General features: G+C 43.3%; 2 protein-coding genes and 1 long non-coding RNA gene across 8 annotated transcripts; 2 read left to right on the top strand and 1 right to left on the bottom strand.

Moving 5' to 3' along the window:
* Positions 1 to 27,054: 27,054 nt before the first annotated feature.
* Positions 27,055 to 28,011, top strand: Gm39741. The gene is made up of 2 exons (XR_865888.1): positions 27,055 to 27,372; positions 27,475 to 28,011. It is a non-coding gene; the product is annotated as a predicted gene, 39741 (long non-coding RNA).
* A 24,530-nt stretch (positions 28,012 to 52,541) lies between these two features.
* Ints7 (integrator complex subunit 7) lies at positions 52,542 to 100,692 on the bottom strand. Of its 4 annotated transcripts, none has more exons than NM_178632.6 (20): positions 100,281 to 100,596; positions 93,704 to 93,833; positions 92,907 to 93,053; positions 89,571 to 89,708; positions 81,759 to 81,805; positions 79,860 to 80,059; positions 79,223 to 79,345; positions 73,870 to 73,987; positions 71,291 to 71,425; positions 70,014 to 70,111; positions 68,173 to 68,412; positions 65,731 to 65,868; positions 64,168 to 64,374; positions 63,023 to 63,217; positions 62,490 to 62,593; positions 61,585 to 61,653; positions 60,399 to 60,531; positions 58,322 to 58,420; positions 56,451 to 56,636; positions 52,542 to 55,067 (listed from the first exon to the last, which is right to left on the bottom strand). In NM_178632.6, exons 1-20 carry the CDS (start codon positions 100,372 to 100,374, stop codon positions 54,768 to 54,770), a joined length of 2,901 nt encoding a protein of 966 aa, NP_848747.4. In that variant the 5' UTR covers positions 100,375 to 100,596; the 3' UTR covers positions 52,542 to 54,767. The 4 variants fall into 4 exon arrangements, 3 of the variants coding, with proteins under 3 accessions (NP_848747.4, NP_001293132.1, NP_001293133.1); XR_865812.3 differs by having other exon boundaries at positions 53,556 to 55,067; positions 65,731 to 66,575; positions 100,281 to 100,692; NM_001306203.1 differs by lacking the exon at positions 93,704 to 93,833.
* Dtl (denticleless E3 ubiquitin protein ligase) lies at positions 100,688 to 138,876 on the top strand. Of its 3 annotated transcripts, NM_001305233.1 has the most exons (16): positions 100,688 to 100,883; positions 105,528 to 105,653; positions 106,467 to 106,565; positions 107,676 to 107,737; positions 107,821 to 107,941; positions 110,882 to 110,913; positions 113,056 to 113,121; positions 114,695 to 114,807; positions 118,098 to 118,171; positions 119,345 to 119,448; positions 119,687 to 119,791; positions 123,132 to 123,244; positions 127,847 to 127,936; positions 129,609 to 129,741; positions 134,696 to 135,528; positions 136,891 to 138,876. In NM_001305233.1, exons 5-16 carry the CDS (start codon positions 107,886 to 107,888, stop codon positions 136,987 to 136,989), a joined length of 1,818 nt encoding a protein of 605 aa, NP_001292162.1. In that variant the 5' UTR covers positions 100,688 to 100,883; positions 105,528 to 105,653; positions 106,467 to 106,565; positions 107,676 to 107,737; positions 107,821 to 107,885; the 3' UTR covers positions 136,990 to 138,876. The 3 variants fall into 3 exon arrangements, with proteins under 3 accessions (NP_001292162.1, NP_084042.1, XP_011237227.1); NM_029766.3 differs by lacking the exon at positions 110,882 to 110,913; XM_011238925.1 differs by lacking the exons at positions 100,688 to 100,883; positions 105,528 to 105,653; positions 106,467 to 106,565; positions 107,676 to 107,737; positions 107,821 to 107,941 and having other exon boundaries at positions 110,340 to 110,913; positions 136,891 to 138,866.
* The last annotated feature ends 5,303 nt before the right edge of the window (positions 138,877 to 144,179 follow it).

Genomic DNA, 144,179 nt, shown 5'->3' with positions numbered 1-144,179 from the left:
TTCTCATAAGATGATACTATGTATAAATAGCCAAACAAATTAAGGTATAATCTTTTATCCTTATTATCAATAGTTTTCAAAGAAAAATTTGGAGGGAGGCATTAACTAAAACTCACTAAAGGTAAATGTTGTTTCCATCGTAATGCCTCATAAATCTAGAACGCGTGTCCCTGGGGCGTGGGTTTCTCATGGTAGCCACAGTGTGGCTGCAGCAGTGCTGATTATCATTGCTGTCCTCAGTAGTTTACACAGACACCTGAGAATGGTGATGGACCTGATTATAAACCACTTGGGATTCTCTCACTATGAGGGGTTTATGAAGGTTCCAAAATGGCAAAAGTCAGGGTTACGACGTTCACATCCACAGATCTCATCTTCTGCCCCTTTGATAGTCAGGTTGTTGCTTTTTTTCTTTCTTTCTTTTCTTTCTTTCTTTTCTTTGTTTTTTTTTTTTTTTTAGTCTTGCTTCTTTATTTGGGGGAGGAGGCATGGCATGGAGGAGTTGAGAGAGGGTTTCTCTGTGTAACAGCTCTAGATGTCCTAGAACTCATTTTGTAGAGCAGTGTCCTCAAACTCACAGAGATTGGATTGCCTCTGCCTCTTGCGCTGGGATTAAGGGCATGCAGCACTATATCTTAGGCTGATGCTTTCTTATTGGAAGGTTATTTTTATGCTTTGAATAACTATGTAAAGAAAATATAAGTCAGCAGTGTCTTCTACAGATATTTTCTGTAAGTGTCTTCTCATGTTATAATATCTATGTGAAAGCAGACATTTTTAATTTGAATAAAGCTCATCTTGTCAAATACTTATTTCATAAATTATGGCTTTAATGCTGTCTCTAGAAATTCTTTACCAAAGCCAAAGTCAGAAATATTTTCTCCTATGTTTCCACCTATGCACTTTGCAGTATATTGTGTGGTGTGCAGTCCCAGGGATTAATCCAGGCTCTCAAAGATGCTCGGCTAGCAATCTACTCCTGAAGCTCTCCCATAGCCCTACGTTACCATTTAAAAACTATGACCAGTGGGGCAGAAATCTAGAAGTTCTCTCACTTCTTTCTACTTTTTTTTTTTTTGTTGTTGTTGTTTTTTTGAGACAGAGTTTCTCTGTATAGCCTGGGCTATCCTGGAACTCACTTTGTAGACCAGGCTGGCCTCGAACTCAGAAATCCACCTGCCTCTGCCTCCCGAGTGCTGGGATCAAAGGCGTGCGCCACCACTGCCCGGCTTCTTTCTACTTTTGAGACTGTAGTTCTGGCCGGGCAGTGGTGGCACATGCCTGTAATCCCAGCACTTGGGAGGCAGAGGCAGGTGGATTTCTGAGTTCGAGGCCAGCCTGGTCTACAAAGTGAGTTCCAGGATAGCCAGGACTGCACAGAGAAACCCTGTCTCGAAAAACCAAAAGAAAAAAAAGAAAGACAGGAAAGAGACTGTAGTTCTGATCTTCACAAACCCCTCCTAGCAAGAGAATCCCAAGTGGCTTATAAATCAGATACATCATTATTCCCATGTGTTTATGTATCTGCATAAACTAGTGAGCAACTATTGTTTTGGGGAGCAGGACAAAGGCGTCATCTGTGGTCTATAAAAACATAATCACTGTATATTTATATGTAAATAATACACTTAGATATTTCTGCTAGCTAAGCCATTTAACATAGTCTTATTTTAGAAACAGGAGTGTGAGAAGTAGCACAAAATTTAAATCATTTTATCACAGCTTCAAAGCGGGGTGGGGCTACAATAAAAGGAAGAAACACAAGCAGAAGAAAGGACCTATGTGCAAAAGATAGGGACAAGCAGGACACAGATGAGAGGAGACCATGTGCCCTGAGAGGTGCTACTGAGAGAATGTAGAAGAAGGAGGGATGCTACCCACACTGACACTGAATGGTGGCTCAGGAGTGGGCAAGTGGACGTCTGGAGAAAACCATCCAAGGCATGAGTCAAGCATCGTGACCAGAGTCAAGGGCACTTTTGAGTAATCAAGGGCTGGTACTGAGCAGAGTGCTTCCAAGTCACTGAATGTGCTGTCTCTGCCTAACAGGCTTGCAGCAAGAATGTCCTGAATCAGAATAATGACAAAGATCGTGACCTAGAGAACTTAAGGGAAACGAAAAGCAATCAAAATAGATGTGCAGAGGATCCGAGGGAAAGAATACAACAAAATTCCTCCAAATAGATTTCTTAATTTTAAAAATGTACATATCTCAAAAAGGAGAAAAGGATGCATGGAACCTTAGCAAGGACACAGCCTGAGACATCCAGGCCCAGCATAATGGTATGGGCCCCAGAACAACAGTCATTTTGATCCTAAAGCCTATTCATCATATGCTATGATGAGCACAATGCTAACTGATAACTCTCAGTATTACCACAGCTGATCCTCACAGCAGTGTGAGGTTGGACCTCTCTCCTACCATTTGTTGATGAGGAGACTGAAGGTGGGTCATGTACCTGAGTTACTCATTCTGCACACTCAGATCCTCAATAACAATTACTATTTCAAAAATATCATTGATGTGTCATGGACTTATACACATTATCTTTAGGCCCTACTATAACCTTGTAAGGTAGTAATTGCAGATATTTATGGAGTATTGCTGTATTAATTATTAATTACATGTTGATGGAGAATAACATTAAAAATTATGAAAAGTCAATATTGAATTCCCTCAAAAGCAACTATTACTAGTATCTCCTTTGCCTTCTGCAAGAATGTGCAGTGGAGAATAGACACGGGTGGAAATCCAAGCAAGACAAGTCTGGCTCTGGCCAATTTGGACACAAATTCCAGCACCTTTGGTAAAATATCAGCTAGAGATATCTAAGGTGGGACATGGCTATCCAAAGAGGCCCTGGGCTCTAAGAAACTGGTTGGAGCCTGCTCTGAGCTCTGGAATGGAAGGTAGATGAGTAGCTCTCTTCTCTTCTGCGGAAACAGTGCTCACTTAGGAAGGGAAGGGAACTGTCTTCCCTGGATCTGTGGCTCCAATGCAGGGTGGGAGCAGAAGCTGATGGAATGGGTTTTCCTGGAGTTGGCTGCTGCTACCAGCACAAGGAAACAGGAACATGGCCACCCTGGGAAGGCACAGCGTGTTGGACATTGTGTGTGTGTGGGTGAATACTAGGGATTGAACCTAGGGCCTTGTGCATGCCCAGCAAGCACTTTACCACTGAGCTGGATTTTCACCTCTTGGGCATTTATTCCTGATCCTTTGCAGCCGCCTATGAGAGGACAGGGACTAGATCTTGAGTACATTGGGCAGCTACTGCAGAGGCGGCTTCTCTCTTAATTCATTATTTCTCCAAGAGAATATCTGGCATTCTGGGTAGCAAAGCAGGCCCATCTACTGAAGTTTTGTTCTTTTTGTGCTGGGTCAGTGCCTCCATGTGTCTGACCATCTCCTTGGGGCAGAGAACCTAACAGAATGTATGGTAAAGAGTGGAATGAAACGGTGACAAGAGATGGGAACATAACTCAGAGTCTGAGCCACACAAGCAGTGTTCAAGTCATCACTGAGCCTGTCACATACAATAGAGGGGTACACAAGTTAAACCAGGTGAACGAAATAATCTGGACATCTATAACCAGCCATGGGGTTGAAATAGTTAAAGACACCAACTAACCAAAGCCCCAGCTCCAGGACTGACCGCAGAATCCTACCAGAACTCCACAGAGCTAGCACCAACACTGCCCCGATTATCCCATTAAGAAAGGAGAAAGGCATGCAGAGGCTTTTTATGAAGCCAGTATTACCATAATTAGAAGACCAGATAAAGATACAACAAAAAGAAGGAAATTACAGACCAGTTTCCCCAATTAGCATAGATACAAAACTAATTCAAAAGCACATGAAAAAGATCACCTATTGTGACCAAATCAGCTTCATTCCAGAGATGCAGGGAATACATACATACATAATCAATAAATGTAATTGATCACACGAATAGACACAGAGATAGAAATAACACAATCATCTCAATAGATGCAGAAAAGGACTTTGAACAAAGTCCAGAAGCCCTTCATGAAAAAAGTTATGGAAAGGCTGAAGGTAAAGAAAACCTCAATATAATACACAATAAACGCATAGCAAACATCATGCCAAATGGAGAAAATTGAAAGCATATCCACCAAGAGCTGGAACAAGATGTGGGTGTTCACTCTCTTCTCTTCTGTTCAGTATATGCTTGAGTCTTAGCTAGAGACAGCGAAGGGCGGGAAAGAGTAAAGTAAGAAAAGAAGTACAAGCACATCTATATGTAGATGACATTACTCTATGCATAGGAGACCCTAAGGACTCCAGCAAGAATCTCTTAGGGATGATAAACATTTTCAGCAAAGTGTCATGATATAAAATAAAACTCAAATATATGGAAGCTTCTTACATACCAATGACAGACTGCAAAAGAAATCAAGGAAACAATTCCATTCTCAGTACATTCCAAGGAAACTACACACACACACACACACACACACACACACACACACACACACACATAAGCACACACAAATATGTGGAAACTTATTTAACCAAGGAAATAAAGGCCTCTACAATGAAAACATTAAGACACTACTGGAGACACCAGAAAATAAAAAAGAACGAACCCCCATATTCCTGATATGAATAAGCTTGTGAAAATGGCCACTCTACTAAAAGAAACTTACAGATTTAATGCAATCTCCATCAAAAGTTGGACACAATTCTTTACAGACATAATCTCTCTCTCTCTCTCTCTCTCTCTCTCTCTCTCTCTCTCTCTCTCTCTCTTGCTTGCTTGCTCTCTCTGAGAGAGTTGTTTTCAGTCTTCCTAATACGCCAACCCTTTAATACTTTAAAGTCCTGCATGTTGTATTGACTCCCAACCATAAAATTATTTTCATTGATACTTCATAACCATGAAACGACAACTCACTGATTTTTTTTACAAAGACACACACACACACACAAAAACCACATTGAAGAAAAATCACCTTCAACAAATGGACCTGGGAAACAAGGATTTCAACATGTAGAAAAATGAGACTAGATCTTTATTTCTCATCAACACAAATGGATTAATGGATTAGTCCAAATAGATTAATGACCTCAATCAAAGATCTGATACCCTGAAACTGCTAGAGGGAAAAGTAAGTAAGGAGTGTGTTTCAGCTTACAGGCACAAGTGCACTTTCCAATAAGACAAACAATTGACAGGATCTTGTTGGGAACTAAAAAGGGGGCCCTGAGGATCTGAAGGTAGCAGAAGGAGACTGTCACACTGGGCATAGCTTGAGCCTAAGAGACCTCAAAGTCTGCCCTCACATTGACACACTTCCTCCAACAAGGCCACAAAATGTAGAACTCGCAGGTCCTTCTCCAGGTACCATGTTTGCCTGCACTCTGCCATGTTTCCTGCCATGACGGTAATGGACCAAACCTCTGAAACTGTAAGCCAACCCGGATTAAATGTTTTCTTTCATAAGAGTTGTTGTGGCCATGGTATAATAAAAAGCCATATGGAAACCTATCTTTTCCTTTTTTGAGACAGAGTCTCACTGTGTAGCTCTGGCTGTCCCAGAACTCACTATATTGACCAAGCTGGTCTTGAACACACAGATACCCTTCCTCTGCCTCCCAAGTGATGGGATTAAAGACAGTCTCTCCCCGTCCCCCCTACCCCCCAGCCGAAACCTACTAACCCATTAACAATATAATTGCTGGGCAGTGGTGACACATGCCTTTAATTCCAGCACTTAGGAGGCAGAAGCAAGCAGTTTGAGGCCAGCCTGGTCTACAGAGTGAGTTCCAGGACTGCCAGGGCTATACAGACAAACCCTGTCTCAACTAAACAAAACAACAAAAACAATATAGTTGGGGTCAGGTAGTGGAAGCCCTTAATTCCAGCATTCAGGAGGCAGAGGCAGGCAGATCTCTGTAAGCTTGAGGCCAGCCTAGTCTACAGAACTACTTCTAGGACAGCCAAGGCTACACAGAGAAACTCTGTCTTGAAAAAAAAAAACCAAAAAGAAAAAAGGAAGAGAGAGCACTCTCACAAGCATCTTGCCCCCAGCCATCTTCTCAGATCAGGGGATCCCAACCTTCAACAGTCCTACGAGACAGAAAGCCTCGACAGGGCTGGCTGTAGGGTTCTCTATTACCTGCCTTTCTCTCCGTTTCACTCCATCTCCTGGAAACAGCACAGTGCTAGACAGAGGGACCCATGACAAGAGGTGGGAACCTTGTGTGGACCAGGCTAGGCCTTGCTGTAGGTTATTTCTTGTTGTATGAAACAATAGCTTTCAGGCTGTGCCTTGTCCTGGCAGACTCCATTTCGTGAGTAGCTTTTGATTCCATTTTGAGTGCAAATGTGGAGGCATGGGGTTTCTACATCTTCTTGTGCATAGAGACACCATCACCTGTCCCATACCACTCATGAGCACACACTAGTAAATAACTGATGCATAAAATTAAAGACCAACTATTAGATTATCAAAATAGACTTGGAATACATCAATACATGGGTAAATTAAAACCAGATCAGAATTCTAGTTCAAGAAGCTATCAAACACACCAGAGCGGTGAGGTGCACAGTACCCTCCTCTGTGCCCCATGGGAAGTGAGACATCTAACATTGGTAGCAATGGTTCTGTTGACCTGTCATTTGACTGCCTGGTGTGTGTGTGTGTGTGTGTGTGTGTGTGTGTGTGTGTGTGTGTGTGTGTGTGAATGCATGTGTGCGTGAGAGAGTGAGTGTGTATGTTTATGTGTGTGTGAGATCTGACTACCTGGAGTGTGTGTGTATGAGTGAGTGTGCATGAGTATGCATGTGTGCTTGAGTGTGTGGTTGTGAGTGAGTGTGCACTGTGTGGGTATGAGTGTGCGTGAGTGTATGTGTGCTTGAGTGTGTGGTTGTGAGTAAGTGTGCATTGTGTGTGTGCGTGCTTAAGTGTGCGTAAGGATAAACAGAAGACCTCCCTTCCTTCCCTAGACTTTCACTCAGTGTAGACCCCCTTGTTTGATGCAGACAAAGATTTGATGCACTCAAATTACCATGTTTGCCTGTCGACACCTGGTCCTGTACCTTACCTCTACAGGTACAGAGCTTACAGCTCGCCTCAGCCCCGAGACCCCACAGTAGCTGGCGTCTGTCTCTCTTACCTCAGCACTGCAGTAAGTCAGCATTTGTATCAGTGTTCTGTTCGGCCAGCAAGGCCTCCTGGAACTTGAACTCTACTCTAGCTCCTCTAACCCTTCTATAGCCATTCTAAAATGTGCATACAGACAGGCAGAGAGATAGAATTATGGTTTGGAAAAAAAAAAGAATTATAGTTTGGTGTGTAACATGCCCTCTGAGAGCTAGTAGTTAAGATTGGCATAAAAGTACTTGCCAGTGGCCAGCTATCACTTGGTAAGTTGAGGCCAGTGAGATAGACAGAGGTGAGGTTTTTTTGTTATTTTGAAAATAAACAGATTCAAATGTGTCACAACTGTCCCTTTTCAAGGGTGTGCTCTCTTCACATCCATGAGTGGGGAGCACTTTCTCATCTTTCATGCAAAACACCCACAAGATAGTCAGGCAATCTAGGGAATTACCTTGCATAGTGTTTCCTACAGAAATATACTTTGTATTTTTAAAACCAGGTGCTATGGCTCAGGCTGGGCTCATCTTTCTGCCTCTGGAAGGCAATGATCTAGTCAGGGGATGTGGTATAGACACCCAGGCAACAACTCCTCATGTGTCTGCAGGCATCTCAGAAGGTTTGTCTTAACAAAGTCTTCCCCTGTTTAGCTCACTGACGACTGCAGCTGAGTGACTATTATGGCTGTGCCTGTAGACTAATTGGAGCTATATTTCTGCTCTAATAGTCCCTGTCAACCTTCCCAGCAAGAACTCGCGGTACTGTAGCTCCAGACTGCCCCAGTGGACTGGAGCTTGCTCAGCCTTGCTGTGTGAGGTGGGCTCCCTAACCACTTCCTGCCCAGGAACGCCGCCAAGGAACGCTCGCTCCGACTGCATTATGGATGACATAGATCCAGGAGGTTGGACTGGCTGTGAACATTTACTTTTGTGTCCTCCCAACTTAGTGTTTGGCTTGGAACCATCTCAGTGAATGAGTGAATGAACCCCCACCCCAGGATTATGACGCTCCACAGGTTGCTGCTTTGGCAGGCAAGCAGATCCCGTCCTCATTCTTTCCACATGGGAAGCATCAACCCGAGAGACTTACCTCTTCCCTCAGAACACAGACCTTCACAGCTTGTATTTTCTTCTCTTTAAAATGTAAACAACTTTATGATTCAGGGAGAAGAGAAATCACTCTATTGTACTAAACTCCACCTCCATACTACTCCAGTCTCAAGGCACTTCCATTACCCAGTGGGCCCTTCCCCCACTTTGGGTTATAGTTCCCATCAGCCTGTTCCCAGGATGGTCTGATATCTGTGGTCCAAGTCCAGCTACTTTGTACTCTGAGGGTCTCAGCCCTCCCTTTTCCAGCAAGGTTTCGGAGTTGACAGTCACCATGCTGCATCAGAGTCCAAGGTGTTCACAAATGCACCAGGTGACGCTCCACTGTACTTATCAAGGAGACCTGTAAGGAGGTTTTGCAATCTTTGCTCTGATTTATTGATTTCACATCATCCAAGTTAGCCCTCCGTCCTATTCTGAGGACTGGCCGTAAGCCTCCTTTCATATATTCATATTTGGCCATTTCAGCTCTTGGGCTTGACTTACATAATAAGATTAGTACCTCGCAGTGAGCCATGTCTGATCCATGCCCTTCACTTGCTTCCTAGTTACTGGTTGCTGTGATTTGTTCACTAAGGGTATGTGTGTGTTTAAAGCTTGGTACCCTCATAATAATGTAAGAAGTAGTGGGACCTTCAAGAGGTGGAGCCTAGTAAGAAGTCCTGAAGTCTCTGGGGTTATGCTTCCTGGAGGGATTAATATTTTTGTGGGGCCCCTGTAGTTAGTAGCTTTCTTGCCAGCCTGAGTTCTTATAAAAGTCCAAACTCGACCAACTCGACCCTAGTACAGTCTCTGACTTCCTGCCTTATCTATGATCTGTATTTCTTTCTTTCTTTCTTTCTTTCTTTTTTTTTTTTTTTTTGGTTTTTCGAGACAGGGTTTTTCTGTGTAGCCCTGGCTGTCGTAGACCAGGCTGGCCTTGAACTCAGAAATCTGCCTGCTTCTGATCTGTATTTCTACTACCCACTCACTGATGCATTCCTGCTGGCATCATTTTCTTGAGCCTCCAGTGCTCTGAAATAAACACTCATCTTTTTCTATATACAACCACCCAGCCTCGGGTATTTTGTTATAGTGAAGAAAAACAAGAGCTGGAGATGCAGATCACTAATCTAGTGTGCATAAGGCCCTGAATTCAGTCTCCAACAACACAAAGAAAAAGAAGGAGGGCGGGGGCGGGGGTGGGGAGGGCTTAAAGGAAGGAAAGGAGGAAGGTGAGAGGCAAGAGTGAAAACAAAAACAAGAACAGGAGTGAAAGCAGGCCTTGTGGAAATGCAGTGTGCCCAGTAGAGTGATGGAAACGTCCTTGTAAAGGAATGGAAGAATTCAAAGGTGGGGTTGGAGGGCAGGGCCTGGAGAAGATGGCCGGAACAGGTCTAAGAAGATCAGTAGGTGTGGTCCGACGAAGCTCAGAGGATGCAAATGTGTACTCAGCTCTGACCAACCAGTGAGGATCCTGTATGGGCCAGGCACGTGCTGATGAGCCGAGCCCCTCCCCGCCCCGCAGTGAACCAGCCCAGTCCTGGACCTCACTGAGCGCCCTTTCCAGCGGAAAGAGACAAGTAGCAAACATGGAGACCATTAGAGGATTATCAGAACTATGAGCAGAAAGAGACAAACCATGGAAAGGGATACAGGTGTGCCCGCTGAAGAGAACTCATTTTAAAGACAGGAACTTTGATTTGGCAGCAAAGAGCACAGTCTGTGTTAACCCAGTAAGAACCCAGCTTGAGCCAACCACAGTCTCCTGGTTATGACTACCATTTCAAAGTTTTTAATTTATCTATGTGGTGATGTGTAGGGGGTTGGTGTGGTGTTGCTTGCATTTAAATGCTAAATGCTGCCTCCAAAGATCTGGTCATCCTGTGAGCAGATCCTCACACCGAGTGATGCTATGTAAACCTTGCTCCCCAATTTAACTAGTCAATAAAAGGCTAGAGCCCATGAATAGGCAGAAGAGGGAAAAAGGTGGGACTTGGTGATTGAGTGAAGGTTCTCAGGAGAGATGAAAGAGAGAGACATGGAGAGTGGAGGAGGCCAGCTTGAGAGGAGACTGACTATGAGCACTTGGCTAGGAAAACCAGCAAGAAACAAGGGCTGGAGAAATGGCTCAGAGGTTAAAAGTACTGACTGCTCTTCCAGAGGTCCTGAGTTTAATTCCCAGCAACCATATGGTGGCTCACAACCATCTGTCATGAGATCCAATGCCCTTGAAGACAGTGGCAGTGTATTCACATAACATAAATAAATAAGTAAATTTTGAAAAAAAAGAAAGAAAGAAACAAGAGACATATGTCTGGGAAATAAGTTAGAATCCCTCCAAACCTGCCCAATCTAGTCTTACGGCTTGTGAATAAAATGCCTGGATTGTGCGTCTTTTCTACAGGTTAAGTAGAGTTTATCATTCCTTCCACAGCAATGTATTGTTAGGTTTGGTGGCAAAAGCCTTCACCCACTAAATCATCTTGCCAGCCATTGTTGCTATTTTTGGCATCAGGTGACCCTGGCATATATTCCAAACACTGTAGGATAAACACAGTCATCAACCCAGTATTTCATGCTACATACTGTCCCAGGAAAGCTGAAGAACATTCCAATTGGCCACAGTCCACCTTTGTCCAGCTTAGCATGTAAGTCTCTTCTTTCTTTGAGATGTGAGGATCCCGCTATTTGTACTTCTATGCATAAGTCTTTGCTGAATGCAATCTCTGCAGCTTGTCCGCCTTTCTTTAGAGTCCTGGCACCTTCCCTTCCCCTTGTCTTACTATACACCATAAACCAAGCTTTCTCAAAACAATCCGATCTCTTTCATCTTCATTACGGCTTCATTTTTTTTTTTTTTTTTTTTTTTTTTTTTTTTTGGTTTTTTTGAGACAGGGTTTCTCTGTGTAGCCCTGGCTGTCCTGGAGCTCACTTTGTAGACCAGGCTGGCCTCGAACTCAGAAATCTGCCTGCCTCTGCCTCCCGAGTGCTGGGATTAAAGGCGTGCGCCGCCACGCCCGGCCATGCTTCATTTCTGAAGCTTGTTGTTTCTCTTAGACCGTTTGAGACTTAAAATAATCCTGTGACAAGGTGGGGGTGGGGGTGGGGGTGGGGGGAACTGAGTCTCTGTGCCTGCTGCTCCGTTTTCCGACTGTCCAGGGAGAGTGTGCTGTACCACAAACTGGGTAGCATAAGAGTAGAGTTACATTTTCTCATGGGTTTGAAGGCCAGAACTCAGGGATCAGAATGCAGACAGAATCCTTCTGAGGATGTAGGAGCTCAAGAAAGTACCCAAGAGCTGAAGATGTCTGCAACCCTATAGGTGGAACAACAATATGAACTAACCAGTAACCCCAGAGCTCGTGTCTCTAGCTGCATATGTAGCAGAAGATAGCATAGTCAGCCATCAGTGGAAAGAGAGGCCCATTGGTCGTGCAAACTTTATCTGCCTCAGTACAGGGGAACGCCAGGGCCAAGAAGTGGGAGTGAGTGGGTAGGGGAGCAGGGTGGGGGGAGGGTATAGGGGACTTTTGTGATAGCATTTGAACTGTAAATGAAGAAAATATCTAATAATAATAAAAAAGAATCCTTCTGAGGGCTGTGAGGTAAACAGTGCGCTCCATGCCGCCCTCCTTGGCTGTTAGGTGGCCGTTCTCTCACTGCGTTCTCACGGGCTCAGTCTTCCCTCTGTGTGTGGTTGGTCCTTAATCTCCCCACTTTATAGAAGATACCTTTCATTTATGTTGGGGCTTGCTTGTGTGACTTCATTTTCAATTTCATTCTAATATTGTGCAACTGTTTGCCTTGTTGGTCATGTTCCAAATGAAGTCCTATTTTTTTTTAAAGATTTAGTTATTATATGTAAATACACTGTAGCTGTCTTCAGACACCCCAGAAAAGGGTGTCAGATCTTATTATGGATGGTTGTGAGCCACCATGTGTGGTTGCTGGGATTTGAACTCAGGACCTTCGCAAGAGCAGTCAGTGCTCTTAACCACTGAGCCATCTCTCCAGTCCATGAAATCCTATTCTAAGGTAGTCAGAATTCCCAATGTAAATCTGGAGAGATATAGCACAAAGAAGCCCATACGACACCTCCATAAGGCAACTCCATAAGGCACCTTGAACTTTAGATCTTGCAGCTTGTGTTGGCTGGCTCATCGAGGCGAGACAGGTAGATGACCTCCCCCACACACCGTGGCTTCCAGTACACAACCCACTCACTATTTGAGAATCTATCTAGAAACAAAGGAAACTCACTAGGAAAGATAAATATTTTGATATTATAGAACAGACTCCAAAAGTCCTCTTTGGATTAGATCAGGATCTGAACTCTGGCTAACCCCGCAAAGATCTATGGCTTGTTCGGAGGCTGAACAGAAGCTAAGAGAACTATATAGCAGAAACTAAGAAAAGCAAAATCAACAGGAGAGAAAGAAAATACATTAGGAGGGATACAAACCCAAGGAGATAGGAGGAGAGGGTTAGAGGAAGAAGGAAAAGAGGTCGAGGAGTTGTGAATTACCTCAGGTCACCTCAGAAATTGCAGCTGCTCTCTGGAGACTTGGTAATGCATGCAAATGTGTTTCTCGAGTTGAAGTGTTATACCATGGGAAAGTGTTGTTTTCTAAGGTAGAAATATCCAGGCACGGTGCCCTTTGGAGGCCAGCATCGCAGGTTTTCTGCCAGGCTACTCCCTAACTTTTTTTTGGTGTTGTTAATTTTTAAGCCACAACTAAAATAGCTCAAATCTTTTGTGAATTGCCGATCTCAGTCTCCATTGCTCTGGGATGCTTGATTTTTTTCAAAAATCAGCAAGTATGAAAACCTTCCGAGACACATTAACCTTTGCAGTCAACTTGTCAGGCTGGAATGTTTACTTAGTGCTGAGGTCCTGGGATAACTCCCAGAGGGGACGGCAGGTGACAGCCATGGCTGCCTCTCAGGCGTAGAATCTCGTCTTACTTTCCTGAGAATGAGTTAGCTACATTCCAGCACCTTCTACCTCAGGCCTGTTTGACTTAGAAACTGAGTCAGGAAAAAGCAAGTCTTTCCTACAATCTTTGAACTAAACTATTTGCAAGCTATATGCCCTGTATGCCAGTCTGCACTGTGACAAAAGACCCAAGAGCAAACCAGCTTAATGGAGGAAAGATTTGTTTTGGCTCACAATTTCACAAGTTACAGTCTATGGTTGTGTAGCTCCATTGGCTCTGGGTCTGTGGTAAGTGTACAGGACAGGGTGCTCCCCCCCCAGGCCCCCACACTTCAGTAAACTAGGTCCTGCCTCATAAGAGCCCACCACACTATGAACCCACCACTAGATTAACCCATGAATGACATCAGAGCTCCCACAGTCCAGTCCCCTCCTAAAGCCCCACCACTTAAACAGTAAACACGTGAGCACAGACTATAATATCTTCACCTTTATGTACCTCTAAAACCTAGTTAATGACAACTTGCTAGGTGAAGTTCATAAGCAAGGCTAAGGTGGAACCAAATTTTGAGAATTCTGGTTTGAGTATTCCACCAGGAAGGTTGACAGCGGCCCAACAGCAGTGCCACTGGGCCCCGAGTCATCTGGGTGGGCGTTTCCCTAGCAGCGTGTCATAAGTGAGTCAGTTTCCAGCTGCTGCCGCTCTTGCTTCCAGATATGATTCACTGCTAATTTAGCTCTGCTGTTGCAAGGTAGCTGAGCTCTGTGACGAGGGATGTGTGTTCAGCTGCTTCGTTACTGACACGAAACTTTCTTGTTTTGATTTATTCACTGTTTTGGGTTTTGCAGACAGAGTTTCTCTGTGTAGCCCTGGCTGACCTGGAGCTAGCTCTTTAGACCAGGCTGGTCAGCCTGCTCTGCTTTCGAGTGCTGGGATTAAAGGTGTGAGCCATCACACCCAGCTTTGCAACTTTCTTGACATTGTACCTATAGACAAGAATGCATTGCAGCAGGATCATGGTCAGTATGCCTTGATGGCTAAGGCACACATACACCTAATCTTTCCAAATACCCTTTGTACAGTTCCCTCCGTAGTGACCTTCAGTAATTTGTCCACTTGTGCATGAGAAAGGGAAGGGTGGGCCCACTCTGCTACTTTGCCCAATTTGAAAGCAGTGTTAAGAGTAAGGAAAAGAAAAGATTGAAAACCAAGCTTAAACAACAGACTGTGTCATGCTCCTTGCAAATGGCTTGCCAGTGACATGTGCAAATTAATTTCTCTCAGCAGATGTTTGGGTAATAAAAATACATATTTAGTTTTTTTTTTTCCAGCTCCTGCTCAGCTGTGGGTTCACTGCGGCTGTAGCAGGAAGCATTAGGATCTAATGAGCAGAGATTGAGAATTAAGGCCAGTTATTCTTATAATTATTCTTGGGAGAAAAGGCGAAGGGACTCTAGCCAGCCTGGGCTTTGCAAGCATAGCTCTGGAAGGCCTTGCCCTTCTCCCCGATTCCCTCTGCCTTGCTAAAAACTGTTAGATTACATTCCTAAAGCCAACCACCAAGGTCTAGTCCTTTATTTGGCTACTTCCCCCTCCTGAGACTGACTACCAAGGTCCAGCTATCAAAAAGTATTGAAGTCCAGCAATCAAATGTCCCATTTGTTCACCTAATTATCATACCCAATCAAGATATGCCGCCGCCTCCTAACCCAGCCTCTTCCTATAAATTACGCCTGCAAGGTCATTTGCTGCGGTTTTTCTGCCAGAGTGGCTGACACAACGGCCACTTTCTCTTCTTCCCCACTTTAAATAAAGGATCTCTCAGAAAACAGGTGTTTGGGTGTGGTTTGTGCCTAGTCAGGGTCTGAAAAGAACCCCCTGCTATGTGTGTGGGAGGGTCTTGCTCAAGAGGTTCCAGGGCAACTGCAAATATGACCAGACCAAGTCAGGCTCTGTAGGAGGGGCTACAGGATACAACTATTGTGGTGAAAGTTGTGAAAGTTGCTTGTTAGGCAATGGCCAGTGTTCCTAACAGCCTGGAGTACCTTTGGGGGACTTTAATACTTTGAGGTTTCCTTTGGCATCCAAGGAAAAAGGAATCCCACAAATTGGGCTGGGATGACTAAGGTACAATTAGGTATAAAATTATTCTCCCTGGAGGAGCCTGACGAATTTACGTGTGTCTGTGACAGCATTGTGTCACCTTTATACCACAAAGTTCCCGCTTTCCTTACAAGCTGTGCTTATGTGAGCAGGGTCTGCGTTACCCATCTTTGGAGAGACAGATTGGAAGACAGACTTGCTGCAGAACTTGAGGTTCAGATGAGTCTGCTATAAACCCTTGCTCCTCTGTGCTGCCTGTAGTCTGCGCCTCAGCTGCCTCACAGGATTGCCAGGAGGACAGTAACAACTTAAACACACTTTCTCATACACTCCACACACAAACTGGCTCACAGCCGTATTTCTAGCCATATGTAAACATTATGAAAATCCAGACGATAAGTAAAGGTACAGACAGAAGGGTGGATGGGTGGATGGATGGGTGGATGGATGGACACTCTTCTATACAAGGGTGGCAATACTTGCAAATAGCTTAACTTCTATTTAGCCATCTCTAGTGGAAAGGTTTTTCTCTTTCCCTGCATCCATATATACAAGGCAAGGAGAAGGATCTGATTGGCTGTTTCTGGGTTGCATGCCCACCACTGTGAGGTGAGAAGGGTTCCATGATTGGCTGTTGCACTGAAGTAATTTAGATGGGGAAAGGAAATCCCCTCAAAGGAAAGGCTGTCTAAATGCTGTCACAAACATAGATATGTGAGTGTGGAGGTAAGCTTGGCACGCAGAACACTGCTGTCTTTCAGTGGGTGAGATGTCAGTGCAAGGCTGTATGCTTGGGACCCAAGTCAACAGCAGACTGACTGTTCCTCCCTCCTTTCGACAGCTCCCAGTCCCACTGTTGTCAGTGGCTTCCACCTCCTCCCTTGAGTGTCTGTCCCAGGCACACTCAGAGTCACTTAATGAGACTGTTGGGAAACTCCAACCCAAGCGGGGATGTAAGGACCCCACTTGGTAACTCCCTTAGGGAAAGGAGAGATCACACTTTTTGGTTCTGAAATGGACTCACAAGGAAGTCAGAGAGCTACAGTAGAGGAGACAGAAAGGGAACCCGGAGAAGTCATCATTAGACCCTCCCTACTAGTGCTGGAAGAGTTCCACCCAGAGGGCATCCCTCGGAGCACAGGCTGGCTCTCCCTTCCTTCCCTACTAATGCTGGCAGGGTTTCATCCAAAAGGTGTCCTGCGGAGCACTGGCTGGCTCTCTTTCCTCCTCTCCCCGCAACCACCACTCTCTTCTGCTGTTTTCACAGTATCCAGTCTCTGCAGGCAACTTTCCTTCCCAAGCCAGATGTTCCATCCCTGGAGGCTGGAGTCCAGAGAGGCGGGGCTTGAGCAGGAGCAGAATCATTTAGCCCAGGTGTGGCTAGAGTCACATGTTGGGAGCAGAGCAGCAAGGTCCTTGCACCCACAGATCTCCAGAGAAACCAGGAATGATAAACACACAATTACCTGAAATACTTACTAATAGCAGCCACCTAATGACACTGTTCCCATTCTAGCCTCTCTGGCACATCTTTCCAATGGAAAAGATGAAAAACTTGTTCTTCCATCCAGAAAGCTGGGAATTGGAGTAATAGCTTGGTGATCTGTGTTATCTGTTGGGCCAGGCCATAGCATGGTCCTACAACCAGGACCAGAGATGGCTTAGTATAAATACCCTTATAGCCAGAGACTCCCCTAAACTCTCACAGTCAGGACTAGAGGTGGATAGTAGCCCAAATGACTATGTTATCTGTATGATGGAGACCAGGCCAGATCCTTAGGCCCTTAAGCTAGTACAGTTAGCTTATCTCTAGAACTCATCTTCTTGGAAGAGATGACACTAACCTGATTTGAGTTTCAATGTAATTACATGTCTTTGTGCACCTGGGATTGTATTACACCAGGAAACTTTTTTTTTTAAAACTACACTGGGCTTAAATATATTGGAAATAAACCACCTGATATTATACTCCTTAAAGTCTAATCCAGGTTGATGAAGTCAGTCTCACCAGATTTTCATTCCTACGTCTTGGCAAGGTTAGCATCCTGTGCTGATTTGTATCTGCTCTGCCCAGGGAGTGGTACTATTAGAAATACCCTGGACCCGTTGGAGTAGGTGTGTCATGATAGTTGTGGGCCTTAAGACCCTCATCCCAGCTGCCTGAAAGCCAGTATTCTGCTAGCAGCCTTTAGATAAAGATGCAGAATTCTCAGCTCCTCCTGCATCATGCCTGCCTGGATGCTGCCATGTTCTCACCTTGATGATAATGGACTGAACCTCTGAGCCTGTAAGTCAGCCCCAATTAAATGGTGTCCTTATTATAAGAGTTGCCTTAGTCATAGTGTCTGTTCACAGCAGTAAAACCCTAAGACACTTCCCTATATAATAAGACCTGCAGGGATCACCTTCAGCCAGGTTGGAGGCCTCGCAGATTTCAAGGCAGTGATCTGATCCATAGAGGTTTTCTTTGCACCAGTGACACAGAGAATGGTTTGTAACAGAGTATACTCTTCCACACACCCCTCAGCATGTTGCATGTTGCCCTGGAATGACTCTGCAGTGGGAACCGTAATACTCCATGATAAAGGGAGAAGGTAAGACCTGGGCAAGGATTTGTACTGAGTGTACTGAGTCTGTTTGTTTGCTTGCTTCCCTTTCTTTTAAACGCATAGTCCATCTAGTAAGACAGAAGAGGAAGAGAAGGCTGGACCCTCATCTGGCTGGTGCCAGAGGGCAGGCATAAGAGAAAGTCAACCATGGGCAAGCAGCCCCTTGTATGTAGTGACCTTCACAAAAGAGAGCTGGACCTGAAATCTGGAGATCCGAATTAGATGTCTCAAGCGATCATTTGCCTGTTGTGTGATCATAACTAAATCACTTGACGCTATTTGTGCCCCATTTGCCTCATCAGATAAAGAAATCCACTAATCTGCCTGCTTCTATGCAAACAAATCTCAATTTGCATGGTTTTAGAATGCCTGGATTTCAGTTACCATGGTTTAGTTAATAATAGCAGCCACCTGGTGATACTGCTCCCATTTCAGCCTCTGAGGCAAGTTAACTCTGAGCAACGTTTACTGCACCAGGTACAAATGACTTTTCCACATCTACAGATCACTGCATAAACAGCAGACACACGCCATCTGCAGCCACCATCACACCAGCTCTGTTGATCCCTTGTCTCCTCATGATGAATCCACATGACATTTGACAGAAACAGAAAATCCAAATGGAGGAGTCAGTCTTCCAAAAATGACATTGCACCAAAGCGATGAGAAGAGTAACATTAAAAGTGAAATTGTAGCCAAGCCTGAGGGACCATGGGACTGCAGGCCTTGCCACTGGCTGAGATTCCTCTGTGCAGCCTCAGGAGCTGGGAGAGCAGGGGTTGGGGGTGGGAGGCAATACCCTGACTTAAGGAGGGAAAACAATTTTGGTGGTCAGGATGAAGTTCCCAGAGGAAGTGAAGCTTCATATTACAGCCATCCCTGATGAAGAGTCACAGTGCCCCAAGTGCAAGGATGAGAGGCAAGCAGACTCAGGAGTGCGAGCACGGAGAAAGCACTCACTCCATGTCATCCCTTTTATAACCCTTTATACTATGGTGAATTAAGCTAATAGTAGCTTCTGAATGGTTACTTTTGTTTCCCTATACATTTACAACCAGTACTAAAAGAACGCCTACTGTTTAGGCCATATGTGTGTGTGTTTGTGTATACATTTATATATATATGGAGTTAAAAATCAGTGTCCTATGAATTATGACTGCAGTTCTTAATTTCAGCATGGCTGGCTCCAGCCATCTTTCCAATCTTGTTGTCTTGTAGAATGTGAAAACGCTCATCATTGAAATTATCAACACTAGTCTCGATTTTCCCAAGTTTCACTCACCCAGCTTCCTACAAGAATTATCTGACCTTCCTGTTACCTGACAAAGACCGCCAGTTAATTCAAGCACTCAGCAGGGTGAATGTCACAGACAGAACACTGAATCAACATGGGCTGCTCTGTTTGGAGCCATAAGAGACAGAATAGACAAGGAGTTAGAGGTGAAATGTGTGTGTTCTTAAAATGCTGCAGAGCAAGCAGGTCATGTTTGCTTGGTGCCCCATCTACCTGAGAGAAGTGCATGGCTGTGTGTCAGAGCTGCTTAACCTTATTTTCGTTAGCGCTCCCGTCCCCAGGGACCTTACTTAGATGTTGCTCCCAACCAAGCTATCCTCCCTGAGAGGAATCTGACCCAGCATCTGTCCTTCCCTTAAGGGAAGTTGCAGGGGTTGACGGTCTTGTCAGGGTACATGTTCCCTTCTCACTGAGTGAACTTTCTCAGATAGAAAAGAGGTTGGGCTCTTACACTTCCAATTCCTCTGCCTTTATTAAAGACTTTCAGTATATTAGCCAATCGTACAGTTTGACTTTCCATGATTTACACATGATACTTACTAGCAATTTGCTTCCTGAGGAACGCAGGTGAGTTTGGGAACAAGGGAAAGCACATGCAGGCGAGATTCTTCAAACAGATAGCGCATACCCAAGCAGAATGGAGACAGTACCTGACCTGGATCCTCAATGGAGTCATAATTCCACAGGTGGTATTCTAGCCAGGGACAGGTTTGTTATATGTCTTTTGGCAGGCCTGAGAAGAGCAGCTTTAAAGCTGACAATTTTTGGAAAAACTCCAAGAGATTGTTCAAGATAAACAGGAAAATTCATCTCAATTTTTAGATCGCCTTAAAGGGGCTTTATTGCAGTATACCAATCTGGACCCTGAAAACCCAGAAGGTAAACAACTCCTAATGACCTACTTCTTTTCCCAGAGCTACCCCGACATAAGAACAAAACTTAAAAATCTGGAGAGGGGACCCCTGACTCCACAGGCAGAAGTCTTAGCGCTGGCCTTTGAAGTGTACCATGGGAGCGATGAGAGGGTCTGAAAACAAAAGTACAATATGCTGGCAAAGTCTGTCCGAACAGCTCCAGCCGCTACCCCTGAGCTCACGGTCTTCAAGAGACCACCAGGTACCTGTTACAGGTATGGTCGACAAGGTCATTGGGCAAAAGCCTGCCCTAATCCCTGCAAGCCAAGGGTGGCATGCCCTAGGTGCCATCAAGAGGGACATTGGGCTGTCTATTGCCCTCATGTTACGCAAAACAGGGGACATCACTCCCAGATAACCCTCCAACTGATCTCCTAGGCTTGGCTATAGCCAACTGATGAGGCCCAGGCCCCTCTGACCCAACCACTGCCATCACGAACAGGGAGCTCAGGGTAGATATCATGGTATGTGGGCACCCCATCTCTTTCCTTTTGGACACTGGAGCCACTTACTTGGTCCTAATGGAGTATGGGGGGCCTGCTTCTTCTCATTTTCTTATTGTCAGGGTAGGAGGACAACCTTACTTTCCTTACCAGACCCCACCACTTAGTTGCATTTTTAGGGGTGTACCTGTCTTAGTCAGGGTCTCTATTCCTGCACAAACATCATGACCAAGAAGCAAATTGGGGAGGAAAGGGTTTATTCGGCTTATACTTCCTTACTGCTGTTCATCACCAAAGGAAGTCAGGACTGGAACTCAAGCAGGTCAGAAAGCAGGAGCTGATGCAGAGCCATGGAGGGATGCTCTTTACTGGCTTGCTTCCCCTGGCTTGCTCAGCCTGCTCTCTTATAAAACTCAAGCCTACCAGCCCAGAGATGGTCCCACCCACAAGGGGCCTTTCCCCCTTGATCACTAATTGAGAAAATGCCTTACAGTTGGATCTCATGAATGCATTTCCTCAACTGAAGCTCCTTTCTCTGTGATAACTCCAGCTGTGTCAAGTTGTGAGTGTCCACAACTCAAGCTGTGACACAAAACTAGCCAGTACAATTAACCCCTTGTCAATTTGACACACAAACACATCAATAGTAAGCCTCAACCCTTAGTTTCTTATTCATCCCCAAGATCTAAATAACTTTAAAAGTCCCACAGTCTTTATAAATTCTTAAAATTTCAATCTCTCTTAAAATCCAAAGTCTTTACAATTAAAAGTCTCTTAATTGTGGGCTTCACTAAAAAAACTTTCTTCCTTCAAGAGGGAAAAATATCAGGGCACAGTCACAATCAAAAGCAAAAATTAAACTCTAACTGTCCAATGTCTGGGATCCAATTCACGATCTTCTGGGCTCCTCCAAGGGCTTGGGTCACTTCTCCAGCCATGCCCTTTGTAGCACACAGCTTTTCCTCTAGGCTCCAGATGCCTGTGCTCCACTGCTATTGCTGTTCTTGGTGGTCATTCATGATCCTGGCATCTCCAAAACACTGCATGACCCCTTCAGTCCTGGGCCATCAATTGCAACTGAGGCTGCACCTTCAACACTAATGGCCTTCCATGGCCTCTCACAGTGCTGAGCCTCAGCTGCTCTGCCTGTCCCCTTCATGCCTTCAAAACCAGTACCACCTGGGTGACTCTTACACATTACCAAGTCCAGCCACAGCACAAGGTACAACCTTGGCTATCTCTGGAACACAGCCTCTATGCTCTCAGAAAAACACTTCCCAGAAGATGTCACCTCAGTGATGCTGGTCTCGTCTTAATCACCGCTAATTTCTTAGCTCCAGCTAACTAGCATCAATAGTCCCAGTAATGCAAAAGTTTCACTTTAGTAGTTCTGGTATCTTGTTAATCACAGCTGATTCTTCAGCCCCAGCTAACCAGAACCACAGAATCTTCCCAATCAAAATAGCAATGGCCCTGAAAAGAGTCTTTAATCTTCCCTCTGAAATTTCACAAGCCAGACCTCCATCTTCTGCACTGTTCTCAACATTATCTTCCAAGCTCCTACACAACATCTGACAGAGCTCTTAACAACGAATGGATCTTCAAGCCCAAAGTTCCAAAGTCCTTCCACAGTTCTCCCCAAAACATGGTCAGGTTGTCACAGGAATACCCCACTCTGCTGGTACCAATTTGTCTTAGTCAGGATCTCTATTCCTACACAAACATCATGACCAAGAAGCAAATTGGGGAGGAAAGGGTTTATTCGGCTTACATTTCCTTACTGCTGTTCATCACCAAAGGAAGTCAGGACTGGAACTCAAGCAGGTCAGGAAGCAGGAGCTGATGCAGAGGCCATGGAGGGATGTTCTTTACTGGCTTGCTTCCCCTGGCTTGCTCAGCCTGCTCTCTTATAGAACCCAAGCCTACCAGCCCAGAGATGGTCCCACCCACAAGGGGCCTTTCCCCCTTGATCACTAATTGAGAAAATGCCTTACAGTTGGATCTCAGGGAGGCATTTCCTCAACTGAAGCTCCTTTCTCTGTGATAACTCCAGCTGTGTCAAATTGACACAAAACTAGCCAGTGCAGTACCTATTCCTTTTTGGTAGTGTCAACATGTCCTGTCCCCTTATTGGGAAGGGATCTCCTAGCTAGGCTGGGAGCCTCTATTTCTTTTGCTCCCCATATCCGCCTAAACTCAAGCTTGCCAGCAGTTCCTCTGTTCCTCCTTTTAACCAGCCAACCTACTAACAATACCACGTTATTCCCTTTTCCAGCCTCACAGGTAGATCCCCCAGTATGGGACGTCCAGAACCCCTCTGTTGCTAAACACCATTCTCCTGTTGTCATCCAATTATTGGACCCTACCAGGTACATCACCCAAGCTCAATGCCCTCTCGCTCTCCAGAGCCTCAGGAGACTTAAGCCAGTCATTTCTGACCTCTTGAGAAAGAAACTCCTTCGCCCTACTTCTTCCCCCTTTAATACTCCTATATTAGCAGTCAAGAAACCTAATGATACCTATCGCTTAGTTCAAGACCTCAGGCGTATTAATTCCGCAGTGGTATGTATCTCTCCATCCTGTAGTGGCTAACCCCTACACACTTCTTTCCACTATCCCCTCGGGAACTTCCCATTTCTCAGTCCTAGATCTCAAGGATGCAATTCTTCTCTAGATGCCCAGTCATAAACCATATTTGCCTTTACTTGGACAGATCCTGATACCCACTTTTCTACCCAACTTACCTGGACTGTTCTACCTCAGGGATTCCAGGATAGCCCACACCTATTTGGTCAGGCCTTGGCTTCTGACTTATTATCTCTGTCTCTCCCTAAATCTAAGATCATACTCTATGTAGATGATGTCCTTCTCTGTAGCCCCTCTTTAGAAATTAGCCAAACTGACACCTCTGCTCTTCTAAATTTCCTCTCCAATCAAGGCTACAGGGTCTCACCTTCTCAAGTCCAACTGTACACCCCTCAGGTCACTTATTTGGGACTAACAATTACCCCAACCCATAAGGCTATTACAGTAGATATAAAGAATCTGACCCAATCTCTAACTGTCCCTTCTACGAAAGAAGAGATTCTATCATTCCTAGGAATAGCCAGGTTTTTACGTTCATGGGTTCCTTCCTTTTCCCTTCTTTCTCATTCTTTGTATGAAGCAATGTCAGGCTCAACCCACGAACCTCTTTTAAAACCTATTACCAAGCCTTTTCAAAGGCTCCAGCGGGCCCTCCTCAAGCCCCCAGCCTTACATCTCCCTGACCTGACTCGTCCTTTTCCCCTCTATGTAACAGAAAAAGAGGGATTTGCCCTTGGAGTCTTAGGTCACCAGATGGGACCTTTTTTTTGCACCTGTGGCATACTTAAAAAAAAAAAAAAAGATCTAACCATCCAGGGATGGGCACCTTGTATTTGTATTCTAGCAGCCGCTGAACTCCTTATCTGAGAGTCAAAAAAAAACCCCTAACATTTGGGTCACCTATAACTGTCTTCTCTTCTCATAACCAGACACAGCTCCTAACATATAAAGGATTATAGACTCTACCTACCTCCAAGGTTCTCTCTCTCCAGGTAGCTCTAATAGAAGACCCCACACTCACTTTCCAATCATGTCCACCTCTCAGTATTTCCAATCTTCTTCCTCGACCAAATACTAACCAGTCCCTATCTCACCCCCGCACTGAAACTTTCGCGGAACTATTACCTCATCTTTCACACATACAGGAGAGCGCATTGCCCCAGGCCATACACACTTGGTATACAGATGGCAGCTCCTTTTTACATGAAGGAGCCAGAAGAGCCAGCTATGCCATAGTATCAGACACCGAGGTGGTGGAGGCACAGGCCCTTCCTGCCCGTACTACCAACCAACAAGCTGAACTAATAGCCTTCACCAGTGCTTTTCCACTGCCATAGGGACATTCCCTCAACATCTACACAGATTCCAAATATGCTTTTCACATCCTCCTGTCCCACGCTGCTATCTGGAAGGAGCACAGGCTATTTACCACGAAAGGGGGATCAATAACTAATGCAAGCCAGATTATGGCTATGCTAGAGGCTTCCTGTCTCCCCACAGCTACTGGGATCATCCACTGCAGATCCCACCCAACAGATGATTCTATTGTCTCCAAGGGGAACAATCGAGCCAACGAGGCAGCTAGAGCTGCGGCCCTTAGGGGCCTAGATTTGTCTTATCCTCCCCAGGACATTCTTACACTACAGTCTACATCTCCACCTTCACCCATTGACATCTGCCATACCTTCACCAACTCTTTCATCCTAACAGCCAAGTATTGTCTTTTGTTAAGACACACCTACAGCCTACTCCTGAAGATTTACACTTCTTAAAATCTATCCCTGTTTCTTGCAACATCTGTCAGACATCTAACCCCTACTCGAAGTATTGTAGCCCTTCTTTTCCTACTCATCAGGCTGGAGGCTCCTTTCCTGGAACTGACTGGCAACTTGATTTCACCCTTATGCCACTGTCAGATGTGCTAAATACTTCCTGGTTTTGGTGGACACCTTCTCAGGGTGGGTAGAGGCATTTCCCACAACTAACAAAAGGGCTCAGACAGTCTCTGATCTCCTCCTCTGAGAGATCATCCCTCCATTTGGTGTCCCGGTCTCTCTCCAATCAGACAATGGTCCTGAATTTACCTCTCAAGTTTCTCAAATCCCATCTAAGGCCCTAGACATCCCCTGGCACTTTCATATTCCCTACCACCCCAATCTTCAGGCAGGGTAGAAAGAACTAACCGCTCCGTAAAAACCACTCTTGTTAAGCTGTCACAAGAACTTCACCTTGATTGGGTGGAACTCCTGCCTCTGGCTCTTTTCAGACTTTGAGCTCTCCCCAAGTGACCTCTCCTCATCTCGCCTTTCAAACTCATGTATAGGCATCCAGTCCTAACTCCCGGCCTTTCACCCAAGTGCTCTCCCCTCCCAGATCATTTGCTTACCATTACTTTCTCATCTCCATTCTCTCCTATGGGACTTTGATGACCACCACCTACCTTGACTATACTCTGTTTCCTGCCCGCTACCTGTTAACATTGGGAACCAAGTCCTTTTATTTTCTCCAGGTCATCGGCCCTCACCCCTTTCTTCCAAATGGCAGGGCTCTTTTAAGGTAATCCTCGTACCCTTACAGCTGCTAAGCTCGAGGGACTCTCTCATTGGGTCCATCTGTCTCACCTTAAATTTTTCATTCCTCCACCTAAAGATGACCCCCTCTTCATACACATTGACCCTAACAGGACCATACTCTGTTAAGGTCTGGAAGACATCAAGACCACCCGTCTTGTCCCCTATCCCAGAAAATGAGACTCCGCTCTGGCAGCCGAACTTGATTTCATTGGATGAGACGCTGGATTAGTTGTGGTCTTGCTGTCTTTTCCCTGCTGTTCATTTCCGCCAAGGGTAGCCCTTATGTCTGGAGATTCAAAGTCCAAGAAAAACCCACAGATAACAAACAGACTTTTCAATAGGGTCAGGAAACTGTTCCATAGCTGGGTGCCAAGAACTGATCCAAATCACCATCGTCCCAGCATCTGTTAGCCCATCCGTGTATTATGACCTCTATACTTGCTTTCTCTTTGATCGGACAAAGGACTATTGCAGAAGATGGCCGGACAAATATGGGGGCTGCCCATATTGGTCTTGTGAGATACATATGTTAGGAACACGGATTAATCATTCCTTCTATCGATTCCACAAGACACTCTTCTTCTACATATGAGACCCATGGGATCCCAGGTGGGAAACAGGAGTTGATGGTAAGCTCTACCGCAAAACTCAGCCCAGCTCCCCAGTAAGTACCATTCACATCCAGAGAAAATACGTCTCAATTTCCCCACCCCTAAACATAGGAAAAGTAGGAGAGAAAATCAAATATTCCTCCAAGGTTCTTAACTCTTTGACGTCCCCCCTCATGAATAGTACTAACTTGTCATTCCGTCTTTTGCTTCAGAACTTGACCTCGGCCTACCAGCTCCTTAGTGTCATCAGGCCTGGGCATTTTAAGGGTTGTTGGCTATGTGCACCTGCTGGAACTAATTCACAACTGACAGTTACAGCATCTCCGGTGATACTACCAAGTAACCTTACCTCACCCCTTGCTAGCTGCCCTAAATCCAATGTTACCATGACTCCATACCTCACTTCTATCCCTCTCTTTGGTGTGGCAAATTGCTTCAAAACCTCTGGGACTCACTCTGTAGGAACACTGAGTTCTCTAGACTGCAATAAAACCATAACTCTTGACACATCATCTCTGCCACAATGTCCCACAGTTCAGAACACGCCAATCCTTTGTGGCACTCAAGTGTATCATCGTCTACCGTCTACCGGCCAGCTGGTCAGGGGGTTGCATGTTGCTACTTCCCCCCGCCCCCCGAACTGGGGTATTCGAGGGAAACGAGCCCCTACCAATCCCAGTTGTAAACATGATAGCTGCCCAATATAAGAAGTTCAAGTTGTGCCACTTTTGGTTGCCATGGGAATAGCTGTGGGTGCTGGTACTGGAATAGCAGGGATAATGACGTCTATGACCCAATATAATACATTCACTTCCCAGTTTAAACGTGATCTTCGGGAAATGACTGAAACTGTGCTTACTATCCAGAAACAGACTCTTTGGCAGCCGTGGTACTTCAGAACCGGCGGGGGCCAGATCTCCTGACGGCTAAAGAAGGTGGTCTTTGCCTGATCCTCCAAGAAGAATGTTGTTTCTATGTCAACCAGTCCGGGATAGTGAAAAACCAAATCCAGGAGCTACAGGCAGACATCAAAAACTTCAGAGACCATGAGACCTCCGGTTTGGGGATTTTTGAAAAATCCTATATGTAAGTGGATACTCCTTTTCGTAACACCTCTCTTAGTCATCTTCCTGGCGTTATTATTTGCCCCTTTTCTTATTAATCTTGTCTACATTCTTTCAATGACAGAGACAAAAAATTTCTAACCAAACTATTAATCGGCTCCTGTTACAAGATTACCAGCCACTGCCCACAGAAGAGCCGCTGCCCACAGGAGAGCCGCTGTCCACAGAAGAGTCACTGTCCATAGAAGAACCTGATTCAGACGATTGCCAAATGGATTCTGATGGTGAAAGCCAGATATGCCCCGAAATTGACGATGCTCCTAGATAGTAGGAAGCAGTTTAAGAGACATGATGCCCGCGTTCTCTTTTCACCATCAGCTCTTTTTTCCCCCTTCCCTTTTTTCCCCTTCTCTTTATAATAACAAGGGAGGTATGTTAGTACTAGGACATTCCAAACCCAGGCACTAACAATGTAACCCATGACCTCCGTTGCCAAGCCAATGACCCTCATATCCCAGAACCCACTTGGCTCACCTCCCACCCTTACTTGTGTTACGTCACTTTCCATATAAATCAGGAGATCACCCCCTCTCACTCTCTCTTCTTTCCCCTTCCACTTTTTCTTCTCTCCCCAACAATAAATCTCTCTCATGTGAAACCACCTTGGCCTGATGTGCTGTTTGGGTATATCCCCTATATATTATTATTATTATTATTATTATTATTATTATTATTACACCAGCCTTGGTAAATAACTTTTTGTGTGTCTATTTCCTTTTTAACAAAAATGTGATAGAAATATTGATATCCACAGGAGGGCATACCAGCACACGCCTGTAAGCCCAGCACCTGTGAAGTGAAGGTGAGAGGATGTGGAGTTCAAAGCCACCCTCAGCTAAGGAGCAAATGTGAGGCTATAGAGGCTGTCTTCACACAAAGCAAAAAGGAAGCTCTCTGGAAGAGTCTAGGATTTAAATGAGCATCATAAGAAACATGCTTGGAAGCAGCCTGTGTTTAACAAATGGTTGTTTATCTTATGCTGGCAGCTCCTAGCACCTCCCCAGGCCTGTATGTCCCCGGTCTTTCTTCACATATTTCACTTGGATGGCGTGGCATTGTTAAAGTCCGATTGAGCAATTACTGAAATCCAATTCTTTCCTCTCTTGAGACTGCCTCTGTCTTCACTGTCCTCTCTGGGCAGTGCTATACACTGTTCCCTTAACCTAGAATGCCCTTCAATATCCATGTCTTTCAAAACTCCAACTCTTGCCTAGGTGTGGTGGCTCTTGCCTTTATTACTGGCACTTGGGAGGCAGAGGCAGGCCTATTTCTGAGTTTGAGGCTAGCTTGGTCTACAGATTGAGTTCCAGGATAGTCAGGGCTACACAGAGAAACCCTGTCTTAAAAAAAAAAACAAAACAAAAATCAATCAACAAAAAAACCAAATCCATGTGTCATGGCCCAGTGACTTGGTCACTTAGGTGCTGTAAAGAGGCCCAGCCATGCCAGCTTTTTATATGGGCACCCGGAATCTGAACTCATGTCCTTGTGCTTGCTCATCAAGCACTTTATCTTCTGAACCATATCCTCAGAGCCCCCTTTTTGTTTGGTCTTGTTTTGAGATAAGGTCTCATGTGACCCAGTCTAGCCTTGAACTAACTCCTGATCCTCTTCCCCCAAGTGCTAGGATAATAGGTAGAATAATAGGTAGGATAATGGGTAGGATAGTAGGTAGGATAGTAGGTAGGATAGTAGGTAGGATAGTAGGTAGGATAGTGGGTAGGATAGTAGGTAGGATAGTGGGTAGGATAGTGGGTAGGATAGTAGGTAGGATAGTGGGTAGGATAGTGGGTAGGATAGTGGGTAGGATAGTAGGTAGGATAGTGGGTAGGATAGTGGGTAGGATAGTGGGTAGGATAGTGGGTAGGACAGTGGGTAGGACAGTGGGTAGGACAGTGGGTAGGACAGTGGGTAGGACAGTGGGTAGGACCGTGGGTAGGACCGTGGGTAGGATAGTGGGTAGGATAGTAGGTAGGATAGTAGGTAGGATAGTTAGTAGGTAGGATAGTAGGTAGGATAGTTAGTAGGTAGGATAGTTAGTAGGTAGGATAGTTAGTAGGTAGGATAGTAGGTAGGATAGTAGGTAGAATAGTTAGTAGGTAGGATAGTAGGTATATACACCTCACCAAGCTTTCCTTCTCCCTAGCAGTCAGAGCTCTCAGTAACTGTAACAATCCCTTCCCAAGGCGATGTCTCCAGGGACCCCGACCATCTTGCACTAGGCTCTAACCACCTCCTAGATTTAAGCTCTTGGGGAACAAAACATCTCTAAACTACATCATCCCATTTGGAACAGGAATACACAAGGCAGAAATAGCCAGGTATTTTTGGATAAAAGATGTCTATTCTCTTTTGCAAATATTGGTACCCAGAGTAGCTGTTAGGGTACAATGACAGAAGCCAGCCTGAAGAATAACGCACAGAAGGGAGACAAGGCAGTCTGGGACCCTCCCAACCGACAAGGGCCAAAAGATTCGAGAGCCCAGCTTTCTCACTAATGTCTTCGATTCTGCCTCCACCACAGTGATCTGCCACACAGTGGCCTTCAGAAACGCCTGGGTTGATAAGCCCGTAGGCTAGGACGGTTCTTTCCTGGTTCTCTGATTTTTATTTCCTTGTAGATTTCTCTGCTAGCAAATCTCAACACAGGCCCCATCTGCACCCTGTTCACTGCAGTTCTGGGCCTCTAGTAGGGCGGGGGTTCTTGTGTTGCTCTGGAAACAGCTCCCTGCGGTAACAGGAATGCACACATCTACCAGTGCAGGTCATGCTGACTCTCGGTGAACACTGCCACATCTTACACTCCCTTCTCCAGACTTTGACTGCCACCTTCCAGGTGGCAATTAGAATGATCTCAACATACACGGACTTTGAAGTTTGTTACTTCCTGGGAAGAACTTCATAATCACCTTAAACTGAATCAATGAACTGTGATGAACAGTTTTAACTGTGATGGAGTATTTAGACTCCAAACACTTGAGATGAAAATGTTGCCCGCAAATGGAATGACGGAGAAGATAAGATGGCATTGCCTGGAAGTTTCTGCTGATTCTATTCTTTTCTGAATGTGGATTCAGAGCTTTACTGTCGGTGAGCACAAGTGTTCTTCCTCCCGCTCTGCCAGGAGGCTCCTTGAACTGCTTTGTTTAAGCAGCACTGCCCCAGTCCTACTACAGCTCTGACAACCAGCATTTTCTTCTACTTGTCTGACTCTAACTTGTTTAGATCCCACGTCTAAATGAGGCCACGCACCAGTCTTCTTTCTATGCCTCCTAATGTCACTTAAATGTCTTCCAGATTTATTTGTGCTGTCACAAATGACGGGTTTTTCTTCCTGTAAAGGCTTAATAGCATCCCACTTTGTGTACACACCACACTGTCTTTAGCCAAGAGCATTGCCTCCTGGCTTGGATACCATTTGCTTTGCCTGATTTCTCTTGCCCCCATTTGTTCGTTTATGACTTCATAGTCAGTAGGAGTAGACTGGCATTTACCCTGCTGCAGACACCTGTAGGTGGCCCTGACTCCGAAAACTCTCCATTACCCAACTACACTGTCTGTACGTTGTATCTGGGAAACCCACGGGATCAGCTTTTATAGGCCAGATGTGAACTACAGATAGGAAGGGTTTAAGACCAAGGATTTTAGTAGAACTATTCATAGGTCTAGTCAGGTTACTTTGTAGCACTCTTCCCAAAGACTAGAAAAGAGGAGCCCCAGGGAAGAACATGAGGAAGTAAGGTGACAACAGCTCTCTCCAAAAACTCTGAATGGCACAAAAGAGGAAATTCAAGTGATCAATAAAAAAATAGGAAAAAGATATTTGGCCCAATTGCCAATGTGATGTGAATTCATTTCCAACTGTGTACCAGGAGACAGCCACAGACTGCAGAAATCAAATCATCCAGAGATAAACATGGACAAAACTGAAACAAAGGCTCATAGGTGCAGGGTGAGAAGAGGCGCTGGGACATACAGTAAGGCTGATGTTCTGAGTAACGTACCCCGGGACTCATCACCGTCCCCAGCAGAACAGACGCAAGGAAATGTCCATCCAGCAGTAGTCAGAGTGCTGGGCCATTTCTTTCAGTGAATTTCATGAATGAGCAGCAATGGCACGAAACAGCAGGGTCAGCTGAAGTGGGCATGGAACTGTGAGTGTGGGGACTACGGAAGAGGTGTGGCTGCTGTCCTTCATGGCCAATCCTTTGCCTTCTGGAAGGGTCCGTGTCACTGTTTAATGTCAGCTTTGGGCCAATCCCCTAGGGAGCTGTGACAATTTCACACTGTGTTTTCTGATAATACAGATGTGAAGGCTCCCTAGGTGCTTGAAGGCTTAAACATGTACACACTTCTTCAAACTGACGAGCCTTATAATTACTCTGACAATATAATTCCCTTGAGACTCTTCAGTCAGGCTCCATGAGCCAGTCAGCTCCTCAGGTCTTTCTAAGACAGGGTTTTTATGCTGCTCGCCTCTCTGAAGCCACCCAGCGTAAGAGCGGGTCGTTCGTCTGGAACTCAGACTTCTGTGGAAACACTTAGATCTTATTCTCACTTTCCCTGGAGCTTGGCTCTTAGTTTGGCTGGAAAGCTTAAGTGGCCTTTGAGAAGTGTCCTGAGCAACTCTGGTTGGCTTCTTGTTTAGGGTATACAAGCTTTTCTAACTGTAGAGACCTGCCTTCTGAATGCATTGTCTATGGACAATGTAGTCCGTCCGTTTTAACCTGCACTCTTTCTATAATATCTTGCCCCCCCCCCCCGCCAATGTTGGAAGAAGCAGCTAGCACACGTTAACAGACTGGTTTTTAGGTAACAGCTTCCTTTAGAATCAGTTTTTCAGACCTATGTTCCAGTTACTTTGTAGCTCTGAGAACAGGGTTGAGATTTAGTGTCTTGTGAGGAAGTTAGAGATAGACAGCCAGAAATATAACAGAAGAATTTCTGTCATGTAGCTATGAAAAGACAAGCAACTTCATATATGTTTTTAATGATTAGAGCAATTATTTTTATTTTAGTATTTTCTGTATTCAGCATGTGCTTATTTTACACCGAGTCAATGTAAAAGTCAGGAGCAGTTCTTATTGTTCTTTTGTTTTACTTTATTTTATATTTTTTGGTAGGGTCTCATGCAGCTCAGGTTGGCTGGGCTCATTGTGTAGATGAGGCTGATCTTAAATCCTTCTTCCTCCTGCCCCAGCTCCTCCTGCCCCAGCTTCTCGATCGCTGGGAAGACTGGCACACGTCATCATAATTGTTGTTTTTTAAGGCCTTCTAGAGGTGTGACTAACAAATAAGAATCAGATATATTTTAAACGTCTGCTTTACAGGAGGGGAGTTTCATCTGGCATTGTGGTTTAGAAGGCACGGTCTGTGAGGCAGGGAACACAGGGAGCAGGTTGGTCTGGCCACAGGGGCCTGTGGAGGCAGGCTGCGGTGTAGCCCAATGGGCAGAAGCAGGCTTTCCATGTGTGTGTACGAGATGACATGTTTATCACAGCCAGATCCTTAACACAATCATCTCCTCACACAGAGCTCTCTTCCCCCTCCCCATCTCTCTGGCTATCTTTATCCCTTTATCTCAGTCTCTGTTAACAACACTGGACTTCTTCCTCTGAGAATTTCACATATGACTGACATCCCCTGGAATCACATGTGATACCTCACAGCTACAACTTACTCGCCTTGTAATAGTCAGTGTCCTTTTTCCCTCCCCTCCCCCACTCCTGGTCGCCAGCATCCACTGTTTCTGGGAGTTCTGCTTTTCACATTTTTAGATTCTACGTGTAAGAGAAGCCATGCAGAGGGTTTGTCTTCCTGCGCCTGGCATGCTTCACTTAAGCATTGTTCCTATTGACAGGATTTTCTCCTTTTTACTTATTGTTCTTTTTAAATTATTCCTATTTATTTATTTATTGGTATGTGTGTTGTGCTTTGCCTGTATGTATGTTTGTGTGAGGATGTCAGATCCTCTGGAACTGGAGTTATAGATGGTTGTGAGCTATCATGTGGGTGCTGGGAATTGACAGGGACCTCTGTAATAGCAGCTGGTGCTCTTAACCTCTGAGCCATGTTTCCAGCCCTTAATTTTTAATTATAATTTTATTTTATTTTGTTGGTTTGTTTTTGAGACAGTATCTCTCTTTGTAGCCCTGGCTGTCCTGGAATTTACTATGTAGACCAGTCTGGTCTCAAACTCACAGAAATCCACCTGCCTCTCCCTCCCAAGTGCTGGGACTAAAGATGTGAATCAGCACACCCTGCCAATTTCCTTCTTCTTGAAGTCTGAACAGTATTCCATCAATTTCATGTCTTGCCTAATGGGTGGGAAATTGGGAGATTAAACAATCCTTAGTAGGGGCTGGAGAGATGGCTCAGCAGTTAAGAACACTGACTGGTCTTCCAAAGGTCCTGAGTTCAAATCCCAGCAACCACATGGTGCCTCACAACCATTCATAATGAGATCTGATGCTCTCTTCTGGTGTGTCTGAAGACAGCCACAGTGTACTTACATATAATAAATAAATAAATCCTTAAAAAAAAAACCAATCCTTAGCAAATCAGATATGTGAAAAAGAGGTTGTTTGGAGAAGATTATTAATAATTCAGAACATTTGCAACTTAATAGTCTTGTTAATGGACAGGAAGAAGAGAAGAGCTGGCATGGGAGGGAAGTCGGGCTCTTGACATAGCACAGGCACTTGCATGTTTGTTAACTCCCCTCTCTGTGAATCCCCTCTGTACAGACCCATCCCTCCAGGAACCATTCTGCCACCTGAAGAAGGTGATGCGGACCAGGATGACAGCAGAGCTGTTGCTGCCCAGAGAACCTAGGGGCCTGGAAGCAATGCAGTGTGGGTCACCTGGCAACGCGATGGGTAGGGTCCCTTGGGAGAAAGAAGAGTACTGTGAGAGGTGGTCCAGCCCTGCAGAGAGTTTCTCCTATTTGGCGCCCTCTCTTCTCCTCACCCTCTATCCTCCACAGCCTTAGGATGGAGCCAGCCACTCTGCCCCTCTCCCTGCCTTGTAGTGGGAAGGAAAAGCAGCCTGTGGCCTCAGAGACATAGCAACGGCAGGCAGGGGTGTGTGTCCCCCAGGGAGGTCACTGCAGACCAGGCACATCTGTTGCCTGACTGGCCAGGACACTGGTGAGCTACCAGCAGCTTTGTTTGCTCCTCTCAGCAAGTGACAAAGGGCAGGAATGTGTCCTGGAGGACTTCCCAGTGTGCAGCCAGGACAACTAATTGACTGCCCCTCTCTCTGATGTTTGAGCAAAACCTTTTCTTGATTGTTCATGCCAAAGGTCATTTGAGTTGAAGTGGTGACCATAGGCCACAGGAGGGAAGGGGCAAGGACAGGGCAGGAAAGTAATTATGGTTTACGAAACTCCCCAACAGAGAAGGAGTGCAAAGAGGGTTGCTGTTGACATCTTTGTAAAACCAAAACAACTAAAACAAATTTCTCTCTCTGTCTCTGTCTCTCTCTCGCTCTCTGTCTGTTTTTCTGTCTGTCCTGTCTATTGCTGTCTGTCTCTCTTTCTCTCTCAAACACACACACACACACACACACACACACACACACACACACACACATTTCTAAAAATAGTGCTAGTAGGTTTGAAAAGAAAGGCCTTTGTTTCATAGTCTTTCATATAGGGAAGAAAAAAGATAGAACTACTATCACAGAAACATCAGTGGTCAGGGAGATGGATCAACAGACAAGCACACTTGCCATGAAAGCCAGATGAGTCGGATCCTTGGACACACATAAAGACAGAGTGAGAGAAACAGGAAAGTTGTCTTCCGACTTTCAGCAGCAAGCCGTGTGCTGTATACCCAACACTCACATCACAAAACACATAATAAATACAATTTAAATTTTTAACAAAGCAGAAAGAAACACCAGGGGCTGGAGAGATGGCTCAGTGGGCAGAGTGCTTGCTGCACAGATTTGAGGACCTGAGTTCAGATCTCTGGCACTGGTGTAAACGCTGAGCTTGGCAGCTCACATCTGTAACCTGGTGTGAGCGAGGAACAGGCAGGTGAACCCCATAGGCTGGCTGACTGGACGGACAGTCTGACCAAGTGGGCTCCAGGTGTAGTAAGAGACTCTGTTTCACAAGCTAAGAAGCAGTAGAGAAAGACAGCAACCTCTGGTTTCCACATGCATGTCCACAACTGAGTGCACCTGTGTCCATGCATGCACACACACGTATATACTCCTTCCCCACAAACATGACTAGAGAAAACCAGCAGATTCACAATGTCAGGATGGAAGGGCAGTGAAGGGAACGGACTTGAGCTGGTTTAATCATTTGTTTGTTCACTTAGTCATTTACTCCACAGATGTTTATAGACACTGCTAAGCTCTCACACATACTAGAGGCCAGAGACACAAAACCAACCAGGACACAGGCCTCCAGGCTCCCAGATAGACAGGAAGTCAGGTGCTTGAGCAAATGATAGTAGATTGCAGCATGAGAAACCTCCCAGAGGTCAGTACAAGGTTCCTGGTGATGCTGGCCAGGTGCAGAGTCTGTGGGCAAAGGTCAAGAAGAGGCGTAGAAAGGGACAGAGAGGTGACCTCTCTGACTGCTAGGCCTGTGCCCAGCAGAAATGGGGACTGAAGGCAGAGAAAGGCAGTACTGGGGTCACTGCCAGAGACTAAGCCCCAGCTGTCCAAGGAACTGCTTCTGTTGTATGTCACTACCTGTGAAAACAGCTTGGGGCACCCACCTCCTTCAAGAGAAAATGGTCTGTTGAACACCACAAGTAAAAGCCAGCTTATGCTCAGGAGAGCGCTGGGCCTGAAGCCACACTGACAAGACAAAGGGCACTTCTGCCACACCTCCTTTGGGGAAATGTCCCCAAAGCTGCCATAGGACAGACAGGAAGGAGCTGAAGGGCCCTGAGGTTGGTCTTTCCAGGCAAACATATTAGACTCTGTCTTCTTACTCAACAAAGGTCAAAGCCTGTTAGTGGAAAAAAAAATAGTTCTCATACCATTGCCCAGGCTTCAGAAAGTCAAAGATCCATGAAGGTACAGATTCACACTGTTCCTTACCGCCAGAGGATAGGAAAGTTTCAGATTCCAGAAACAGTAAAAACCAGAGAAGTGGGCAGCTCCCCAGTCCCAGCCAAGAGATGCCTGTCCCAATCTCAGCTCCTCTCTGGGCATCTGCTTCCTTTCCTCCTGTTTCCCCACCTCTGTCACAGAACAGCAGGCTACACCCACCCACTGTTTCCACATTACAGCTTCTGTCTCACCGAAAGCCTGGGTCTCCCTTTGAACACAATTTTACATGTGATCTCTGACCCAGTTGAGGGCAAGAGAACAGGGCTCATGCTGAGCAGATGGCTGCTGGGAACTCTACTGTGGGCAAGGTGCAGTGGAGAAAGCACAGAAGATGGCAGGAGCAACTGCTCCTATCGTTGGACCCTGATCCCTGGAGAGAGATCACTGCTGCATTGGTATTACACTGATAGGTAAATGCATATGTCAGGAACTTCTTGGTGTGCAGAGGTGATTACAATTATTATCATCATCAATAAAGGTACAATATGATTTATTTTTAGGAAAGCTCAACTCATAAGACTGGCCTGTAGCTCTCTTCCCCCAGCCAAGCTGTGCACAGTAACACAGAGGTTCAGGGCAACCTCTTCCTCTATGTCTTACTGACAGATTCCATTTCTCATCACTTAAAATCTAAAACTCACACTCCCACTTTCTTCTTAAGCTATTCTTTGCTGTCAAGAATCTACCGTTTATTCTTTGGGGCCTCGCCACATCCATGGGTAACCATCTATGGTAATGACTAGATCTAGGAAGGTTATTATGCCCTGTTTTAGTTTTCTTTCTGTTGTTGTGATAAAACACCCCAAATAAAAGGAACTTAAAGAGGGAACTTTAAGAGTTTGTCTACTTAAATTTCCAGGCAGTCGTCTGTCACTGAGGGACGTCAGGTCAGGAGTTATGAAGGAATGTTATTTACTGGATTGCTCTCTGGCTTGCTCACAAGCTCATGCTCAACTGGCTTTCTAATTCAGCTTAAGACCACCTGCCTATGGATGGTGCTGCCCATAATGGGCTAGGCCCTCTGTGTAAATTAATAATTGATATAATCCCACACACACACATGTGCCCACAGACCAATCTGATTTTAGCAGTTCCTCAACCAACACTCTCCTGTCAGAAGTTGGCAACGTTAACTAGGACACATCCATATGGTGAGGATATATATCTTTGCTGTCAAACTGTGAGGCTGTGAACACCCAGGATATCATTGGATAACTAGAGTTCGCCTGAGGATATTTGTAACTCATTAGGTCTTGACAGGAAGGGCAAGAGCCACTATAGAATCATCAAGGAATATGAAGAACTCATTTAGCTCAGGTCATTGCCTCCAACCAGGTGAAGGCAAAGGCTCTTCGAGCAAATGACCACGTGTTTGGTTTTTACCCCCACACAAGCCTGTGTGATACACTTGGGGCTTTGGAAGTATCTTGGTATGTCATCTGGGTCAGTGACATCCTCAGGATGGGGTCTTGCTCTTCCAGATCTCTGAGACCCGGATCTCCAGGTAACCTGCAAGCTGCGGCCTATCATGGAAGAATGCTTTGATTTATAGTTTAGATTATAGCTTATAATTTCTTTGATTGAAGAATCTCCAACACCCTCCTCTGCCACGTCACTGTCATTCAGTGTTCCTGAATCATTAGGACTAGAAGCTATGCCTCTCTCCCGTGGTAGCCCTTCTTTAGATGGAGCAAAGAGCATAGGTGTTGTATCAAACCTCTTTGTCTCAGTTGTCCTTGGAACCTTCTCCATGGGAAATAGTTTGCAGACCCTTTTGGCCTGACTTGTGCCTTGATACATCCTGTCAGCCTTTGTGCTTCTCAGCATTCCGAATCCAGCATGGCATGTGGTGTGGTATGAAGTGAGCATGCACCTGTAGGACTATCATTGTTCTCTTCTTCCTTCTTGATCTAGTCGACAGCATCTTTTCTCCTTAGGTTCATTTCTTTATTATATTTACATGTACACACACTTGCATGCATGTGTGTGCACACCTGCATGAGTTTATGTGCACCACATGCATACAGGAGCCCCTGGAGCCCAGAAGAGGGGATCAGAGCCCCCAGAGCCAGAGTTACATATGGGTGTACTGGGAACCAAACCTGGGTCTTCTGTAAGAACAGGAAGTGCTCTTGACCACTAAGCCATCTCTCCAGACCCACAACTTTGTTAATGTATGTAATTTGACCAAGTTCGGTTCTTCTTTCCTTCCTTCCTTCCTTCCTTCCTTCCTTCCTTCCTTCCTTCCTTCCTTCCTTCCTTCCTTTTATTTTTTGATAGAGCTATCACAGTATTGACATGTATTAATTTTTTGAATCTTCATGTAATCTTTCAAGATAAGAGAATTACTAGACTGAGCATGGACTCTCAGGAGACAGAGGCAGGAAGATCATTGTAAGTTCAAGACCAGTCTGGTCTATGTAGTGAGTTCTATGATATCCAGGGCTATTCAGGGTACTTCACCTACAAAATAAACAGACAAACAAAAGGCAAACGAAGAAAGGAAGGAAAATTTACTTATTTGTCTTGTTATGGATGCACTATTATTCAGTTAATAGTATAGGTTCTATCAAACATTTTTTCATGTAGACCCACCCCCAATGTACACTTTTACAAAAGTAATATTAAGTTGTTATAGTTGCAGATAGACAAGTAGATAGGCTCTACCACCTCTGTCAATAGAATATGGGGCCTACTACTACTACCCCATTTTTATCTGGGGTGGGTTTGAAGCTTGTTTGCCTCAATAGAAGATAATGGAAGTGTCCCTAGGTAACTTGTAAGGATGAACCATATGCAGTCTTAGGAGACTCTCAATGAAGTCCAATCACCACACGAGGAAGCCTGCAGCCACATGGGGGGTTCCACACGGAGGACTCAGCTAGATGGGCACTCAGCTGAGTGTACACATGATGACCGTACGCAAGCATTACCCTTGCACATGAGGATCCTTTGGAAAGTGATGTAGAACAATATGAGGACCAAGAGAGCATCACTTTTTAGGCTGTTAAGTTTACAGCCATCACAAATCAACCCACAGAATGGATACAGGGCTTAGTATGTGTTTGGCATGGTTATAACTTTGAAAGTATGTTTTAACTTGAGTAACTCCTACACTTGACCTTGATTGTATACCAGCACCCTCAGTTTACAGAGGAGGAAACTGAGATGTAGGGAAGTGAGTAATTTTCCTGGATTGTGTGGTAAGTGATGGGCTAGGATTTTAACTTGGGTGGTTAATCTAGAGTCTGTGTTCTAAACCACAGTAAACCCAATGACGATTTCTCTGCTGATTTCTCTTTTAAGGAACCATAAACAGGCTGGAGAGATGGCTCAGCAGTTAAGAGCATCGGCTGCTCTGACAGGGGTCCCCAGGTTCAGTTCCAACACTCATGTGGCAGCTCACAAGCCACTGTGATTCCAGTTCCAGGAAATGCAATGCTCTCTTCTGACATCTGTGGGGCACTGGATATAAATGGTACTCAGACATACATGAAGGCAAAATATACATATACATAAAATAATTTTCTAAAAAATAATTTAAAAACTATAAACTACTTTCATTGTCAATAAATATCAAGCTAGCCAGGCATAATGGTGCATTCCTATAATCATAGCACTCTGTGGGCTGTGTAGGTGGATTTCAACACTGAGGCCAGCCTGGACAACATACCCTTTCTATAACACCAAGGATGCTGAAATTGTCCCTGGAAACCATGATTTGAATATCTCAGGTAGCAGCACTCCTTTCACTGTGGGAATTACTTTTAGGGAATTTATTTATTATATATAATAATTATATATAAAATTATTATGTATATAAATGCTAATGTATAACATGTATTAATGTTGTCCAGTTATTGATAAAAGTTCGAATAGTAACTTAGGAGTGAACATCAAACTCAGGATCCTCCTGCTTCAGCATCCTAAGTTCTGTGATTACATTTGAGAACTACACGCCTGCTGGCAACACTCTTTAATTAGATTGTCAAACAGTCTGCAAAGCAGTCCACCATCTTCGTCACTTTATGTCATAGGCTGGAGACTGCTCACATATGGAATAACTTAAATCTTGGTACCAAAGCAGATTTTCAGGGTTTTGCCTCAGACCCTCAAGTAGTAAATCCCTGAACCAGGGCCCCAGAATCTGTCTTCTGTCTTCTATGTGGCTCTGTTGATAGGCTGGGGTATGCAGAATCTAACTTCTATTTCCCCTAATGCATACTGACAGATCCTGGACCAACTTCCAGCTATGCTGAGGCTATAGAATCCTCTGGTAGACATTTGGGAATCCCTGGCATTTAGCAAGCTTACAGTTTTCTCTTGGGGCCAATTCTATGTATTCAGTAAGGAGACTCATTCGTCTTCCCGTGGATGTCTGGTGCAGGATATACTGACATGGCCCCTTCGTCAACACTGAATCCTTCATTCCTGCACCTGATTGGAGGTATTGACTGCTCACAGTCACGGGTGAAATACCTTTATGTCATCTCCAGAAGGTAAAGTGTGTTCAGTCTCTGACTGATGAGAATTTATCCAGACTCAACCCCCTGGTCTCAGGTGAGACACTTCTAAAGAGCTGTTCTGTGAGACTCACCTGAGACTCTTGTTGGCTCTGACTGAAGCCAATCCCTTCCCATGTCCCTCTACTCCTTTGTGTGCATCCCAAGAGCATGCCTAACACTCCCCATACTCGATTTCCATGAGTGGTTTCTAGGGAAATGACCTTAAAGGCCTTTGATTTGGATTGGATTGAATTGAGTTGAATTGATCCCAGCCTCTTGGGATCTTTCCCACCATCTTGAGCTTAAAGAGAAGTGTCTCCATCCTCTGACTTACTGAACAATTTTTGGGATTCACTCTGTGCACCTAGCTGACCTCAACCTGAGTATTCAGAGGCATACTGTGCCTCCAATAGTGGGAAGAGCATGACCTTTAGTGGGAAGAGGGCGTGGCCTTTGCTGCTGAAAAGCTGAATGATCTCCATCTGGGTCTTGTTCACAGGATGCTGTTCCCCAGCTGTGGACTAGTGCATCTTCCAGGTCTAAACATGAGCCAATGGGCTTATTTTGCCCTGGATGTGTTTTTGAAGGGCCGCCTCTGTGCAGCATGGATTTTTCTAACTTGTTCTTATGAGCTTGGGTCTCTGCGTGCACTCAGTGCTCAGCCTCCAAATTCTGTAGCCAGGCTGGTGAGGCCAATGGCAGTGTGACATTAGTCATTCACTTAGGAACCAGTGGCCATGGACTTCTGGACTTGGTGGGAAACCTGAGAGAGACATCTTCAGACCATCCAGAAAAAACAAAGGATTGAGACAAATCAAATCGCCTACCCATCCAAGGTACCTCAAACACCACTAGTCCAATGTCAAACCAACCCTCAGAGGCACGTTACTTCCTGTTGTTTCTCTTCCATAGCAGTCTAAACACACACAGACACACAGACCTCATGCTGAGGTTTTGTTAGATTCCAAGTCATCACTTAACCTCTAAGAAATCTCTCCAGCCCCAGTGTGTTCTTTCTGTCCAGGAAAACAAAGTTTGGCTGTGTGCTGGAAGACACATTCATAATAGCTCAAATCTCCTGAGTGCTCTGTGAGCCAGACTACTAATTTATTTAGTGGGGATAATCTTGGAGAGTCCTGGGCTTCCTTGTTAATAACTCAGTGGCCAAATGAATCGCAGTCTCTCCAGGTCTCTCATATCACCTCTCGTAAGGAGTTTTCTTTCTTTCACAACAGTTCTATGGACTGGCTGTTGGGTGGTACCTAAAGATTGCTGTGACCTCTTTGGGGGACAACACTTTCTTCCTTGGGAAAAATTCCTTTCTCTTCCAAATTGTTCTGAAGAGGCTGCTGATCAGAGTTCCCTGGTCTCTTCCTTCCAAGGTGTGTAGCAGGGGCATCCATGACAGCTATGAGGGGCACCTCACTCACCTGACACAGTGAGAATTCAGCCAAGGGTCAGGTGAGTCAAAGGAAAGAAAAGTCAAGGATTTTTTTTCTTGGTAAAGCTTGTGGGAAAACACTTTTCTGTCAAGTAGCTGTATGAATTTGACCACAGAGAGCTGCTGCTCGAGACTCTGGAAGGAAAAGGCACTCAGTACTCAGAGAAAAGGAGTAAGCTGGTGAGCTGGGTGTGGTGGCTCGCTCGCTTCTGTAAATCCCAGTACTCAGCAGGCTGAGCTGGGAGAACTGCTGTCAACCGGAGGTCAACCTAGACTGCAGTGAGACACTGTCTTAACCGGAAAGGAAATAGAAGAGAAAAAGAAACAAAACTTTAGAAAGAGGCAAATGTGGGCACAAGGGGAGATCTTTTGTCATGCCAGCTTCCTTATCCTGACTGTCCTGTGATTTTTTTTCCCCACCAACCCTTCATTCTCTGAGCTCCCAGAAATTCCTAGAAGTCAAGTCTGTCTGTCCATCTGTCTCTCTTTCTCCCTACTAGAATTTCTACCAACCCAGAGTTCTGCCAACTCAGATGGCCTGTCTCCTTGATGAGCATCAGGTTGTTCTTGTCCTCTTCATTATGCTGGCCTCCATTTTATGAAATTGCCTGAAATGTGAGGCTGTGGGTTACAGCCAGCAGGCGACGAAGGAGCACGTGACATGGGTAGGAAGCCAGGCATCGATAGCATGCCTAGGTTACTGGGAAGGAGGTGGTAAGAGACACACATAAGCTTCTGCACATTTTCACCTCGACTGTCACCCTGCTCATCAACAGTGACCCCACAGCCACCCCTGAGAGCTTCTTAAAAGGCAGCAGATCTCATCCCTCCCAAGGAGGCCCATGAGAACAGCCTGCCCTGCCTTGCTGTTGGGAAATGTTGACCCAAGCCAGGCTGGGCATGATGACACAAGATATTTGCAACTCTTTGCCACCCTTTTCAGAACTTTGCATCCCTGGCTTCACTCGGTGTGCACTATCTCATTCTTGCGCTAAATCCCTTAATTCCTAACACCTGATTGGCTGGAGCACAGGTTCTGTTCCCACAGTTCCACGCTGACTAATGCTCATAGAATTAGGTGGGTCCTGTACCAAGCCTTCTGTATTCATTGTGCCTCCTCACCAGCTGCCTCCCCTCTGTGTGTGCTGAGGGAAAGGTGCACAGTCCGTGTCCCTCCTTCCTCTGACCTCTGCCTGCTTCACTTTCAGACTGTTTCCCGTTCCATGTCTGGCAGGTGGTCTGAAGATGTGACACAGGCTGGCACCCAGTTAGGGCTTGTGTTAGGAATAGTTTCCTGTTCATGATTTCTAATTAGAAAACTTGATCAGGGCCCCAGGCAGTGGTGATGCACACTTTTAATCCCAGCACTCAGGAGGCAGGCAGATCTGCAGGTGGATCAAGGCCAACCTGGTCTACAGAGTGAGTTCCAAGACAGCTAGGACTACTCAGAGAAACACTGTCTTGAAAAACAAAACAAAACAAAACAAAACAAAAACAAACAAACAAAAAACTAAAAAACTAAAAGGAAGGAAGGAAATACTATGAGGGAAGGAAATCTATACCCTCATGAGAACTCAGTACAGAGAGTGTAAAATCATGGCATTCTCAGCTTAGACACCACCTAATAGATTTTGCTTGTGGGGACACTGAACCTGGTTTGTCTCCATGTCACCTTTCCAGCTCCATTTCCCCCATCATTTAGTGGGGACATCAAGACCATTTGTCACTGACCAGTGTCTTTGAGTGATGGCCTCCCTCACTACTGAATTTGCCGGAGGCCTCACTCATGTCTGGCTCTCCCTGCTCATGACTGACTGATCAGGCACTGCTTGAGCTGGGGTTGGTGTGGCTATACGGACAAATGTCAGATTGCCGGAGTAAACGGTGTTAGACGGTACTCCAGTCTGGCTCATCTGTCTTCACACCCAGACACTGCTATGATTTAGAAAACAGGCATTAGGTAAAGAAAGGCCCTGCTTGTTAGTTATTTAGCTGGTTAGTTAGCTAGATATTTATTTAGCTAGATAGTTAGCTAGCTGACTAGCCTTGCTTCAGAGTAGTGTCTCTTGCAGCCCACAGTGGCCTCACACTCAGTAAGAATGACTCTGGACTCCCGACTTCCTGCCTCCATCTCCTCAGTCATTTCACACCCAGTTTACACAGTGCTGGGGATCAAACACACACCTTTGTGTGTGCTAAGCTCTATCCTTAGACTCTGTGTGTGTGTGTGTGTGTGTGTGTGTGTGTGTGTTTGTATATGTGCCAGAAGAGGGAGTTGGATCCCTTGGAGCTGGAGTTATAGCTGGTTGTGAGATGCCTGGATACTGGGAACCAAATTCAAGTTCTCTAGAAGAACACAAGTGCTCTTGACTCCTGAGCCACCTCTCCAGCTTAATTTATTTTAGTGAAGAAAGAATAGAGTATAGCTCAGGGGTAGTGCCAGAGGTTAGTTGTGTGAGGCTCTGTGTTCTGTCCTCCCCCACCCCCCACCTTCCACTCCCACTCCCCACACTAGGTCAAGGGGAAAAGTGGGGGAGAGGAAGATGGAGAAGTGACTCCCCCGGGGCATTTCCCCATTGTCGCCTCTTTCCCATGTTTGACTTCAGTGCCTTTTCTCTGCCCAGCCCCTCTTCATGCCTCATGTGCCTACCTTGAGCAGTGGCCTCTCCAGGACTCCCTGCCACTGGGCACTTTAGGCTGACATCATTTGGAGAGGGCACTGAGGGGAGCACAAGGCGTTAGACGTCTCATCATGAAGTAACATCCATCAGGGCCTGGCAGCTATGCTGAGCACTACAAAGGACCACCGGAGCATACGGAGAGTCCAGAAGATCAGGAAGAGGAGACAGGAACTACCTGGGGCCATATAACCCAACACACAATGGTGAGCTTGCAGATGACACATAACCCACAGGCCTTCCTTTGGTGACTGTTTGGCTCTAAGCAGCTTCTATCCAGGTCCGCACGATGGTTTTGGACAGAAGGGAGGACTAGAGTCTCATGCTCAGAGTGGCCAGGCAGTGTCCTCCACATCATTATCTCCAGCAAAGCCCTCCTGTCCGTCCATCCTCTCAGCTGCCTGACCCAGAAGACGGCTGGGCGGTGTTGACAGAGCTGTGGCTGAGCATCCTTCCTGCTGACCATCCCAGAAAAAGGCTGGACATCCTGCAAGCCTGTTTTGGCCTGTTTACTCTGCTAAATTCCCATCTACTTGTAAAGGGCCCTGGCACACTCTGGGCCTCAAATTATGTGATAAGAAAATACACACGTATGCTTTTTCTATCCCTGTGACATATCCTGAGAAGTAAGCAGTTGAAGTGAGTTTGTTTCTTACTATTAAAAAAAGTAAATCTTTTGAATATTTTCTTTACTTAAGTAATATATTACTAAGAGTCACATTATTTTTAAAAATATATTCTTTATTTAGTTGTTTTGTTTGTTTTTGAGACAGAAAGGCCCTGTGGCTTCTCTTTCTCCACCTCCCTTCTCGGAACCCCCTGCCTGCTCTGGACCCCCCTTCACCCCTCTTTTCTTTGGACACATCTAACAATGTCTGACCAAGAGGCTGCCTTTTCTGTTTTTCTTCAGAAAAGGAGAACTATCCTTACATGTTTTTGTCTGACTTGCTGTAAAAAGAAAATTTGCATTTGTAATTATAATTGAGTAAAAATTAAATGTCTAAATTTGCACTTTTATTATGTACACATACACACACACACACGTCCCCGTGCACACGCACACGCACGCACATACACACCCATGCTAGTCTGGAAAGCACTATGGTTAAGGCTGAATTTGACCTCTTGAGTGTCTTGTCTTAGCCTCCAAGTGCTGGAATTACAAGTGTGCGCTACCACGTCCAGCTTGATACGGACACTATAAATGTACTTCCCCTATTTTATACATTGATTGTGGTGATTTTTGCCATTTACAGCTTTATTCTTTTGCCTTGGAGCCAGGCTTGAAATGCAGTCCAGGGTGATGTGACTGCACCCGAGTGGCTCTCCAGTCTCTATGCAGTCCAGGGTAATGTGAGTGCACCCGAGTGGCTCTCCAGTCACTGGGCACCATGGAAACTCATGCCCGCTTTGCAGGTTTCAGAGACAAACATGGTGGCAGAGTTCCCTCTTCCCAAAGATGTTTTTATTCTGCAAAGAATGGAACGTGAACTGAGCTGTGGGACAGTCAAATTTTCTCTATTCTGTAAAAAATAGAAAGGGGTGGACATCACAGGTGTCCTTTGTGAGCTCTGCAGCACTAAGCCTTACCACTGAGACTCTGAGGGGACCACACAGCCACTAAGAGCAGAGCGAGCTTGGGCCTGGGAAGGCTCCCTCCCTTGGGGTTGTTGATTGCTCAGACTTTTATGATCCTCAAGCTGTGTTCCAAGGAGCTTTTGTGGTTTAGATCAATGTGCTTCTGGGAATCAGCCCTCTTATTTCCTAGTTTACATTAATTGCCTCTCTCTTCCACCCCTGTGACAGACGCCCTTTGTCCCACAGCACAAAGTCAGTCTTTTCAGGGATCTCTGAGCGCTTTCTAATTAGGACCCACACACTCAGGTCAGAGGAGAGAGTGAAACCTGGAGGCAGGACAGAGAAGCTCCTTGGTCACAACAGAGAGGAGCCCAAGTTCAGGGTTCCTCTCCTTGCAGACCACCAGGTCCACAGCAGAGGACGTTGTGCTCTGATGTACGGCTTAGGATCAATTGCTATTGGCTTGGACTGAGTGGGGCAATACCCAGAAAACAGTTGGGTAATAATAGCTCTCACATTGATAGTCCAGTTGTCAAACCTAGCATGGAGGACCAGATATGACACCAAGGCCGTTTGAATCTGACTTCTAAGTCATGAAATATTGTCAACAGCTCTGCTCTATGCCACACACCATATTGGACACTGAAAGTGCAAATATGCACACCCAACACTTCTTCGAGGGACAGCCTAGGAAAGGACAGTGACTTGAGAAGGGAGGGTGGAGGCTGAGCCACACCAGCTCGGGGAGGGCTGGGGAGGGGGTGGGGCAGGCCTTTTGGGAACGGCCTCTGGAAAGGATTTTGGATTGGCAAAGAGGTGAGATTGCTGCACCATGCTGGGAAAAGCTGGAGGGAAATGTTCCTGCACACCAAGACCCAAGTGACACAAGGGTCAGGGCCGTGCACCGTCCTGGAATTCTGGGAATGAGCTATGAGTCAACATGTCACTGGTGGCCACGGTCAGCGCACCACTGTTCTGCTGAATATACCACATCTATCCCTGGCATTTCTCAGGGTTGGGGATGCTAGAGTGCTGATGGCTGTTTTTCCTTCTTGGCCTTTTAGCTTTAAACACCCCCCCCCGACACCCCCCCCAGACACCCCCCCCAACTTCTTCCATGTAGCTCTGCGACTGGGGAAGATCTGCTGTTGGAGAGTGCTTCCTATCTGCCCAAGGCATGGATGTTTCTCTTCAGTACAAGAGACCCAGGCTAGTCAGGAAGCCTTGGGCAGGAACTGTGCTGGGCAGCCTTCTGTCTCCAGAGCAAAGAACAGAGCTTGGGCACTGGTTCCCTGCCACTGGGCTAGCTAGTCATAGGTCCTGAGAGCCAACCTTCTTTGTAGAGCTTCAGGTGAAAGTAGGTGGGTCAGGGGTGTGAGGAGGAGGGCAGCGATTGGGTAAGTGACAGATTTGAGCTTTAGGGATCTGATGGCTCTCATCAGGTCTCAGGGGCCAGGCTTATGGTGATGAGGCAAAGACACGACATGACCTCCTCTCCTTTCTTGTCTTTCTTGTCCCAACTGTTTTCTTTTTTCTACAAGATCTTCCGAGTGACAACTGACTTATCTTCTTGGTTGATGCTGTCCTCACGCTTCCGCAGACTGGAGCACCATGGACAAACAGGAACCCTGGTGTCAGGTGTTTCCTCGGAGACTCTGCATGTGACAACTGCTCACATGAGGGCCTTGCGTGGAACATGGCCTCAGTCAACTCATGAGAACATAGCTGGACTTACAAAGACTATGTTCTACCCAATGACCAAGAGAATGCTGTTGCTAGAGGGCAGTGAGGGTTAAAAACATGGATCAAGAAGCATCAGCACTTGCTGCTTCTCTTGGGTGTGGTTTTGTGAGTGTGTGTGTCTGTGTGTGTCTATGTGTGTGTGTCTGTTTGTGTGTCTGTGTGTGTCTATGTGTGTGTGTCTGTGTGTGTCTATGTGTGTGTGTGTCTATGTCTGTTTGTGTGTCTGTGTGTGTCTATGTGTGTGTGTGTCTATGTGTGTGTGTCTGTTCTGTTTGTGTGTCTGTGTGTGTCTATGCGTGTGTGTAGTTATGCAGGCCAAAGGCCAATGTCTTCACTCTCACCATTTATTTATTTATTTATTTATTTATTTATTTATTTATTTATCTATCTATCTATCTATCTATCTATCTATCTATCTATCTATCTATTTATTTAGAGAAATAGAAAGCTATTTTATTAACACACTTTACATTTACAGTTCATTAGCTAATCAACATGCAAAAATAAACACTAGATACAAACCTCTACAATATGGTTTTGTGTGAATTACAGTGGCTCATTTGTTTTGAGAACTCGTCAGTACTTATTTTAGCTGAACTATCAGTTTCTGAATGAAAAGCAAGTACACTCTAGGACTATGGAACTACTTGGCACCTAATGCCTTCTTCTGGTGTGTCTGAAAACAGTGACAGTGTACTCACATATACAGAATAAATAAATTAAAACAAAACAAAACAACCCACAGGGCCTCTCAATGAAACTGGAATTTAGCCATTGGCTGGACTGGCTGCCCAGCAAGCCCTGGGGCTCCTCCCATCTCTATCTCCATGTACTGGGATCTCAGGCATTTGCTGCAGACCCATTTTGTTGTTGTTGTTTATTTGTTTTGATTTTTACTTGTTTGTTTGTTGTTTTGTGGGTGCTGGGGATCTGAATTCAGGCTCTTATTGCTTGTGTGGCAAGCTCTTTATTGATGGAGCCATTTCCCCAGCTCCCCTTTCCACCTCTTTTGCTCCTTCCTTGCTTCCTTCCTTCCTTCCTTCCTTCCTTCCTTCCTTCCTTCCTTCCTTCCTTCCTTCCTTCCTTCCTTCCAGCAAAGCCTCATTCTGGAATCTAGGTTGGTTTCACAGTCCTGCTTCTGTGGAGTGCTGGGTACAGGTGCGTCCAATCACATCTGGCTTAAGTAAGCATTAGCTTCACAACTGGGGCATGGCTTCCCACTGCAGACTCAGACCAGAGTCTCGGTACGCTAGGACCATGCGGACCTCTCTGACGTTTGTGGGCCATGCACTCATCTTTACACTGTGTCTCTGAGGGGAGTGGCAGGCAGCTCACACGGGACAGAACAGTCAGCGTGAGAGGGGAATGGAGAGCCAGAGGAGTCTGTTCCTACTAACAGGAAATAGGAAAGGTAGATATCACTTTGTCCAGCAAGGCCAACCTCATGGGCCAGGTAGCCTGACTAGTTCCAACAAGAGTGAATGAAGGAGGTCATGGAGGAGCATGGGAAAATGACGTGGATAGACAGCCTCGATTTTCTGAGCTGGAAGAGTTGAGCAACGATGACATAGCACGTGCACAAGGCACACACATGGAATGTCCAGGATGCTACTTTTCTGCAATCTAGGTTATACACAGGGGGTGTCAACAGCCTAATGTGGCTGCCAAGCCAGCTAGTGTCTAAGTGTGCAGGGTCTTTGGGTGGCATCAGAAACCTAACTGGCAGAACGACCCTCCTCCCAAATTGGGATGAACTTGGAATAGGACTCTGCTTAGAAGAGACTGAAACAAGCAGAAACCAGCACTCCAGGAAGGCGTGAGGCTGTGAATTAGGGTGCTGGAACATGGAGGGAGGGAGGGAGTTCTGTGGACACTCCCTGCCAGGGCACCTCTCACTGTGTGAGGACCAGCCTCTCTGCCCCCACTCTCAGCTGCCAGGAGCCCTCCCTACCCTACTCCCCACACCCCCAGGGCATTTTCACTGTGCATCTTCTCTCTGTCCTTTGTTTCCGTTCTTGGCCACAGCCCTCACCACTTGCTCCAAGTCAGTCTCTTGGGTTATTTATATCTGTCTGGAGGCCAGAGCCCTCTGAAACGCAGGTGCTTGGTGGGGAGACCACAATTTCCCAGGCGACCCTGGGTCATGAGCTGTCAGCTGAACCTGCTGAAGGTATGGGGTCAAGGTCATCTAGTTTATCCCTCTGCCTGAGTTAGGTGGCTAACTGCTGGCTATGCTGGGAAGGCACCTATTACATCTGGCCCCACCCAGGGCTGTGACCACAGGAAAGACTGAGGGATGGAGAGAACAAATTCCTCTTCAACCTTGGGTCCTCACATGGCCCCGCACGTTCTTCTCAGAGGCAGAGCTGAGGTGCCTTTCCAGAATGCCTCCTGGGCCACCAGCCCATATGGCCCGCACCATCTTTGTCTGAGGAAGCTGACTCAAGGTGAAGGGTCTGCTGATGGATGACACCTGTCATGTGACTCTTCCCAATGCCACAGAGCAGGGTGTTACTAGCTGCACTCCACAGACGGCACCAAGAGTCAGAGGAGTGTGACAAGAAAGGGGACTCCGAGACATGACAGGGGCTGCCTCGGGGCACAGGACATCAGAGGGTGTTGGTGACATGAGCCATCATGTAGCCAAAACTCCATGTTCAAGAGCAGCTAACTACACACACTTCTGGGCAGGAACTTGTCTGGAGAATTTGACTGGGGTTATTTCTGGAGGTCTCGAGAGCCAATGGGATTTTCACCGTGGGACAGCAGTAGTCAGGAGAGACCCCAGGCTTTGTAGGAATCTCCCATTTCCCCACCCCCACCCCCCATTCAAGGCACATTAAGACTGGACAGAAAGGAAACCTGCATTGTGAGGCTGGGTAACACTGAGGCAATGTGCTAAGTTTCACAGCAGGGTACAGCAGCTACTTGGAGAGGCCCACCTAGACCCTCATCTGAGGAGAAATCAGGTTTTGAGGTGGTTGGTTTATCCAGCTGTCAAGGCCCCTGAGTGGGGGAGGGGTACGGGGGGTGGGCTTCTCATTCACACTTGGTTCGAACCCTGAGTCAGAAACAGGAAGTGGCATGGCCCTGAACACAAGGAACTTGCCCACTGCTGTACCTGCTGCACCAGTGCCGGCCAAGCCTTGGGCACAGTACGGGAACTAGCAGAGTTCACAAGCTGGCTTGGACAAAAGCTGCCGCCTAAGCAGCAGAGTTGGGATGTCACTGAAATACTGTCCCTGCTTAGGGGGAGGAAAGGAGTTCTCCATCAGTTACTTAGATGTGGAGGTGGGGCTGACGGCAGACTTCCATGCCATCCACCCTCAATGTCAGCCCAGATGAGTTCCCCCGGAGGCATGCATGGTATGCTGGCTAGTTTTATGGCAACTTGACACAAGCTATGGTCATCAGAGGGGAAGAAGCCTCGACTGAGAAAATGCCTTCCTAAGATGCAGCTGTAGAGCATTTCCTGATTAGTGATGGATAGGGGAGGCCCAGCCCATTGTGGTGGTGTCATCCCTGGGCTGGTGGTCCTGGGTTCTATAAGAAAGCTGACTGAGCAAGCCATAGAGAGCAAGCCAGTAAGCAGGAGCCCTCTATGGTCTCTGCATCAGCTCCTGCCTCCAGGTTCCTGCTGTTGGACTTACTACTGTGGCTTCAGGATAAGTGAGCCAAACAAACCCTTTCCTCTCCAGTTGTTTTTGATCCTGGTGTTTCAGCACAGCATTAATAACCCTATGACACACAGTACGTAGCTTTTCTAAGGTCACAAACGTAGGTAAAGTTTGAACATGGGCAGTGTAGGTGCAAAGACTATGTTCTCCTCACCTACTTACACAGAACTCAGTAAGTACCAAGGAAAGCAGGCCTGCCTTCTGAAAGGCAATTACCAAACAGGGAAACACACTGATTTCCTACCCAGCCTGCTTATCTTTTTTTGGGGGGGATTATCCTTTAGTGTCAAATTTTTAACACAATCTTCTTCCTGAGTAACTACTTAAAGGTTGATTTAAAAACAACCCACTACAGTGAACATACAGCCAGACAATGCCACTCCTGGGTCTTCTGGACAGAGTCCGGTTTGCTTCAGTTACTTTCACACTCAACGATCAGGACCTGCTTTTATTTGTTTTCTAAGTCTGTTGGGGTCTGGGGGTCACCACAGTACATGGAATCCAAGAGTTTATAACCACAAGTATCAAAACATCTTAATAACATAAAATGTGAGGGCCACAAAAGAAATGAGTGTCTTACTAGATTTACATTCTTTCTGGAATCTACTGTGTAACAGTGCCAGAGACCTGCAACTCACTCTACAATATCAGCTACTTAAGAGTGAAAAAGGACAGGCTGGGCGTGGTGGCACACGCCTTTAATCCCAGCACTCAGGAGGCAGAGGCAGTCTGAGTTAGAGGTTAGTCTGGTCTATAAGCAAGTGGTTGGACAGCCAGGGCTACACAGAGAGATCCTGGATCCCGTCTTCCAAAAAAAAAAAAAAGAAAGAAAGAAAGAAAAAAAGGGTCTTCCTCTGGGTGCTAAGTCAGGCCGGTGACAGAGTAAGTGGGACTTGGGTCCTCAACCAAGTTCAATCTCTGGCATTTTCCCCAATTTTCTTCACCACTATCTTTTTTTTTTTTAATCCAGTTGCCTGATAAAGCTGAGTTAGAGTGGAGAGACCTAGCCTAATTCAGTCATTTGCTAAGAGGCTGACTCTACAGAGACACGCGACTCACTGCTGAGCCCAAAGTGGAACATTGACTCAGCTCTTTCCATATCCAGCAAAGGACACGGGCTCCGCACGGGTCTTCCCTCGCACTCTGGCATCAGTCCCCAGACGCTGACCAAGTGCCGACTGTGCACCATGTGCACTGAGGTGGCTGGGGGGGGAGGTCACTTACAGTGGATACAGTAGACTTGCACAGACTATGACAAGCAGAATGGGCTATGCAGAGGTAACATCTCACAAAGCAAAGTGACCTCAGGGGAACCCAAGTTGTCGATCACTTCTCAGTCCCTGGGGTGATGCGACAGGAAAAAACAAAAACCAAACTCCATTTAAAAAAAGTCAAGTCCTCTTATGAATCAGTATGACTTTGAAGAGAAAAAAAAGGTAAAACACAAGCAAAGAAATTAGGAGATTTATTTACACAGGGAAATCCAGGGCTCATGCCCTTAGCAGCCCACTGCACCCAACACCAATGACCACAGGGGGTATCGGCAGGCTCAGCTCATCATATTAACCGTGGTCCAAAAGCACTGAGCAGCCATAGTCAACTGTTAAATCAAACCTAGAATCAGTGTGTTGTCATGTAGTTTCTGACCATGACTCAAGTAGAAAAAGGGCTTTTCTGGCTAGCCAGAGTCTGTTCCCTGAGCATCCCAGCTGAGGTTACGTCTCGGAGATAGCTGTCTAGACATCAGGTGTAGAGTAATACGTCATCTAGTAGAAACCAGAGCGGGGAAGGATCTGTTCCCTTTACATCAAACAGGAAGACATATGTGAACCACATTCCATTTGTAGAAAAAAAATATCAGAAGTCCACACTAGTCACATACCAGAAAAAACAACACATTCATTTCCAACCTTTCTAGCTGGAGCTGTTTTTTGGGTCAATCAAAGACCAAAACAATAAACTAACATTGCTTCAGGACAGAAGGTGGGTAAGAGGTGCCAATGCAGCAGGCCGCTGAGCCTGTGGCCCACAGGCTCCCACAGACCAGAAGGCAGGTGCGGCCTCTGTGAAGGCCTCATTCTCCAGCCCAGGACAAGCACTGCACGACTCAACAGTACTCCCTGCCTGCCTCAAAACCCCAGGTCGGGCCAGTCAGCACAATAATTCTGGTAGACAGAGACACAGTCAAATTTACCAATGATCTGTGACTATTCTTGGAAGAAGAAAAGCTCACCAACCACAAAGAATAATACAACAAAAATGCTAAGTGTGAGACAGAAGACTGGGTTTAAGAAATTTGGGCGCACGCCTTTAATCCCAGCACTTGGGAGGCAGAGGCAGGTGAATTTCTGAGTTTGAGGCTAGCCTGGTCTACAGAGTGAGTTCCAGGACAGCCAGGGCTACCCAGAGAAACCCTGTCTCGAAAAAAAAAAAAAAAAAAAAGCACTTTTATTTTGGCTGAGAGCCAGGTTATTTCTTACACTAAATTTTTAAGAAAACAACAACAACAACAACAAAAACAACTTCACCAGAATGTTACATTACAGCTATCAGTGAATACTGGATTTCACACTGTAACATTGACACTTAATGCACATGCGGAAGACTCTTCTTGTAGTCTGATGGCTGTGCAGTGTGGCAGTAGTATGCTTGTAGCACAGCTAAAACCGGGTGTAGGCACTGCGAGGCTGCGGCTGCGGCTGTGGCTGTGGCTGCAAAGGCTGCTGGGCCTGCTGCTGTAGGCGAATCTGCTGGGAGTAGGGGTCTTCCAGGGATTTGACAAACATAGTAGTTCTGGGGCCAGTCTTCCAGACGATGCCATTGGCATCTCTCACCGATGACTCCACTGTGATGCTGTGCGTTCCAAGGACAGCAAAGTTCAACAGGAACTGGGTGCTGAAGTAATCATTATGTGGCTCAACCCTCTGCTCCATCTCATTGGTCATGCTATCAATGGGAATCTAGAACACAAGAATTGTTAAACCAGCATGAGTTGCTTACTCAGTATTCTCCAGGAGCCAGGCCCTGGAGTCTAGGGTGCTGGGAGACACCTGCAAACTGGGACAAGCCACATGAATTCTCATCACAATTCCCAGCAACATCTGAGATCACCCAGCCATAACGGGAGTGTTCTAGACACAGCCCACCGTTTATCACTCAACAAATATTTATAGAGTGGCTAAGGGCTGCATTAATCAAAGAAAAGAAAGGAAGAGAATGGAGACCAAGCCTTAACAGTGAGCAGATTGCAGGCTGAGAGGACAACACTGAAGAAAGTGAGACAGAGGCCACACCAGTCCTCCTTCAGCTTCCTACCTAAAACTGTGATGATGAAATGATCGTGTATGTTCGTGTGTGCACGTGGGTGTGCACATTATATGCTTGCTAGTGTGGGTATGTGCATGTGGACATGCAAGTGTGTATGTGTGAGGACATGAGTAGGAGGCCAGAGGTCAAAGCTGGGTGCTTTTCCTCAATCACTTTCCACCTTTATTTTTGAGACAGTGAATCAGTCAACTTGGTTCTCATGGGTGGATTTATTTGGCCAGGGTGGCTGTCAGTGAGTGTCAAGAACTCACTGTCTTCACCCCATCCCCTAGGGTTAGCTTTGTATTCGAGTTGTGGGGCTCCAAACCCAGGTCTTCACACTTGCAAGAAGGCATTTTACCAGTCCTGAAATGCCCTTTTAAACCTTCACTCCATCTAGTTACACAGATTTAGTTCAAATGCACCTGACTAGCCTGGGGACATTCTGTGGATTTGATCACCACAAAAAAATTGGAAAGAAATGTCTAAGCAAAGAGACACGGGCATCTCATAGGCACATATGCAAGATGCTGACTGTGAATGGCAACATCAACCTCATTGATGCTAGTTAACTTAACCTACCTCAGGACAGCTAGAGGAAGCAAATTCCCAAGGTTCCCCTGGGGCTGGGTGACCTGCATAGTATATTAGGCACCACAGCAGGCAGCTCTCCTCCAGAAGGCAGAGCCCAAGATGGCTCCAGAGGAGTAGAGTCTTAGGAACAAGGTTTCAGAGCAAGAAGCAGGCATGAGGAGGTGAGTGGCCTTGTTTTCTTCCCTTTGGAGCACAGGGCCAGGCTCTTTAGTTGCATGGGACTAGGTAGGGTAGGAAACCTGATCAGAAGCACAAGATCAGAAAGTTCTCGCCGTGTGGACCTCAGATAGGTTCCATACTGCACTAAGAGACACAGAATTCATGTTTTGATCTCTGCTTTGATGCTGTGTCCACTAACTGGTTCAAGCAAAGAAAAAAGAAAGCGATTAAGTCTCCCCAAGCCCCAGCCGTGTTGTTAAGTTATGACGCCCCCTGATATTTACCTTGTAGTCTTGGCCAGATTTACTCTGCAGTGTGGAGGAAACATTCAGACACACAGACTGAACTCTGCGGAAGAGGCCTGGTTTAGATCCGTGCTGAACAACGCCTTCTACCTTTAGTGCCAGCTGCTGGTTATTCTGCACAGCAATGGGCTCTGCAGGGCTCCGGGGAGAAGGTGACAGAGCAAGCTGGAACAGAAGAGTAAGGCAAGCGCTGACGACCTGGCCACGCTCATCACTGGTCACAGATGAACACACTCTTGACTGTCCCCACGGCCTAACTGTGCCCCACCACCCTGCAGAAGGACCTCCATGTCAAGCTTCCTTATAACACCTCTGGGCTCTCGCTCACACCTGTTTTGTTTGAGGGTAGCAAACAAAGGCGCTGGCTGCCAGCAGGGTCTTGTAGGGGGGCTTTAACAAACCACTTCCTCAGGTGCAATGCTACGCGTGATGTTTATGTCCACTGGGTCTCGCTTTGCTTCTAGGAAACTTTTAAATTTTGTTTTTTATTTTTGGTTTTTCGAGACAGGGTTTCTCTGTGTAGCCCTGACTGTCCTGGAACTTACTTTGTAGACCAGGCTGGCCTGAAACTCAGAAATCCGCCTGCCTCTGCCTCCCGAGTGCCGGGGTTAAAGGCGTGTGCGCCATCACCGCCCGGCTTGTTTAATTCTCTTAAGTAATTTAAAATAGACTAAATTAAAATGCAAACAAACTTAAAATTCTAAGATAACTCACATTAATGGAGTTATTTGGTATTTTAAAAAGTCAGTTTCCACAATGAACACAAAACAAATTGGGGTGTTAGGATTGATCCTAGGGCCTCCAGGTTGCTTTTAAACTTAGTTTTTCTTAAAGGGAAAAAAATAAAGCACTGCAAATGCTGTCCTGGAACTCACTCTGTAGACCAGGCTGGCCTCGAACTCAGAGATCCACCTGCCTCTGCCTCCCGAGTGCTGGGATTAAAGTCAGCTGCATCTCAACTGCAGAAAGCTCACGCTGCAATGTGACGTCACTGAGCCTTGGAACTTGTCAGCAATGTGCAGACAGCCTGCCTTAGGCCTGCTCACTTATCCACCCATCAATCACCTTTCCTGTTATTAAGGTCTTTTTGGAACGTTAGTTGCAACCAAAAGCATTAACTGGCTGCAAAGTTCACTGGACACATTCTGACAGGCAGAATTCAAGCCGTCTCTCTCAGCTAACAATCTCCTTTCACATTCTGCTGTCGGAATTAAAAATAGCTTTTAATTTTGAGTGGCTTAAGCACTTCAATATACTAACTCTCCCTGTGAGTTAGTTCCCCATGCTTGCCCTTCAGTGGCAACAGGACTTGGGAAGCAGGACCCGTGATACTGAAGCAGGCCATTCCATCAAAGCTGGGCCTGCTCAGACAAAGACTCAACCCTGCCAATAAGCTTACAAGCACTCCTTCCTGGAGGTTAAGAGGTAGATAGGCTGCCATTACTCAAATGCAGGTCTTATCACAGTAACTTTCCAACCCCACGACTTCCTCAAATCATCAGACGAAGGGGCTAAAGTCTTAGGACTAAATTTTTATCTATGCTAAAGGAAAGATACTAAATCGTAGCTATGTCTCATTAAATCTTCAGATGATAGCTAGCTGGTTTTTAATACATTTGAGAGAGAGAGAGAGAGAGAGAGAGAGAGTGTGTGTGTGTGTTGTGCGCGCGTGCGTGGGCATGCACTCGCTATGGCACATGTAGGAGGTCAGACGACAAGCTGTAGGAATCATTCTCTTCTACCATATGGATTTTGGGATTGAACTTGTGTCAGGTGCTATTATTCAATCTCTCCAGCCCCACTTAGCTGGTTTTTATATCTTAATCTTAAAAGTGTTTTTTCTACCTTACCTTGATGCTGGTAGACTGTAGTTTCTGGAAAAAGTATCTCTGAAATGAAAGAGGAACTTTCAGCAGAGCGATGATGGCATTGCAGAGGCATGCTGTGTGCTGTGGGAGAGAGAAGTCAGCTGAGAAAACCGCCAACAAATGCTTCCAAGAGCCCATGGCACTTGGCAGAAGGCACAACATCCACACGTGCACAGAACAGTCATCCCAGTGGGGCTGCTGTTCCAGAGGACCCAGGTTCAATTCCCAGCACCCACATGGTGGCTCATAACCATTCATAAAGGGATCTTATGTCCTCTTCTGGCATGCAGATGGATGTACATGCAACAGAGCACTCATACATAAAAAATTAAATAATTAATTAAAAAACCAAATTTGTCTGGTAGTGGCACCTTTAAACCCAACACTCAGGAGACAGACAGATCTCTGAGTTTGAGCCCAGCTTGGTTTACAGAGCAAATGCCAGGATTATCAAGGCTATACTGAGAAACCCTGTCTCAAATCACACACCCCCACCTAAAAATTGCAATCAGATTTCTACTTTATTTTTTTGGTTTTTTTCGAGACAGGGTTTCTCTGTGTAGCCCTGGTTGTCCCGGGTCTCACTCTGTAGACCAGGCTGGCCTTGATTGAACTCAGAAATCCGCCTGCCTCTGCCTTATTTTATTTTCTTAATTTTTTGGTTTTTAAAAAATTAGAGTTATTTACTAAATTTATATTCTGTGTTTTTAACCTTGGCAGCATGATAGAATCACATGAATGCTTCTAAAAAAATGCTGTCCTTGTCTAATGGCAGGATTATGCTGTGATTAAACCCATCACACATATTGTAAGCCTATAATGCATTCAACATGTTTAAGTATACTGAACACTGCCTTAAAAGTGCCCTAGACACTCCAGTAATTTGAACTCATGTGGCTGAAACCTCTAATGCTGGATCCAGTGTACGAGTGGCCGGCTTCTACTCTTATTCCTGGTATCACTGTGGGCCAGGCCTGTTCCAGACTTAGAGACAACTGTCTTTGGAGGCAGTTGGGAGGGATGACTGGATACTGATGTGGCTTTTAAAAAGCTCCCAAAGTGACTCTAGTTTGGAGTTAGAGTAAGGAACTACTGCAGCTTCAGTTTGATTGCTTAAGAAGCATACAATAAAGAAGTTGGCTCTGCACCTACACAAGGTGGACCTGATAAAAGCTGCCTGTACCTGGGGAAGTGAGACTTGATATGTGAGAGAGGCCATGCCGTCAGGATGGGCTAAGTGCTGCCATGGACGGGGTTGTTTAATCCTTTCATGGGTATTCTGGTGGATAAATGCATAGTGAAAAGGTAAACGGAGAGGCTGGTGACCCTAACTGTGCAGAAGTCTACTGACGGTATTATAGAGCGTGGGGTGGAGGGAAGGTTGTCCTTGTATTATACAATGGTGATTTCTGTGCCGGCAGAGAGTAGAGTACTGCCAGGACTTTGGTATTGTTATTTTAATTGCTCAGCAAGGGCATCATCTTTTGTAAACTTTCTTCTCCATCACTTTCTGATTGGTTTAAGAAAGAGCTGGCAGTCTGTAGCTGAGGCAGGAGAGGAAATTCAGGACATCCAGGCAGAGATCGGAACTGTGGGAGGACTTGAGAGGGGTGAGACTCGCAGCCAGACCCGAGGAAGTCCCAAGAGTGAATTCGAGGTGACCGGCCACGTGGCAAACGTGGAGTTAATTAACTTATACAAACTAGCAGAGGACAAGCCTAAGCTATAGGCCTAAGCTTTCAGGAATAAGAAGAGGTCCCTGTGTCATTATTTTAGTGCTGGCAGGCTGAGAGAGGCTGGCTACATTTGTGTGATTTTTTTTTTCTCTGGTTTTTTTCGAGACAGGGTTTCTCTGTGTAGCCCTGGCTGTCCTGGAACTCACTTTGTAGACCAGGCCGGCCTTGAACTCAGAAATCTGCCTGCCTCTGCCTCCCAAGTGCTGGGATTAAAGGAGTGCGCCACCACGCCCGGCTTTTGTGTGATATTTCTAATTTGTATGTTCTTTACAATGAAGTCCTAATAATAAATTATAAAAACTTAGCAAACAAATGCCACTTGCCATGTAGGAAACTGGGGCATACTTCCGGTTAAGCGACTCCACCTCCTCTAGGACGCGACTGTACACGGACATCATTCTTCTCTCATACTCACTGTCGGCGTGGGCAGCGCCCGTGGACCCATACTCCTGGAAGCTGAGCAGAGACCAGCAGTTCATCCATCCTAGCACCTTCATCACCTCCATGCATTTGCTAACCATGGCTCACATTCTCACCTCATCTTTTAAAAAATGAAGTTATTTCCAATTACAGATAAGGAAACTGAGGCTTGTTAAGATTAATCTGACTACACTTGTGTAACTATTAAGTCACAAGTTGTAACTCAAACCCAAATCTGACTACAAATGACATAATTCTTAGCTATTCACATGAAGGCTATTTGTCACCATACAGGAAAGACACTTGAGAAAGGGCCAGCAGGTAACATACTGATATGACATCATATAAGTAACAGATGGAACACAGGGAGCAGGTTAGCAAATCACTTGGTCAGCATGCCATTAGACCTGGGGATGGCTGAAGAAATGCTATGAACGGAAAGCCTGGAAGTGAAAAAAAGCACTGGACGGAGCGGGAGCTGCTGGGACAGAGCTAGGAAAGCTTAGCCTAGATTCCTTCCTGTCACCTTCTCTGAAAACATTTCTGACAGAGATAAGACAAAACTCTGCAGTCCTAAACACACTGGAAGTGTGTGCAGTGCAGGCAATCCACACCAGGCACATACGTGCTAAAAGTCCTTTAAACCTTTCAGTGAGGCACTACGTGTCATCTGCTCATTCTATCTCCGCTGCCTGGGCAGAAGGAGTTGTGCCTGCAGCTTACGTACCCATGCCTTAGTGAGAACAAATATACTCCCTGAGCTAGCAGTGAAAAGACATCTGTGGTCATATCTGCCTGACTCCAGGGCTCTGTAAAACACTTTAAATGTCATTAAGACAAGAAATAAAACTATTACAATGGACACACTATGTGGAAGAAAAATATCTGTTTGGCTGAGACTGACTTTCTACCGTGCAAGGCTGAGCTCTCAAACACTGAACTGGCAAAGTGGTACGGCAAGGCTTGCATGCAATGCAATCTCAGGTCTCCCCAGCAGCTTTCCTTTCCCCTCTTCCTCAAACCCTGGTGCGATCGTTGGTCCCGTAACAATGCACCCGACATTATATAAGGCAGCATCATCCAACTTACCTTGCTGATTCAGGATCCAAAACCAGGGCTTCTATGGCATGAGCTATCAGTAAGCAGCTCTGCTGCTGGCTACAACAGTGTTAAGTCACACACAAGAACAGAAAGACCACTACACACTTTTGTTACAGAGCATTCATTACGTTCCAATCAATCAATCAATCAATCAATCAATCAATCAATCAATAAAAACTCTAAGAACTAACTCATAAGCCTGACAACTTCACAACAGTTTCTTTTTTCCCTTCTTTCCAATGAGATCAGAAATTGCTAATAAGAAAATATGGATGGCTTCGGGAGTTGAGGGAACAGATGTAGCAGTGACCACAACAAAGGACAAAGGAGATGGAACCAGTGTGCTGTGCTGTGGCTGTTTAAGGGAGCCTTGCTGTGTTTCCAGCTGGCTCCCATCTCCTGCCTCATGTGTCAGTCTCCTTGGTACTGGGGATGACAGGTTTGTATCATTGCCCTGGGTAGAACTAGGGGCTGTGGCAGTTCTTCTCTAAGGTAGACAAGACCACCAGGAAGTCATCCCTTTAAAAAAGATTGGCTTAAGTTTAAGAGTAAGCTTAGCCAAGCAGTGGCAGTGCACACCTTTGACCTCAGCACTCAGGAGGCAGAATATAAGCAGATCTCTGAGTTTGAGGCCAGCCTGGTCTACAGAGTGAGTTCCAGGACAGCCAGGGCTGCACAGAGAAAGCCTTAAAAACTTAAAAAAAAACACAACACAACAAAACAAAAAGTTCAAGAGTAAAGTTATTTTACTCCTACTCAATTTCAAAGGAAGAAATTACTAGTTAATTGTAATAAATATTAGGATTATCTATTCCATTTTTAGTTGAGCAAATTTACTGTACATTTCAGAGAATACTTCCCAAGAACAAGGAATCTTAAGAAATATAGGATACAGTTCTACATTCCTCAGAGTGGCCGAATCTGCATCAAAGGATGCCTGATAGAGATCTCTGTACCGGGAAGCAAGGCTTCGGAATTCTTCCATGGACTGCTTCATCTACAAAGAAGGGGAAAAACAAATTAAAGCACAGAAAATTCATCCTTGAAAACAGTTCAAATAAAAATTGAGTTGTCATTTCCATAACTTTATTACACAAAATCGACAAAGACGGCTAATGAAGTTCTAAGTGTTCACAGGGTATATTTACTTATGACATCTAGAGACAAGACACTTGCATTTTCCTTTCTTCGAGCTTCAATAGGATAACTAGTACTTTTGTAGATATTCCCAACTCTTTAACGTAATTCCACTCTTCCTGTACAACACACAGCACTGGGATTGTTTAAAGAACACACCATCCTATCCGGCCAAACATTGAGAGTGAGTACTTGACACATACCATTGACTTTAATTTGTATAACCTTTCATCTTCAAGAATCTCTGAAGTATAAATATCATGTAAAATGGAGAGAAAAGAAGACATGCCTGATTGGAGATCCGGCCGCACCTCTGAAGATCGTTTCCTAAGGTCATGGCGATGGTGGTGGCGATGGCAGGGGGAGGGCTTGTCTTCAGGCTGTTACACGTGCAAATGAGCTGCGAGAAGGCTTGGAGGAGATCGATCCGGAGCTTTACAAACTCACACTGAAAGCTCAAAGGATTCAGCGGTGTGCTGGCGGCCTGGGATAGAGAGAGGGGCTTCATGCAGTGTCAGCGCCTCGTTCCCAATGCTCAGGGAGGAAGTGCACTAGGATGGAACGCACATGCGCAGACTAACGTTTCCTATCTCTTCCTCACAGAGCACAGGAGGATGCTAGCACAACACAGCATTACAAGGTGCCTGGAGATGATCTGAAGCACAAGAGGCGTGTTCATGGAGCGCATGTAAAGGCTGCACCTTTCTTTTTAATGGGGGTCTTGAACATACAAGGATTTGGACATCCGTGCCTACGTGAGTGCGTTGGAATCCACCTTCCCGGAAGCCATGGGAGGACTGCATGCGTCAGTTTATGCACAAGTCATAATAACCCGATAGGTAAATACCTAAGCTACCGTGTGACAGATGTAACAACGTCGAGAAACTCACTACGGGTAGCATCGCCTGACACCTGAACATCTCACTGACATTCAGAGGCTCATTGCTGCCTAAACTTAGCATGTTACTTGCTCAGTCATTCCTAAGACAGCACAGGAGGCTTAGACATTATCACTGCAGAGAGAGGGGTGGGGGAGGGCACCGGAGAACGGATTACCACACACAAATGTTCCAAACATTACAAACACCCTACAAAACCCTCTACTTGGTGAGCAGTCAGACAGAAGAGAGGAGGATGGGGCGTGCTTGGTGATGGGATGGATGGCAGCAGGCTAGAGTCTTACTGATTAAGAACGTGGAGGAAGGAGCCTCTCTCCACAGCACTTACCATTCTGCCTCAAGTCAGCAATTTTCTGTACATGTGGTATAAAAGAAGTTTTCACCAACTAAGAATACTAACAAGAGTTTTATTTCTGTGTATATGTATTTTCTGATATTGCCACCAGGTTTCACAAGTTGTCAAAAGAGGATAGATAAGCCAAGGCAGAGAGACGAGCATCCTACCCCAGTCACCACGACCGGGGAGAGGACTCACCGTTAGGGAGGCGATCCCTTTGTGGTAGAACTTCAAAGACTCAGCAATGCAGGAAAGTGCTGAGCTGAAGCTATCCTCCTGCAGCCCAGTCAGACACTGCTCCGCATGGGAGAACTCCTTCAGACTGTTCAGCCAGAAGTAGAAGTGTTCTGATGCAACCTGCGTCAGCAAACTCTGGTAAAGCTCTCGAGCCATGTCGTGGTTGCCCTAACAAAAAAAGAGGCCAGGGTGAGGCTCTACATTCAGCAAGTAAAAGAGAAACCCAGAATAAGCTCAAAAATCACATCTCATATTACATAACTCCTTAAGACAGTCTACTTCTTCAGAAAAAAAAATGCCGAGCTGCTTTTTATATAACACAATGCCTCAAGTTCTTTACTAAAACTAAAAGCCCCAGTGGGAAAATAACTGGAGTGAATTGTAACTCAAGTCTAGAATTTTAGTGTAAAATACAAAAAGTACCTGTGTGTCATTTTTCAGGAGCTATTTAGGAGGCAGAAGGTGAATGGCACTCAGGACCTTAGAGGCACAGATGCCCAAGATCCCGGCACGCCCTTACAGTCAGCATTGCAGTCTATGCTCCTGCTCTGACCACCAGAGCCGTGCCCCACACTCTGGTCTCTGGACTAATTATGCTTTGTATTTCTTTTTTTTTTTTTTTTTTTTTAAAGATTTATTTATTTTTATTATATAGAAGTACAGTGTAGCTGTCTTCAGACACTCCAGAGGAGGGAGTCAGATCTCATTACGGATGGTTGTGAGCCACCATGTGGTTGCTGGGATTTGAACTCAGAACCTTCGGAAGAGCAGTCAGTGCTCTTAACCACTAAGCCATCTCTCCAGCCCCATGCTTTGTATTTCTTAAAGAAATCCAATGATAAGGTTGGAGAAAGAATGAGAAGAAAATATGTGCTGATAAATAATGACAGAAACAGCAGGTGGGAAGAGGTCCTGATACCACAACCTATAGCAAAGTGTACGTGTTGCTAACAACGTACGGACACAGTGTGCGCCGTCACCTACTTATACACTTACTACAGCTTATGAGGAAAGTTAAGTTAGGACAGTGCCTTTGCCATCCTCAGAGAGCCTAAGTAACAAGCAAGTCTTGAGAATGGCCCCATGGGGCAGGTTTGAATGCTCGGTCCTCAGGGAGTGGAGCTGTCTGAAGAGATTACAGGGATTAGGAGGTGTGGCTTTGCTGCAGTAGATGTGTGCCTGGGCTTGGGATATGAGGTTTCAAAAGTCAAGCTAGGCTCAGCGTCTCTGTCTGACACCTATGGATCAGGATCACACTCGCAGGTACTTCTCCAGCACCTCCTGGTCATAACCACACCTCCCACCATGATCAGACTAACCCTCTGAAACTGTGAGCCAGCCCCAGCTAAATGCTTTTCTCTTACAAGAGCAGCCTTGGCCAAGACGCCTCTTCACAGCAAGAGAACGCTGACTAAGACAACTTCCATATATACTTTGAGTTCTGACTATAAAAATGACCACATCACTTATAGTGCATGTTCTAACATCCCACCAAACACCTCCACTCAATAGGGAAGCCCATACCATTCTGGAAGCCTGCCTGGCAATCCGGTACACGGTCCACCCACTGGAGACGCTTTCAAGCTGCTGCTTGATTACCGCCTTCACTTCTGCAGACAATGCTTTCTGGCTGGCTACGAAAATCACAGTAGCCAAACTTACCTAACAGAAAACAAGTAAAAAAGACACGTAATTTTATTCAAAGACAAAGACAAAAATTAAAGATCAGCAAAACAGAAGAGAATTTAGGGCCACTGAGACGGCTCATCAGGTAAACATGGCTGCTGCCAAGCCTGATGACCTCGGTTCAATACCTCAGCCTTCCACAGTGAAAGGGAAGTTGTCCCCAGACCTCCTCATGCGCTTATGCACATCACACCAAATAGCTAAGTACGATACAAAGGAACAAAGTGGACTTACCTTCTGTTGATATTTCATTTATCATGTTTAAGTCATTAAGCAATGTATTCCTTTTACTCAGAGCACTGCTTATAAAGTAACTAGGAGAAAAAGGCTCACAATTAAGGAAAAATGAATTATGATATAGTCACCCAGTGAAATCCATCAGTGAAATAAACCCAGAGATCAATATAAATTACTAGCAAGGAAGGCAAACGGTGAAAGTTGACTGGCAGCATAACCTCTGCACAAAGCTAAGACATGCAAAGCAATGCATATGCTGAGGTCACCCAAGTGCAAGTGCAGTGCACAGAGGAAAGACAGGAGGAGGAGTTAACATAGGGAGTGTGATGGTTCACCTTCACTTTCAATTTGACTGGATTTAAAATTACCATGTATGCTGGATAGCTGTGTTAGGTTAAAGTCATTTGAGAAGAGGGAACCTCTGTAAGATCAGGTTGTAGACATACCTGTAGGGTAATTTTTTTCTTAATTAGTGATTAATGAGGAAGGGCCCAGCCCATTGTGGTAATGCCATCCCTGGGATGTTGGTCCTGCGTTCTATAAGAAAGCAGGCTGAGCAAGCCATGAGGAACAAGCCAGTAAGCAGCATCCCTCCATGGTCTCTGCACCAGCTCCTGTCTCCAGGTTCCTACCTGGCTTGAGTCCCCACCCTGATTTCCTTCAATGATGAATAGCAATGTGGAAGTGTAAGCCAAACCAACCCTTTCCTCCCCAACTGGCTTTCTGGTCTTGACACTTCATCCCAGTAACTAACACCCTAATTAGGACATCATGGGCTCACACCTCAGGTTTCTCCAGAGTTTCACCAAGGTGGGATGACTTATCCTCAGCAGGGACAGCACATGCCGTGGCTGAAACCCTGGACCGATGACAAAGATTACACACGGGGTGCTCATCATTCTCTGCTTCCTGGCATCATGTGATATGGCCACCCTGTGAGGCTCCGGTGGCCACGCCCTCCCCGCCATGCTGGACAGAGCCCTCTCAGACTGTGAGCTCAATACCACTCCTTCCTGAAGCTGCAGACAGGGTGGAGCAGAGCTGGGGTAGATTTAACTCTATACCTAACACTGTTCTCATCTTTTTTGAGACTGGGTCCAGCTGACCTACAACTCACCATGTTGACCAGGATGCCTTCGCTCTGCATCCCTAGTGCTGGATGAAAGGCATGCATCACAATGCCCGGGCTAGCATTGTTTCCTTCAGCAAAGTCAGATGCAAACATTTTACTGTATTCTTTCTTAGATTAAAAACAAAAAACCCCTCGTGTTTTCTTTTTAAAATTGGCTTTAGTAGTGCTAATAAAAAAGGACAGAGATCACTAGCTCAAATGCCACTTCAATAAAAAACAAACCTGGCTGACATACTATACAGCAAGCCAAAGACTTTGAAATATCCAGCTCTAAACAGAGTGTTTCCATCAAATCCCTCCCTTTATGTCTCAGAGAACCCTCAGAAGAGGAGACAGAAAGAATGTAAGAGCCAGAGGGATGGAGGACAGCAAGGAAAAAAAGGTTGTCTAGACCAATATGATCAAAGCACACATGAATTCAGGGTCCAAGGCAGCTCGCAAGGGTGTGCACGGCTAAGGTTCTGCACTAGATCCTTTGTGTGTATGTTATGGCTTCTAGTTCAGCATTTTTATCAGATTCCTAAGAGGTTTAACTTTTAGAAAAAGCTCCTGGTAGCTGGGAACAAAGACTCACGACTGTAATCCCAGCCAGTGCTTGTGAGTTCAAGACAAGAGTACTGCCCTGAGTTCAAGGCACACCTGCACTACACAGTCACACTCTGTCTCAAAAGAAAACAACAAAAGTTACTGGTACTGCCTTAATTTTAAATATTTTTTGTAGTACTGTGATGAAAGCTAGGGTGTTCTACATGTTGGGCAAACACTGTACATTGCACTATATCCCCAGTCCTGCAGAATTACGTTAACCTGTTTGCTTTTCAAATAAAGTCCAACATTAGTGCTGGCATTCTTAGGTATCTGCCAACAGACTAGTTCCTAGTCATTTACAGCAGGAAAAAGCAGTTCCTTACCAGAAGTTCCTGTTGCTTGTCTGTGGCTGATCGTCCAATCACCTTGTAGAGCTCCACGAGGTCCCCAAGCATTCCATCGCCCAGTACCGGGAGCTGCATGGCAATGGCTGCCAGGCAGTGGCACATGAGGATCCGGGCAGCATCCTGAGAGCTGTGCAGCTGAGTTAGCAGAGTGTCAACCACTGACCTGCTCAGATGGGGCCGGCCCTTGGCCAGCTTCACCATACAGCTGAGAGCACTCTGCAGAGAGAACAGCCTGGTTACCCCTGAGTGGAGGACTGCCGAGCCTGCACTGAGGCTCTCGCTTCAGTCCCCAGTACTGCAAAGGGGCAAGAGGGAGAGTGCACTGCTACACTTTAAAGAGCACCTTGTTTAAGTTATGGGGACTCACGGGCACGTTCTTTGTAGGTTCACCATTTTTCTCCATAAGCAACACAGGATTCTGAATCCCACACCAGTGAAGTGTGCTATGCTTAAAACATGTCCAGAATTTCAATAGGCAGATGAAAATCATGAGGCTAACCCTAAGGAGGCAGAGCTACAGCACTTCCCAGGACCTGCTTCTGCAGAGTGCTCGGAAACCACCCACAGCAGAACTCAGGATGGTGACGGACGCTAGAATGTTTATGAGGCCACTGCTCCGCATAGCACATGCATGTTCGGTTTACTGATGACTTGGTTTCAGACGCCCTCAATGACTTTGTGAGCATCAGTATGGGAAGACGCTTCTAATTTTCTCTTATTTATTGCTCAGCTGAAAGTTAAGAGCTGACAGCTGCAGATTTTCTCTGTTGGGCCTACTTTATGACCTATGTGTTATCCTAGCTAACAAAACTAAAAACATGGATGCCTCTCACTTTCCACCACTGATTTATGTTTCTAAAATTCTCCCTCCCATTCTTCTACAACACCACAAACGTCCCACTAGTTCTAATCTCAGGAAAAGATGGGCCCATCTGTCTTTCCTTCGTACTACAACCACATAAGCTGCCAGTGTGCTGAGAGGCACACGCAATGAACACAAAGTGGACCTTAGCTGGAGCCCACATCAGCTAGGTGGCTTTCAACAAGTTGAAATATATATACACGTCTTCAACAGTTGGGCACACACTACACAAACATAACTACAACAAAGGCAAGACTGTCTCCACTATCCTAAAATTCTAATGTCTCCTCACTCCCTATAAAGTCAAGTCCGCATTCTTTAACACATCTGATGGCCTCCATACTTTCCCTCTCACTAGTCACTCGATGCAGTCCTTTCAATATGAATGGCACATCCTACTACACATGGAGGAGCCTCTAACCCTGGAACCTTCCTGATCCTCTATGTACAGCCCACTATACTAAGTCCAAAATCTTATTAAAATCTGTAATTGTTGGCATCTTCAGAAACAGGGCACAGAGGCTCCTGTTCTGGAACTGACCTGAGAGCCTCCTCCTGAGGACTAGCCTTCACATTGTACCAGAGGTACCAGACAAGCTTCCAAAGGACAGAAGCAATCAAGAGTCCTACTTAACACCTATGGACAACATGGTACAATAAACCTAGAAGTGCAGTGGTGATGCACACGCCCTTTCAGTAACCAACAGCTCTCGACTTGGACATGAGACTTTCTCAACACGGGAGAAATCATGCCTAGCACTGGAAATCTAGCCGACTACCCAGAGCTAGTGAAGTCATGCCCTCCCCTCTAACCGCCACATTTCATGCATGGCTGCTTCCGCCTTAAAATGGTATAACTGAGGAGCTATGACAGAGTAGATGGCCTGCACCCTAGGGATTACTCCACAATTTAGGCTATGGAAAGAGGCAGTGTATTGAGTGATGTCATCTTCACCTTCACAGTGGATTGAGCACCTGGACTGTCATCTTGACTACAAAGCACCAGAAGGGATTCCAGGCCGAAGACAGCATCTTGCTCCAGTGACAAGAGATCTGGAAAAAAACATTAGGCTGGGTGGTCAGACGACAGACAACACACAAAGGCACAAACAGAAAGACACATCACATCTAAAAATTGTTTCTGAAATATAAAGGCTATCTTCAGATACCTTCCTTAACACTACCACATTATTAAAGATATAAAGTATTCATATTAAATCAATGAGGTCATGAAGCTATAAAGAGAAACTGAAATTATCACTACCAGGACAGCTAAGAAAACTGTGTCCCATCAGACATAAACCATGTAGGTATATTTTCAGTTAGTCCAATACCCTTTAGATTCTTATGAAAGTCAGCCTCTCTTGCAAAGTACTGGCCCTAAGAAGAAAGCTCTGGGTATGTCCTGCAGCTATAACACTGTACTGCCAAATGCCTGTGGGTCCCCGAGGCTGTGATGTCACAGGGAACTTAGGTCACTGAGACCATGCAGCTGTTTCTTATATCACATGCAAGAAATGCTTTTTACTCAAATAGTCAAATCAATCTAATGTCCACTGGGAGAATGTTTCCCAAATTACTGTAGGGCCTTGGCAAACAGTGTGAATAAATACGGGGACAGGAAGCACACTGTGCTGTGGGTAGGAGGACTGCTGAGCTTGTGGCCCCCATAAAGGCCATCGTGATCACAGAGGCAGATACCGTCCAATGGACTTCCTAATCTTGAGTGGAGGCATGGAACATTTCCAGCCTTACACTTACAAGATATCAGGAAGATAATAAAATATATCCTCCTTGTTTGTGTAAATCAGCTCAATGTTGCATGCACCTTGAGATGGGTTCTATGAAAATCCAATCATGTTCCTGTCAGCTCAACTGCCACTAAGTGAAGGCACTTACTATTTAATACTTAAGTACCTAGAAAATCTGAGTAATTTTCCAGTTGTTGTACAGCTGAATCTTATGTAGACTGTCCCTGTCTCCAGCACCACACACAGCACAGTGAACAGAGGGACGAAAACAGGCAATGTCCTACAAGACATGTCGACTCCATAATCGCAGACCTAAGGGCTCCACACAAATTAGACAGACCTAAGACACTGCATCAGAACATTATAGATGGATGCAAGTGCATGCAGACCAGTGCACATATGCTAATGACTAAAGGGCCCAACCCACAGAGCTCTGTCCAAGCTGCAGAGCAGCACACAAGCCCGTCCTGAGTGCACTTACCTTTTTCTTGACAAGACACTGTTATATTAGTTAGCACTCTCACTCCATGAGCTGCGATGCCCCTGTTGCTATGGTAACAGCATTCTTGAGCTAATTTGACTAAATCAGAAGATCTGGGGGAAGAGCCTACATTTCCTAAAGAAGCAGAGAAGAGTAACTCAGATTACAACTCATTCATACGGTTCAAGAAAGCAATTCAGCTTGGAGGTTCAGTTTTCTCAGTATTATGAGGAAATTTCTAATACATTAAAAGTGTTTTCTACCTTGACTCCATTAGTAATATACCACCACCATTTATCCTTCCTTGATTGGGGTAAAATCGGAGTATGCCATCCATTTTTCAATGACTGCATTTTAAAATCAATATAGGACTTTCCCCATAAAAACATTAGTGACAATTGACTGAAACAGTATAGAAACCAAAATGACTATAGGCTGCATCTGAGGAGCTGATGGATTTCCAGCCAAATGGGTGACCCAATGCCATCTTCTTGTCAGATAAAGCAAGGTCAAGGAAGAACACTTTGCTTGCTTCTTCCTGCCCCAAATTGTTGATGTTATACCTCAAAAGGTTCACATAAGAATCCACGACCCGGCTGGCGAGATGGCCCAGTGGTTAAGAGTGCCGATTGCTCTTCCGAAGGTCCCCAGTTCAAATCCCAGCAACCACATGGTGGCTCACAACCATCCGTAACGAAATCTGATGCCCTCTTCTGGAGTGTCTGAGGACAGCTACAGTGTACTTACATATAATAAATAAATAAATCTTAAAAAAAAAAAAAAGAATCCAGAACCACAGAGCTGTCAAGGATACTGCGACTCAGTGACTCCACTCTATTAAACGGTACAAAGGCATCCAGTAGCCCACCATCACGGCCATAGACTCGTTAACTACACAGCACTCTTCTGTAGCATCTCTTAAAACTCAGATTTCCAAGGCTGTGCCATAAGTCCTATGCTGTGGATATTTTAGTTTATAGGAGAGCAGCTCTTGGTTGTAAATATGTGAGCCTCATGAAGAATCAGAGCTTGGCCTTTTATATTCCTCTTATGACTGTTGTCCAGTCTGACCCGTCTCTCCTACTGGAGGACCTTAACTCTTGAGCATGAAGTCAACATGGTTGAAAATTACATCAGCCATGAGCCAAGACAGTTTTAGACAGTGTAATCTATATAACCATTTACTGATTCCGGGTAAGATGTGACAATACCAGTTAGGTAAAATTCTTGTTTTAAGATGGATAATATATTACAAAGCTGAAACTACATAGCCAGTTCTTTCAGAATTGTAGAAAATAAACTCCTAGGGTACAGCCATTCTTTTTCTTCTTCCCATGATGTTTTATAACTTGATAATTTTCCCCTATTAATATTTACTATTAGAAAACTTGTTGGGAAGGAGCAGAAAAGTCCAAAGGAAATAGAAATTTCTTCAAATCTCACAAACCAGCATAAATTTATTGCTGACTTTTTGAAATATTCTTTGTGTAACTTTACCTCCATTTATGTATACTAATATAATCTGAAATTTTATACACCACCAGTATATGTAGATACTGGCCGATGCCATGCTTTTACCCACTAATCCAGCTCCTTAGGCTATATTTTTTATGTATGTATGTATGTATGTATGTATGTATGTATGTGTGTATATATATCTTAGGTGACCCCAACCACACTATTATTTTGTTGCTACTTCAGAACTGTAACTTTGTTACTGCTATGAATTGTAGTGTAAGTTCTCATATGTGACCCCCTAAATAGGTTATGATCCAGAGGTTGAGAACCACACTGTTCTACACTATGAAAAGGGTGACCTTTGACTATCCAGTTTCGGCCAAGGCTCCAGAGAACTACAGTCATGAGCAACCTCTGGGGACACCAGAACTATCATCAGAATGCAATTCAAACTGCTGAATGATGAGCGAGAGCAAAGAAAACAGTAAGTTTTAAGACACAAAATGTTGCACACCTCATTATATAAAATAGTAAGTGGCTCACAGGATTACTAGAAAGTCTACAACACTAAATATGGAAGGAGAGGCCACAGAACAGCTAAGATCAAAGCCCCCAAACCCATCTACTAAACACACTGTGGCCTCATTACTGGTTCTAGGTCACAGTGCACACACACCACAGTGACCAGCTGTGACACAGCCTCCATGGCAGTGCTTTCCTGAGACTGAATGTCTCACAGTCACTGTTCTATTGCCACAGTGCATCATCTCCCACTTCTCCACATTTGTGGCTCCCAATTCATTCTGTCATGGCAACCATTAGTCCGGTCCACGTATGGACACTCACAGCAAGAGAGACGTAGAATATCAAGAGGGCAACAGAGACATCATGCTTTCTAGTTCCTATCAAGACATGTGGCAGGGAATTCACCCAATAAACTCAAGCCATGTGGTCATGAGAAGAACAAAGTACATTAGAGTTATTTAATTCAAATTAAGTGATAGGAAAAGGAAGTAACAGAAATGCAACAAAACTTTCATTAAAAACAAACAAAAAACCCTTTAGCCTTAAGTCTACTGGATAAGCAAGCTCGTCCCAGGAGTTATGTGTCTTTGCCTTACCGGGAACTACACTGAAGTAATGTTTAATGGCAATGGTTCCTGACAGCGTAGAGAGGACAGACAACATCCCGAGTTTCAAGCTGTCATAAGGAGTGTGCAGTGCACACTCACAGAGTGCCTGAAATGCAGAGAGATAGACATAGAACACATCAAAACATATACACTTCCATACTATCCAATTTATCTGTTTATTAGCTTTAAAAAAAACCCAAAACTAAAACTTTAAGATATTTTTTCAACGATAAAGAACAAAACAGGTCACATTATCAGAGTCCTTAAAGGAGCCTATAAAGACATAGCCAGATATAATGTGGTGTCCTAGAACAGAAAAAAGGGCATGGGTAAAAACCAAAGCAACCCAGAGGAAACACACAGTGTGGCAGCAAGGGCTTTCTTACTACATTTTTCCAGTTTTTTTTTTTTTAAGATTTATTTTATTTATATGAGTACACTGTAGCTGACTTCAGACACAAAAGAAGAGGGCATCAGATCCCATTACAGATGGTTGTGAGGCGCCATTATTATATGTGGTTGCTGGGAGTTGAACTCAGGATCTCTAGAAGAGCAGTCAGCGCTGAGCCATCTCTCCAGCTCTCAGGGTATCTCAAGTGTACTGAGTTCTGACTCCTACCCCACCCTGGCCCCTTATAACAACTGTGGTGAGCTAATGTGAACTACCAATAAAGGGGGGCTGGGTATTCAGTACATGGAAAACTTGCTGGCCTCTGGCTGTTGGGTCACTGTACCACTGACAGCAGCAGCCGGAGGGACTAAACACTATACACGTCTTGTTTTTCACTGCAGTGAACTTGGAACATGTACTCAGAGCACAATGACTCTACTTCATTCTGAGACAGGACAACTGTCTTACTGAATTAAACTTACTAAAAGAAAAAATTAAAATAAAACTAAAATTAAAATTTGGGAAATCATAAATATAGTCAGATCCCAATAAAACCATTAACAGGATTTAGGGAGAGATGTGATTTAGAACATCTAATTACAAATATTATATTATTTTTTGGATACAGGTTTGCTCTACATAGTCCTGGCTATTATAGATCTCACTAGGTAGAACAGGATAGCTTTGAACTCACAGAGATCTGCCTGCTTCTGCATCCTGAGTTCTAGGATTAAAGACATGGACCACCACACCCATGGGTCTTTTTTTTTTTTTTAGCTCAGAAAAGTTCAGGCAAGAAATAGACGAGATGCAAATATGTACCAGGCTTTTAAAATGCTAATGACATTTCAAATTGGATGAATCACTTAATAAACTCAAAAAAAACCCAACTGGATAAAATAAAATTAAATCTGTCTCTTTTCTTATTCTTATATAAAAAAAATACAACTCTAAAAAGTATTAAGACTCAATACTTAATACTCAAAAGTATTAAGCCAACTGACAGAACTGCATCACATAAGATCAGCAACTAGCCAGGAAGAACACAGGAGGTTCTTGCTAACAAGCAAAATCAAATAAAAGTCGGTATAGACACACTTTATAAGAACCTATTAAATTCAGGTATTTAAAATCTCCCACAGTTTTCAAATTAAAGGTATTAAATACATATTATTACTGGGCCTACCTGATCCCTCTGCTAGAAACTCGTGCTCACAAAGCGACTGTGATAAACTCTTACAGGTCCTGGAGATGATGCTACCTCCCCCCAGTGAGATGGAACTCAAAGGGAACACAGTAAAGCCAGGAAGAACACATCACTGTCTGCTAACAGGAATGTTCTCCAAGGTGGACTGTTATGTGACCAAAGCTTTTGAGTGCACATACAATATTCTCATTTTTACGGGGAAAGGCAGGCACGCACTCCTTACATGTAGATGGAGACTTTTGCATTTATAGTCGTCACTTCTGCACAGGAAACTCAGGGGAAGCACAAAGAGATGTGTGCTTCACTCACTGTCCAGCTTAAACTCTGAGAAATTACTATCCTTGTGGATCTATTTTCAATCAAAAGAAAAACCCACTTAAACAACTGCATTAAGAGCAGCAGTTGTTGCAAGAATGGGCACAGGAGCAGGAAGATGGAGCAAAGAGCTGTTAGTGGGAGAGGGACACAGTTTGAGGTGAGCACACAGTAGGGGTGGGTGTCTGTATTCCAGCCAGAGGGACGAAAGCTGCGTCCTAAGGCTGAGCCACACCACAACTAGAAACAGCTTTTTCCAGTAAGTAACAGTCTCAGGGTTCACAGTGTGATCAAATATCCTGCATCCATAGTCTATAAAACAAAATCATCAGGCTTGCAAGGCAGCTGCGTTTATGCACAGAGCTATCTTTTCAGTCCCATACAACACAATTAGAGGGGCAGAAAACAAGTTAGGTATTATCAGCAGTTGAAGACAGACTGGTTAGACACTGAGGAAGTTTTAGGATGAAGAAAATATCCTATATCTCAGCTTGTGGCAGTGATTAGAGAAACGAGTGTATAAAAAGCCATCAAACTGAACCCAGAAAGCTTCTATAGATAAGTTATACAATAAGTCTTTTAAAAATGCATTTCAAATTAATGGCAATAACATTATACATCATAATTTATGGGCTATAGCCAATCTGTGAAATTGGAAATTAGTAGCTTTAAGAGTTTTCATTATTAAGCAGGAAAGAAAACACTTGAAAGCACCAAAAAACCCCAAACAAACAAACCCAAGTTCCAGTAAGTGCAGATTGCAAGGAGCACAATGCAGGGCACTGGGGTGTGTGCTGAATCCAAGCCCAGCACCGTCAAAACAAACCAACCAGAAAGAAAGCAGGCATCGGAGGGCACACAAGAGAGACCTACACTATTAGGATAGCAAATGTATTGTAAACTGAAACATCATCAACTTGAAGAAAGATGACTCTCATGTCACGAACATCCAACTGACTCACAAAGAGGCAGACAATGTCACGTGATGACCACAATAACAGGAAGTGTTCTCAGAACACTTCCTGGAGAAAGTCTCAGACTCAGTATAGCACGATAGCTGTGCCCTCAGGAAACAAAACTTCTGTGACTGTTTCTAAGTGCTACAGACCAGGAAGAGAAAAAACACCCAGTTCATTTTATTATGACGTTGTAGCTCCAGTTCTGAAATCTACTGAAGTCCAGGAAAGGGAAAGGTCCAAAGTTACCTTACCCATCATGTAGCTTTTCAGGCAACTTTAAAAACATTTGTCAGACATCACACACTGCTGCCTTCAAATCTATCAACTCCTGGCAACCCTCTGCCTCTGAGTATACCGAGTGTTCCTGCTTCTACAAACCTCTTCTCTCTCACTCTTATCCACAGTCACTATTCTTTCCTAACACAAATAAACAAACAGAGCTGAAGAGATGCTTAAAGGTTAAAGACACTCGCCATCAATCCTGATGAGTGGAGTTCAATCCCTGGCAGCCTCGCGATGGACGGAGAACCAACTCCCATAAGTCACTTACCATCCTTTGACCGCCACAATTGCACATGCAGCCCCGCCCACCCACACAGACAAACAGGTGCATATCATTGGTAAAGCATGCAGCTGACTACACTCTTCTTCTCAGCCAACAGGCCAGAGCAACAGGATCTCACGGTGAGTGTAATCTATTAATTATTCATTACAAAGACCTTTCACATAAAACCATAGTCAGACCCAAGGCCCATACATTTCAATGACCATTCAGTTAGGACAGACATTGTGAACCTGAGAAGCTTCACATAATTATGCATTTATCCAGCCACAGATCCATGACAGAGATAAGGCTCGGAAGATCGGCTTTACAATCTCTCACCACTCAAGTGTCCAGAGCTACTCCTATCTGCTCTTCAGCTGGTGTCCCTCACTATACTGTTCTGTCATGTTCTATCCCCAGCACTCATCCAGGCCTGAGGATTTACACACATGTACACACTGGTGACGCTAAAATCTGTAATGTCAGCCCTCTGGTCTCCAGACATAGATGACCTTAATTTCTCCAAGTGGATGCCTTTTCTCCCATACAGCCCAGCCTGGTTGCAAACTGTGTAGCCAAAGCTAATCCACCTGCTTCCTATCTGGAATTGTAGGCATACACCACATCTGGGCATTCTCCTTGAGTTTTTTCTTTTCTTTTAATGTTTGATAATTTCATATGTACACATAAAACATTATGAACATACGCAGCCATTACCCTCTTATATACACAATACAGTGTGAACATGCACACCTGTTACTCTCTCGTGTACACAATGCAGTAGGATGCTCACCCGTTCACCCTCTTGTGTACACAGTACTGTATGAACACACTCACCTGTCACCCTCTTGTATGCCCACCTATCCCTTCCAACCCCTTCTCTAACCTGTCCCCTTCCCACTTTCACATCCTATTATTTGTGCAGCTCTTGTTCAAGGAACCAAGCTGTTGCGTTCATGGTCACACTGGCCACGTTATATCCAGAATAGACCAAACTCCTCTTCTCCCCTTCAGGAAATGAGACTCCAGATTATGAGGGTTTTTTTTGTTTTGTTTTGTTTTGTTTTGTTTTGAGACAGGGTTTCTCTGTATCGCCCTGACTGTCCTGGAACTCACTCTGTAGACCAGGCTGGCCTCGAACTCAGAAATCCACCTGCCTCTGCCTCCCGAGTGCTGGGATTAAAGGCGTGCACCACCACGCCCAGACAGATTATGAATTCCTAATGGCAACTCCACTATGAATTCTAATGGCAAAAAAATTTCAGACCAGAGGTTCTCAATCTTCCTAACATTGCGACCCTTTGAATACATTTCCTCATGTTATAGTAACCTCCAAGCATACGATTATTTTTATTGTTCTTGATAACTGTATTTTTTGCTATTGCTATGTATGAATCGTATTGTAGAAATCCAATGGTCGTAGGTGAACCCTATGAAAAGGTGTTTGACCTCCAAAGGAGTCATGACCCACACGTTGAGAACTACTGTCTTAGAGCTACCATTATTATTTTCTTTTTTAAAAACACATGTATCATGGGGTGGGAGGAGGCAGGGGCTACAGTGATGGATCAATAGTCAAGAGTAACCTGCAGAGGACCTGTGTTTGGTTCTAAACACTGGGTGGCTCACAACTTCCTTTCAGTCCAGCTCCAGAAGTATCTGGTGCCTCCTGGCCTTGAATGTCATCTGCACTCATGGGAACACATCACATTCAGATATCAAATAAGCAAGACAACTGCCTGATGACAGAGGAACTAAACTCTACATGGCAAGACCAAGCTTTACAGGGATGTCACTCTGGTTTGAGTTCATCTCTGGGGGGTTTCAGTTGCCTCACTGTGAAGTATTAAAGGCAGAAATTTCATCTGTACTGTGCCACCCTGGCTTAGGTAACTTAGCATTTCTTTTTCTTAAGTACCATGTACCTGAATATTCTCCTTACTCCACGTGTGTGGTGTCTTACTAGCAAGCAGCTTCAGATCCTGAACAGCAAGTCTCTTCACGGCTTTCCTGGGGTCATTCTTCAAATACTGCAGCAGAAGCTGAATCTACAGAGACAGCAAAGTCATTCTGTGAATAAGTCCGTGCCTGAAACTGTCAATAGAGGCCAGTGCTATGCTACTTAGGGAGACTCTTAGAATACAGAATGGACTCCCTGTAGCTCAGAGCTCTCACTAGCAGCTACAGACTCAGGCTTGGACCTCTTTCTCCTTATACACAAATGGTACTGTGTAACTTGTCAGATTCCAGCAGAGGACCTGGCAGTTATGATACTCTATCATTTCTTTCCTACCTACCAACAACATATCCTTCTACATATTTCCTAATGTCTGTGTCCTCCAGAGCTCACAAGTATGAGAGAGAGAGAGACAGAGAGTGTGTGTGAGAGAGAGAGAGAGAGAGGGAGAGAGAGAGAGAGAGGATGAATGTGTAAAAGAGAAAGCTAACTGACCCTTGTCAAAGACTCCTTAGCATTATTAAGACTTAGGGTTGTTTATTTTTTTATCACAAACTAGGTATGTACATTTATAAAGAATAAGCCATTAAAGAAAATGGAATTACCTGCTTGGGTGTGTCAACCAAAGAGGAGGCTGCCAGCAGAGTGAAAGTGTGCAGAGACACGATGACCATCTTGGTGGAGGGGTAGGACGTGACCAGCTGCTGCAGGAGCTGGCGGGCGCTGGAGGCCAGGAGGGCATCGTGGTGCATGTGCTGCAGGATCGGGATCAGCTTCAGCTTCAGGTCCACCGGTGTAGCTAAGCCTGAGTGCAACAAGTGTGTCAGGTGTCTCACCACTATTAACGAGAGCTCAGATTGTTTTTAATTAAAAAATAAGAAAGGTATAATTTGATTAGCAAAGTTTCACTTACAAACAACTTGTATTATATACCATAATGGTTATAACATTAAAGATAATTATACCAGAACTAACCAACAAATTCAGTAGATTTATCAGAAAGTATGGTAGTAAAAACTGCTTGGGTCTCTCTACATAGCCCTGGCGGACCTGGAACTTGCTATAGAGCAGGTTGGTCTTGAAATCATAGAGCTCTGCCAGCCACTGCCTCCCAAGCACTGGGATCAAAGACGGGCACCACCATGTCCAGCACACGGCTTTTAAAGGCACAGTAGGGGCAGCACGAGGGTTCTGCTGCTTCCTTCCTGAGGGCTAGAAAAGCTCTTGGGAGCTTGGGATACATCAGCCCGTAGCATGTGTTACCTATCCTTTTTTAAATGATTCCTTTATAAAATGCCCCTTAGATTATCTTAACAAAAGATGGTATCATATGTAACGCAGCAGGCATTTAATAAATACCTGCTCAGGGGGCTGGAAAGATGGCTCAACTGTTACGAGCAGTGGTTGCTCTTCTAGATGACATGGGTTTGCTGCCCACTATCCACATCATGGTTTACAACCTTCTCTACTTCTAGCTCCACAGGATCTCACGCCCTCTCTGACATTCCTGGGCATCAGGCTTCACATGGTGCATAAACACACATGCAGGCAAAACACGCTTACGCACAAAATAAAATTAAAAACCAACAACACCAACAAAAACCAGTAACACAAAAACCTGCTCAGTGAATGGGTGATTTTCTTCATAATGTCACAAAGCTAGCCTCACTGGAACACCAATTTTGGTACAAGGGGGAAAAAAAAAAGAAAGAAAAAGAAAAAGTAATAAAAGAGAGCAGGCTAAAATTGCATTTGTCTCTTGTTCTCTGAGTGAGCAAATTCTCTTTACATTTAAATTACATAAAAAATATCCTATCTAGAGAGGCAAACAGCACAGGGCCTAAAAGCTGAAGTCTCAAGACCAAATGGCTTGAGTTCATTGCCTCATTCCATCTCATTTGTCCATCACCCAGCTGCACAGCACAGCAAGACCTTTTCAGAGGGAAGAGGGAGCAGTGTTCCTGCGAACTGCACAAGGCTAAAGCCAGAGCTGCCTATTAAGAGACACTATGAGGATAACATGGGGTCATGGTACACGATTGGGGCCTGATCTTAGTTGCAAGGGGAAAGTCCTGGATGGATGCTATCAGATAGACCCGAAAAGCTTGTACTGGTACTGCTCCCCTCTCTGCAGGCCACATCTTTTCCTTCCTTGACGTCGCTTCATTAGGGCTCTGTCATCAACTCAGGTAAAGCACAAGTCCTCCTGCCCTCCACCATGTCACCCATGCTTGGGACTCTCCCTGCCAATTTCTCTGCAGCACTTGCTACATCCTGTCTGCATCTGTCTACAGCTCACTAGACTAGAACTTAGGTTACATGACAGTAAGGGTCTTGCTTTATTTCTATACTCTAAGTACCTCAGGCATTTTTGGCATACAGAACATACTTAGTATTGTTTTAAATAATGACTAGCACACAGTATATACCTAATAATCAGGAGCAAACATTATTAACAAGATTCCTAGTAAGCCTCTTTACATTATCAAATAAAATATACATACCTTGAATCATTTCACTGATTTTGTTACAGATCCCCACAGCAAAATCCCTTTAGAAAGAGAAAATTAAAACAATTGGCAAAAACATTGAAAAATTACAGAATTAAATGTGATTAAGGTAGGTTTGAGTTTTTTGTCTGTTTGGTTTTTTTTGTTTGTTTTGTTTTAGTTCTTGGTTTTTAGAGACAGGGTTTCTTTGTATAGCCTTCACTGTCCTGGAACTAACTCTATAGACCAGCCCGGCTTCAAACTCACAGAGATCCACCTGCCTCTGCTTCCCAAGTAATGGAACTAAAGGTGTGTGCCACCACTGCCAGGCTGTGATTAAGTTTTATAAGTGAAAAGAACACAATTATAGCAGCATCAATACTCCAAATTACAACCAAGACTTTGCAGGCTCTGGCAGTACTTTTCCAGGCTTGCCTGAGGGAAAGATGCTGACCAGTGTGCCTGCTGGATCAGCCTGAGACTTAGCAAGAACCAAGGTCCCCACTCCACACACGCCTGCGGATGCCCCGTAACACAAGCTCTGAACATATGGACAACAGATAGGCCCTAGTATGGAAGGATCTGAGATGCAAGCAAATACAGACTGACTCTTCATTTCCCAAACTGCCTAAAGGAGCTGTTTCAAGACACAGTTTTTTGATTCTAACAGAAACATCACTCAATACCAAAAAAACTTAATAACATGAACATCTAGAATAAAATGTTACATAACGTGCTTTACACAGCAAAACTAAGTGATGTGCAGGACATAAAGTACGATTTGCAATTCATTACAAGTCTAAATAAAGTATTCCCAGCTGCTAAGATATATTCTGTCCATTTCAAGTCAATGAGAGTTCTCTATACACCAGACAATGAAGACTTCACCTCTTGACAGCTAATGCAATGTGCTTTCTTCTGTTTTCTAGATTTTCTTTGTGGTTTTTTGTAGTACTGGGAATCAAATCTAGGCCTCTGCACACACTGAGCAAGCCTTATACTAATAAGCTATATCCTGGTCCTAGAAAGGTCCTAGATGACGAGTTTGACATATAAATATGAGTATGATTGACCCAGTGGGCTGAGTTCCTCTAGTATACTTGCATTATCTTAGACCACCTATCTTAATCTGCATACCCTCCCTATCAGCCAGACTTTGAGATCACAAAGTTCCCTGTGTGATTGCAGATCATAAGAAGTTGTACAGCACTATCGATCAAGCTAAAGAAAGAGCTGCCATCTTCATGAATTTAGCTGTGCTTGCTTCCAAAGACCACACCTGGACTTACTGACTGACTCTGTCCCCTCATAGAAATGAGGGACACGGAGGGCCATGGCACGCTTACCTGAGTATCCAGCCACCACTCCCAATCAGTCATATGCAAGTCTGTCTTAATTGCATGTGGCCTTGGGAGGGGCTACAGTACATGTGGGGAGAAGACTAGGGGAAGGGAACTCCATCTGAAGGTATGGGGAAGCCATTATACATGCTGGATGAAGACTTTTCGGTGTGGCCCCAAAGGTGCTACACACTGCTGTCAACAAGCCCTTGCTCACCCAGGCTCTGCGAGCAAGTGCAGTGAGCTCAACGGCTCCTCATAATTGCAATACTTCAGCTGTCAGCTCCCCCGGGCCCTCCAGGACCAGCAGGCACTGCCTAGCCCTCCAGGGAGAACCCACAGCGTGAGCACACCTTGCCTTGCTTTGCAGTAAAACTGAAAATTTTCTCAAACTTTTATTTGTGCAATACCTTCTTATAAAAAGAAGTAAGAAAATGCATTTTCGTTATCCTTCCGGGAAGATCATTGCTTTGAAAGTGAAAGACTTATTTCCTCAGCCTGTGGTTATGTAAGATGACGAGATGCTAAAAAGATGGAATTCCTGACTCAGTCTAAAGAATTACAAAGCTGCAAGGAGGAAAAACCAAGACTGTGAGCACACGATTCCTTGCAGTGCAGACGCTAATGTACTGTTTTCCTTGTAAAGACACTAACTTCCTGTCTTACTCAACAAAACTCTTTCACAAAGAACTAAGATGCCAATGACATTTCAACGACTATTTTGAGACTATGAGCTGGAATTCAAAGAGTAGGGCTGAGTGTTTTAGCAACAGGCAGCTGTGCTCCTTACAAACAGCTCAGTGCTTGAAAGCACTGGCTCCTACTGCACAAGACCCAGGGTTGGTTCCCAGGACCCATCCAGCAGCTTACAACCACCTATATCTCTAGTTGCAGGAGATCCAATGATCTCTTCTGGCCTCTGTGGGCTCCAGGCACATATGTGCACATAGAATCAGTCACGGTTAATTGGCACAGTGCCTCAGCCAAGCAAGAACACACTTGAACTGAGGGGCTGCCAGCTCATGCCGCCCGCACCGACTGCAGTCAGTGAGGAGATCAAGCACTGCCCGTGTCTGACTGCGGTGAGGGGTTTGCAACAGTTCCACCTAATTACAGAATGTTTTCTTTTACATGAACTCTTGACAACAAACACATTTTGTGTTAAGTAACATTTGCTTCAGTCTCATGGCTTATCCAGGTACAATGGCATTGGCATCATCCATCCACCCACCCACCCACCCATCCATCCACCATGTTTGGTAAAAGGACATGGATGAGGTAGCAAGAACCAAGGCAATGCCAGCAACTGTCCCAGGTCACGTGTTCTTCATTACTGTAAACTCATATTAAGGAGAGAACACAAGCTAGTTGTATGCAACAGTCTCAGCAAAACTGAAACTACTCATTGTATTCAATTTAAAAAACACATACAGCACCAGTCCAAATGTTTGGGATAAGATATAAATGTATGCTTTCCTGGGACACAGATACTTAGACTTCCCTACTTGCCAAAGATTTTTCTTGGAAGAGGAGTTAAAGTCAACTGATAACATTAGGCAAATTACTGAGAATCTTTTATAACAAGTACAGTACTCTAGCTGTCAGCAAAAATTACAATTACAGCAAACAAACTTTTTACCATGAGCATGAAAGTTTAACGCTTACAAGTCCTTCTGACTAAACTGGTGTGGTGCTCTCATATGCAGGTGGAACATTTACAAGATCTGAGTAATACAAGTACATCAGTGCTTCCTAACAGACCAAATGACAAGGTATTAAAGCGTTCATGAACCTAAGACAGCTTCACAAACCTCCCTTCTTTCCACCACTACTTGTGGGAGATGGGATTTTCTTTACACACTTTAGTCAAAATGTTACTGAGAAAGCAGATGAGTGAGATTTTAGCCAGGCCTTGAAGATCTTTGAAAAAAATGTTTAAGGCTATTTTTCTCACAAAATAATTTGTTTTTGGAAAATAAACACTTTTATAAAGCTATTTTACACTAAAATAAGTATCTACCAACACATTTTTTATTTAAGGGTGTAAAGGCAGGCCATATGTGGCAGCATGCACCTGCAGTCCCAATAATTGGGAACTAAGGCCGGAGGATCTCAAGTTTGAGACGAGCCTAAGCTACACAGAGAGATGCTTCTGAGATCCCCCCCTCTCAACAGAAGAACTATGAAGGCACTTCTTCAGCACTCAGCTTTGGCCATTAGCCATCTCTCTGGAGAGTCCTCGCCCACCCACTGTGGCTACTTCAACAGCACAGTTAATGGTATTTGTGCTAACAAAGCTTTGACTTTGTTGTTGTCACTAGTATTTAGAATAATATCTAGACATGGTGGATTGTCGGTACATGGTCCAAGAATGGAGTCCTATGAGGAGAATTCTGAGTGCCTATAGGAACATTCCAAGACAACAAGACAAGTGTCTTGTGACGTTTTTCTTGGAGTGTTTTCATGTTGCTCTCGGGTGTAGCTGAGTTTACTTTAAATTACTCACTATGGCTTGTCAATGTTATGCAATTAAATGTCTAACTATCCTTTATATGCCTCTATAGAAAAATATGCTTTTGCCACATATGGCTTGAACTCGTAAGAACTTTACTCAGGTGACCCTTTCTTAGCCCTCAGGTTGCGTATGGACTGTTTGGTGCCCTGAATAGAATTGGCATAAGAGTTGTGCCTAAGATTCTAGTCCCCCTTTACCAGCTCCATTCTCTCAGCACCCACTGCCTCAAAGGCAATGGCAGTGGATATTCAGCAAGGTATTTTCAAAACCTTGAAGAACAATTCTAAAGTTTAAGAATCTAGTTTAAGCTCTTTGGGCCTAAAAATGCAGAGTAGGAGTCTTCTGATTTTTTTTTTTTAATTTTTGGTTTAATAATAAATTCTTGGTGTCACTACTGAAACTGCCGAGACTAAAGAAAGTCATCTGATGTTCTAGTTGTGCAACCCCAGCCTTCATCTCTGTGTCATACCAAGCCTGACAGCCCAGAGCAGACATTCCTGCAATACAGCCATGGGTTGGTGCCACTGGACAGCTGCCCCTTTCTAATGAAGTAGAATTCTTTTTAATTAGTGGCTGGAAGGGGACACCACTCTATGTTCACTTCACCCCTGAAGCTAGCCAGCACAATCTCTTCTACAACATACCACCCTAACCCTTTCAGGCAACCGAGATGCAGCCATAGCAGCACAGGCGCAGAATAGAGTAAATATGTTCTTTTTCCTTCTTTTTCTTTTTGGAGATAGGGTCCCACTATGTATCCCAGTTTAAGCTGGCCTTAAACTCTCAGAGATCCACCTGCCTCTGTCTCCTGAGTGCTGGGATTAAATGGATGGACCAGTATGCCTGACTAAATAAAATTTTAAATTGCATTTGACCAGTTACTTTGATTTAAGCAAGATGTAGAACTGAAAGAAATAACAGAAACCCACTAATGTTGGAGGAGACTCATGATCTCAAGCCAAGAAAAGATAAAAATTATGTATATACTTTGACAAATAAGTGCTTCAGGCTTTCCTATTAATCTGGCACTATATAATACAAATACAAGTATATATTACTGAAAACTAATGTTGAATAGCAATTTCCTCTAAACTGAAACAGTCTGCCCCTACGACTACGTAAGACTCAGAAAGTGAACTAGAGAGATGGCTCAGCGGTTAAGAGCACTGATTACTCTTCCAGAGGTCCTGAGTTCAATTCCCAGCAACCACATGATGGCTCACAACCATTTGTAATGGAATCCGATGCCCTCTTCTGGTGTGTCTGAAGACAGCAATAGTGTACTCACATACATAAAATAAATAAATCTTTTTAAAAAAAGACTCATAAAGTAAACCAGACTTATAAAGCTCAGGAGGTACATAACTGACAAGTCTCAGGAAGTTCCTGAAACTCACAAGCTACCCCTTTATATCACAGTTATATAAACAGAACCTGTAGGATCTCCTACTGGCTCCAGTAAAGGATGCTCCAGGGATGCAGCTTTCCCAAGTCATCACCCATGCCGGGGTGGGCATTTTGGTTGATACAGCTAGCTGTGAGTCACCTATGTTCTTATAAGCAATCCCTCACTCATCCTCCTGTAGGCAACTCCAGTAAACTACTCAGTGAAATATTTTTTATCTGTCAGCAGTGTCCAATCTGGGGTGAATAAATGTTTGTTCAAGTCTCCACAGGAAAAGTTACACAACAGGTAATATATTAACACAGTTTCTACATGAACTCTGTGTCTGTGTTGCTGGGAATCAAATTCAGGACCTTGTAGATGCTAAACAAGGACGGTACAACTGAGCTACATCTCCAGTGTCACACTATTAATGGGCATGTTACTTGTCATCAGTTCCAAAAATGAACAAGCAGTTTCTGTGATATACACCATCATTTCCCAGATGGAACAGAAATTCCACAGCTAAAATAAAAATCAGCTTCAGAGACTAAAGATGATCCTCATACATAAATTTAATCACTAAATTATCTACTTATACAAATTGAGAAACTGAATGTAGAAAACTGCTTTTGGAACCATTGGATATACAGTCATCCTGACAATGTTAATCAGATGATAACTGTTCACAGCATAGTCCCTATACAAGTTCTCTGTGTATGATTACCTCACACTCAGTAACAACAGCAACAACAACAAAACGACAGCCACAAAAGCTGGGAATGGGGATGGTTCAGTAGCCAAGTATATGTTGCTCTTCTGAAAGCACCGAGTGTGGGTCCCAGTACCCGCATAGAACAGCTCATTACGACCTGAACTCCCAACTCAAGGTGGGTCATTTTATCAAATTTTGCACAGGTGCTTAAGCAAATTATTAATTATTCATTACTCTGATTATTAAATTAAAACTTTCCCAGCAGGTCATATGCTCAGTACTGTATGGGACATTTATATCAAACCCCACAAGGCTTGGGTAAGGAGGAAGAGACAAGAAGGACAGGAAGTGGTGTGGAGTGCTGTCTGGACATGGCATGAGCACCTCACTCCAGAGCTCAGGCAGCCGAGGACACCTGCACAGACCTACATGTCACGCCCTCAGTATCCTACTGTGGACAGGGGAGGGGCTCGAGAGCCATCCCCTCGCTGAGGAGTTAATGGAGGGGGCTCATACTCAGGAACTCTAGTCAAGTGACTAAAACACTAAAAGAGGGAGTACAAATGGGAAAGAGAGAGACTTCCTGAGGGCCTGGGAAGTGGGAAGACTTGAGCTAGGCATGATCAGATGCACTACATACATTTCTGAAGCTAGCCAAGAATTAATTTGCTTTTTAAAGTACAGACAGTTGAAAGAAAACTTTGGTATTATCAGGAGTTGCCAATTCCATAAAAGCAAATGTTTACCATGTAAATAACAGCACAGTCAGCACCTCTGACTGTATCAGTGTACCTTGTTCATCCTTAGTTAAGTTCTCAGAAATGAATCTCACTGGGCAAAGGGAAGCACATGTTTATGGCCAACTGTATGTATTATCAAAAATGGTCTCTAGAAATCAAAGTTAGTTTGGGTTATCAGTCTGGGGATGACATTTTTTTTTTATTACAAATAAGCCCAACATGATACTACTACTACTATGGTCAACATTCTATTTTAAAATTTATGGGGCTGGGCTGGGCTGGGTATAGTGACTGGCACCTTTCATCCCAGCACCTGGAAGGCAGAGTCAGGAGGATCTCTGCCAGCCTGGTCTACATAGTGAGTTTCAGGACAGCCAGAGCACAGTGAGACCCTGTCTCAGAAAGCAACATAAAGTTATAGGGCTAGAGAGATGACTCAATGGTCCAGAGCACTTACTGCTCTTACGGAAGAATCTAGTTCAGTTCTTGCCATCCACATCACAAGGTTTATAACTGCCTGTAAGTTCAGCTCCAGGGCATCTGCTGCCCTCTTCTTGCCTCCACAAGGAATTACATGCATATCATATACACTTACATAAATAGAAATAATAAATAAATACTATCGAACTGGTGAGATAGCTCAATTGGTAACGGTCTAGTTGAGGACCTGAGTTCAATTCCCAAAACACACACTTAAAAAGAGCCAGTTATGGTATGCCTGCAGTGCCAGTGCAGGGTGTCCAAGCACAGTCCAAGAATGGACTTATGTGAGGGGAATTCTGAATGCTTGCTCTTGGAATGTGTTTTGTGTTCCTCCCAAGAGTAGCATGTCAGTTTTTATTTTAAGTTACTATCTTTGCCAGCTGTGCCAAAGACAATCAGATCATGGATGTTTATGGAAGGCTATTCAATAGACACCAAAGCTACCAAAGGCAGCTTCGCCAAACCAGGTTATGAGGTCCTTGTCTTTTGGGAATCAACATTTGAATATTCTTCCCCAACATTTTGTACAACTTCTTAGAAAATACAAGTCATTATTTACACCTTTCTATATAATTAAGTGACTATAGATACTAAGTTATCTTTTTCAAAAATTTCCTCAGGAGCCAAATTACTAAAAGGACTATGCTTACTTCGACTGTGCAGAGAAGTTTGCGGCTGCAAAAACAGCAGCTTCGACTTCTACATTATCATGGGAATCCAGACTCTGGCGGATACTGTGATGGGCATTCTTCCTCTCAGGGATGATGGACGCCAGACTTCCCAACATCCTGCAGGAACGGAGAGACACAAGCACAGAAAAATACTTAACTCAAAATCAGGACAGGAAAAGGAAGGTAAGCTAGATTATCAACCCAAAAAGTTTAGGTCACTCTATAAATTTCAGGTTAAGAACGCTTAAGTTTAGGAATCTAGCAGTGACTCAAATCTAAGCATATCCGTATGCTTAAGTATATCAGAAATATTAAAATACGTAGGAAAAGCAAGTTCCCTTCTCTCCTACCTGCCTCTCTCTTCCTTCCTGGCCCTGGCGGCTGCACTCAGTGCTTTTATACACGTCAGTCAAGTGAGCTTCATCCTATTCTCTCTTTACCCTGCCTCTGACACATACAGGTATATTTATAAAAAATCACCATGAAGTACAGGTCAGGAATCAGAGCCCAGGAAAGAACTTTTAAATTATGAAAGCATCCCAATATCAAGGCTGCATAAAGAAGTCTACTTTACAAAGTACTAAAAATACAACCTACCAGCTAGTAAGCAGAATCACAAGGCACACTTTCCCCCTCCCCTGCATACAGCAATGACCACTGGCATAATGCTTTTTTAATCTACCATATTAGAGAAGATTTCCCTAGAGGTGGAGAATGCCCCCTGCAGCTCATCTCAGCATCTGCAACAGTAAGAGAAGTAAAACCTAGAAAACACAGGGCCAGACACAGCTCAGCGGGAGGGATCCCTGCCACCAGCTCTGCCAGCCTGAGTCCAGTCTCTGGGACCCATACAGCCAAAGAAAAGAACTGACTCCCCAAATGTGTCTTCTGTGAGAGAGCTCATGCATGCACACATGCCCGCATGCATGCATGCACACACACACACACACACACACACACACAAAGTATATTTAGAAAATAAAAATAAATGTTTAAATAGAAACCACAGAGAGCTTGAGAAATCCTTTCTGCAGAAAGCCATGGACATTGAAACTGACAGCACCATGTTCCTGTAGTAGCCTAGGTAGTAGTAACCTCTAACCTCACACACCTCACTTTGTTACTTCACAAAGATAAAATTCACTACACAGGGAAGTTGACTTCCTCATAAACAAGACAGATAGCCACGCATGGTAGTGCACGCCTTCAATCCCAGCACAGTTAAGGCAGAGGCAGTAACTCGAAGAGTTGAATTCAGTCTATACAATGAGACCTTATCTCAAAAAACAAAGAAACATCATAATATGGACCCTTTTAATTTATATTAAGTTTCATAAAAAAAACTTGAAACTAATTACGTCTCAAAACAAATCATAACTTATTATTAATCTAATACTCTACCAGAAAGGATCAGAGTAGGCCAACTGCAATACATCCTGGTCAGCAGTTTTTTACTATTGATCCAACTGTTTAGAAACAATTCCTTAGTACTTCTTATTTTAAGTAGTACTGTTAAAGATTACAAGGCAATAGTTTGTCTTTAAAATATATCTCTTTTAAAACTTACTAGAAATTACCAGCTTTATTGGCAGCAACAGTTCTTAAGGCCCAACTGCTGGAACTCAGTAATACAGGCTATACAAGGAATGAAACACTTAAGTATGAAAATTGTCGAAATATTCAAACTACCTCCAAATGATGTGAAAAATATATTTTTAAAAATTCTATTATTCTCTTAGTTGCTTCTGATAACAACTCAAGTAATACATGCTTGTGAAAACAGTTCAGACAGAGCCCCTAACTCAGTGACCCCTCTGTTGATGATGTTTCTTGAGACCTTTTCTGAACCTCTGATACTGTACTCACTGACAGGAATCGGCTAACGTAGATGCCATTTTTTGCTGCTCTTGCAAAGATCCTGGGCTCAGTTCCTATCATCCACTTAGCAGCTCACAATTCCTGTGAGGACTGGATGCCCTCTTCTGGCCTGCCAAGGTACCAGGCATGCAAGCAGTGTATATACATACATACAAGCACTCACACATACACATAAAACCCCAAAATCTTTTTTAGCACTATCACTTTCTGTGCTAATATAAGCGTATCTTTCTTTTACACAATAGTCTATCAATTAACTACTGAGACGAAATCTTCAACTTTTCTTTTTCTTTTTTGGAAAGACAGGGTCTCTTGGAGTTTACTGTAGCTCAGGCTGTCCTCAAACTCAGAGATCCTTCTGCCTCTGCCTCCGAAGTGCTGAGACCATGTGTCTGAGCTTTAAGTCCCAGTTGGTTATTGTCTTCACCCTCCCAGTCCTTCTCTGGTTTTGTAGTGTTGAGGTTATTGCCTCAAGTAAGCAAGGTCGGACAGTCTTGTTTTGTTTTGTTTTATTTTTTTCCTAGACAAGATTTCTCTGTGTAGCCCTGGATGTCCTGGAACTCACTCTGTAGATCTGGCTGGCCTCTGCCTCCCGAGTGCTGGGATTAAATCCGTGTGTCACCACTGCCTGGCTAGATGGTTCTAAAGGTAACAATGCCATCTTGGTGTCTCAGTTCAGGCTGGTTTTAAAGTTACTGGGTAGCCAAAATGACCTTGAACCTCTGGTCCCCTGGCCCAGCTTCCCACGTGCTAGGATTACAGATGTGCACCATCACACCCAGTATCACGCAGTGCTGGGAACTAAACCCAGAACAGCAGCAGTGCTAGGATGGCCCTTTACCTACATCCCTAGCCCCAAGAACTGACTTTAAAATATCAAATGATGTTCAACTTAATCAAAAGGCAGAAGGGTGATAAAGAAACTAATTCTGAACCTATGCTCAACCCAGAAAAAAATACTCTCAGTGAAGTCGATTCCTGAATCCTTCTAGCTTAAAAGAGCACTATGTGAGCAGGAAAATCCAGAACAGAGACTAATAATTTAATTATCTGAGTTTCAAAAATGTCCCTTTAATAATACATGTAATTACACAAACAGAAGTGAAAGAAGAGTGCAGCCAGGCACGGTGGCATGGACATGGAATCCCAGTTTCTTGGGAGGCCAACATAGAAAGATTCCCCAAGTTCACTGCCAATCTAGGAATCTTCAAAAGGAGCCAAGGATACACTGTACTGAAGTCCACCTCGTTCTTACAAGGTGGGATGCTTGAAACACAAGCAAAGAATTTAACAACCAAAACAGCATTACAGATGTTAACCTAATTTACAAATGAGGATGGTTACCATATTCTTGCAGTCTTAGTAAAAAGCAAGTCCTTTTAGGAACATAATGAGAGCGTAACCAGCCTTGTGCTGACTCGCGCAGGGACACAGTACCGGAGAGTGATGGCTCTGGCCACGGGGTCGTTACTGTGGATCACTGAGAACACCCTCTTCACAAACTCATCCACATTTAGAATCTTCTCCAGGTGCTTCTCACTTTGCTGCGTCACTTTGAGAACACACAGCCGCAGGAAGTTGTTTCTAGAAAAGAAACAGGCAAAGAAATGCCTCACTCTAGGAACAGTGCGTGTAACTTGGGTTGAGTCAGACCAGTGCTAATGGTCAGTGCTTTTCCTGCTCCCCACTAAGAACCACCCAACTCTGTATACGGTGGCTCCCGAGCGAAAGCAGTGTAAAGCCCGTAGCCCCGCTGAAAGACGCCTAAAGGCCTGACCCAAGAAACAGCTCCAGGACAGAATTAACCTCTGCAGTCACTCAAAGGCGACAGCCAGTGAGTCAGGCGATCTTCCTCCACACAGCTTAGAAGAGATAAGGGTAAGGAGCATACACATCTCCAAGACTGTACCTACAAGTCACTAAATGAAATCAGGAATTTCTAAAACCATCTGTAAGAAAGCCTACAATTTTACAAAATACATATACAGTAGCAGAATAAGGCTGTTCTGACTTAATTTATCTTGTTCCCTGAAGAAACAATTTCGCTCTGAACCTTTTCATTTTTTCTAAAAGTGTCATTAAATCTCATATTAAAGTATGGTACAAAGCATTATGCATTCACCGAGAGTAACTGAGTGGCAAGAAGTTCTAATGGACCAGAAGAAAAGACACAGTATAAAACAGAGATACAAGTAGCCTGTCCTTTGGGCTGCTGAGGCATTCAGCACACTTACCCAACTCTGAAAACATCAGCTAACTTTAGGAATGCTGAGTTGATGAGGATAGGGAACGGGTACTTCTGGAAAAGCCTGGGAAAGCGCACGACTGCCTCACACTGCTCCCCGAGTTTGCCAGACCTCAGTCCTATTGAAAAAGCACAGGAGGAACTAATTACAGATATGTCAAATACTGACAGAAGCTAACTTACAGAAATGTCAAATACTAACTTATACAGGAGGACAGCAAGTTTTCAACAAGTAAAAAGAAGCACTGTTCAAGGAACTGGAGAGATGGCTTAGTGGTTAAGAGCACTGACTGCTCTTCCAAAGGTCCTAAGTTCCAAGTCCCAACAACCACATGGCTCACAACCATCTGTAATGAGATCTGATGCCCTCTTCTGGAGTGTCTGAAGACAGCTACAGTGTACTTACATATAATAAATAAATAAATCTTAAAGAAAAAAAAAGAAAAGAAAAAAAAAGAAGTATTGTTCAAAACTAATGACTTCTGTTCGAAACTAAAAATGGAAGGCTGTGCAAGATGGCACATGCCTCTAACCCCAACACACAGGCAAAAAGACTGCAGTTCGAAATAAAAACAAAACAAAAACAAAAAACAGCTGACAAAAACAAATGAAAATGGCATGTACATTAGTTACTTGCAGGCAGGGCATGGATGGTGGCACACACCTGCAACTGCACCACATGGGAAGAGGCAGAGATCAGTTCAAGGCCATCCTCAGCCACATACCAAGCTTGAGGCCAGCCTGGGTCACTTAAGGTCACTAAACAAAGCAAAACATAATACCGTAATATAAAACTACCTCAAAAGAAAACCACAATAGCCACCAAACAAATAAGTAAATGCCGTAGAAGTTTCATAAACATTCATTTTAAAGTTTTTATTTCATGCATACATGTGAGTGGCTGCATAGGCCAGAAGGTGTTAGATTCTGGAGATGGAGTTACACCTGGTGGTGAGTCTCCTAACTTGGGTCCTCTGGAAGAGTAGCAAGTGCTTTTAACTGCTGAGCCATCTCTCTAGGCCCTAAACTGATTCTCTTAGACACAAAGCAATGAAAAAGAAATAATTTTTAAAATGTTGAAAGTTGATTAAGACTATTCAGGAATATAAAATATGAGTGAATTTAAAAGGATTGAGGTCAGTTAGGGTTGGTAGTATAAGCTTATAGCCCTGGGTATAGCCTGGCTGAGACAAAAGAATCACACTTCAAGGCTAACCCTGGCTCCAGAGCATGTACAAGGCTAGCCTGAGCAACCTAGTAAAACTCTGTCTCAAAGGTGAGGTGAGGGGCATGAAGAGAGACTGGAACCACAGTTCAGTGGTTGAGCACTTGTCTGGAACTCTCAAAAGCAATCCTTAGTACTATAAAAAATAACAACAAGCAAGCAAAACGACACACACAACGTATGCTTTCTATCAATTGAATTAGAAGAATATCTAGAAACCTTCCAAGTATTTGGTAATCAATATTCTGTTAAGTAACCCATAGGGGAAAGAAGAAGGAAAATAAAAAATATATTTTCAACGGAATGAAAACGACAATACAGTTTGTAGGCTATGACTAACACAGTATTTCAAGGAATAGTTGTTAATATCAAATACTCATGTTAGGAAAAGAAGAGCTTCCAATCAATAATCTATAACCTAACAAATGTATCAACATAGCTGTGGTGGTCTGAATAAGAGTGACCCTTGTATGGTCGGCAGTTAGTAGAGCTGTTTGAGAAGGACTAGGAGGTGTGGCCTTGTTGGAATGGGCGTGGCCTTTCCCATGTCCAGTCCAATCTCTCCCTCTGACTGCTGCCTGTGGATCAGGATGTAAAGCTCTCAGCTACTGCTCTAGTGCCACACCTGATGGTGATGGACTAACTCTCTAAAACTGCAAGCAAGCCTCCAATTAAATGCTTTCTTTGTAAGAGTTGCCTTGGTCATGAGGTCTCTTCACAACAATAGAATAGTGACCAAGCTCAATGTGGAAATCAAATTTTTAACATTGATTCTGGAAAGACTAAAAACACCTAACTAAAAGATGACCCTCAGCCGGGTGTGGTGGCGCACACCTTTAATCCCAGCACTCGGGAGGCAGAGGCAGGGGGATTTCTGAGTTCGAGGCCAGCCTGGTCTACAAAGTGAGCTCCAGGACAGCCAGGGCTATACAGAGAAACCCTGTCTCGAAAAAAAAAAAAAAAAAAGATGACCCTCAACCCTTAGTCTGCATTATATATAGATGTTAAGAGCTATAATTTTAAATATTTTGAGACTTTATTTATTTGCTATAACACACACACACACACCACACATTTTGCTTCTATGTATAAATGTGTACCTTGTGCTTGCAAGGCCTGCAGATGCCACAAGAAGGCATTGGATCACCTCACACCGAAGACTACGAGCTGCCATGTGGGTGCTGAGAACTGAACCAGGGTCCCCTGAAAGAGCAGCCAGTGTCCTTAACTGCTGAGCCATCTCTACAACCCCATAAACTGTTTTCAAACAATATAAATCTCAGGCACATGTGTTGGAATGTCTCATCTGAAATCAGCAAAAACTACCTAGTTAATTATGTAGTTAATCTCTTAAACATTTTTAGACTAGACTTCTTGGGTTTTGTTTAATTGCTGAGATTCAGTCTTGCTTTTCAACACAGCCTATCCTGGCACTCACTATGCAGACCTGGCTGCTTTGAAACTCACTATGAATGATCTCAAACTGGGAGTGACTACATGTCTGCCTCCCAGGCTCTGTGGTTACAGGATACGTCACCACACCTGGCATTTAAACCTGCTAAACTTCTAAGAACACCTAACACCACACTGCCAAACTAATTAGATGAGAGCAACTACTGTTACTAAGAAACGAGATGCTACAGTGAGCCCTGTCATTTAGGGCCTATGCAGCTGACACTGTGCCGCCACAGGAACTGTGAGCACCCCTGAGCTAGCTCTTCATCTCCTGCTGCTAATCAAAGCATGTGTCTTACTGGCAGGATCTGGTAACTCGGAGCTGCTCTCGAAAGACAAGCTAGGGAACTTTTTGCCTCCACCTTCATGAGAAGGGGCTCCTAAGGGCTACTCCTCAGGTAGACATTCGAGACACTAAGTAACCACAGATGCAACCAATATCCACTAAAGCACCACTAACAAAGCATTACCAGGAAAGGGTGTCTTAGACAATGGCTGCATATTTTCTTTACCTCAGATGAACATGGCTCAAAATTGAATCTCTAACATGTATACATCTCATATATTCATTTTTTAATGGTGCTTGGTTGTAACAGGACTAAAAAAAATTTCCAAGTATCACCACACAGGGTTAGAATACAGCTCAATTGCAAAGCAACAGAACACCGGGAATGAGACCCTTTGTTCAAGCCTCAGCACCACAAAGAAATAGAGTAAGTATAACTACACAATAGAAGGTGTACTGGCTAGTTTTGTGTCAACTTGACACAGCTGGAGTTATCACAGAGAAAGGAGCTTCAGGGGAAGTGCCTCCATGAGATCCAACTGTAAGGCATTTTCTCAATTAGTGATCAAGGGGGAAAGGCCCCTTGTGGGTGGGACCATCTCTGGGCTGGTAGTCTTGGTTCTATAAGAGAGCAGGCTGAGCAAGCCAGGGGAAGCAAGCCAGTAAAGAACATCCCTCCATGGCCTCTGCATGAGCTCCTGCTTCCTGACCTGCTTGAGTTCCAGTCTTGACTTCCTTGGTGATGAACAGCAGTATGGAAGTGTAAGCTAAATAAACCCTTTCCTCCCCAATTTGCTTCTTGGTCATGATGTTTGTGCAGGAATAGAAACCCTGACTAAGACAGAAGGCAACCCACAACCCACAGCTTAATAAACAGTTAATAAAGGTCACTTCACATTTGGAAGGCAGAAATGGCAATTTCTGACATAATTACTAAGTATCCTCCCACAAAACTTCAGAAATCACTGCTAATAAACATGCTGACATATAATGCAGACTGCACATGAGAAAATACTAGTTTAAAACAATAAGAAATGAGACTATTTAATAATTCCCATTGTAAATCATAAGACAACAGCTCACAGTCATACATAAAAGTAAGGCCATGGTTTCAATAAGTGGATTTCTGTTTAGTTTATCTGACCTTGTCCATCAGGGTCACCAACCAAACTGCAGAGTCCATGCTCCCTAATTCAGCTTCAATGTGGTAAACTAGTTGCTGAATCTAGATTCTATATAACCTTAAAGGTTCACTTACCAATGCTGTCAGACTAAATGTAGTCTGGTAATAAATATCCTCAGGAAAAAAAAGTCTGAATCCATAGGGCCATGTTTCTACTACTCTTAAAACCACCAGTAATGACATGGCGTCAGCCGCCTAGTGCACACCCAACCCAGTGGCTAAGGCCATTCATTCTCTCAGAGGGGCTGTGCTGAGTCCTCACTCCCTAACACCAGTTACATTCCTGCACACATGGGCAGTACAACAGTGGTCTTCACAGGGAGAATTAAGATGGTGGAACTGGGTGGATGGTAACAACGCTAGGAAATCCTAGTGTGTGGATTCTGTCCTGACTCTCACCCAGTTCTCAAGAGTTGAATCAGCACTCCACGATCAGGCTTTTCCTACAGCATTAGGTTCACCAGCTTCCACTCATGTGCAGCAAGAAAGGGAATGAGTCACCTTCCCCACTCCCACCCATCCTCTCAAAGCCAGGTGTGCACAGAGCCATCAGGTTGAGTGATGTCACTAAACCTTTCTCTCTGCAGGAAGGGGATCTTGCCTGTTTTCATCTGGACAACTTCCAATCACTGGAGGGGCAAATACTTGGTCTGATGATAATAATCTACATTAGGAAAAGCTACACTTATTAGAGTAATATGTGGGACTCAGCCTTTAGCAATGTGTCACACTACTGTTCCCGGCTGATACAATGTGTCTTGTTGAGCTTAGGGCTTATCTGTAAAACACTCAACAGCCCCCACTTATTTCTTACACATATGTGTTTTAATTTCAACTCTTCTTATTAAAAAGGTTGTACTATTACTTTCATTACAACTGTAACCTTTTCTTTCAAAGAGCTTCACTTTTAATTATGTGTATGTAGGGGGAGGGAGAGATGGGTGTATAACAGACCCTCTAGAGTTACAGGCAGTTGTGAGGTTTGGGGTGTGAGTGCTGAGAACTGAACTCTGGTCCCACAAAACAGCAGTGTGGCCTCTTAAAGGCTAAGTCATCCCTACAGCCGCAGCATCTTTTTTTTTTTTTTAATGTAAACCTTATTTCATTGTTATTGTATGTATGTGTGCACATGTGTGTGACTGTCAGGCTTGCACAGGAAGTGTTTCACACAGTAAACCATCACACTGGCTCACAACACTTAGAAGGTAACTCTGGATGTCCTTCCTTTCCTTGCTCCATATCCTTACCCTGCTCTACAACACTATCTACTCTTAGCCTGGGACAAGATTAGCTACGCTAGAGCCATACACATTTCGGTGGGAAGGGAGTTGGCACTGAATAAAACAGTGTAATGGGCCACATCAGGTCTAGGACTTGGGAGGCTGAGGATCAAAAGTTGAGAGTTATCCTTGGCTTTAGGGAGTACAGGCCAACCTGGATGTCACAGACTTTAGTAAAACGTAAAAAACTCTTACCTGTAACTGGTTTCAAACTTGGACAAGGAACTAAGGTGCATATTTAACATGCCAAAGTCTAATTGACCTCCAGGTTCTCTCAGCATCCCCCAGTCCCTACTTGGCACACCCTGCCCCCCAGACTTGAACTTACAGATCCTTGGTTTCCAGTCCCGTTCTCTACAGGTTACACACTGGCTACAGTTAACCAAGAATTGCCTATAGTGTAAAAACCTTGGCAGGAAACTGAAGCAAAGGTCTCACATTTACACAGGACTTCTTTATGGATAGCTATCTGTCAAAGTCCCTCTTCAGCCTTTAATAAAGGCATCTTTTCGCATACCACTGCCATTTAACATTTACAACAGCTGACATACTGTGCCCACTTTGCTGACATATCGAGGCTAGATGATAATGCCGCATTCCATAATCACTTTAGTAGAACTGGAATTTAACTCCTAACCCTAAAATTTTTTCTCTTAGCTACCTGTATAAGGGGAACTAACTCGTGGAACTTGTGTGCAGAGAATGAGCGCGTTCAGCCAAGCTTTTCGGATGTTCTCATCCACATGGAACCTGCTTTAGAACGCGCAATTGACAGTCTCGCAAGACAAATCGCTGTAAAACGCTCAGAAAATCATTTGGCTCTCTTAATGAAGGCTTCACCTGCACTGAACGTTTTAAAAAATAATCTCAAAATTCAGCACTTTATCTTATTTGCTGCCTGGGAAACCAGAGACTGTGCCCCCAAGTGGTCAAAGGCATCCTCGCAAGCACGAGCCTCTGCTCCAACTGTGCAAGGCTACTCCAGCAACCCTGCATGCGCCTAAGCGCTGGCTCCAAGACTAGCAGCCGTGCTTCCCGCCCCATACATCGGCGCATGCGCCTTTCTAGCCTCTGTAGCTGCCGCCACTAGGTGGCGCCACTCCCCCCAGACGCTTCGCCCGCGTCCCTCCTCCGTACCTTTGTCCAGTTCCATAAGAGCGGAATTAGCGTCCAGCTCCTGTTCGCCATAGCCGGCATCGGCCAGGAACGACTTGGTTGAGTTTGACGCCATGACCCGGACAGTTACCCGACTCGCCCAGTCACAAAGATTGCAAACTCTACCCCAGCACCGCCATCTTCTCCCGCCGCGGTCTCGCGGATTTTTCCCTCCGCGCGCTGTCAGGCAGTGTACGCATGCGCCTCGGTCGCCCCGCGGTTCGCCAGTTCCTCTCTGGGCCCCCCCGCGCAGGCGCTCAGGGAGCCTGTGAACCTTGGGTTCCCGCGGCTGAGCGAGAGGGAGGCGGAGCTTAGGATGGGGGCGAGCCTTCGAGGCGCCAGGACGCTGCGACGAGAGCCAATCAGAAAGCGTGACGTCAGTTTGGCGCGGAGTTTGGCGGCCGGGGCTCTTAGTGGCGGGAGTTGGAGGCGAAACCGCGCCGCGTTGTGGAGGGTGCAGACGGCGGCTCCTGTGGAACTTGGGGGCGATCTTCTCGGCGTTCCCCTCAGCTGAGCCTTCTCCTCAGGCCCAGATGCTCTTCAACTCGGTACTCCGCCAGCCGCAGCTCGGCGTCCTGAGGAACGGTGAGTAACGGCCCCAACGGCCGCTGGCCGTGGCGGGAACCACCTCCCCCCAGGCGCTCCACCTTGGATCGCTGCCGACTGTGGGCCTCCAGGTCTCCCGCGGCCGGAGCGAATCCGGGCGAGCGAGGACCGCCGAAGAACATCGTGCTTGGGTTCCTTCCGGACGCTTTTCACCGTAATCGAGCTTTTTAGTTCGGAACGGAGGCCGAAGTTAGGACGCTCAGTGGCGTCCCGGGCCCCTGGCTGCTTACGTCAATATCGCGCGTTAACTAGAGAGTGCACGCTTGTGAGAGTCGGGGGTGGGAGACGCTTTGGCACCAGCGATGTGCCTGCCGTCTCTGCAGAACCTTAGCGATCCCTGCAAGTTCGTTGTGCACCAGCGCGCATGGCCCGCAGTTAAGGAACTCAATCTTAAGGCGCCAAAGTCCCCTCCCCCATCTCTGCAGGCTCTGAAAAGTCCTAAAATACAGACTAAAAGATGCCCATAGCCACACCCACGAGGTGACCACGGGTAATGGATGGAAGGGTATTGTTCCAAATGTGTCTTGATGCCGAGGTACTTCCAGAAATGGGATTAAACTCGTTTTTCTCTTCACGGTGGAATTCAGCCATGTTCTCCTGTTAGCATATAGAAAGCCAGCTCATCTCCTACAGTACTCTTAAAAACATTGGCAATCTGAGATGCGATTAGGCTGATGTGTTGTTAAACTAAGACCTTGAAGAGTGGTCCTAAGAATGTTGAGAAGAGGAAAAGCTCCTTGAGGTCCTGCCCGGATCTAAAACTTTGTAGTCGTATTCCCTCTGTGGATACTCTTGTAGTTACATTCTGCCTCTTTCTCTGCTCGAACTTTACAAAAGTTACTTCGCCCTGTGTTAGGAATGGCCGCCCTGCACAATGGTTGTGAGCGGTCTTCGGAGCGTCTGAGTTTCAACTCCACCTCTTTTCCTATGTGCTACATTTTCTGTCTACCCACTTTTCAGTCTGTCGTTCCGGCTTACAGATAGCCAGACAGACGTTCAGTGATAGGCACTGGCATTCATTGATTGTTACCTCCTGAAGTCTGCATCTCTTTTCCCCTCCGGTGTTGCTGGGCCTTAAATGATTATAGCCGTAAGTAAGGATTCTACTGCTGCTACACTCTTCCATTCCCTATGTTTTGGGTTAATTTCTGTAAAAGCTGTATGTATTGAACTTAATCTAGACAGTTAGGCATACAAGCATCTTATATTCTAATGCCCCAAACTGAGTTGGCTTCTTCCCAATTTTTGGGAGTGACATTATTTTAAACTGGTGTCCCCAGCTAAAACTTAGACTCCATATTCCTCATTATGACATTTTCAAAAGAAAAAAAAGAAATCCCTTAAGTCTGCTTGAATCTCTTTTTCCATCCCCACAGATTCAGCCTCTTTACCTCAAACTGAGTCTTCCATTTTCTCTATTCCATCCCCACCATTGGGCCTGATACTTTACTCCCTGATCATAACAAGCCTCTAAATGTGCCTTTAGTTTCCTTTCTCTACCGATATTTGTAAGATGGAAATATAATTACTTTTGTGAGTTTTTAAATCCATATCTAAGAATTTTTACTATAAACTTTAAACATGCAAAATTATAATTTTTAGCCTTATAGTGAGTTAGCATCTTAAGATAAATACTATTTTAGCCTTTTAAATACATCTGACACTATAAACAACTATACCAACGTGGAAGTCGTGGTCTCTGTTTTTGAAAAGGTGAGCAAATGCTTACTGTTCGATGTTTTATATGGTTGCTTTTTCTTCTGAATATTTCTATCTTAATTCTCCGCAAATTTATCCTATTGTAATTTAAAAGTTCTTGTCACCCTGTCATGCCCCATCAAAAAGCATATAAAGTGCTGTTTTCTGTGGTTTTAGTACCCAGTAGTCACAAAGGTTTCCCTTAGGATGAATTATCACCACAGTTAATTAATAGTGGGCAGTTGTTAGAAACTAAGTAACTTCTTAAAATGTTTTAAGAAAAAAGCAAAATTTTTATTGAAAGTGCATCTTTTAAAGAAATGGATTTAGGTATCTGGTGCCTTGTGGTCTCAAATTGTCTCATAGTTAGGACCTCACTAGTTTTCTATTTGGGGTTTTGTGTGTGTGTGTGTGTGTGTTTATTTATTTAGCACATGCCTTTAATCCCAGCACTTGGGAGGCAGAGGCAGGCGGATTTCTGAGTTCAAGGACAGCCAGAGCTACATAGAGAAACCCTGTCTCGAAAAACCAAAAGAAAAAAAAAAAGATTTATTTATTTATTTTTATTTATATGCGTACATTGTACTCATATACACACCAGAAGAGTGCATCAGATCCCATTACAGATGGTTGTGAGCCACCATGTGGTTGCCAGGAATTAAACTCAGGACTTCTGGAAGAGCGGTCAGTGTTCTTAACTGCTGAGCCCATATTTAAAAATTTGTAATGGACACATCTTTCAACAATGCAAGGTGTAAGATGAGGAAGGGAGAGTAGAATACCTTCCTTTTGTGGAAGTAGAAAGGAAGTGAAGCAAGTGATAGGAAAGGGAACCCCTCAACCTGTTCAGACAGAGTAGCTTTAGAAATAATGTGTGGGAGCTGTTGAATTGTCAAGGGGTTGATCCTCTGAAAATGCAAAGCCTTGTATATTTCTTTTGAGTGTGGGCCTTTAGCTGTGTATTGAAGAAAGAATGGACCTTTCCAGATGAGTATGGGTGTCTGGAAAACACTACAGGTTCATATTCATAGCATAATAAAGATCCAAAAGTATATTATGGGGAGATACAGAAATAATGAACTAAGTAGAGCTTGCTCAGTGAGTCACTTTAAATACTGTTTATCAGTCTGAATACTAGTAGAGGTAAAGAGGCAGAGTAAAGGAATTAGCTTCATTGTGAAAATATCCAAAGCAAATTGTATCTTCAGTTTTTTTAGGTTTTTTGTTTGTTTCTCTGTATAGCCCTGGCTGTCCTGGAACTCACTTTGTAGACCAGGCTGGCCTTGAACTCAAAAATCTGCCTGCCTCTGCTTTCCGAGTGCTGGGATTAAAGGAGTGCGCTACCAAGCCCGGCTTGTATCTTCAGTTTTACTCATGTGATTTCTCTTTGAATAGACTTAAAACTTCACATCATATACCTGCGTTTACATTTCTTTACAATGCAGCCTTTTGTTTTCAATTTTACTTTTTGAGTATTTGTGAACATAACATCTTTTTAGTGGTCTTTCAGAGAGTACATATTAGGTTACTTAATATCAAAAGTTAGAAGCCATGCCCCTACAAGCAATTTTAAAATCTAGACTAAGTTCCTTTTCTCCTTTCTTCTCATTCCTTCTCAAACTAGATTGAGTGATATTTCTGTTAGGCTGAAATATCTTCTCTGTTTGAGAGGGGTCGCTTTCTCATCATCTTTATCCCTTCCTTCTATTTTGCAAAAGGAAGGCATTCTCTTGTCCCCATTGTATACCTTGCATTGTCTCAGAATAGACAAACTGCTGGATGTCTGGTACAGAATTTTAAATAAACAAAACTGAGAATTGGTAGTGCCCTAAGACATGAATTTAACATTTGCAGCACTTACAACTTGTCAGCTCATTATTTCATCTGATCCTTGATCAGCAATTACTTCTTTAAAAAATGTTTTTCTTACTGAGGCTGAGCATGTTAATCTAAAAAATCTGAAGGCTTTGAGTGCTGGTATGTTCAAAAGCCTCAGGATGCCCAACCAGTAAAATGTAAGCAAATCGGAAACATCCTTGGTCTCAAAAATGTTTTGAATAAGAACATTCAACCTTTTATATTTAAATGAGCCAACCTACATGTTCATACTAATCAGATTTTAGATGATGACTTAGTATTTAGAACCGGGATGTACATTAGAAAGTTGGCTTTCTTTCTGAAATGAAAATTTACTTTGAGTTCTCTAAAGCTGCATTTCTTAGGGGCAGAGACAGACCACTTTTGAGTCATATCTCACATAAGATACTGGGTTCCTGTTAGAATTTTAGGATCCTAGAATTTCAGCACTTTAGGGAAAAGGAGTTAAATTGCTAGTCAATACAGTAACCGTTTGAGTGCTGATTGTGTTATGGTTGCAGTTTGCTTGATTTTCTCATTCATGCACTCCCAAAACGAACTTTTCATGGAAGGGAGTAACAGTTTAATCGGTAATGCTTTACTGGCTGCGTTTTACTGGTAAATCGGAACTGGATGTGGTAGAACATGCTTTTAATCCTAGCACTTGGGAGTCAGAGGTAAACAATCTTGAATTCAAGGCTAGTCTGATCTATGCCATAGTAAATTCAAGGCCAGCCAGAGCTCTACATAATGAGACTGTCTAGAAAAACAAACAAACAAACAAACAAACCTATTTATAGTGTAACCCAAATGTCCTCAGAGTGTTTTGATTTCTTCCTTAAAATGGCTTAAGAAAATAGCATAAATGTCTGGTTGATCTCCAAGTTCAAGGCCAGCCTGGTCAACAGAGTGAGTTCCAGGACAGGGCTGGAAACTGAGAAACCCTGTGTCGAAAGGAAGAAAAATAGCAGAAGAGGTGTTCTGGAGCACCATAGATAGTGAGTAGATCTGAGTTACATATGTAAAGTTCTATGTGAACAAATACTTAAAGGAACTGTTTTGTTTTAGGGTGGTCTTCACATTACCCTCTACAATCCCTTCTAAGTGGTTATCAGTGCAACTGTAACGATGAACACACGTCTTATGGAGAAACAGGAGTCCCAGTTCCTCCTTTTGGATGCACCTTCTGTACCGGTGAGAAAAGGACTAAGTACACTAAGCTTGAACAGAACATTGCTTCCTACTTAGAGGGAAAATAGACTTTGAAAGAAAAGAAATGTAGGTAGATGTTAAAATTATTCTCATAACTGATGATTTATAAGGTACAGAGATGTTTTTAAGATGAAGGTTTTTTTTTCCTAGCAATCATTTTAAAAATGTGAAAAGAAGTTCTTGTCTCTAGTCTCATAGTTTAATGGAGGAAAGGTCATAAAAAGGAACTTTAAAACCGACAGTTTCTATCTGCTGGTGGTTTGTATCCTGGTTTTATTTGCCATGGGCCAGTACCACTCTTGATTTAGTCAAGTCAGAGTATCTAAAGACTATTTTGATGGTTAGAGTAGGGTTTTTAAAAATTATTTTTATATTATGTGTATGAGTGTTTTGCTTGTGTCTATGTTTATGTACCACAGAGGCCAGAAGAGGGCCTTAGGTCCCTGGGAACTACAGTTGCAGACAATTGTGAGCAGCCATGTGGGTGCTGAGAATCAAACCCCAGTTTTCTTTTGTTGTAGTTGTTTTGTTTTTGAGACAGGGTTTCTCTGTATAGTCCTGGCTGTACTGGAACTCACTTTGTAGACCAGGCTGGCCTTGAACTCAGAAATCTGCCTGCCTCTGACTCCTGAATGCTGGGATTAAAGGCGTGCGCCACCACTGCCTGGCAAACCCTAGTTTTCTAAAAGAACAATAAATACTCTTGACCTGAGCCATCTCTCAGCCCTGTTTTGAGTCACTTGATACTTTTTTACTCATTTTGAAAGTTCTTACATATTCTTTGTTTCTCTTCAGCTCCCAGTATGGAGCATATATTAGCAGTTGCTAATGAAGAAGGCTTTGTCAGATTATATAATACAGAATCACAAACTAGCAAAAAGACATGCTTCAAGGGTAAGTCTGTAATTTTTTAACATTTTTAATTCATAAAATCTTTGGTGTAAATTATTGTTTTAATACAAGGATGATGGACAGCTTGGGTGGAATAAGGTAGATAACCATGCACGTGATAGGTGAGAGATAAGTGCCTCCACAGAACTAGCATGCAGGGTCAAAGCAAACAGAACCTCAGATGCCAAACTAAAGTCAGAATAACGTTGTTTCCTTGTTAGGGTTAGGAAGGCTTTGGACATAGAGAATGTTTTGATGTGATCCTATTTTAGAGAATACTTCTAATACTCAGAAAATAATTTTATTTCTTTGGGAAAGTATATAGTGCATGTACATGAGTGTGGGGGCCAGAAGTTGTTGTTAGATGTCCTCCTGAATCATGCTCTGCTTTACTTTTTGAGACAAGATCTCACACTGGACGTGGGGCTCATTCGTTGTATTATACTTACACCTGGTATTTATTTGGCTGTTGGCTGTTGTGAACTCAGGTCCCTTTGCTGGTGCAGCAAGTGCTTTATCCACTGAGTCCTCTCTCCCCCATTTGATGTTAGGTAGTGGCTCGCGCATGTGTCCTGGAGAGGCTGTGTGACATCTGTGACTCCATAATGCTCTTTGGCCTGTTGATAGTAGAGTACTAGCTATCATCTTATAATAAAAACTTCCAAAGTGTCTTAGTTATGGATTCGTTGCTGTGAACAGACACTATGGCCACAGCAACTCTTACAAAGAAAAACATTTCATTGGGGGCTGGCTTACTGTTTAGAGGTTCAGTCCATTATCATCATGGCGGGATGCACGACAGCTTGCAGGCAGACAGCAGGTGCAGGTACTGGACGAGCTGAGAGTTCTACATCCTGATCCACAGTCAGCAGGAGACTGCTCCACTAGGCATAGAGTATAAGACCTCAAAGCCTGCCCTCACAGTGACATGCTTCTTCCAGCAAGGCCACACCTACTTTAATAAGACCACAACTCTTACTAGTGCTACTCCCTGTGGGCCAAGTACTCACACGCATTCTATTTAAGCTACCATAAAAGATGTTTAAACTTGTACTGGTATGACTGTCATTGGATACACTCTGGATCTGTCACACTTATGTTTTCTTTGTTTAGAGTGGATGGCTCACTGGAATGCTGTCTTTGACTTGGCCTGGGTCCCTGGTGAACTTAAACTTGTGAGTGACTTCCATTTTATTATGTCTGAGTAGCTGCTGATAAAGGGTTTCTTTCTTAAATTTTACTATATTACTTTTGGAAGGTTACAGCAGCCGGTGATCAGACAGCCAAATTTTGGGATGTAAGAGCTGGTGAGCTGATGGGGACATGCAAAGGCCACCAGTGCAGCCTCAAGTCTGTAGCCTTTCCCAAGTTTCAAAAAGGTAGGTTGGTATTTGTCATTTTCCTTAATGGTGGGGAGACACAAGGACATTTTTGTTTGTCTTTGCTCTCTCAAAGTTGTCACTTTACCTAACTAGGTGGTAGAGATTTTATCTGAAAATCTTAATGGAGTTAGTTGGTTGGACCCATTTAAATCTTTTTATTATTGTATTTTAATGTGTATGGGTCTTTCACCTGCATATATATGTCTGCACTGCCAAGGCCAGGAGAGGGCACTAGATCCTTTGGGACTAGAATTAAGGAGGTTGTGAGCCATGGTGAGGGGTTTGGGAATCCAACCAGATCCTGTGGGAAATCAGTAATCTTAACCTCTGAGCCCTCTCCAGCCCCTGTGTCTAATCTTTGGTTATTATCGTCAGCTTTTCCTGGGAAGGTAATAAGACTTAGGACAATTTTACTTTTTCTATGACCAACTTTGCAGGTGGGTAAGATAGTACTATTGTTAGCTGTAAGATAGTTGGTTTATTCTTATCTCTGTCTAGTTTCAATGGGATGAGACACAAACTGATTTTTTTTTTTTATTAGTCTCTGTGCAATACTTGGGTATTACCCTTAAACTAATTCTCTAACACTAGACTGGCTGCTTCCCCAAATACTTGCTATTTGAATCTTCCTGGGTATTTCTACTTCAGCAGTGTAGTGTTGTAGGGAAGCATTTCACTCTCGCCCATGCTGCTGGTCCATCATGACTAATGGAGATCTGTTCTCTCCATCTTCTCTTGTGTGCTCTTTCTCTCTCCTTTCTCCTTATCCTTCATGGTCCCTACCTGCCACCCCCAGCCCAGTAACTCAAACTCCACGTCTCTTTATTCTCCCCAGTAATTGGCTGTAGCCATCTTTATTCAACCAATAATATTACATTGTGGAGCAAGGTTTACATAGCATCACTAATATTACATTGTGGAGCAAGGTTTACATAGCATCACTTGGTGTGTGTGAGGTGGTCTCCTAGGGCAGAGGGAGGACTAGATCTTTGGAGCAGGTATTTAGCATTTGAATAAATTATATATAGCACCCGACTAACCCCCCCCCTCCCCCCCCACACACACACACACACCCCAGTTTTTTGAGATTTTGGAGTCAGGTCTCACCGTAAGGCAGTTGATTTCAGAATCAGGGAGATCCCTCTGTTTCTTCCTCCCCGTGCTGGGATTAAAGGCATGTGCCGCATCACTTAGCAAAGCGCCCTGTTTGTATTTACTCATACAAATGCTCTGGGATACTGAACTAAGCTACTGAGTGGGTTAGACTTTTGGCAAAGTTAAATTGTATTTCTGAGACACGCTCTCAGACTAACCAGAAACTTGTGATCCTCCCACCTCAGCCTCCTTTGTTGGGATTACAGACACATGCCACCATCTCCAGGTCATAAAGTTTATTCTGTTGTAGTTGCTGTTAAGCTGGAATTCTGAAAAGTTAATATATGTCGTGAGTTTTGATTCCACATCACTGTTCATTAACAATGTATTGTGTGAAGTTAAGAATGTCTGTGTTCTCATTTGTTGAACTCTTAAGATTTAAATTTAAGTTTATGTAAAATGTATGGGAATAAATTATGATCATGAAATTTTACCTAATTTAACAGTTTTGGAAAGGGGAAACACCATGTCTGTTAATGCCTTTGTCTACGTTTTAAAACTGTGGATAAGTTTATGCCAATGTCGTGTAAAAGAAAATGCACTGGGTCGGATGTGGAGCTCTAGTGGCTTTTATCCTGGCTTCTAGTGTTACAGTTAGCTGAGTTGGAAACTGCCTACAAGGTTCAGCCTGCCCTTAGCTATGCATACAATAGCTTAGAAACAACTTTTATTTTAGACTTTTAAAATGACTTTGCATTTGTTACTTTGATTAGGTTAGTGCCCAACACCATTTAAGTCAGGAAAATAATTATGAGCATAATAATGAGGTTGGGGGGCCAGGGAGGGGGCTGGAGAGATGGCTCAGCGATTAAGAGCATTGACTGCTCTTCCAGAGGTTCTGACTTCAATTCCCAGCAACATAGTGGCTCATAACCATCTGTAATGTAATATGTTATGTCTGAAGAGAGCCTTTTTTTAAAAAAAAAAACATGAGGTATGTACTCATTTTTTTTTTAAGATTTATTTATTTATTATATGGAAATACATTGTAGCTGTCTTCAGACACTTCAGAAGAGGGAGTCAGATCTCATCACGGATGGTTGTGAGCCACCATGTGGTTGCTGGGATTTGAACTCTGGACCTTTGGAAGAGCAGTCGGGTGCTCTTACCCACTGAGCCACCTCACCAGCCCCTGTACTCATTTTTTAAAAAAACCTGGAGACTATAAATGTTAGTGGGGGTTTTATGTGGTTTTTTTTTTTTTTTTTTTTTTTTTTTTTAGTTTTATGCTAACATAGTAAAAAAGTTGATTGGTCCAGTTTATTCAACCCTATATGAACAAGATACTAATGATCCTAATTGAATAGTAGTGAATCCTAATTGGATACTAGTTGGTGCTAGTGAAATTTGCCTCCCTGAATGGCTGTCCTCTAAAGACTGGTAAGTTAGGCACTTTGGCCAGAATGAGGAGGAATAGCATTAGATTTTCTGGTAGATAATTTAAATTAACTGTGAATGTATTTTCTTGTCTCCTAAAAACTTAAATATATTTGAACCTTTCTAATTCTTCACCTTGTTTAAAGCCAGTCAGTTCTTCATCCTAAACTGGTGGTTCTCAACACTAGTGATCTTTGGTTATCTGATGGTTTTTTTAACATGCTAATTCAATGGTAATCTCTAGTAGTTGAGCCAGGTTATCTGTGCGCCTGTCTGTCTGTTTTACTTCATCAAGGGATTCCAGTGTATTGCTACAGTTGAGGAATGTTTTTTAAATTTAAACTTAACTTTGAGAATTTCCTAAGTGAATATTATATTCATAGTATTTCTACCTCTCCCCTCCAGCTCATCGTGTGTAACTCCACATTCTCAAATATGTATGTATGTATGTGTCAGACGTCTGTAACTGTGGGGATATTGCTGTTCTTTTAGCTACTTCCTGCTTGATCATGGGCAGACCTTCTGACAATTTTTTTTCCTAATTTTTCATTATTAAGCAGAAGTATAATAAAGCTCACACCTGTTTAGAGATAAAAACCTGAAAGTTAATTTGAATTTTTGGTTGGCTGAGGGAAAGTGGGCCACACTAGCAAGTATATATGTACAAACTGACAATATGACCAGTCCATGGTATTAGAAAGCTTTTATTGTAGGTATGAGAGAGAAAATCCAATGGTATCGAGAAGAATAGAACTGAGAGAAAAAGTAGACTAAACATGGCCAGCCAGCAGACTGGACCCGGCCATGAGCAAAGCATGAGGGACAAAGTGGGAAGGGTTTAGACAGAGGGAACATAGCTGAAAAAGCAGGATTATAAGGACAGTGAGTAATGGGGGGGGGGGGGCATGAACTGGGGAAGTTTTATTAGAGTAGTGATGGTGAGAAGAGCTAGGACTTAGAAAATTGTAACAGGTACTTTTGATGCCAAGGGAACCTGAAGGACAAAGTGTGCTTTGGAATGCTAATAAGCACCACAGTTAGCCTTTTGCCTCATCTGCCTTTTGGAATTTGGGAAAATAGTTTCCTTTGGACCTACCACTATGTACAACCTACTGAGTCCATTTAATGTTGCTTTTTTTGTGCATGTATTTAAGGCTGACCCCTGGGGATTAGAAATTTATTGGGAGGCTGGTCCATAGAGGAAATTGATTTTCCTATAGTTCTTCATCTAAGGGTGAAGCTTTATGAAATTCCCTCTACCCATGCTAGCATGTCAACTGGTATAGTCATTGTGTAGGTTTTGATTAGGCAGCCACACTGTTGAGATCTCAGAGGCACAGTGGCCGTCTAGAAGCCACCATCTCAGAGCAGGTATTCTGCCCTTCTGGCTCTCGGAATCTTTCACACTCTGGCTCCTGCAGTGTTCACTGGGTCTTGGGTGTAGGAGTTATGTTATAGATGTACCAACTGAGGGTGGGCATACGACCATGACTTATTTGAATCTTGAGCAGTGTGGCTCTCTGTATGTAAACAGTTTCCATCTGCTGCCAAAAGAAGCTGCTTTGATGAAGGTAGAGCCCTACTTTTACCTTGTTGGAGGATAAGAGGGCAAACTATTCAAAACATATTATATACCATAAAATTTTCTGTTTTTAACTGTGTATTTAAACAGTTTTTAGTTTACTCAGAGTTGTGTAGTAATTAATATGGGAGAGCAATGGATCTATCAGTCAATTTGTTAACTCCACTATATCATCCAGAGAGGCTGAGTTTGAAGACATAAGTAAAGGTTCTCTCTGTGTCTAGTTCACCTGCTGCTTGGGCAGCTCTTGTTGTGATAGAGCCCCTCTCCACCCCTAGTCTCTTTCCTGCTTCCTCTATCTTAAAAGGAAGCTGGCAGGTTTCTCTGTTGGCATTTGGTTACCTTTGCCTCGATTGCTCCATCTAATCACCTGATTTAGTTGTTAACTCCTACAAAATTAGGTGTTTTTATTCAGTGTCCACAAAGCTCTCAAGTAGTTGTTATGGGACTTTGTTCAATTTATAGCTATTATTATAGTTGAATCAGTTTGTTAATTGCTCACTCTTCCATATAGGGAGCAGAATTCCTTTTTAAATATTTTGTAAATGTGCCTATTTTGCAGTGGCCTTGTGCATACTAGGCAAATGCTGTACCACTGAAGCTATATACCTAGCTTCCACTGTTACCTAAAATATAAACAGTACAAATAAGTGGGAATTCTGTGTTCTATTCAATGCTGCTGCCTCTTTCATACCCAGAGGTAGTACTTTGATCTGCTAAGAAAGAGGACTTTTAGACGTTCCTTACCTCAAAATAGGAAGATTAGTGCTTACCTACTAGATTGGCAGGCACATTGAGGTAATGTGTGAGAACTGTGTAGAGCGTGAGCTATCTTAGACAGTAAGCTCTCCTCTGTGCTAACAGTTGCTACGCTGTCGTTTTCTTACTATCATCTCTGGTGGCAAATTCAGTGCTTTTGGAGAATGTGTTCTCTGGGGAAGGGGAATGGAATGTGTCTTTGATTCGTTTCCAACATCTTGATGGCCTCTTCCCACAGCTGTGTTCTCTACAGGGGGGAGAGACGGCAACATTATGATCTGGGACACCAGGTGTAACAAAAAAGGTAAGCTAGTTCTGTCTTAATTTTAATAAGTGCTTAATGCTCAAAATAAAATGAAATGCTAGTGATTTCATCTGATACCAGCAGGGGGCACTTGTGTTCCCTTCCTGCTCAAGTCTCAAGGTAATGATTATTGCAAAGCTATTAATAGATGTTCTTAGTTTCACATTGTCTCTGAATTATAATTCCGTCTATCTAAATTATTGATAGAATTAAAACTACTGATGTATAGTTCACTGAATAAAGGTTTGGTTGAGATGTTTTTGTTTGCTTTTAATTTTCCTTTTTTTATCCTGACAAGATGGCTCATCAGATAAAGGTGCTATCCATCAAACCTCAACTACCCAAGTTCAGTTCCTACAAGTAGGAGAGAACTCCTTAAGTTGTCCTCTGACCTCCACTCCCCTCACACACACAAAAAAATGCCTTTTAAAAAAAATCAGATTAAATTGAATATAAGCTTGTATTGTACAGGGTGGTATTAAAGGAGATGGTCGTTGGTGTGTTTATTATTAATTTATGTATTGATTTTAAAATGTTAAACTATTTTTGTGGAGCAGTTTTTTGGGTTTTTTTGTTTGTTTGGCTGGTTGGTTTTTTGGGTTTTTTTTTTTTTTTGTTTGTTTGTTTGTTTTTCGAGACAGGGTTTCTCTGTATAGCCCTGGCTGTCCTGGAACTCACTTTGTAGACCAGGCTGGTCTTGAACCCAGAAATCCACCTGCCTCTGCCTCCCAAGTGCTGGGATTAAAGGCGTGCGCCACCACTGCCTGGCAGTGGAGCAGTTTTAATTTTATATCAGCATTAAAGTGCAGAGAATTTCATATATACTGAACACCTACACAGATGCAGCCTTTGCAGTCATTCAGTTGGTACATTTTTAAGCTGTTAAGCATTGGCTCATACATAATTAATTCATAATTTGTATCAGGGTTTATTTTTCATGTTACACATACTATGGATATTGACAAATATATGACATGTATCCGCCATTGTAATATATAGAGTACTTTCATTGCCCTAAAATATGTCTGCTCTGGTGTTTCTACTTCCTCACGAAGCCTTGCTACCACTATAACTGTCCGTGGTTCTCCAGATTTTCATAAATGGAGTCATGTCGTATCTTTCTCTTTGCACAGAATTACTCTTTGGGCAGGAATACCACATTGTATCCACTCATCCACTGAAGGGTGCCTTGATTGTTTGTGTTTTAGCCATTAAGAATAAAACTATAACTATATCTGTGTTTTTCTTTCTTTGTGTGATTAAACTCACCATGGGCTCTTTGGGATTTTGTTTTTTTGTTTTGTTAAACTTTGTTTGCTTTTTCATTGTGTGTATACACAACCACAGCGCATGTGGATCTGTTTTCCCTTTTGAACATGTGAGCAGGGAATCAAATTCAGGTCATCAGGCTTGGTGACAAGTGTCTTTACCTCTACTGAGTCTCTTCGGGGTTTTTCGGTTTTGTTTTTATACTAGTTAGTCAAAAATCACAAAATTTGAGGTTCTATAGAAATGATTAAATATTGCTTTCAGCTTGAAATCAGAAAACATTAAAATCTTTGGAACCTTTCAGATGGATTTTATAGACAAGTGAATCAAATCAGTGGAGCTCACAATACTGCAGACAAGCAAACCCCTTCAAAGCCCAAGAAGAAACAAAATTCAAAAGGACTTGCTCCTGCTGTGGTAAGGTTTTAGAGAAGTGTATGTGTAAATAGGCAGTTGTTACTGTATTTGCTTGCTTTTGAGGCAAGATCTCTGTGTGTACTTAGGTTGGCCTGGAATACATGATCTTTCTACCTTAGCCTACCAAGTGTTAGGACTATAGACTGTTCATGAGCCACCATTCATGACATGAGTGGCTCTTAACAGTAGGGAGAATCAAATCTCTCTTTAAGGAATTTGTTAGGCAAAAAGATGGATGTAACTCTTAATTTCTTTGGTATTAACTGTTTATAGTTTACTTAGCCCTACTGCAATGGTTCTCAAACTCTGGTGAGAATAGAGAACATGGTAAAGATTCAGCTTTCTGAGCATATATGCATTTGTTATAAAAGGTGAAAGGGTAGTTTGTGTTATTTTTTTAATGAAAATAGGTAATATAAAGATGGATGGAGTTTTAGTTACTTTCTTCTAGATGTTTTAGACACCTTACCGTAAACATGGTGATGAAATTCATACACCTTTAGTATTAAATTTTTGGGGGTGCTTGCTAGATCTGGTACGTTGCTCTTCTGTATTTATGACTTGTAAATTTTTTTAGAGAAACATCAAAGCACTCTCAGTCATCAAATGCTTAAGCAAAGACTGTTATACGGGGACTACACTGGCTGGCAGGCCTGCTGCTAGTCCTACATGCTACAGATAAGCACCAAGATGTCAGAGTCATATGGACTTGGGAGAAAAGAAGCAAGTCACTTTGAGTGATAGAAATATATTCAGAAGATTAAGGGCACCCTGGTGTTTTGGGGGTCAGTAATTTGATGTAGAATAAACACAGATGCAGCTTTTAAACCAGTAGTTCTCAACCTGTGGGTCCCAACTCCCTTGAGGGTCACATCAGATAGCCTGTATATCAGATATTTACAATTCATAACAGCAAAATTACAGTTATAAAGTAACAATGAAAACTTTAAAGGGTAAAGGTTTCCACGACGTGTGGAGAACTGTATTAAAGGGTTACAACATTAGCAAGGTTGAGAACCACTGCTTTAAAACAATAGTTAAAAAAAAAAAAACTGAGTCATTACTAGCTACTTTAAACAAGCATCTTAACTGCAAAATTTTTTCAGTCTTCAAGAATGTGGGTTCACATTCTTAAGCAAACGAAAGTGAATAAATTCACACTTGCAAAAAGTTTTATCTCAAGAGAAGAGAATAACTGTTCCCTTTGATCTTGTAGAAAGATGGGAACCTTCAGAAATAAAAAGTAGACTACTTCCTAAGATTGTTTAAGCCACACACCCCAGAACCCATCCTCGGGTATGCATGATGCCTTGTTTTAGTCTCTCCTGGCTTCTTGCTCCCTATAGAATATCGGTCTGATCTCTTTCCCAACCTTTTGAGGATGGCCAGCAGCTCTGGGGGTGTTCCTTCCTCCTTTCCTGGATATAGCCCAGTGAGTCACTCGGTAGCTGGTGGCGTTGGGGTGGGGAATTGCTATGCTTGTGGAAAGTGAGTAGATGCAACTTACATCATTGAAGGCATCATCGGGCATGTGGGAAGTCAAGTTCAGCTTATAAGACCCCCAGCCCATCAGCAGCCCTGCCTTTTTGCAATATATGGATCAAGCATGCCAGCAAATAAGACTATCTTAGGCCCTGACCCTGCTGCAGTTTACCACCCATGTGTGTGGTTGTGCTGCTGTAGTCGTATGTGTAGTAGACAGAAGCTCGAAACATGACCATAGTACATCCTCTTTCTAGAAAAGAAAGTGGCCATTAAACTCATTAATGCAGTTTTCCTATATGTGAGGTCTGAATAAATATTTAGGGGACAGTGTAACTGCTAAACTACTGTGACTGAACAGTGCATTCTTCAATCCATACTCTGTGTGTGGGGACCAGATGACATTAAAGTGTCAAATTTCATTGAATTCCAAGAGAACTTCTGAAGGAGAAGCATTTAGGAGATAAAGTTCTTTTCTGCACGTGTAACTGAGCATACAGCAGCATTTTCTGGTGAATGAGACACAGGGGAAATCGATTTCCTACGCTGTAGGGAGCTCTGAGCAGACTTGGACAAGTCATCCTTCAGTGACCGGTTTATTCCTGTTATGTGTGGTGTGCTCGTGTTGGTGTGCATGTGTGAAAATCAGAGGACAACCTTTAGAAGTCATTTTTCTCCACCATGGTCTCTTGTGACCAGACTCAGGCTGCCAAGCTTGCACAGCAAGTGCATTTTTATCTTCCTGACTATCTTGCTCACTAAGTTCATGTTAACATACATGATAGTCATGTTTAGGCTGTTTCCTTAGTAACATCTAGAATTACTGGGAAAAGATTAAGGGACCAGCAACATGGCTCAGTGAGTAAAGGAGCTTTTTCTATCATTCCTGATGCCCTGAAGTTGATCCCTGGAACCCACACAATGGAAGGAAAGAATTTACTCCGGCAAGTTGTCCTCTGACCGCCACATGTGTGCCCATGTTACACACATGGCATGCATGGAGAGATCAAAAACAATTTATGGGAGCCCAGTTCTCTCCTACCATGTGGATTATGAATATTGAATTCAATTCTTCAGGCTTGGCAACAGGTGTCATACTCACTGAAACATCGTACCCAACTAAGGGAATTTTTAAGTGTGGTTTTGTTGGTTTGGTTTGGTTTGAGACAGGATCTCTAAGTAGCCTAGTTGACCTGGAACTTATTATGTAAACCAGGCTGGGCTTGAACTTACGAGAGATTTACCTGCCTCTCCTCCCACCTGCTAAGTCTAAAGGAATGCACCACCATGCCCTGCCTTTGTTTTAATAAATTAAAAAAATATATAACATATATTCTTTTCCCCTTTCCCTTTACTCTTGCCTTCTACCCCTCCCTGGTCTCAAAATCATGGCTTCTCTGTCTTTGTTATTGTTGCATACACACATATGCATGCATGCTAAATATAAATATAACATGTTGTGCTTATTTATTATTTAGTATCTATGACTTCAGGGCTGAGCCCATGGTATGGAATAACTGGAGAATAACTGTCTCCTGCTGTCAGCATTCCTTCATTGCTTAGAGTTGTTTGTCTGTATGTGGGACCCTGGGAGGTTCCCTCTTCCACGTTGGCTTGTCTGTAAGTGTACTGCTTCGGGTCTTGTCTAGGCAGCCATATTGTTAGGATATTAGGGAAGCTTCTTGACACTTTTAGGAGACAGTCTCACAGCAGCTTCAGAAAGGCTAGTTTTAAGTACCTTGTCAAATACCCTGGTGAAGCTATGATGCCCAAAACAGAATTTCCTTTTTTCTTTCTTGTGCTATTAGGATTCCCAGCAGAGTGTTACTGTGGTCCTCTTTCAGGATGAGAATACATTAGTCTCAGCAGGAGCCGTGGATGGGTAAAAGACTATTTCTTCTGCTTTTTACCCCACTGCCTTTGTGAGCTATGGTAGTACCTAATCCCATTGAAGAAGTTAAGTATGTGCCTTATTTTAGACACAGTGGGTGATGGAACTGGGAAGAAGTTTACAGGTCACACTGGAACATAAAAATTGAGATAATACATGTGCACATTGCCTCTGGCACATAGCAGTATCGCTGCTGCAGGGTGGGTAGCTTGCTTGGGATATAAACAGTAAAGTTAAGGCCTGCGTACTTCTATGTGCATGTTATCTACAATTGATCTAAATACTGATGGCCAAATGAGTCTGCAGTGCTTGTTCATTTGTCCTTTACAGAATGCTGTAAAAATAGATTGTTTGTATGCAGGGATCCTTTACATGTACATCTTTGCCTATTTCCAATTATAAATACAATTCTGTATTCAAGTTTTTAATTTTAAAAATGTCTTCCTAAAGGTACTTATTTTATGGTAAATGTGTAGTTCTAGAAAACCCACAAAGTAAAGAGCAAGACAATTATCCCAACAGGAAAAATGAAAATGGTTTTCCTCTTTCACAGGAAAATGTGTTTAGTTAAGGAGTTATGTATAGAAATAAAGCATGGGGTGTACACCCTGTGTTTTGGGGGATATATGCGGTCTTACAGGTTAGGCAGGGTTTTTTCTAGAAGAACAATGGAGCAATGACTGTCGACATGTGACCTCCAGCTTCCTTTTCCCGCTGCCCTGGGATGAGTGTCAGTGACTCATCACTGGGTCATGTCACATCTGTTTCCCTTTGTACGAGCTATAAGCTTGACACTGGAAACAATTTCATATGAAATAGTTAAATTGATTGGATTCCAGTGAGTTGTTCTCCGTGTACCTGGCAGTGTGCCGGAGGACATAGATTAAAAGTCACTTCATACGCGTGTAAGTAACATTGTTAGGATAGGTGTAGACTGGAGTCAAACCACCCCTTTCCCAGGGTCACAATAAGACCATCTGTGTGTTAGATGTTTACATTATGATTTGTAACAGTAGCAAGATTACAGCTGTGAAGTAGCCATAGAAATAATTCTATGGTTGGGGGTCACTACAACACGCGGAATTGTATTAAAGGGCCATAGCATTAAGAAGGTTGAGAACCACTGGTCTAGATGGTTTATGAAGTATTTGTCTTGATTTTTAGAATAATCAAAGTATGGGATTTGCGCAAGAATTACACTGCTTATCGACAAGAACCCATAGCATCCAAGTCTTTCCTGTACCCAGGTACCAGCACTCGAAAGCTAGGTAAGCCTTTGTAGAATTTGGGATGTAATGAATTTCCCTTAGAAATCAAAAAGACTTAAAGTGTTAATATAAGGCTAATTTCAGCAAAAACTTGAGAAAGAGTTAAGGACATGGATGTCAAGATAAAAATCTTAATAAAGTTTTCATTTCTTTATATTTTTGAAACAGAATTATGGCATGAACTGCTTTTGGCCCCACACTTTAACCTCACTGACAGTCTATTATTAACTTCTCTCAGGATACTCGAGTTTGGTTTTAGACTCTACTGGCTCTACTTTATTTGCTAACTGCACAGATGACAACATCTATATGTTCAATATGACTGGCTTAAAGACTTCTCCGGGTAAGTTGTTATTCAAATTCTCTTTTGTTAATGATATGACTATTCAAATCTCTCTTCAAAAGACAAAATCAGCTGGGAAATCTAGCTCTTGTACTTGTCTGGTGATCTAGGTTCAATCCCCAGTACAACCATAAAAATGAAAGGAAAGAAGAATACTTTATGGCCTGCAAAGATGGCTTAGTTGGTAAAGTGCTTGCCACACAGACATGAGGACCTGAGTTTAATTTAGATCACTAGCACCCACGTGTAATCTTTGCTGGGGAAGTCCTGGGAGACTCCTGGGGCTTATGGCCAGAGCTAGCCTTGTAGAATTGGCGAGCTTCAGGTTCAGTGAAAGAGACTTATCTAAGGTTGGCAATGGAAAAGACACCTGGTATCTTTGACCTCCGGCCTCCACATGGTGTATATACGGCTCACAGGACACACATACACGATGTAAACTAACCCTGGTGCATTATTAAGTGTGCACTCTTATGTATACTTTCCTATACACATGGTGTATATACGGCTCACAGGACACACATACACGATGTAAACTAACCCTGGTGCATTGTTAAGTGTGTACTCTTTTATGTATACTTTCCTATACACATGGTGTATATACGGCTCACAGGACACACATACACGATGTAAACTAACCCTGGTGCATTGTTAAGTGTGCACTCTTTTATGTATACTTTCCTATACACATGGTGTATATACGGCTCACAGGACACACATACACGATGTAAACTAACCCTGGTGCATTGTTAAGTGTGCACTCTTTTATGTATACTTTCCTATACACATGGTGTATATACGGCTCACAGGACACACATACACGATGTAAACTAACCCTGGTGCATTGTTAAGTGTGCACTCTTTTATGTATACTTTCCTATACACATGGTGTATATACGGCTCACAGGACACACATACACGATGTAAACTAACCCTGGTGCATTGTTAAGTGTGCACTCTTTTATGTATACTTTCCTATACACATGGTGTATATACGGCTCACAGGACACACATACACGATGTAAACTAACCCTGGTGCATTGTTAAGTGTGCACTCTTTTATGTATACTTTCCTATACACATGGTGTATATACGGCTCACAGGACACACATACACGATGTAAACTAACCCTGGTGCATTATTAAGTGTGTACTCTTTTATGTATACTTTCCTATAGTGTAGTACCAAAGAGTCTTGAGTTTCGTTTGCCTTTCTGCAATTTTAAAATAGTTCTTGTGGATAGGTTTGCTTTTTAGAATGCTAGCTAGGTGTGTTGACACATGCTTAGTCCTAGCACTCAGGTAACAGAGATAGGTGGATCTCTGAGTTTAAGGACAACCAGGACTACATGATAAAGAGACCTTGTGTCATGTCAAAACAAATGAGAGAGTTAAATGTACGGGTAAACGTTGCCTGGTGATGACTTGCCTTTCCACTTTGACTTTGGAAAGGACAAGGACTTCATGCTTGTGATTTTTGTTTTCAATTCACAGTATTGTAATGTACTAATAATTACATCCCATGCTCAGTTTAGCATAGAAAAATTAAGTTGAAGCCACGCATAATACCACATGCTTAAAATCTCAGTGTTTGGGAGACTGAGGCAGGAGGGTCGGTCAGGAGTTCAAGGCCATCTTAAGCTTCCTCAGAACAACAGCAAGTCAAAGTGAGTTAATTATAATGAAAGCCGCCATTGGGTTTTAGACTTTTTGCCATATCTGAAACATTTGCAATGTGCTTTATACCACCTTTTCCTAGACCAGCAGAGAGCAATAAAAACAGGGTTAGTCACAGGTGATGGTTGCCCACACCTTTAATCCCAGCCCTTGATAAGCAGAGGCAGGCAAATCTGAGAGTTCAAGGCCAGTCTGGTCTACAGAGTGCAGGACAGCCAAGACTACACAGAGAAACTCTGTCTTGAAAAACAAAACAAATATGATTAGTAGGAAATTCAATTTATATTTTTCTGTTCAGGGCTGGTGAGATGGCTCAGTGGGTAAGAGTACCCGACTGCTCTTCCAAAGGTCCAGTGTTCAAGTCCCAGCAACCACATGGTGGCTCACAACCATCCGTAACAAGATCTGACGCCCTCTCCTGGAGTGTCTGAAGACAGCTACAGTGTACTTACATATAATAAATAAATAAATCTTTAAAAAAATAATAATAATAATAATTTTCTGTTCATAGTTCAGTGCAAAAGATAAATAACTTCAGCTTTGAAGCAGTGATCAGAATGAAGGAACTTCTATTTTGCAGGTCTTTATCATAGTGAGGGGTTTTGTTGTTGTTGAATGTTATATCTGTGTGTACAGTTAAAGGCTATTATTGAGCCATTGTGTAGGTGCTGGGAATTGAACCCCGGGCCTCTAGAAAAACTCAGTGCTCTTAACTCTGAGAACCAATTTTTGGTCTTGTTTTTATTTAAAAGGTATAAATACAAAGTATTTTTTTCTCCCAGTGTGTTTTTTTAAATGGTATGGATTATCTAGTAAGAAACCTAACCCTGATGAAGCAGTTTACAGATGAGCATATATTATGCCCCTCTGGGTCTGTCTATCACTCAGCCTGTTAAAGAGTTAGATTTAAAAAAAAAAAAAAAACAAAACAGGTGTATCTCTGAGTTCCAGGATATCCAGGGCTACACAGAGAAAAAAAAAATGCCAATAATAATAATAAACAACTTCGGCATGTCAGCCAAAATTCAAATGATTCTTTTCACTTATTTTTACCTTTTTCATGCAACAAATATTTGAGGCTTTATTCTGTTTAAATTACTACAGTCTAGAAAAAGTGAGACGTACCCTCAAAGCTCACAGTGGTAAGATCAGTGGAGAAAGTCCTATAGGATAAGATAGGATTAGGCATCCTGCATTCTTTTTCATGAAATTGTCATATGACATTTGGTCAATTCCATAGCAAGTTTATGTTATGTTGAGTTACGTAGATTGGGTCTAATACAAACCTTATTTTTTTTTTTTTAAATATTTATTTATTTAATGTAAGTACACTGTAGCTGTCTTCAGATACTCCAGAAGAGGGCATCAGATTTCATTACGGATGGTTGTGAGCCACCATGTGGTTGCTGGGATTTGAACTCGGGACCTTTGGAAGAGCAGTTGGCGCTCTTAACCACTGAGCCATCTCACCAGCCCACAAACCTTATTTTTAATCTATGTTTTATTTTGTTCTGTCTTATTTTTAATCTATGTTTTATTTTGTTCTGTCTTGGCACTTGGTAACATAAGTTGAGACAGTAATAACACTTGTATGTTTTGTGTGTGCATTTATTGGAATACTGGAAATGATAGTAGCCAAGTAATTTGGTTTTTCTCCCTGGCAGTGGCTGTCTTCAATGGACACCAGAACTCTACCTTTTATGTAAAATCAAGTCTTAGTCCAGATGACCAGTTTTTAATCAGTGGTTCAAGTGATGAAGCTGCCTACATTTGGAAGGTGAGTTGTTATATCCCTACACAAATAGAAAGCTGTGGTCTAGTGTGAGGTTCATATAGCACAAGCACACACTACTGACCTTTTACATCAAATGTTTACAAGGTCACTTGCTGTGCACTTCCTTTTATAAATAATGAATGCCATGGACCAAAAAGAAAAGTTGCCAGGGGTGGGGCATTCTGTAGGAGTTCTGCTAGACAAGTTGTCAGGAGATGGAGAAACTGAAAAGTGGTCAGAACCTCCGATGCTGTTGCTTCTTAGAAATTACGTGCACTGCCCCTTCTGTTCCATATTGTCAGACTCTTCCTTAGGTATCTGTCAGTTTCATGTAAACAGTTGCTCACAACTGTTGGTATAACTCTTCCTTATTTTTTTCTTACAGCAATATCTAGCCTTCAGGCTATTAACAGGTATTTTAATACAATTAATAGTATTGCTTAATATTTCCTTATTTTATAGATTCTCCATTACTGTTTAGTAAGTGAACATATGCTTCTTAAAATCCATATTTTTTACATACCCATATTCTAAAGCAACTGCCATAGCCAAGAAACTTAAATGATGTTAGTGGAAAGATATTAAAAAAGTACCATCTCATGGTTCTCTGTCCCGAAATCGCTCCACCCAGCTCGCCAAATTCCCACAGCCTTTTGAGGTGTGCTTCTTGCAAGCCCACACTTTGCCACTGTACCTTTCTCTCTGGAACCCAGTTGAGTTGCCACATGAAGAAAAACACCACACAAACTTAGTTCAGAATCAACAGGTAACTCAGTCTCTGGGTGCAGCATCTAGACTCCTAATTTGTGAGCCATTCTAAGTTAAGTCCTCAAGTAGGAGATCCCATCGGATAAACAGGGGCGGCAACCCCACCTCCCAGCCCAGCTACAGTTTGGCCTCATCATCTCCAGCCTACAGGCCAACTTTCCTCTCCTGCTTCCCCTCTTCCACTCTAGAAGTCCCGCCTACTCCTCACCCAGTGATTGGTCCCCTGAAATCTTTATTCATTAGGGGAAGGTTCTGCTACAGAATAAAGTCCTGGGGGAAGTGCAGAAGGAGTTGCAAGAATGACATTGTCCCCACGGACATCTTCTAGTGACAGTCTCCCAGTAGTCACAAGATAGAGATGCCAATCTGCCCAAAGCAGTTGTGTTAGTTGTGTTCCTTAACGTGAATCTTTGCTATTGGAGTTGTAATGAATTTTTTCTTATGAGTGTATATCTGAGACTCCCATCTTACAGAAGGCCTTTTACCTGCTTTCTTTACTCTTCCTGAAGTTCTATACTGTCTACTTATTTGCTAATACAAATGCTTCTCTTACATTTAAATTTTTGAGTTTCAAAGTTTTGCTCTTTGTATTTTGTTTCTTCCCTCACTGTCTTACTGCATATATTTTTCTAAACTCCCAACTTAGTTACAGAATTTCATTCATTCTACACATCTGTCATTTGAGGTTTCTTTCTTGAAAGAAAACCACAAACTGAAAATTTAGATGTATCATATAACATAATAAAATGGCCAATTCCATACATAAACACTAGATTAAAATATTCAAGCAAAAATACGTATATGCCAACCATTGTTTTAAGCCATTTAGGTGAGTTATTTAATTATAATTATATATGTAAACATATACATAAACATTTTCTTGCTGATTCTTTAAATTTCTCTAGCATAGGATCCTTTTTTAAATGGATTTGGTTGGTGAGAATTGAGGTGGTGCACACTAAGTATTTGTTGGGGTTCCCAGCCCATCTATGCTAAAGCCCTTGCATAATGAAAGAACAAAAGAAAAGAGTTTATATCTTCAGGCAAAAGAGAATGGCCTAAATGGAAATGGACTAAATCTGTGGACTCTGACACTAAGGCCCAACATTCTAGTAAGACAAACATTGAACACTCCACTTTTTAATTTCCTACTCCTTGTTCCACTCTCTTCCCCCCACCTGTTTCTGATACAGCCACTGAATAGTATTGAAGTGGCTATAAATAAATGCATTTGGCATGGCTGGTCTCCCGCTGACTGGCGGGACACTGAGCTGACACTTTAGGACGTGTCAATGATCTCATGGCAAAATAAAGATCAGACTTGCTTTCCAATTGGCCGTAGTAAGGAGATTTTTTTTTGAGGAAAAGTGCTGATGGATTTTTTTCCCTGTATGCTTAAGTTCTCAAAGTACTGTCTGAGGTCTAAAGGTGAGAGTCATTTTCTTTAAGAGGTCCCTCAGAATTTTAGCTCTGTGATTTCTTGTGTCTTTAACATTCTATAGGAAATAGAGTGTGTATAAGAGGACCGTTTCTGTGTTGACCACCCCATGGTATTTAGATGGTTTTCTGTTTTGTTTTGCTTTGTTTTGTTCTAACTTTAAATTAGTTTCCTTCCTACTCAAAAGGGAAGACATGAAATCAAATAATTATAGTAGTGGTTTTTATAATAAATTTATGTTAAACTTAATTGGAAAAATCAATTCAAAGCCATTTGAGATTCATGAGAAAAATTAATCCTGTTTAAAGTACTCTTAAGAAAGATAGACCTGAGCTGTCAAAGCCCTTGTCACCAAAGTTCACAAAAACCTTATCAGCATTTGGCTTCTGTTTCTTTCCCTTTTTACTAAAACGGAATTTAGGAGTTTGGTAAAAATCTACTTACAGTTCAGAGTATAGTAAGATGTAAGAGTACTTGCCTAGCATATGCAAAGCCTTGTATTTGATTCCCCAGCATCACCAAATAATTCTTTTGTATTATTGTATATAATTCAGTTTGGTCACTATATTTTTTCTTTCCATGGATGTTTGCCTATTTGAAATATTTTATATAAATAATATCACCTAAAATATGGCGTTTTGTGTCTGACTTTCATTTACTATGTTCTCCGGGTTTGGGCAAGTTTCACATTACTTCAGTACTTCTAAGGTAAAGAATGTTCTATTTTATAGTCTAAACATATTTTTTATCTGCTTACCACTTGTTTTACTCTATTATTAAAATTCTGCTGTCACCATTTGTATGTTTTTGCTGGAGTGTATTTTTGTTGCTCCCAGTACATTTAAGAATAGGTCATGTGAGGCCAGGCAGTGGTGGTGCATGCCTGTAATCCCAGCACTTGGGAGGCAGAGGCAGGTGGATTTCTGAGTTCAAGGCCAGGACTGCACAGAGAAACCAAAAAAAAAAAAAAAAAAGGATAGGTCATGTGATACTTAATTACACATTTTTTTTTAAAGTGCCTTCTGCCTATTTCTTGATCCTATATAAAGTACCTGGTTTATGAATTCAGTGAATAAATGCTAACTTTACTGCTATTAATGCTGGTTCTTTGCTCTATGAGTTTTTATAGGGGTCTTTTTTTCCTTAAGCCTGGGTACTTTCTGTTGGCAGGCACTTGGTTTTTCTTAAACGTTTACTATTTTGTGTCTACAGTTAGGTTCTCCTAGGTAAACCCTAACTTAGACACTAAGGACTGAGCAGGGTCCTAGAATGATATGAAGAAGTGTTTTACCAGAGATGCTTGCACAGGTGTGAAGATTTCCCCTGCTTTTCTTTGAGTCTTGGGTAAAGAGAAACCTAATGGACTAGAATCATCACAAATAGAGAGGAGAATTCCTGGCTGAAACCATCCTTTAATGTCCTTTATAAGGAGTATTTTTTTCTGTGAAAGAATGACTTATAGTCTATAGCATTGTAGGAATGATCTATGTATCTGTTAATACATTTAACTTTTAATTTAACAAGGCAAATTAGAGTATATTCTTTGTGTGGTTTTAATCATTGTGCATTTGCCTCATAGCAGAGACAAGAGTGGTAATGATTGCGTTGGATAACCTTATAGACCAGTATCGGTTATCTTAGCTGTAATCTGAAGACTCTGTTAAGCTGACTTAGTCATTGTCACAAGTATTCTTTCCAAAGTTGCCTCCTTCATGCAAATGACCCATGATTCAGAGCCTCAGGAAAATAGAGAATGTGTTCACCGTGCACCTTGCTTTTCAAATACATCTACTAATAACAGAGTAAGCTTGTACTCTATTATGCTGGGGTTCCTGTGTGCTTTAAAATATATTGATAACTTTGGAAAGAATTGACTGTACAATGCTATCAAGTACCTATCACTGAAAGTATCCAATAATAAGAAAAAGTTTGAATGAAAAAATATAAATTGTAGCTCATGTCCCTTCCTTCAGATTGGACGTTCATCCAAATGAAAGGATGATGCTTGGGGTTTTGGTCATAGTCGGTGTGTCTTGCTTTAAGCAGAAAAATTAAACCTTTCTTCTTATCCTAAAAGGGCTAGTTGCCCATTACAGGTTCCTTCAGGATTCAGCTGATTCCCATAGTCCTGGAGGTGGCTGACTATAGAAGGTCTGGATGTGGCTACTGTGTAAAAGCAGGACTGGGTTGAAGAGCAGTACCTGGAACTGAACTTCAGTGCTCAGTGGCTGAGGGACAGTGCCAAAACTGCATTTTAATTTAAATAAGAGCCAGCTGCTGTTTGAACCTCTGACTGTTGAGCTTTACTAACAACTCTAAAGCCTAAGATGGAGTCAGGGAGGCTCTGGCCTCTATGCAGGAGCAAGCACCATTCTGACTGCTCTCTTTGGTTTGCCTAGGTTTCCATGCCATGGCATCCTCCTACTGTGCTCCTGGGTCATTCTCAAGAGGTCACGTCTGTGTGCTGGTGTCCATCAGACTTCACCAAGGTTTGTGGATGAGTCTTCATAACTGATTTTAAAAAGTGGATCCCAGATTTGCATGTTTTCCCACAGTTTATTCCAAATGATACAGACTCTGATGTTTAGACATGTAAAAGCATCCAGATGTATTTCCCGAGTGAGTCACAGCACAGGGTTTCTCCTGGCCTTTCTTACCAATAGGAAAATCACTATGTGCTGGGTTTCTAATCCACTGAGCTCTTCTTTTCTTAAGTAGGAGTTGAAATTTTGAACTGAAGATAAATCTTAAAATCTGAAGTGAAGGTCTAGAGAGGTGGCTCGGTGGTTAAGAGCAAACACTGTTCTTTAAGAGGTCAACCTGAGTTTGGTTCTTAGCATCGACATCAACATCAGGAGCCTCATGGCCAGCTGCCCATAACTCCAGCTCCAGGGGGATCCAGCACATCTGGCCTCCATGTTGTGTACCTGCTATCAAAAGCTTTGAGACACATGCAATTAAAAATATATAGATTTTTTAAAATATTTAAACCAAATCTAAGATGAAAAAGTAGTAAGTGGCTGGAAGATGGCTCCATGGGTAAAAACACTTGCTATGTAATCATAATGACCTGAGTTCAAATCTCCATCAATTTTAAAAGCTGGGTAGTTGCTTTAAAGGATTTTTAAATAAGATAAAAGAATGTAAAGAAGCAGACGTGTAGTAGGTGTCCGTAAATATAATTATTGTCACTATAGAGCAATTGTGGAGTTCCAAACATTTTTTTGGCCTCCCAGTAAGGGAAGGAAAATGTTGCCAGTCTCTTGGGGGCCACAAGTTAAAAGAACGTGTGTTCTTTTTTTCCTTTCTGTTTAGTGACTGAAATAGAGAAATTGTATAAACAAATGCCGGGGAACAGCTCTGGCATTAGTGGCCATTTGCCTCTAGCTCTTCAAGCTGGGCTTTCTCTGCCATAAAAGGCTTGGGACCAAGATCAGGAATGGTCGGATATTTTTAAAGGGGCAAAGGTTATTTTTAACTTCTTTGAGACTAGTGAACTTTTGTTTTTCCAGATTGCTCCTTTACCTATCTGAAAGAGCATCTCTGAGTCTTCGAAGAGCAGCTCTTTTGCACTTGTTGTGGACTGCTGGAGGCACAGACTATGTCTCATCTGAGAAATGTTCTCGTTGCTTTAGCCATAAGATTAAGCATGCAGAATTTAGAAGAAACTTATAGAATTGATATGTGTTGATTGATCATTTCATAAAAGGAAACCATAGTTACATAACATTACATAAAAAGTTAGAGATGTGAGTTGCCCATCTTCTTTGGAGACCAAAAAGAAATGAGCCTGTAAGTGTAAATGGCTGAGGAGAGAATGGTATGCTGGAGAGAGCGTCCTCTGCTGTTGTTGCAGAGGACCCAGACTTAGTTCCCAGCACCCACATGACGACTCTAACTTCATTTCCATTGAGTCTGATGCACTTTTCTGTTCTCCGTTGCTATACGTGTCCATGCAAGAAACCAACGTTTGTATCATTGGAAATCTAGGATGATTCTGAAGCACGAGGGATAGAGAAGTAGATGATATTTAGATGTCATCTGTTTTATGTTACAGCAGAGAAAATCAGTCGCTACTCATGAGCCCTCATCTACCATCTTTTTTTGTTTGTTATGAAACTTTATTTGAAACTTCATTCACATTCTCCTCCTGGTTCTTAGATTGCAACCTGCTCTGATGATAATACACTGAAAATCTGGCGCTTGAATAGAGGCCTAGAGGAGAAACCAGGTGATAAACATTCCATAGTGGGTTGGACCTCTCAGAAGAAAAAAGAAGTGAAAGCCTGCCCAGGTAAGGATAGCATGCATTCTCCAAGGTTTTTTGGTGGTGGTGGTGGTGGTGGTGGTGGTGGTGGTGGTGGTGGTTTCTTTCTTTTGTTAGTTGAGTCCTACTGTGTACTATGGGAGCCTAGGTTTGTTCTTGTTTTGTAATATTTTTAAAGAAAAGCATCATTTTGGCTTTTTTTTTCCCTTCAAGATTTATTTATTTTATGTATGTGAGAACACTGTTGCTGTCTTCAGATACACCAGATCCCATTATACATGGTTTTGAGTCAACATGTGGTTACTGGGAATTGAACTCAGGACCTCTGAGAAAGCAGTCAGTGTTTTTAGCCGCTGAGCCATCTCTCTAGCCCTTGGCATTTCTTAGAAGAGAATTATCCAGATCACAACTCTGTTTATCTATGAAAAAAAGCACAGTAATGGATTTAGCCAACAAATATTTATGGACTGTCATGTACTAGGTACTCTTAGTTTTGATTGGCAATGACCAGAAGACTCAAGACTCAGATATAAACACATGAAATAACAGGAGCTGCTTAGTAGCATAAGTGAGAGAAAAGAATGGAAATTGCTGTCAAATGTTTCTATGATAGAGGGGCCTCATTGACTTAAGTAAGTGAAGTACTTGGTGAGCCGTGTGGCTATTTGGAAGACTATTCCAGATACAGCATGGCAAGGGTAAGGTGCTGCAGCAGGGGAGCACTGGCATGTCTCCTCTGCCTCAGTGTCCTTAGCACTAAAGCACTGAGGGACAGCAGGAAAGCAGTAGTAGCAGAAAACGGAGTTTGTGTATAACGGAAACCTTCAAAGCCTGTGTGGTAGCACATCCCTTTTAATCCCAGTACTCAGGAAGAGTGAGTTTGAGGCTAGCCTAACCTCTCTAGCACATCAGCCATTGCACACTATAAGCCAACTTCTATAACAGATTGTCTGCTATTAACTACACTGCCCCCCCTTTTTTTTTTTTGGTGTTTTCAAGACAGGGTTTCTCTGTGTATCCCTGGCTGTCCTAGAACTCACTCTGTAGACCAGGCTGCCCTCGAACTCAGAGATCTGCCTGCCTCTGCCTCCCAAGTGCTGGGATTAAAGGCGTGCGCCACCACTACCTGGCTGTTTTCTGGCTTTCTTAACACTAACTGCAAGGTATAACCCTTTTAATTTTACCAAAGTTTTGCTAACCTTTAGTGTTCACAAACTCTTCTCTTTGACACCCCATATCATAACATCGTAAAGAAGAAATTACCTAATTTCTTAACCATCTTTCAGTCCCTCCTCTGCTCTCCAGTATCATGTTTCTGTTAACCTTTAGTAGACACTTGCAGCATGTGGCTTTTGAGTATCAAAAACTTGATAGCTATTCTTTATCCCATTTATTCTTTACCCAAAAGCCTTATTGGAACTTGGTATGTTGCTAGACATGTAGTATTTCAGGACTTCTGTGCAAATACACATATGGGTTGTTTAAATGGAGGACGTGATTATCGACCTGAACTGAGCAGTACATCCAATGACCCCTTCTTGATTCCTGCCATAGTTACCGTAATCAAAGCCAGAGCAGATGTGTGATGCCCGTGGCTAACGTCCTTTTCATAGCAGCTTAGGACAGTGACGCTGCCAGCTGTGACTTTACTGGAAGAACAAACTCACTTTAGACAAGTCTAAGCACTTGCTTAAGGATAAAAATTGAAAGAAAAGTATTTATCAAACTATTGTCTTGAGCTGTCAAGATGCCTTAGTGGCACCAATCAAGCCCAACAAGCTGAATTTATGCACACAGTAAAGAGGCCAGTTCCCACAAAATACTCTGGCGTGTCGAAGAACTGTGATTCAAGACAAGACTGATAAAATAGTGAGGACAGAATAATACACTAAGATTGGCTCTGTAAAACTTAATTTTTGCTGAGAGAGATCTATTACATGTCTTTTTTTAAAATAGGGTTTTTTGGGGGGTTGTTTTTTGTTTTGGGGGGGGTTAATGAGTATTTTGCCTGCGTGTATATATGAAGAGGCCAGAAGAGGGGAGTTGGAGCCTCTGGGACTGAAGTTAACAGATGTGGATACTTGAAGCTGAATCTAGGTACCCTAGAAAAACAGCCAGTACTCCTAACTCCCTACCCCAGCCATCTTTTCTGCTCAGATTACATTTTCTATCAGTCCATTAAATTTACTTTTTATGTAAATGAAATTTAATAATTATCAAAAAGACTGAGAATGAATCAGTAATTTTTTTTTCTTGTTATTTAATTTGGAAAGCTCAAAAAATAGTGAAAAATTCAGTATTGGCTGTTAAGAATTTATGAGGGTAGAAGCATAAGCTTTGTAAGAATTCCCAGGAAATATTTGTCGTGTGTGGGGTAAGGACACAGACTTGTCCACAAGCTTGATTTGCTTTCCAAAGAGCAGGCACTTAATTCTGAATGTTCTTTGGCATTCTTCGACGCCATTTGTAAACTAAGCAGGAAGGCTGATAAACCTCAGGGGGATCACTTCTGTAAGGATAAGATGTTTCACTTCACAGGTGTGACAAGATAAGCTGTGTGAATGGTTGAGCCCAAGTCAAGTACTGAGTGACTGTGCCAAGATTTGGCTCTGTGCATTTGTGTTGGGGAGCCTGAGGCCTTCAAAGGTTTACAAGAACAGCAGTGTCACTTCATTTAGGACTAAGCTACCACTAATAGCCTGCATTCCTGTTAAAGTGCGCTATGATGCATGTTAAAGGTTATAGTGCATCTGTTCCTTAGTGTACTCCCAGAATTGTCAGTGGAACCAGCATTCCCGTGAGACGTGTTGGTGATAAAGTAAAAGATAGAATCACATGTTAAAAATGTTGTAGGCTAGAAAATCTTAAATGAGCAAAATGATATTAGTAAACATTTGTCAGAAGGCATAAATTCAAACCACAATGACACAAGTCACCTCAGCTGTCACAAGGCTTGGTGTTGAACTCCCTGTGGTCCCAGAAGGTTAAGGAAATATGTAATTTAAGGTCAGTCTGGGAACATGGTAAAACCCTGTCCCAAAACAAATTAACAAAAAGGATAATAGGTGTGGGTGAGGATGTATACGATCAGTGCTCCTATAAATTATTTCTACTGTTTGGGAAAATGGGACAGCAATTTCTTTTTTTTAAAAATTAAAAATAGAGCTCCCATATGATCCAGCAATCCCACTTTTGGGTACATATCCAGAGGAATCCTCAGTGTGTGGAAGAGACCCCTGCACTCACGTAGTCACTGCAGGTTATACATACCATCCACGGAGCAGAATCAGCATAACTGTGATCACAAGAGAATAAAGACAGTTGTGTATAAGTGGTAGTGAGGAAGTTTAGATTGGAGGGAGGGATCCGATTTTCTTTGAAACAGGATTTTACTGTGTAGCCCTAACTGGCCTTTAACTCATGACCCTTCTGCCTCAGCCTGTAAGTTCTGAGAGTCTAGGTATATTCCATCATGCCTGGATTGCTCGGCTACTAAGAGAGCCAGGCACAGAAAGGAAATAATACTGCATATTTCTTCTGTGTAGAACCCAAGCACTAAATTTAAAGACTGGAGTTAGGAAGAAGCCATTGTTGTCATCTATTCCTCCTCTTCCTCCTCCATAAAGATATGAGAAACTTGTCTTGTTTTTTTTGTTTTGTTTTGTTTTGAAGCAGGGTTTCTCTGTGTGGCCCTGGCTGTCCTAGAACTCAGAAATCCATCTGTCTCTGCCTCCCAAGTGCTGGGATTAAAGGCGTGCGCCACCATTGCCCGGCAAAAGTTTTTTACTTATTAATTATATGTTGCTGTCTTCAGACACCCCAGAAGAGAGACTCAGATCTCATTACAGATGGTTGTGAGCCACCATGTGGTTGCTGGGATTTGAACTCAGGACCTTTGGAAGAGCAGTCTGTGCTCTTACCCGCTGAGCCATCTCACCAGCCCCCTTGTTTTGTTTTTAAGAATTATTTTATTGTATGTATGTGAGTATGTCCCCTGAGTGAAGTTGCCTGTGCAGACAAGAAGTATCAGATTCCCTAGTGTAGGAGTTACAATCTGTAGTAAGCTGCAAGATATGGGTCCTTTTTTTTTTTTTTTTTTTTTCTTTTTTAAAGAACTGATTGTGTGGTGGTGCACACCTTTTAATTCCAGCACTTGGGAGGCAGAGGGAAGTGGGCATCTTGACTTTGAACAAGATAGCCAGAACCACATCTAAAATCCTGTCCTTAAATTAAAAAATCCAGAATAGAATGGTGATTACCAGGTGCTTATAAGATCAAAGATCAAGCTGGGCAGTGGTGGCGCATGCCTTTAATCCCAGCACTTGGGAGGCAGAGGCAGGAGGATTTCTGAGTTCAAGGCCAGCCTGGTCTACAAAGTGAGTTCCAGGACAGCCAGGGCTACACAGAGAAACCCTGTCTCAAAAAAAGGAGGGCAGATCAACAAGTAGGAGATATTATTTGAAGGTTATAAAGTTTTGTGTGCATACAAGCAAGAACATGGAAAATTTTTAAATATTAATCATATTATGAGGTGATAGATTATATCATAGATCTATTTAATCATTTTACAATATGTGCATATGTTACAATAACACGTTTATCCCCAAATTCATAGGATAAAAAGTAGAACTGTTATGGTGAAACACCATGTGCCTTTTGATCTCGTTTTTTGTAGCAAGTTTGTGGTGTGCGTTGTGTCATCTGCACGTGGAGACTGTTGGGGGTGGTGCTTGTGCTTTAGAAGTTTTATCTCTCCTAGGCTTTGCCAAGTATATGTTTTACATCAGGGGCTTAGGAAACTGGCAGTTAGACACAGGAGAGGAAAATTGCTAGGGGGGTATGGTAGAAATGGAATGATTTTAGCTATTTACTGACAAACCAACCCTTAGATGATGATGTTAGATATGCCCCTTGATGAAAAAAATCAAGGACTTTATTACATCATTTTCTTTCTGATTTTCATGCTCTTCTTCATTTTCAGTAACGGTACCAAGTAGCCAGAGTACTCCTGCCAAAGCTCCCAGAGCCAAGAGCAGTCCATCCATCTCCTCTCCTTCGTCAGCAGCTTGTACTCCGAGCTGTGCAGGAGACCTCCCTCTTCCTTCAAGTACCCCCACATTCTCAGTCAAAACCACTCCTGCCACGACCCGTTCTTCAGTCAGCAGAAGAGGCTCCATCTCTTCTGTGTCTCCCAAGCCACTCTCATCTTTCAAGATGTCGCTTAGAAACTGGGTGACCCGAACACCTTCCTCATCACCACCTGTCACTCCACCTGCTTCTGAGACAAAGATCTCATCTCCAAGAAAAGCTCTTATTCCTGTGAGCCAGAAGTCATCACAGGCAGATGCTTGCTCTGAATCTAGAAATAGAGTGAAGAGGCGTCTTGACTCAAGCTGTCTGGAGAGTGTGAAACAAAAGTGTGTGAAGAGTTGCAACTGTGTCACTGAGCTTGACGGCCAAGCGGAGAGTCTTCGTTTGGATCTGTGCTGCCTTTCCGGCACCCAGGAAGTCCTTAGCCAAGACTCCGAGGGTCCTACCAAATCAAGCAAGACTGAAGGTGCTGGCACAAGCATCTCAGAACCTCCTTCTCCTGTCAGTCCTTATGCTTCTGAAGGCTGTGGACCACTGCCTCTTCCTTTGAGACCTTGTGGAGAAGGATCTGAGATGGTGGGCAAAGAGAATAGCTCTCCAGAGAATAAGAACTGGTTGTTGGCCATAGCAGCCAAACGCAAGGCAGAAAATTCATCCCCAAGAAGTCCATCATCTCAGACACCCAGTTCCAGGAGACAAAGTGGGAAGACGTCACCAGGCCCGGTAAGCTTAAATGTGGGAGGACACATGTCCTATTTGAAGGGGACTAGGTGCAGTTCTCAAGATTGTCTGGGAATCAGGTTAATAACTTCGCCCTGTTACTCCATTAATCCTTTTGTCTGCTCACATTCTTCAGTCTTACTGCTTGACTCACTAAAGCCTTCCTCTCACCATCCAGAGTGTCGATTCAAAAATATCTCTCCTGGTAGACAGTATGGGTTTTTTTTTTTTTTTTTTTTTTTTAGGTAAACTTTATTCTTGGGAAACTTGCCAACATCCTTAAGTAGACTTTTTTAGCTTGTAATTGCATTTTATGATCAAAATGAAACTTAGATATTTCAAAGCAATTAAATTACAGAATCCTTGATTTTTTTTTTAATTTATTTTTATTTGTTGGCTTTTCCTCAAGTTTCTGATTGTCTTGCATATAGCAATATTCTGAACACTTATTTCTAAGGTTCACTTTTCAGTGACTGACAGGACATTTAATTATGGTAAGAGAAATAAGTGAGCTTTGTAAAGCCTAAGAGTGGTAAAGATAGAAGTAGCTGAGCATTAGGTAAGCCATGCACACCAGCAGAGCAATGCAGAGCTGCTGTTACTCGGTGTGAAGTTATGGGGAGGGGCATTCAGTTCCTGGGGCTCGCAAGGTTCTTGTTCTAAGTTTAAAAGGGAGATGGAAAGGACTCCAATCCAATTAGGGGCAGAAGCTATCTTTAGACTAGTACTAATGTGGTGAGTATCCTGCCTCACTTAACATCCTTAACCTAGCCTGTGCTTCAGGGAAAGGAAACAAAAGATAGATATATAAAGGCTATTTACTCTGCAAGCCAAACCAAAATTTTGGTACAGAAAATGACAAAGTTTCTTTTTCTCAATAGTAGGAATGTTCTGTGTTCCTAGCCAAAAATTTGTCATCAGTGTCCCTGTGGCTCCCATCTGTCTTTCCTGACCCCCATGATTACTTTTCACTGACAATATAAATCTTAAAAAGCTTTGAGACCAGTGTGCTGATCTAGTTTTTTAAGTTTTGGGTTTTGTTGTTGTGTTTTGGTTTTGGTGTTTTTACGTTTTATTGACTTACAAGCTTTCACTATGTATCCCAGACTGGCTTTGAACTCAGGACCTTCCTGCCTTAGTCTCCCAGGTGCTGAGATTGTGGGGCTGTGTCACTATATTACAACTAATATTTATCAGAAAAATGTTCCTTTTTTGGAAGAAAATGAAGAAAGTGCTGTTTTTGCACTTATCAATTGAGGGGCTGATTTTGATTCGCTCAAGAAAATAGCAGTTTTAACCTAGACATTTGCTGTGGGGACTTGGAACTTTAACTTGGGGTGTCGCTAACTCTACGCTTTCTTCTAGGTCACCATTACTCCCAGCTCCATGAGGAAGATATGTACATACTTTCGTAGAAAGACTCAAGATGACTTCTGCAGTCCTGAACACTCAACTGAATTATAGATGCTAATCTGAAGTTCATTGAACTTGGGTCTACAAAGATTTTTTAAAAAGGCTTTAAAATTCTGGTCTTTAAGAAAATGGTCATCTTTTCATTTTGGAAAAAGTCCTTCTACTCTTTAGCAGACCTAGTCAGGCCCCACTGTGTATAGGCACAGCTGCCTAGGTGAGTGCTGTCTCCAGTTCCCGGGGCGGCTTGTCCTCTGTAGTCTACTCTAGCAGTCTGTGGTAATCACGTCCAGCTCGTGGATGCAGGAATCAAGGAGTGCTTTTGTGGACAGTGGAGAGTGCTAGTCCAGCACAGGGCCCATCCGTGAAGGCCAGTCTGAAGACATCCTCTGCAGAAGATGCCTTAAGCAAGCGTGAGCTTATTTGAAATATATCATTTGTTCACTATATTTGTGTGTGTGTGTGTGTGTGTGTGTGTGTGTGTGTGTTTCTCAAACTGGATAAAAATGTGATATTCACTTCGTACATTCATATTGTCTTCATGTACGGTATCAATGTCAACTCTTTGGAGAATGTAGGAGAAAACATCAGAAAGCTGAGTTTTTGAAAGCTGTGGAGGTCTTTTCTTTTTTTTTAAACCAGATTTCTATTACAAACCAGCATCACTCATGAGGGAGCAAGGCACTTTCTTGAGAGAGATGTTTTATAAAATCAGTATACAGTGAGACCAGGGCAGTTCTCTAGGGTCTGTGACTTTTTTTAAAATGTCATTAGATTTTTAAGATAAAGTAATTTCTTACTTATAAAAGTTGATATTGCTTTAAAAAGAAATCTAGAACCTGGAAAATAAGCTTTTTTTTTTTTTAAACAAAAGGCACCAGCTGTCTAGTATATTGGTAAGCAAAACATAAAGAGCACTTTATCTCGACAGTTAGTGCAGAGGTTGTGTCTGTTGACTCTAAATTGTATTTGAAATGCTGTAACTTTTCTTTCCCTTAAATGCTACATGTTGGTCCTCATGAAATGAGCATCATATCTCCCTTTGCAGACTCTTAGAAAGAAACTTTATGTTGGAGAAAGGCGTTCCCTTATAGTTAGAAAAGAGTTTGTCTCATTCAAATCTCTGGGGGCTAGCTAAACTTTATTTCAATTCTCGTGATTTTTAAATATTTTATTAAAAACGTTTAAGTCCTTTGAGATTGTAAGTTAAGCTTATAAAACAAACCAAACTGAGAAAGTTAAATAAGTGTTGGGTTTCTGTAGTCATTACAGTCAAACCACACACACATGCAGCAGCTTTCGCTGAGCGCTGGGGAGTCTTCAGTGATGTTAGCTTTTTGAGTAGTGGGCAGTAGGAAGGAATTTTTAATGATGTAGAACTGCCAATAATGTTAAATATCTGCTGCTTTGAAAGCCAGTGGTGGTGGTCAGTAAAGCAGATGATTTGTGTCTCTGTGTCTGGCCACACTGCCAAGTGAAGCTGGGGTAAGTGGCTGTCAGAAACTTCAGGCTCTGCTTGGAAAACTTGGTACCACAAATGGGTGTCAAAGGTCATGTGTAACAAAGTAGTAATTATCCCTGCCGTGTGACCTTGAGCTGACCCTGAATAATCAGCCTTTTACCTTGTCTGATATTGTCCTTTCCTATGATTTTTTTTTACAGTGACCTGAAAGCAATCTACATAAAAGGAAGTAATCTTAGAGTCCCTTTTGCTTGCTTGTAGAGTAAAATGTGTTATTTCCAAAGGTATAATCTAGTTCAAACTGAAAGAGGTTCTAATAAACGTCTTACTTCATCAAACCTCAAATGTTTAAGATGGCTTGGGTTACTTGCTGTGCTGCTTTAAATAAGAATGACCCGTAGTCTCATATTTGAATGATTGACCACTAGGAAGTGGAAATGTTTGAAAGGATAATAAAAAAATAAGTGTGGCCTTTGTGGAAGAGTGTGTTACTGGGGGTGAGCTTTCAGGATTCAAAAGCCCATGCCAGGCCCAGTCTCCCTTTCTACCCCCCAGCCCCCTACCCCTTGGCCTGTGGATGTAGCTCTCAGCTACTGTTCCAGCTCCAGGTATTGTCAAAGCCTAGCTTTGACATCCAGGTAAACTGAGGTGGAACAAGAAAATGGATGGACCAAAAGCTGTTAGCTCCTGGTAATTCGGGCCCTGTTACTCTTTTTTGGAGGCAGAGCTGGTGGCTTCTGGCAATTCCTGCTGATAGCATCAGGGGATTAGAAGAAAAAAAAAACTTAAGCTCTTAATTAACTCTTAGGAAGCCAGCAAAAAACAAAAGAAAAGAGGGGAAATCCTGAATACACACACTAAGCGGGTCTGACCACCAGTTCAGTTTCACAAGTGTGTACACTCTCTCTCTCTCTCTCTCTCTGTGTATATACACACACACACACACACATTCATTTGGTAAATGGAGCACGGCCACAGCAGTCACTTTTATTTTTTTCTTGGCCTTTACGTTACTTCTCAGACAAAAGTTATCTATGTAAAAAAAAAAAAAATACCTCATAGACAAAATGTTATACAAGGGAGTTACAGCAGGATATTGTTCAAAGCAGTGTTTCATTCTATAAGTTCAAAGCAGTAGTTTACATGGCTTTGCTTTATCATAGTGTGCACCCATGGCCTCATCCTTGGACCTGACCTAGAATAAATGAATATTTTTCCTTGGTCATTAATTTGTTCCAAGACTTTTTTTTTTTTTTGGTATTGCAGTGGATGTGCTTTTAGTGTATGAGAGCTCATTGTACTGTATATCTTTCTGGCAAACCAACTAAAACCATCTCCTAAGACTGTCAATTACTTGAACCAAATCAAGAATTCTATAAAATCATTAACTCATCTAAACAAACAATTCAAGAAAGTATATCTTCATATTGATTCTGCACAGAATCTCCTCTGTAGTGTGGGCTAGTGCCCAGGAATCAACCAAAACAGACTATACGTGGAAAGGGTCGTTGACAGTCACAACCTGTCGGAAAAGTGAGGAATACAGTGATGACAAACACAAGAAGGCACGGCAGCAGCAAGTAGCACTTTAGAATGGAACATGTGGGGCTGTACCTGTCCAGGAATCACCCATCAAAGCCATGCAAAACTGCAGGCCCTCTCCAGGAAAGTTGCTTGCCTTCCCAGCATGGCATCTGCCAGTGTATGTTGCAGTGTTTCCTTCCATGATAGTTGACTAAACCTCTGAAACGAAGCAAGCCTCCCACCTCCCAGTAAAATGCTTTCTTTTATTAAAAAAAAAAAAAAAAGACTTGATCATTGTTTCTCTTCATGGCAATAGAACAGTGTCTATAACTCTTGGTAAAAAGTGCCAGTACTTTGATCCCAAACTTCTTTTTGGATACATTTCAAGCAGTGTGGCTATGCAAATATAAGTTTCTTTTGGTTATTTCAAAGCCTTTGTTGAGTTGAATAATTCTCTTAAAATGTCTTTCAATGTTGGCTGCACATAAAACTTTGTAGCTGCCTTTGTGTTAAGGGGTCAGCCAACAACCTCTTCCCTTTGCCTTATTAAAACTGCACTAAAGTGGGCGGTGGTGGCACACATCTTTAATCCCAGCATTCAGGAGGCAGGGGTCGTCAGAACTTTGAGTTGGAGGCTGGTCTGATCTACAAAGTAAGTTCTAGGACAGCCAGGCTGCACAGAGAAATCCTACCTTAAAAACAAAACAACAAGCCAGGCGTGGTGGCGCATGCCTTTAATCCCAGCACTCGGGAGGCAGAGGCAGGTGGATTTCTGAGTTGGAGACCAGCCTGGTCTACAAAGTGAGTTCCAGTACAGCCAGGGCTACACAGAGAAACCCTGTCTCGAAAAACAAAAAAAAAAAAAAACAACAACAAAACCTGCACTAATACTATGGATTCGAAGTACTTTGTGTGTGTGTGTGAGAGAGAGAGAGATGGAACCTATGAGAGGGTCCCACAAACTGTCCTCCCACCATCATATGCTCTCCTTTGATAAGCATATTCCTTTCCCACGCAATTTTTTTTTTAACAAAAATTTCAGCCTATGGCCATGTTCTTTTAGAGATCACATGTCTAGTCAATGTGCCTGTTGAAAGCCTATCATAACACACTGATGCTCTTAGGGCTGTTTTTGTGCTTTTCCTAGTCCCAAGAGAGACTTCCTTTAATACTGCTTTCAAAGGAAAAGCCAGTAGTCTCACAGATGCACTCACAACCAAGCAATGAGAACAATATCTCACAGCGGATGTGGGGAGGGAGCCTGGGATAGTGTCCTAGGACGCTAGAGTTAAACTCCTGGCAGGCCTCAGAAGAGCTCAGTGCAGCCCTCTCACTTGAGGCTCACAGGGCTCCATGGGAACCCATGCCACATTTCAGACTAACCAGTTAGCTTGTTAAGTCTTGAAATAATGGAAAATTCTTCATTTGCTGGCCCTCTAGATATTAGTTTAAAGTTACAAGCAAGCTGAACACATTTTGTTAAACTTGAAGTAAATTGAATGCTTTATTAGGACTTTAGAATAGCCATTTTGTTGTCTAAAAATTGTTTTTATGTGGGCCTATATTTGAACACAAACTAGAGTGGAATGTTATGGATAAATTCTGCCTTAAAAAAAAAATTAGCCGGGTGTGGTGGCGCACGCCTTTAATCCCAGCATTTGGGAGACAGAAGCAGGTGAATTTCTGAGTTCGAGGCCAGCCTGGTCTACAGAGTGAGTTCCAGGACAGCCAGGGCTACCCAGAGAAACCCTGTCTCAAAAAAAAAAAAAAAAAAAAAAAACAACAACAACAACAAAAATTACCTGGCTGGGCATGGTGGTGCACGCCTTTAATCCCAGCACTTGGGAGGCAGAGCCAGACGGGTTTCTGAGTTTGAGGCCAGCCTGGACTGCAAAGTGAGTTCCAGGACAGCCAAGTCTACACAGAGAAACTGTCTCGAAAAACCATAAAATAAAGAAAAATTTTTTTTAAATTACCTGGCTGTGAAGAGGTCTCTGTTAAGTGGATTAAGTGCTTCAAGCATGAGGACCAGAGTTCAGAACCCACAAAATTGCTGGAGGTAGCAGCCCTATTATATTCCAGGTCTCGGAAGAGGAAGTGCTAGGTTCAAAGGAGAGACCCTGTCTCAGAGTATGGTAGAGAATGATGGAGGAAGAGTCCTGATCTCAGCGTGCTTCTATACACACATGTGCATACTCACATGAAAAAAATGTATACGTGTATGGAGTGTACTTACAGCAAGCATCGACACAGCCGAGGAGTGCTGTATTCCTGAGGAGGTTTGTACGGTTTCAAGGCTCATTGCCCTTCTCCACTGTGCCAGGAAAGGAGTTCCAGGGTGCAGGGCTGTTCCTCTTGAGCTCCATTTCTCTCTGCTTTCTTCCATTTGACACACGTCCTTTTCTGTCCTGACACTCTAAATTTGTATTTAAGCCATTCTGTAGACTCAGGAATAGCAGTGGCATACTGCAAACTGCCCTTGATTGGCAGACATTCCAATTTCACCTGCCCCTAGTAGTCACTACCTGGGTGCAAGTCCTGTGTGAGGCACTGGGTTGTCAGTTACTACCAAAGTTACATTATTGGTGATGCTCCATGACCCGAAGGCAGCACTTGAGAGAAAGATCAGATTGCCAAGCCCTTTGAGTGAACCTGTTTGTGTCGAGGACCAGTCGCTTCCCTATAAAAGTTTAGAATTCAGTTCCCCTCCTGTTTACAATGCCTGTAGTTCTTGGATCAGAAATCTCCCCTGGTAGACCTTGATGGTCAAGGCTAAGATGCTAGCCTGTGGTACTATTGAGGTGATGGAACCGTTAGAGGGCAAGCCTGGTGGGAAGAAGTTAGGTGGACAGGGAACACGGCCTTGAAGGGGACATTCCGACCCCAGGTCTTTCCTGTCTTCTGTTTCCTGGCTACCACTGGCCCAAAAGTGGGCCAGGTGACCATGACTGAAACCTGAAACTGAGTCAAACCTTTTTTAGCTTGTGAAGTGTTGACTTACCCAAAGTATTTTGTCACAACAGAAAGCTAACAAATGCTTATATTCTACGTGTTTTTATGTTTTATATTAAAATGATCACTTCCTAGCTTTGATTCTAAACCCTGTTGGCTCTTGGGCAATTCCCTGTCTGTAAAAGTTGGTTTATCTGGTTCTTAAACATGGTGTTTTTAAGATGTTGCCTGGTGCACAATAGCAAATACAGTTACTGTTATCCATTATTCTTATTAGGCAAGAAGGGCAGGAGTTGTTGTTGCCCACATTTGATAGACATAATGCTTTAGCAGTAATCCTCTTATGTTTCTATGAGGTTGCCATCTACAGCAGGTGGTCACTAAATTATCTGCTGCCCATAGTTGGGAAAGGCTGTAAACTACATATTTATATCAAGACATCTACAAGCCCCAGGCTGCTCACACAGCACACTCTGTCCCTTTCCTGACTCAGCCTCCAGCTCTGCTCCCCTATTGAAACCACCTTTTCAAGGAAATAAGAGCAGCCCTGCAGAGCTGGTTCAGTTCTGTTCTCTAGTTCTGTTGAGAGCTTGAGCAGAGTAAAGGGTAGAGGCACCCCTTGCCACGGGAGCACCTACTTTACCCCATACAGAAGCTGACGAGCTAGCTGCACTCAGTGGTTAGGCTGTTGCTCCCATGGTGACATCTTTCCCCAGGTTATTTCTGGTGCCAGTCAGATTTATTACCATTCACATGGGTGCCAAAATACTATCCATGACAAATGTAGCACTGTGGTTCCAGCAAGCCCATGCCTCCAGGATACTTCAGGTGCCTGTTACCAATTTACAGGACCATACAGAATGTGGCATCCTCTTGTCTATTGTCCAGCAGTCTTGCTACCTGGCCCCTTCCCCGCTTTGAACCAAGACATGGATTCGGATATAAATGTCATAGACTGAGCCTTTTCCCACTCCTATCAACAGTGTTCCTTACTTTTAAAGTCTAAAGGTAAATTCTACAGAGCAGACCTTTTCCTCTAGCAGTGCATCCCAGGTAATCCTTGATGAAACAGACTCAAGCCTTTGGCCTTGCTGTTGACATGGAGCTGGCAAACATAACATGTCACAGAGGGTCATTCGGCACCTCCCACCTCCTCCAAAATGCACATACATAATTTTCCAAGGATGATTTGAAGTTCTCATGCTCCCTTGCCCTCATGTTGCTTGGGATTGAAGGGTCCAGGGCCTTGCACATGCCACCACACTACACCTCCAACCCTTCTAAGAATTACTGAAAAGCAGCATTT

This window comes from Mus musculus, chromosome 1, assembly GCF_000001635.26.
Source record: "Mus musculus strain C57BL/6J chromosome 1, GRCm38.p6 C57BL/6J".
Classification (NCBI taxonomy): Eukaryota; Metazoa; Chordata; class Mammalia; order Rodentia; family Muridae; genus Mus; species Mus musculus.
Note: the sequence above shows the minus strand (reverse complement) of the source record. Positions and strands in the feature narration are given on the sequence as shown.

Bases quoted from the DNA above. Each gene is read 5' to 3' on its own strand.
- Ints7 (NM_178632.6), bottom strand. From the start codon at position 100,374: ATGGCGTCAAACTCAACCAAGTCGTTCCTGGCCGATGCCGGCTATGGC. The intron at 70,112-71,290 runs GTAAGTGCACTC...GTTTTTTTCCAG, and splicing joins AGTGTCTTGTCAAGAAAAAG to ATCTCTTGTCACTGGAGCAA. The intron at 68,413-70,013 runs GTGAAGATGACA...TTCTCTCTGCAG, and splicing joins GTGCTCAATCCACTGTGAAG to AGTGCTCTCAGCTGTATGGT.
- Dtl (NM_029766.3), top strand. From the start codon at position 100,832: ATGCTCTTCAACTCGGTACTCCGCCAGCCGCAGCTCGGCGTCCTGAGG. The intron at 107,738-107,820 runs GTGAGTGACTTC...TACTTTTGGAAG, and splicing joins TCCCTGGTGAACTTAAACTT to GTTACAGCAGCCGGTGATCA. The intron at 127,937-129,608 runs GTTTGTGGATGA...CCTGGTTCTTAG, and splicing joins GTCCATCAGACTTCACCAAG to ATTGCAACCTGCTCTGATGA.